At 42.9% G+C, this 115,943-nt stretch overlaps 1 protein-coding gene across 3 annotated transcripts; it reads right to left on the reverse strand.

The window, feature by feature from the left end:
* Positions 1 to 5,322: 5,322 nt before the first annotated feature.
* On the reverse strand, positions 5,323 to 112,025 carry KIAA1549 (KIAA1549 ortholog). Of its 3 annotated transcripts, XM_033163120.1 has the most exons (21): positions 111,665 to 112,025; positions 57,265 to 60,003; positions 55,810 to 55,898; positions 53,619 to 53,796; positions 52,304 to 52,434; positions 51,697 to 51,880; positions 50,020 to 50,079; positions 48,974 to 49,119; positions 43,773 to 43,950; positions 35,707 to 35,888; positions 25,867 to 26,069; positions 24,597 to 24,721; positions 23,939 to 23,953; positions 22,182 to 22,387; positions 19,857 to 20,080; positions 18,030 to 18,174; positions 16,792 to 17,097; positions 15,554 to 15,606; positions 12,478 to 12,623; positions 10,881 to 11,035; positions 5,323 to 6,153 (listed from the first exon to the last, which is right to left on the reverse strand). In XM_033163120.1, exons 1-21 carry the CDS (start codon positions 111,918 to 111,920, stop codon positions 5,899 to 5,901), a joined length of 5,976 nt encoding a protein of 1,991 aa, XP_033019011.1. In that variant the 5' UTR covers positions 111,921 to 112,025; the 3' UTR covers positions 5,323 to 5,898. The 3 variants fall into 3 exon arrangements, with proteins under 3 accessions (XP_033019011.1, XP_033019012.1, XP_033019013.1); XM_033163121.1 differs by lacking the exon at positions 23,939 to 23,953; XM_033163122.1 differs by lacking the exon at positions 10,881 to 11,035 and having other exon boundaries at positions 5,875 to 6,153.
* Positions 112,026 to 115,943: the final 3,918 nt, after the last annotated feature.

Genomic DNA, 115,943 nt, shown 5'->3' on the forward strand with positions numbered 1-115,943 from the left:
GCCCAATCGCTTTCTAAATGCGGCCCGCAGACGGTTTGGGAATCAGCGTGTTTTTACATGGGTAGAATGTGTCCTTTTATTTAAAATACATTTCTGGGTTATTTGTGGGGCATAGGAATTTGCTCATTATTTTTTTCAAAATATAGTCTGGCCCCCCACAAGGTCTGATGGACAGTGGACAGGCCCCCTGCGGAAAAAGTTTGCTGACCCCTGGCTGAGAGCCTGGAAAAAAGAAAGGCCACGGAAACATTGCAATTCCATTGAAATACTGTGAATAGCTAGAGCCAGTCTTGATGTTACAGAGATGCTGGCAAGTATTCCAATGCTTCACAAATTCAGTGAAGAAATGGCAATGGGAGTTTGGCATGAGTGAAAAGGGGCTACTTAACTCTTCCCACCCCCTGGACTATTTGCCCACTCAATCCCATGCCTAAACTGCTTTCCCACTCCCTAAGAAATGGGGGGGATTTTATGTGGGAAATAGGCAGGAGTTAAGTAGCCCCCTCTCATTGCTCCTTAGCTGAGACCTGTGGCCTAGAAGATTTCAATTTTAAAAATGTAGATACGTTACACCAACCTCCTGAGTGATGCCTCACTTGGCCCTTACTCTCAGTGTAACAAATGAGTTGGTAACAAAGGGAGTTAAACTTGGAGAGATATGTCGAGGAAAGTTCTTCAATGATTTTGGTGTGCACGAAACATTATGAGAGTAGGGGCTATTTCAACCTTGGGGTATACTCTTTATTTTTTCCCCTGGACCAATCCTTGATGTTGAAGTCACTGGTGTGAAACCCACCCACCCACTCCGTGTCCGAAGTATATCACTTTGTTGTGGCAAAGAACTATGGACTTCAAGATGAAACCCAACTAGCTGTTTGGATCCCCATTCTACTGCTATATATGACTTCAAAATATTATTTCGATCCCAGAGTTTTTTGTGCACAGAGCTCACTCACTCACACACACACACGTGAACAGCATCATGGGCAGCTCTGCCTACACAGGTAGGTAGCCGTGTTGGTCTGCCATAGTCGAAAAAAAAAAAAATTCCTTCCATTAGCACCTTAGAGACCAACTAAGTTTGTTATTGGTGTAAGCTTCCGTTTGGTATGTGAAGAAGTGTGCATGCACACGAAAGCTCATACCAATAACAAACTTAGTTGATCTCTAAGGTGCTACTGGAAGGAATTTTTTTTATTTTGTTCTGCCTACACAGTCAGCAAAGTTCTAGCACATGCACAATGCTCTGCTTATTAATAGAAGTGAGAACAAGTGCTCTTTCTGGATAAATACTATAAATGTTGCATTCAGATAGTATACACACCACTAAACCAAATGGCCTGATTAAAAAAAAAACCCAATTCAAATGCTTCTATTAAGGAACACTGGTGAAATTTGATAGCTCAAGAAATATATAACATTTCCCACACCTTTTTCCTTTTCTCCCCCCACAAATATCAGGAATAGATATGTTGAATAATTTAAAACTCCTCTACTGAGGATTCTATACTCATTTTAATTTCTTTCAGAGAAGCAAAACTTATATATTTTATTTATACCATAGTCTTGTGTGTGCATAAAAAGTCACATAGGCAGGATTTCGACGTTACCATCTTGAACAACAATTAAGTGTGTCACGCAAGGTATTTTATCAAACACACAACAGGAAGAAAGAACCCGTAATTAAAGTAAATGAACATTAAGAGTGCTATATACCATCCAACTGGAATGTATGGTGAAATGTTTATTAACTCTACTCCAGACAGCTAAACCAACTTAGAACCAACTGATCACCCACTTTGTGGATTTCAAAGCCAAGTCATTTCATCCTTGTTATATACTTAGTGTGCATGAGTATCTAGCCTGAGCTGACTTTGTGATGTATATTAAAATACACTATAGGATAATGACATCTCTTTGCTAGCCACTTCCATGCTAACGGATGGGATTCACCTTAGTATATCATCACAAACTGACTTTGGCCACAACTGTATATTCGTCTGTGGCTGTGCCTATGGCTCTCCCCTCCATCCACTGCACACCAGCTTCAGCAAAGAGATCCTGGTTTGCATTATCAGCATACCCCTTTACATAGGAACCATGGAACTTCAGACTAGGATTAGTTAACAAACCAAGATAATAAGCCAGGAACTCTGGCTTAATACCAGCAAGGATCTTTGTGCCAAAACTGGAACACGACTAGAAGAGAGGACAGTCAAGGAAGGAGAGATGGCTACATCATTCACCCATGCTCTCATTACAATGGGTTATGAAGTTGCACCTGAGTGTTGCCATTGACTTAAAATTGACTTACTTTTTGCATGCTTTTGATAATATTGGATATTAATATGATTACAGCATTGGCTTCTTGTGCCCGTTCTTCATTCTACACATCTATTTTCAACCTATGATGAATCAGCCCCTCTTAGGCAATAGGATCAGGGCTAGGGGTGTGGGGCACCCGGGTGCTGGGCTCTCAGGGGCGCCAGGCCAAGAGTTGAGTCTGGGGAAGAGCCTGCCCGTCTGAGAGCGCCGTGACGGGCTCTTCTGCTGCGGGTGGCTCTGTGCTGCAAGTTCGGGGGCGACCGAGCCAGCGAGATGCTGAGGTGGCCGGCTGGCTCCGCCTTCCTGCGTGCCTGGGACTGGGCAACCTGGGGGCGCTGGGCGGATCTTTGCACCCCAGCGCCGCATATGCTTAAGACAGCCCTGAATAGGATTTTCATCAAAGAGCTCAGCAATCTCAATTTCCAGTGTCTACAGATTGGTATTTGTCACATGGATCTCATAGCCTGTGTAGAGGGCCCCAATGGTATCCATGGGAAAGGAACCAAATCTACCTGCAAAAGATAAGTGAATCAGCTCCTTCTGTTCGATTGAACCAAGATGCACTGGCACTCTTGCTCAAAACACATTAATGGAGGGGTGTGTGTCAAGGTATACAATGTGGAGTGCGTTTTCAAAGATCAACAAAGCAAGGTTAAACACACTGGTGAATCAAGCAAGGGGGTAGACCATCAGTTCATTCGTCAATACCTTAAGACAGTAAATGCATTGATGCCACACCTCCACACAAATAACTGCTTTCGACTGTCTTTGTGCCACTGCTTTAGCTTTAATTTAGTCTAAGTTAAAAAAACAAAAACGGGAAAAAATACACTCCAACAAATAAAATAATTTAGTTAGAATCTCCACTCGTTATTATTACGCAGGTTACAATTAAGCAATGGCTGTAGGACAGTAAATTACACCTCACAACTAGCAATAAAATTAAAATTCTGTAAAAACTAGTGCCTGGATGGCATGTACCGTCGTTATCAGTAGGAACACGTACAAATGCAGAGGTTGCATCTAATGGTGAAATCTAAGCTTTCGTTATTCTAAAATGGTCCTTTTTTTTCATCACAAGGTCAACACTTTATTTGTAGGCTTTATCAAGAACCCAGATGCAGAGGGTGGTTTATGATAAACTAGTGCTGGTGTTGTGATATCATCCTGGTTGTCTCATTTCAAACTACAGACTTGCCACTTTTAGTCTCATAAGAAACGTAGCACTTCTCTACATTCGTGACCTTTTGGCATATTAACACAAAAGCTTAATCTACCACCCCTCCTCCCAAGCTTAAACACAAAGGGAGTTTTCACAAGTGATGTTGAGACTGCCTTTCAAGGCCAATTTGCATGTTACCGTCAGTGGGGGCTGGTGACCATTCTGGTGGGTAGGGTGGAAGGCTGGGAGGCCACCAGTAGGTGGAGCCAGAGCCAATGGCAGGCGGAGCAAAACTAATTCCAGTTTTGTCCCCATCCTCCTCCCTGCTGAGTTCCGCAGGAGCAACACTGACACTATAGAGGAGGAAGATAACAGGCAGTGCCACCCTCTGGGCTGGTTGCAAGTAAGAAGGCAAGCAGGGGCTGGCTGAGAGCAAACTGAGGTTGGCGGGGCAGTGCCCCATTTGCCCTAACAGATCAGCCTCCACTAACATTGCATTTCAAGTGAATACCTAACATGTCTAAAGAATACACTTAGAAATATAGTGTGTGGGAAATGACTTTTTAATGGGAAGAAATGAATGAAATGAAAGAAGCACGTTTGGTACCATGGATACCTTACATTTCACTAACCTGAGAACCAAGATCAGCTTTAGCTCCCCATCAAGTGTATACCTGGTTGCACACTTGGGCTGGCTCTCGTGTAAACTGTGGAAAGGCCTCCTGCCTCTTTCCTGCCGCGTGAATGCTGTCCACTGGCTTACCATGTCCTAGAAGATGCTCATTTTAAAATTGAGGCACCAATGAGAAAGTGAGTTGACATCCACGTTCAGTGTTTCATAGCTATTTGGGTCAGCCGTGGCAAATATCATCTTCAACAGACATGTCTCCACCCTTTCTGAAGATGAAGCAATTAACCAGGCTCACCCCTGGGGAGTATGCGCAGCATCTGAAAGATGGTGCATTTGCTTCTCCTTTTTTAACGGTAATGATCAGTACTATTTTTTTTCTAGAAAAAGAGGTGCTGGAATTCACTATGAACACCTCCCTCGTCCTCTTAGAATGGCAATGGTGCCCACCTGAGAGGTGCCGGAACTGAGCTCCAATGAGTTCTGGCTGCAAGTAAGCCCTGGTAATAATGATGAGAATTAGAAGTGGAGAAATGCTTCAATATGAAAGGATCTTGGTTTTCTGCAGCAGAGGATGGGGCCAAAGGGAAGGTGACCAACCTGAAATAGCGAGGAGCCACATTAAATGTAGGCATTAAATGTTCTCCCCTCGTTGGCATACACCTTTCAGGTTAGAAGCATCCACTGTAAGGTGGGGAGGAGGCAGAAAAATGGAAGGGCAATGGGCTAGCTAGGGGCTCTCTGGTGCTCTCTTTATCACAAAACTGGAGCCAGTTGTGTTTATTTAAAGCATTTGTACATCCCCACTGCCTGGGATGTAAGTACAGTGTCATTAATGCAGGTGTTGAGATGTCCTCACCATGTAGAATAGTGTCTTTGTGTCACTTGTAAAACTGCCTTAAACATTTCCATCCCCTCCTATCCCCACCTATGCTTGCTTGCTTTTTTTTAAAAAAAAGAGAATTGTGTTTTTTTTCCCTCAGCCTGAACGAATGCAAATGATTATATCCTTGGTTTTTTGTTAGTTTTAGTTAGTTAGTTAGTTAGGGTTTTTTTGTTTTGTTAAAAAGGCCATCATTTCAACTTTGCAAACATCAGGATGAAGGGACACTTTGAAGCTTCAGCACCAGAAGAACAACAAGGGAGAGTGCAGAGAACGGCTCCATTTGGAAGCACAGAGCAATATTTAACAACAACTATTATTGTCCCGGTTTGTTAACAGGTGGCTCCAAGTCTTTTATTTGTGGAGTCTTAACAATGGTTTCTTTAAAGTAATTGCTTGCACAGGATCAACACGGCTTCTTGTGTATTCGGAGTGACACTTATCAGCAGCGCACACGGCCCAGCTTCTTGGGGGTGTTTGAAACCATTGGACTCTTGCAGCCTCTCACGAGAAAACAGCTAACTCCATCTTGCGAACTTCACTTCCTCAAACAAGGAGTCTCGTGCAAAGCTCTGTTAGGGGATGGGCTTTGCCATCTCTAGCAGCGCTTGGCTTCTGGACCAGAACTGTCACCGAAACGAACAGTCCCAACCAAAGATGTTTCAAAGACACACAGGCCCAATGCTTGTTACATCTTCCCAGGTTTCCCTCACCCTCAAGAACAAAATTCTCTCTTGCGCTGCTGCCAATTCTGCAGAGTTCTTTCTCACCGTGCCCCATTTCTCTTGTATTGTACATGCTCATTCCTCTGACAGAAGAACAGGGCTCCTGCTGATTTCCTGTGAGTCTAGCTTCCACGGGAAGCAGATACACTTGGCAGATTTGCAACGACGTGGCAAATCAGCTGTGGAAGTTCTGCACAACGGTCTGTTTCTGAGAGAGGCGGAGGAGCTCCTCTCGGATTGCTTTGATGAGAGAGGCCGACGAGTGACCCGGCTGCAGGTCCTCAGTGGAGCTGGTGTTGTAGCAGAGCCCCGGGCCCTGGTGGTTGCTGTGTGGAAGCTGCACAGGAGGAGCTGAGGGCTGTCGGGCCGAAGTCCTCTGCATCTGGAATACTGGTGAGGAGGAATATTCTTGATGTCCAGGCGTATGTGTCTGGGGAAAGGCACAAAGCATTACTGCGTTTTCTGTTTGGGAGGTGAAGGTGAAAAGAGGAGGCAGAAGACCAAACAAACAAAAACCAAGGCAGAGAAGAAAGCAAGTGAGTTTCTCTTGGATCTGAAACGCAAAACTGGAAAAGTTTGAACGCATGCAATTATTTGGGAGAAATGTTGGCGCTCCTGGAGTCTCAGGGATACGCTACAAGCAACTGTTAAAACACAGCTTCCAGAGAGGAGCCATAACAGCCTGTCGCAGTAAAAAGCAACAGAGTCTTGTGGCACTTTTAAGACTAAAACATGTTAGAAAGGATGGTGTAAGTTTTCATGGACTAGAGTCTGCTTCATCAGATGCATATACAAAGTCAGCAGGTATGTATAATGATAGCAAGCAAATTGAGAGCAGAAGAAAATACAGTGGTGCCCCGCTGGACGAAAATAATTCGTTCTGCGAAAATTTTCGTCTAGCGGGTTTTTCGTCTTGCGGAGCGGCAATGACAGCCGCGCTCCGCAAAATGGAAAAAAAAGACGAATTTTTCGTCTTGTGAGGCAGCCCCATAGACTTTTTCGTCTAGCGGGGCACCCTTCCGCTAGACGAATGCCTTCGTCTAGCGAGTTTTTCGTCTAGCGAGGCATTCGTCTAGCGGGGCACCACTGTAAAATGAACAGTTGTAGCTCTATGATAAACACCATTATTATTATTATTATTATTATTATTATTATTATTACCTGCTTTTTAAAAGGAGGTCCTGATGTCAAAGCCCAGGGTGTGTGTGTATGTGTATAGATAGTTAGATAGATACCAAACCAAACACTTTTTGGGGAAAAAGGCCTTCTTCAGTGGTCACTTATGTCTGGATGTGTGCATAAGTGTGCCAGCCTGGCACATGCACAAATAAGGAACGCAAAAATATTTCCAACAACCGATCTAAATTATTTAAAATAAATCAGATGTAACAACACCCAGCTGGACTGACTATAATAATATATTTAAGGCCAACTACTTGCCTCGTAGATATCAAGACTGACTCTGAAGCAAAGCTCAGTCAGTACAGCATGAGACTCTTAATCTCAAGGTCGTGGGTTCAAGCCCCACTGGGATGGGCAAAAGATCCAGGCAATGCTGGGGTCTGTACTAATGACCCTCATGGTCCTTTCCAATTCTACAATTCTATACCCTCCAGGATGAAACGTGTATCTGCTGTGGTCTGACTGATGAGACAGAAAGGAGCGTTGTGTTCATGATGCACAGGCATGGGTGCAGAGGGGAGGCATTAAGAAGTGATCGTTGTATTTACGTTACATGTATGTAGGCTTATTTTACATACTTTCTACATTTTTTGAGCTTTGCTTCTCTCTGACCTCTGACCTCATTGCTCACTCCCTCCCCACACACAACTGTGCGTTTGTGTGATTTTATACACACACCCCAAATTAGGATTAAAAAAAATCATAAATCTGATGAAGTGGATTCTAGTCCACAATTGCTTATCCCATAATAACACTAACCTCCAAGGTGTGCCAAAAGGCACTGGGGTTTGGTGCGGGGCTTGTTTTCAGTGACCTGGAGATTAATGGCCGTGCAGTGGGGCAGAAAGCACCATCTATTTGTATCAGGAATTTAATACCTAGACTGCTTTCACATCTGCTTTGAGGCCACAAAAAGGCGACTACGTCAAGGTGCATGCCTGTTATGTATTTCTGCAACAGGGCTGACAGCATCAATTTATAACACGCCATCTGGCTTGTCTAAAAAGAGCCACAGACTCGAACTGGGGAAGAGGGGAATTAATTTGCTCTGAAAAGCATGAAGGTGAGTAAGATGAAGGGACGGTGAGTAACAAAAGGACGATTGTTGGGTTGTAATAAATAGCCTTACTGGAGTACATTTGAATGGGCGATGCATGCACTGATCATCAAAATTAACAATGTTTGCACACCAACCGCATCCGCTTCAGAATACTCCCCTGTGGTCTTGAAAGGTGAGCACACACAAACCCAAACTGTAAGAAGTTGCAAAAACATGGGCAGTTACAGGTAAAATAGGCCGAAGGAAGAAAGAACCAACAAAGGGCTGCAAAGCAACACTGAGCCAACAATATTAGCAATGGCAGGGCATGCAAAAGCAGCAGAAATTCAGCTAATTGCCATGGCAAACAAGTACAGAGGAGTTTAATCCAGTTAGAACCAGCAGGTGGTAGAGAAAGAGAGAGAGAGATACTCAATTATGTGTTTCTGAGGACGGTACAAATATATGGATGATATATGGACCTTGGTATCAGAAGCTGTGGGGCTCAAACCAGGCTGCCTATAGCGTTGCCCTGCGAAGGTACACAGATGTCACATAGGAAACCAGAATCCTCTTGGGCCACAAAGTCAGGTGATGTCACAAGGCCAATCCAGTGCCGCCACCTGGTCTAAAGCTTTCAGATAAATTGACTTCCCTGAACTGGAGCAATGCCGCTGCAGAGGGAAGCCACCAGGTTATCTTCTTGCACTGCACCATTCTTGGGCCTGCCCATCGCCTGCCTCCTGCCCTCATCCGCCCAGAGCACTTGCCCACCTTTCGGCACCAGCTGGGCAGCTATGGTTTTACATGGTGATAAGGAAACTATATAGGGCACAGGAGAATGCGTGTTCCCCAAGGCGTGCTGCACGTTTCCTTGTAGAATGGTCCCAGTGCACCTAAAGCCACCATCATGTTTGCTGAAATAATAGGTCTCTCACAAATGTCTTGGCAGCAGTCTTCTCCCAAAATAGGAGTCATGTCACCTGCACGGTTAATACAAAACATACCAGTACTAAAGGAAGAGACAGTGGGACAGATGGCCAAATTTGTATGGGGTGTTCCAAATCTCTTCCCTTCCCCCTTCCTTGCATGAAGGCAACCATATAATGTTGCACAAAATGGCAAGATCATAGAGCAGAGGAACCTGTCTTATACCGAGTCTGATCATCTGGTCTATCTAGCTCAGTATTGCCTACACCAGTGTTTTTCAACCTTTTTTGGGCAAAGGCACACTTGTTTCATGAAAAAAATCACGAGGCACACCACCATTAGAAAATGTTAAAAAATTTAACTCTGTGCCTATATTGACTATATATAAAGTAATTTCCCACGGCACACCAGGCAACATCTCGCGGCACACTGGTTGAAAAACACTGGCCTACACTGACTGACAGCAGTTGCCCTGGGTTTCAGACGGAAGCTTCTCCCAGCCCTACCTGGCGATGCCGGGGATTGAACCTAGGACCTTCTACATGCAAAGCATTGAAGGAAGGTGCAGTGGTGCTCTGCCACTGAGCTATGGCCCTTCCACAAAGACCCCAGTTTCACTATGGTTATTGTGGTACACCACTTACTAGACGTTTGCCTCCATGAGCCAATAATAGGGACCAATTGCCCATCCCTAGCTTACGTCATGTCTGATCAGCAGCAGTGTTGAGAGTTCCAACTTTTCCTTTGGGAAGCCAGGAATGCATTGTGATTTATTCTTTTTCTGAGTCTATTTAAAAGTTATTTCTCCATTTTGGGGCTCAGATAGGGTGGGTGGAATGGGGACACCATTATTGCTTGCAATAATGCACTTCAGGAGGTACTGCATCTTCCTTCAATGAAGGAAGGAGCTGAAGAGACAAGACAACAGAGAGTTGGGAGAACCCACTAGTGAGCTACGACTAATTACAAAAAGGAACAAACAATGTTTTGGGGTCTTCTCCAAAAGGTGAAGGTAGCATGACAAAGACAGCATTGATTGTGTTGTGCAGATTAATCCCACTATTACTCAAGTAGGTTCAAGTGGGCTTTGATAATACTTCAAACCTTTTTTAAAAAAACAAAACAAAACAAACCATCCCATGTGATGCACTTTTTAATGGTTTGTTAATTTCAATGGGTCTGCTCTTGACAAAAATTTAAGGCCACCCCATGTTCTAGAAGTAGTGTCTTGCCCAACCGGTTTCTAAAACTAAAACATCCCTGTGCAAAAACATGGCATTTTGTTTTGCTGTGCTCAGGGCAACTTCAACTCCGTACTCCGTAGCCAATGATAGGAACTGAGAAGGCTCCACTAACATCAGTGAGACGATCCGTGTCTTTGTTGCCGTTGTTGTCATGGTCAGTGCTCTCTACCTACAGTGGTGTCACGAGACGATTTCAGGGGAGCAGAGCCCACTGAGAGCATGGATCAGGGGTGGGGGACCTGCGGCCATCCAGATGGTACGTAAGAAGAGCCTGCTGGATCAGACCTTTCTAGTCCAGCATCCTGTTCTCACAGTGGCCAAGCCTGCAAGCTGGACATGGGCTCCACAGCGCTCTCTCCCCACCTGCGATTCCCAGCATTCAAATCTTGCTCGAACGCAACTGCTTTGTAAAAAACTGAAAACATCCCTGGTGTTGGACTGCAACTCCCATCATCCCTCACCAATGGCCATGCTGACTAGGGCTGATGGGAGCTGGAGTCCGGGCAACATCTGGAGGGCCACAGGCTCTCCACCCTCTGGGCACAGAGGAGAGAAGCCAAGGGTGATAATGAAGAAGACAGAGAAGCAGAGTTTGGGGGTTGGAATGCGAAAATGACAAAAGCAGCGGGCTGAGGTCAGAGGAGCAGGTAGAGATGTCTTGAGAGGAAGCTCCCCAAGCAGCACAGGATGAAAAAAAGGGGGGAGAACAGCTGAACAGAACACTGCTTCAGAAACTATTCAAACATGAAGCACAGTACTCACTGCATCTCTCCTAGCATATTCATCCTCTCCACGATACGGGGGCCACCCGGGTTCCCCCAGCTGGCCATGCCCTGCTCTGCCTGAGGGGATCTCCACTTGTTGACCTCCGATCCTGCTAGCAATTCCCACCTGAGTGAGGTGCTGTATCTGAGAACCTTAAAAGCAAATATTTGTTTGTTTTCTGTTTTGTCTTTCCATGCAGCAACAGAAGGGTGAAGGGCAAATGAAAACTGGCAGCAGCAGGGGATCAAAACAAGTATATGGGGTGGGGTGGGGTGGGGAGTGGCGTGTGAGGAAAAAGGAAGTCTGACTTCGTCTAATCAAACTAAAGCTTTTTTTGTTAAAAAAAAAAGCTCCTGAAGAACGGGCAACAAAAGGACTCATTTGCATGCACGTTCCTTTTTTTTTTGCAAATGGGAAGGTGTTTCTGTGTGGTATAATATTAGGGTTCTATTAGGCATGGTGGAGGTAGACAGGTAAGGAACAGACCAGGTAATACTTTTGGCCCACTGACCCTATAAATATTGCAAGTATTATTAATGTGTAATTGAAAAGAATGTGTGTGTGTGTGTGTGTGTGTGTGTGTGTGTGTTAAGGTTTGCATGCTAGTGATTTGCCCTTAGTGCAAGAGCAGAAATATTTGCTTACTGCAAGACACTCAGCTCTACAGACGTCACACCGGTTTCTTACAGGTGTGTAGCAGTTGCCTATAACTCCTGACTAGTTGTGAAGTTGAGACCAGTATCCTGGAGATGTCCTCAGGCCTGCTTCAAATACTGGAATCAGTTATGAAATGTGTACATTTCCTCTTTAAACGAAACAACCTCCCTTTAGAACACATAGAAACTGTTGTGTTTACAAGTTCCACATAACGTTCGTTGCACCATTTGCAAGGAGCCGGTCTTTGAGTGTGGCAGCAATGGTGCTTTGGAAGTCCCTGCCTATTGAATTTAGGCAGGTGCCCTCACTATATCATTTTAGATGCCCACTGAAAGCTACCCAGATGTATAACTTAGTATTTAGAACACAAGATAAGCCTGTTGGATCAGGACAGTAGCCCATCTCACTGAGCATCCTGTTCTCACAGTGGCCAACCAGACACCTGTGGGAAGCCTGCAAGATGGACATGAGCCCAGGAGCACTCTGCCCATCTGTGATTCCCAGCAACTAGTATTCAGAGGCATAATGTCTCTGGCAGTGGAAGTAGAACACACATGTGCACTGTAATTGTGCTCAGCTAAGAATGCATTATGTTAGGTATGTTAGGTACCCTGCCATTCATTTTATTAGGAGACCAATGCGCACCTCCTATAAGTAGCTTCAGCCATCCTGTTCCTCCCCAGGTCCATGCATGCAGGATACACATGCTCAGAGTTGAAGGGGACTTCATTCTGCATTGCAGGGGGTTGGACTAGATGACTCTTGGGTCACTTCCAACTCTACAGTTCTCTTGATTCTATTATTCTAGCAGGCACCTTGTTTGCATTCTAGATGCAGCCATATCCGCTCACAATAAATGCTTGACTTGTGGAATGGGGCTAGCTGGTTATGAGAGAGTCACTGCAAGTACGCAATAGCTTAAGGAACCCTCAAGTACCTGCGGTGCTTCCAACTGGTCGCGGGTGGGCCACGGATGGCATTTCCTCCTGGTAGATCCCCCTTGTGGAATACTGAACATCAGAAGGTTGCTGGTCTGGGTGCATTAATTCGACAGGGGGAAGGAAACCGGGGCCCAGGTTTTGCCTGTTGGTAGATCAAGAACAAAAGAACAATGCCACAATGACTGACCCCCCAGAGACAGCAGCATCCTATATTCCAACCATGCAATGCTCCACTTGTTTGCTTTACTTTGTACAGCTCTCTCTCCACCAAGTACCCTGTGAAACAGTGTGTGTGAAGCTTCCATAGCTCTGCCCCATGTAAACACAGCACTATGGCTGCTTCACATGCATTACATCTTCTGCCTTAGCCTGAAAGATCTAGCCAGAAGTCCTTTATGCTTAGAAAAGAATAAAAACACCGCATGAAGCTGACAGATACTGTTCCTGGCAACCATGAGACCACTGTTTTTAAATAATTATTAAATAAAAAATATAGAACTGCTTTTAGCTGTTGGTTTTTAAATGTTTTATGATTGCTGTGTCTAAGCTCCTTCGGGGGGAAGGGTGGGATATAAAATTCAAAAAATAAAACAATGTTATATAGAGCAAGCCTCCATTGTAGTGCCTCTTCTCGACTGAAAACATCCTGTAGCCTTTTAAGGACAGAGGAAAGGGAAGAAGTGTGCTGTAGAGCTGCCACAGTTGTGGCCAAAGCCTGCATAGGCTGGGAGTGGTCCCTAATAATTATCCGCAAACTTTAAATACAGGTGAAACTCGAAAAATTAGAATATCGTGGAAAAGCAATTGTTATATAAGCAATTGTTTTCATTAGCTACTGGAGTTTAATATATGAGATAGACTCATGAAATGCAAAGCGAGATATGTCAAGCCTTTGTTTGTTATAATTGTGATTATTATGGCGCACAGCTGACGAAAAACCCAAAGTTGAAATTGTTAATTTGGGGTTCTCATCAGCTGTACGCCATAATCATCACAATTATAACAAATAAAGGCTTGACATATCTCGCTTTGCATGTCATGAGTCTATCTCATATATTAGTTTCACCTTTTAAGTTGAATTACTGAAAGAAATGAATCTTTCCACCATATTCTAATTTTTCGAGTTTCACCTGTATATTCTATGGTACGTATTTGGACATTTTGCCTAGCTGCTGATGAAACCTGCAACTCCATATGTTATTGAATAAAACAATGGAGATTATGTGGCAGGCAGGGCTTTCCGTTCACTGCTAGATCGAGTAGGTTCTCAATTTTCAAATCAAACTCCAGATTCAAACATGCTTGCAAAACACGGTCCCTAATTCAAGTGTTTTTAACATTCCCAGCTATGGACACTGCTGCTGTACTAAATGTGTAAACTATTAAATAAGATTTACAGCTATTGCCTGACAACTGGCTAACTCAACTTTTTATAGTCCCTCAAAATCAAATTTTCAGATCAGTATCTGAAAATGACAGCATTTGGTATTTGGACAAATGTGATCAATTTATTTTTTTAAAAAATTGCAAGGTAGGTATTTTAGCTCTTATTTGTCTGTTGTGCTCCTGACAAAGCAAAATTCCATTCATCCATTCCACTGATTTTTCTATTCCATTTTTCGTTAATAGTAATGGCGATTCCTTCCCTGACATAAATTGCTTGTTTCGAATTTGCCTCTTTGAAATTTGACTGTGCCAAGTTCCGGGAGAAACACAACAAGTAAGAGCTATGCAATAAGCATGTATTTACCATTTTTCATATTTCAGAACTTTGATTTCTGCTTGCACAGAAAGTTTAAATGCAGAATATCCAAGTAACCCGCTCCCAATTTTGTCTTGCATTTCAGTTAAGTGCTGTCTAGGTGTTGGAGCTTCTCTGTCTTACCGTACTGGAAAAGGAGTTACATGAGCAATACATGCAGCACCCAGCCTGGTTCCAGCCCACTGATAATCTTAATTACATTACTGCAGAGAAAAGGACCGATTTGTTTTTCCAGTCACTGTTCCGAGAACTGGTTATTTGAACCACTTGACTGTGACGTTGATTAACAGTTTGGTATCACAGCAACTTTTCTTCCTCCACCCCTTAAAGTTCACCAACTCCATTAAATTCAATGGGGCTTCCACAAATGGCTCACAAAAAAAAGAATGGGGTTCAGATAACCAGACAGCATTCATTAGATAAATGACTGAAAGGGCTTGCTCACTTTCTCTTTTCAGTAATGAAGAATAAATCACCACCCAAATTGCCAAATCCAGAAATAGCTGCCTACTCTGAAAGAAGAAAATCTGAGGGCAGTTAAGTGTTTTATTGCAATTGCGGCTAGTGCAGTTTAGGACAAAAATATGCTACTTTGCCTTGTTATGAGCACAGCAGAAAATTTGATTTTAGTCCTGCATGCTGTCTCAAGTGTCATGTGTGAAAAAGAAAGCAGCTTGTGGACGTTTGACACAAACACAAAAGCAAACAACGCAGAATCTCACACAATGGTCAGGATGCAATTAGTCATTACACAATGCACAAACTTAAGCTGGCTCACAGGGCGCTCCCTAATTTCTGCCACAGATCACTGGCCACCATTGGGAACGACAGCCCGACTTCAGCAGGAAAAGGGACTGAACCATGCCAGCACCTGTGTCCCCTATCATAATGTCTAGTTAGTACCTCAATATCTGGCACAAGATCAGGAAGAAAGAAGCATTTATAGTAACCATCTCCCACAGTTGCTGACGATTTTTGAAGTGAAGAAGAAGAGAAGAAGAGTTTGGATTTGATATCCCGCTTTTCACTACCCAAAGGAGTCTCAAAGCAGCTAACATTCTCCTTTCCCTTCCTCCCCCACAACAAACACTCTGTGAGGTGAGTGGGGCTGAGAGACTTCAAAGAAATGTGACTAGCCCAAGGTCACCCAGCAGCTGCATGTGGAGGAGCGGAGACACGAACCCGGTTCCCCAGATTACGAGTCTACCACTCTTAACCACTACACCATACTGGCTCTCGGTCTACAGTACTTGGAATAAAAACATCAACTAGCAGAAACGCACAAATCAAACAAACTGTCAGGGAACTACCTCTGTAGCAGGCCTGGAGCTGTTGGAGGAGTCATCCCAAATTCCATGTATCTCTGGAAAAAGACCATGCATCAGAAAGAAAACATTTTAAAGAGGAATTTAAAATTAAAACGATCTATGGCTCTAGTTTCTGAACATTTCTGAACCAAAGGAGATTAAAAACCATTTATTTATACATCACAATGGCTGCATTCAGACATAAGACTAAAACATGGCTTAGTGATATGTCAGTGTGCCTAACCCCCTCCCTGGATCTGCCAAGAGAGTGGTCAGAAGTGGTCAAGGCAACTTCAAACCTTGGGTAATGAAGCTGGCTTGTTGAAACCAACCAGTTACTGTTCGCTAAAACCCCTGTTTCAATGGCATGGGAACACACAGTTAAGTAAAACGGACAGGGAGAATTTCTAGACACCCTCTCTCAGCAGTACTGGAGGGGATTAATTAGCTCATAGACAAGTAATCTTGTTTTCAGAAATGCATTCTGAATTCTATTTGCACAACATTCACTCATAGTAATATATCTGAATTTTCTGGATTTATAAGCCGTTAAATTATTTACAGGGCTGTAGGTCTTCTTCACCCATACAGCAAATCAGCAGCATTCAGCAAAGCAGGGCACGGTGGGGGTGTGTGTGTGCTGTTTACATGGCTTCCCAATGCTGGGATCACTGCTGCTCACTGAGTCAGAGGTGGGTGAGGCAGCAAGGAAGTCAGCGTGGTGCAGGCCAATCTGACTCTCCCACGGCTGTGCCTGCACTGCACCTCACCGCATCAGCCCTGCTTCCAAATTTTCTGCTAACGGAGTGTGGCTACACTTGCTTGCCCACCTCACTTTTGTCACCACTAACAGCAGAATTAGTTTTATTTCATAAAAATTTATATGCCACTTGTGAAAAAGCTCAAAGTTAGCAGTGGTAATCAATCAATCAATCAATCAATCACTTTATATCAGCTTTAAGCTCATATTCCCCCTGGTTTCCCAGGATTCCCCCTGGTTGTAGCACCCTTATACAGAATGCATGCCAGGAGCAAATAAAAAAGATACCAAGATTCAAGAGTGCTGGGAATCCATTACTGCATACACAGTAGAGTTATACCTAAACCACCCCGAATCTTGGGGAGGGAATGGGCTAGATATCTGAAGAGATAAAAACCATGAAAGCACAATGGCAAAAGGAAGGACAGGCTCCAAAACTGCACAGTGGAGTCTTGAAATGGCCACCAACTGGGCTGCTTACTGTGTGTGTTGGACCGTACGGTGACCCCCACTGGCTGCTCGGAGTGTCCCTCGCTGCTCGAACAGGAGTGTTTGTTGGCTGCCCCGCCGACCCTCCGGAGTGTGTGATGGCAGCAGAATTGGATGCTTGGCTACTGGGGGCCACCAGGGCGAAGGCATCATCCAGGAGAGAATGCATTGTCTGCCGGGCCTCTTCAATGGATGGCTGAGGAGGGATATATTGAGCAGGGTGCGGGGGAAGGCCTGAGTACTTCCCCAAATCAGTTGAAGAAGGCGTCTGGGGTTCGGCAGGAAGGTCAGGATCAGACTGCAAAGGTTAACAGGAAGATGGCAGCATAAGGAGGAAACCCCGGCCTTAGCAGCTGTTATAATGTCCAAGTTCCCACTGTTTCAAGAACCATTTTACGTGTTGCAATGATGCCATTGCATTTTGCACATCTACCTGCAGACATTACAAGATATGCATGCGAATCATTAACAGCGCATCCCTTTGGTGGCGAGTTGTGCATAATCCAGGAAGCACTGATGCCAACAAGAAACTGACAAACCTCTCGCTCAACTTCTTCCCCATCAACCTATTTACATTGTGCACATTCTGCTGAAATTCAGAAGCCACGTGATTCATTACCCCGAACTTTCACCATTTCAGGACAGAAGATGAGGCTAATGATTAGAACATGGACTTTTCTGGATAGGCAGGGAACTGAGTGAAATCCATTGAAACGAATGAAGTCACACTAAGGGCACTTGCTTTTATAACCAAGTTTATAACAGTGAGCAGTTGCCCAGCTGTTCTCCCCAACTTTCACCTGTGCATGAGTGGGAACACATGCTGGCTTTGCCTTGGCCCCAAATGGCATTGCAGAGTGAATTGGTCCACAATGAATGAAGACTTCTTGAGTAGCCGGTTACACCTGCCCTACTACTACAACAACTACTACTACTACTACTACTACTGCTACTAATTTTATTATTATTATTATTTATACCCCGCCCATCTGGCTGGGTTGCCCCGGCCACTCTGGGCAGGTACTAGATAATGGATTTGAGAAAGGATTTATGCACAAGACGTTTGTTGTGAAAGCTCATGGTTTCACAAGGCCGTAATTCACAGTGGGCTCTTCCATTATTCAGACTCAAGCCAGCAAGACTAGCGCTTCCTGAAAGCCTTTCCCACAACCAGCGGCTTATCATACAAGTAGAAAGAAAATGCTGCCTCCCAAAAGGTTTTAAACATACAATATATGCAGAGTTGTTGACTCCTGGGGGTCTCTTGTAAGTCCCATCGCTGTCAGTTGTAATTAGCCGGTCCTTGTCAGCATCCATAGGACTTCCATTAATCTGATGCCTCCGACGCTGCTTCGGAGAACGTTTGGCTCGAGAACTAGGTAAAAATGAAAAGAAGGGAAAAGCAAAACATCTTAGGGCTTCCTAGGAGCATCCCAGTTGGGGGGCGGGGCAGTTCTGAGCCTTTTTTTCCAAGATAGCATATTTCATAAATTTAAGAGTCTTTGTAGAATCTGAGCCAAATAAAAACTTTTTGATTTGCTGAGTCTTTATAGCCTTTTCAGTTTCCATCTGTCTCTGGAAGCTCTATGCGGGGACTTTATAATCCATTTTTGCTGTTTATTGCTTTTATTTGGTCTGTTGTATTGCTTTTATTGGTGCAATAGGCTCTGAGAGTTTTGGCCAAATCTAAATAAATAGATAAATATCACAGGCAAATAGCAAGTAAACAGATAAAAGAGACGCATCACACCGTGCTGTCACCGGTCAAGCTATAAAGCTGAATTAATGGTATAAGTTTATCTTAGTGAGTTAATCAGTAATCTGGACACAAAGGCATCATTCGCACATAATAGAAAAACATGACTTAGTACTACATGGACCAAAACTTGGGCTTGTGTCCCCCCCACCAGGGATCCTGCTTTAAACCAAACTGGTCAGTTTAATGTTAAGTCAACTTAAAACAATGGCTTTTGAAGTTGGGATATTACGTTAACTGGTACGTTTTCTTTTTAATAAATATTTTTTATTAAATGTTTCTTAGTTTACAAAAATACACGCATTGTTTCTTTTTTCAAGTAGTGTTTTCTACAGATCAGTTTCATTTGTTGTGAGACATTAGTGTTGCATGCAGTAATAAGTTGGGAAGAAAAGAGGGGGAGGGAGGTGGTGAGTGGGGTGGGGGGGGCAATGCTTCAATTCTCCTAATTAGTCTTTAAGCTCCTGTTTGTTTGTAGCATGCTGAGAGGGCGTTAACCAGTATGTTTATAAACAGAATTCCTAAGTTGTACATAACGTCATGCTGAAATTCTGAAACTAAACTCAGATGTCCTCCTGCTGCTGATTCAGGAAGAGAGGGGAACGTGGAGTGTGCAAACCTTACGTTTTGCTCATGTTGTACATTGGTGGGGAACTACCAGCCCACAGGTCATTTTCAGCCAGCCACACCTGCCTGTCACTTACCTGCCACTTATATGACATTAGGTGTGGGACAGGTAAGGCCACAGTTGCAAAGGAACATTCAGGAGCTTAGAGGTTGCTTCCTATTGTTCCTTTGTAATCACGTCTTGCTGTGAGACCATCCTGGCTATGAGTCCTGGAAGACCCGCTCCCGGCCTTGTAGGTCATTCCCCACTTGGCCTTGGGAGAGCAGGGCCCTGACTGACTCCAGCTACAAAAATCTGAGGCAGCTGAAGAGGCCAGAGACCACCCTGGCTGTCTCTTAGTGCAGACCCAGGTCATCGAGCCTGAGCTTCCACAGCAGCAGGGCTGGAAGCAACAGTAGCAGCTATGTTCTACGCTTATGATAATACTTTATCCTCTTGCTAATTATGTTGTTTTAAATGAGCATTTTATATTTGACTTCCTTTAAACATTTACGATAAAAAAGTATTTTTTGTTGAATGAGCATTCTGTAGTTGACTTCCTGCTCTGTCCAATTTCCACATCCTTTTGTAAGGGAGCATGCCTACCTTGTTATCTTTTATGACAAGCATTTGCACACTTCCACATTTAACAGAGAAAGAATTCCATCCCTGGCTGTCTCTGTGTTACTGTTACCTCTTCCTGTGTTCTATGAAGACAGTAGGCATATTGCCTCCAGGGTCCAAGATCTTGTCTATCTGCATCTGTGCCTTGCGGTACATTCTCTGCTGCTCTTTGGTGTCGATGATAACCATATCATCCACAATCGGAAACTCATAGTGTCCTTTGCGCTTGGCTCGAAGCCTGATCTTGTTGCGATGATGCTCAATTTCAGATTTATGCCTCAGAGCTGTTTGTATCTTTAAAAAAAGAAAAAAGAGAGAAGCATAAACGTTTTGGAACGCACAACTTCTGTCTGCTTTGACGGAAAGTGATTATGTAGAGTTTGGAAGCAAAATGCTGAATGAACCTCCAGCTTACACCTCAATATATCATTCTCCAGCTTGCAATTCATTCACACTCATTCCAGGTAGAAGAATTTTTACATACAGCATAATGATTAACACAGCATGGGTAATTAAGAGACAGAGAGAAGGAACATACAATGCTAATAAAAATGTTTGACAAGCTGCAAATTATACTTCCTGTGGGTTGCCATAAAAGCCCAGCAGCAAGGAAATTAGAAGAGATCTAGACTACAGTTATCTGAAGCTTACACAGTGAAAAATGTGTGGGTGTGCACGCATGCATGTGTGAATGCATGCTTATGGATTAAAATCAGAGACTTTGCTTCTGCTTAGGGGCTGTTTGTGATTTATAAGACCAAACAATCTCATGGTTGGCACATTCCCACTAAATAGGAGTTTATTTGGCAACATTCATGAATATTTGGTATGTTTGGTAGAAATATGAACCTTGTGTTCTACTATATTTAAAGCCCTCCATTTTTAAAAAAAGATTTCTATTATTATTTTATTATCTTGTAATCTTATTATCCTGTTTTTAAATATAGATGGGGTGAACCTATAGAATCAGTAGCTTACTGCAATCAGCCCTTTGGAACTTTTTTCTCTGTTAGGGTGGTTTTACTTTTAAGGAAAGGGCTGGTGTTGTGATTTTTTTAATGTAGCAATGTGTATGTGATTTTTTAATATGTATATATTTTAATTGTACTAAAGCCTTATTGTTTAAATAAAGCATACTGTCTCTGACAGCAGAAATAGGGGGGCGGGACGGGGGGAATAAGAGACACGACTCAAAACACTTCCTTTCTTAGTGTGAACAGTAAGAACTATCCAACTTAGAGGAAAACACCTCTACTCTGCACTAGACCTGACTTCTCAGGGTGCAATTAATTATCCTGTGTCTGTTTTGGGACTGACCGACTTGTCACATGATCTTTACTGCAGAGATTCAGAATTATCTGCCCCAGTGGAAGCTGAATGGAAGGAGGCAAAATCAAAGCACTGGGTCATACAGAGAGGCCACGGTCATCCATTTCCCCTCTCCCCCCCATTTTTAATCTCCTCCTTTCATCAGTGTCTGGACAAAGGCTTGCTGAGGGTTTACTGCGCTTCACATTTCTCTCTGTCTGCTGTTAGTAGGGACTGGCAAACGTTCCCTCTTTCTCCTGACTGAACATGGGCACACACAATTATAAATATCTCCTTTCCTTGCCCTTCCCTTTCAACCATCACCTGCAGAACTGGGATTTACACTAAGGAATCATTGCATGGAAGAAACTGTTCTTAGAATGGAAGAAGCTAACTTCCCTCTGCTGTTCATACTCCTGTTTCCCTAAGAACCCACACACCTGCATGGCTTAGCTCAGCAAGGTAAGGCTGTGGTCACATTCAAGAGTAGGATTACTAAAACGCAGGTGCCCAGGTTTGAAAGAGGAGGGCCTGTGAGCCCTGAGATTCCCCTGCTGTGCTCTAGAGACTCTCCGAGTGACACTCAAGAGGTATATCATGGCTTGCACCAAATAATTCTGGGAACTGTGGTTCAGTGAACCTATTCAGTCATTCCTTTTCCTCAGGGAAATCTTGGGAACTGTAGATCTAAGTGGGTTGGGGAGGGGAACTGGGGATCTTTATTAAATGACTTTTCTTGTGTCACACCCACACCATACATTTTAAATGCTCTTGTTCCGCTTTAACAGTCATGACTTCCTCAAAAAAAAAAAAAAAAAGCCCTGGGGCTGTAATACGTTAAGGCTGCTAGGAACTGTAGCTCTGTGGGAGGTCTCACTATCCTTAAGAAACTACTGCTCCCTGGTTCTTTGGGGGAAGCCATGACTGTTAGAAGAGGCATAAGAGTGCTTTACCTGTACGGTGTAAAAACAGTATTTTCTATATGTCCATAGTGTACCTATGCTCTTAGTGCAAGGCGTTTTCACAGACACGACTGAACGACTGAACAACAACAACAACAAAGCAGTTTACCGAACGGATTGATTACCTCCTTGTTAATCTTGTTGGTCTCTGCTACTCGGTCAGCGAGTGGCTGGTTCTGAATTGGAGGTGCTGCAATTGGCTGCATGGCAATCAACTGGATCTTGCTAGGAACCCTTCGGCTGACCTCCGAGGAACGTGACATTCTGTCCACATGCTCAAAGATGGAGGCTGAAGAGTGTTGCTCTGTTCCATTGCTGATCTGCGGAGGGGCTGAATTTTTAAAAGTACGAATGAAAGGCAGTAAATATACTGTTTCAAGCTCCAAAGAATGGAAGGTTTTGCAAAAAAAAAAAAAAAAAAAAATCGGCATCAAGAGATTGGCCCACCATCTGAATTACACCTTTTGAACAAAAACAAATTACCACAATACTAATAACATGAGTGTATGGGATTGTGACACACACACACACAAAGAGAGAGAGAGAGAGATTGTAAGAAGACAGGCAAGGCCTTTAGATAATTTTTCTGTTCTCTGTGCTTGTAATGTTTTGAATTGTTCAATTATTCTCTTGTTTTCCTGTACTGTATACCAATTTAGGGGCCCTTGTTTAGGGCTGAACAGCAGTCTAGAAAGGCCCTTAAAAATAAAAATAAACGGCTTTGTTTTCCTCTGGGTGACTCACACTGTTACTTGAATATTTTGAAGCTAGTTCTGCAGTGCTTTCAACATCTCTCAGTCTCTCTATCTCAATCTGTCTGTCTCTCTGTGTTTGTATCACCCTTGCAGCTACAGGTTTAAGTGTGGTGTGGGGTACAGGAGAGCTGAGAGCAGGAAGCTCCTCTATTTTGTGGATGGAAAAGGGCCTACAATAAATACACAGAGAAAGACGAATAGAGGGCGGTTCAAATGCTGCACACAGTACAAGTTAATTAATTCCTAGAAGGTTTATCCACTACAGCCAGAATCGCTCCTTATGCCAAAAATAGTTTCATTGCACTTTCCAGGGCTTAAAAGGTTTTCCTTATAGAAGCCACATGATATTTCTCAATGAACAGCCCATTTAATCTTTGACAAATTGAGAAGATGATGAAATTCAAAAAGGCTGGAAAAGGCTAAACTGAGATGGGCAAGTTCCTAGCTCCAATATGGCCTCACTTCATACAATGCTAAACGTATTACATGAATGAGTCTTGTGTTCTTTCCTGCTTTGATGTGGCTTAAGGGCTAAATATGTGCACATAACATTGCCCCAGAGTTGTTGTTGTTGTCATTTTAAGGAGCACACCAAAGCCTTTTTTATAAATAGGTAACCACACACATGAAATTCTGTAGGGGGTGAAAGGAGCATTTGGAAATACAGTACCAGGTGGGAAAACAGTTAAATCACTTCTGGCTACCCCATTCTATTTTCCCCTTCTCAAATAGGACTTGTTTATGAACAGTGGGGCACTATTACACCCATTAACATGTATCATATAGAAGGGAGAGGAACAGTTCAGCAACGGAGCCCATGTTTTGCATGCAGAAGGCCGAGATTCAGCTCCTGTCATCTCCAGCTGAATAGCCAGGTAGCAAGTGATGTGACAGACGTCAACAAGAGAGAATAGGTAAAATGGAAGCAACTTCCTATGTGCATATAATTATCCTTTATTGGCAGATGGGATGCCTTTAATGGTTCCCATTGGCTATAACACGAGGAAACATCCAAAAGCCAGCCCTAGCTATTAGGTACTGAAAGCCAAGCCCTTTCCACACACATTTGCAATTGAGATGACTCTCTCATCTTAGGCTTATTGCACATTTTTTGGGGGGAAACTTACCCACTCGGTTTACTCCTGGAGCATCAAGAGAAAGATAAAAACAGTGTTGTTATAATTCAGCAAGTAGTGACAGAAGGAGAGTCAGATGCTCCCGAAAAGAACGCAGGTATATCTATTTCCAAATTTCAACAAAAGGGAGTTGATTCAAATGTTTAAAAAAGCAAATGGCACAGGTTTTTTGTGAGTGTGCACTAGCAATGCAGAATGAATGAATGCTTCCATGGTGCTTCACCGTGAGATACACAGGTTTTGTTTTGTTTTTTGAGGCGGGACTGCTTTAAACCACCTATCACCACCCCCACCCCACCCCCTGCATTCTGGAGAAATGCACTGCATGATCAAAACAAAATAAAAATAAAAAATAAAAAAAATCCTTCCAGTAGCACCTTGGAGACCAACTACCTATCTGTAACTGGCACTGCATGATGTTTTTTTTTTTTTTTTTTTTAAGGACTGAATCAGATCTGAATGACTACAACAATTTGCCTTCTAGCCATGTGGTATATAACAACAACAACAACAACAACAACAACAACAATAGATGCGTTTCAAGCTGTGCCCAGACAAATGACTCAGCAGATTCCCTATTCCTGGCACACCTGTGTGATTTGTGAATGAATACAAGAAGAAGAGTGCAGTGCATGAGAAGGCAACATACCAGACTTGTTGACTCTGTGTGGCTTGACTTCATTTGCAGCTATCTGTGGTCTTGCAGGCCCTTCTCCTGTTTCTCGGCCACTGGACTGCTCACTTGCTGTGGAGTCTGCATCTGACGGGGAAACTCTGCAGGCATCAGGTCCCAAACAAACAAACAAACAACAATTAAAATGGCTGCATATTATTTTGAATGTTTAGATTTTACCTTTCTTCCATGACAGAACACAAGGCGGTACACAAAGTGTTCTCAGGTAGCTTCTCATTCAGACACAAGACCAGACACAAGACTTGTTTAGCTTCTGTAAGCTTTTTATTCCTCTGCATTGTGTTTTTAACTGATTTAATGCTATGCAGCCTGCTTTCAAAGTGCTTTCTGTTTTCTGACTCTGTAGTTATGTTTTATTAATTTATGTTGCATTTTTACTGTGGTTGTGAGTTTTTATTTTTTATTTTATTTTTTTTAAACTTGTTCTTGTTTATAATATAAGCCACTGCTATACTTTGGTTGTATGCAAGCCTATAAATATTATCAATCCATCAACAATCTAAAATAGAACCTCCATATACAGCGGCTGCCAACCTCTAGGAACTGGGCTCACTGTAGCCCCCTCCCACATGCTAAACATGCACTGGCTAGTGCTGTTCTCAAGACTTCCATGTGCTGAGCGCATGTGACCCTTTGCAGATACCCACCCTGAGAGCACAGCCATTGGCGGGGGGGGGGGGGGAGCTGAGCCAGCACACAGGGATGGCGTCACAGGGGTGGGGGCCAGGAAGCACTTTCTCTTAACGGCACAAAGGGGTCTTTTGTGGCTTGCTAGTCTTATGGTCTCCATGACCAATCCAAATTGGGATTGAAATGAGCATTTTAGAGGCGAACAAGGCAGGGAATGAAAGAATCACCTTGGGACTTTAGCTATGAATTGACTTCTGTCAGTTTACCCACCAGGTTGTAAAGGCTAGAAAGATCAGAAAGTTTAGCTGTGCAATCACGTTTAGTGCCCACATGCCCACTGCCTATCCTGGCTCATCTCATACTTCTAAGTGAAAAATCACTACAATTAAGAAGCACAGCAGAAGAACCTAAAAAAAAAGAAAAGAAAAGAAAAGAAAAGAACGAGACACAAATCCTGGTGGATTAATGTAAAAGGCAACTTCCTGAGCAAAGGCTATTCAAACTGAGAAATAAAAGCCCTTATGAAGCAAAAATAATCCCCCACAACTAATTAACTTTAATCTGTGCCAAGCAGTTTCTCATCAACTGAACTGACCTCCCTCTGTGTCGGACATTCTTGGATGGCTTTGAAGAGATCTTTGCTTTAGGGCTCGGCAGGTCACCGTTTTCGGAGGGTGTGGTGTCCTTAATTGGTCCCGGTAGAGGAGTTGGCTCATGTATGATCAGGATGTCATCTTTGTTGTGCTGCCCTAAATGCTGCTTTGCAAAATCAAACCCCTTCACACTGGGGGCTTGCAGCTAGAGGGTTAAAAAAATAAATTGAAAAGGGAAGACAAAAAATAATAATAATGAGCCAATATGGTAAAACACGCAAACCAAAATCTGGCTGGTAAGTCCTGCAGGATGACATATTACCACGAAAATACAACAGAAATACATGAACTACCAAGGGTGGAGGGAGGGGAGAGACACCCTGAAAGTATGGGTGTGATCTGGATTTTTGTTACACAAAGTTAACCCGCTTCTGCTGTCCAAAATCAGTATCTTGTGAAAGAGGCCCTGAACTGCCTCTTTGAACAATGTCCAGAAGCAAAGCCTTTAAAAAGGGAACACAACCCACAACGCAATACGAAGTGTGTGTCTACAATGTCCAGAGACACCTCTCACACACAAAAAAACAGCTGGAGAAGATATGAGTAGGTGCTACAGAGATGCCCAGAGGCTTGAGAGGCCATTGGGCACCATTACCTCCTTCCCTAATTTGGCATTTCTGCTTTGGACACACCTTCCATTTGCTCATAATGAACTAGTTTGCATATCACACTAAGTTACACTTTCTTCTGAACCACAGCTTAATCACAAACAAGCCCCGCAGCCTCCACGGATGCTGTTCATGGTACAAGCGACATTACAGCACGGCATGCTGCGTTGTATGAAGTTGGGTTGTGGTTTGTTTGAAACACGAGTGGTAAATCCGAAATAAGCCACGGTTTATTATTGGCTTATTTCTGGCTTGCCACTCATGGCTTGTTTGGAACAAACTGTGACACAAGTGCTAGTGCAAGAATGGTTGACCACAGGGGAGAAGAATGGAAAGAAACTCTGCAACTATGGGGTGCGGCGCTCATCTTGCTTTCAGGCCGAGGGAGCCGGCGTTTGTCTGCAGGCAGCTTTCCGGGTCATGTGGCCAGCATGACTAAACTGCTTCTGGTGCAATGGAACACTGTGACGGAAACCAGAGCACACAGAAACGTCGTTTATCTTCCTGCCGCAGCGATACCTACTTATCTACTTGCACTGGTGTGCTTTCGAACTGCTAGGTTGGCAGGAGCTGAGACAGAGCAACGGGAGCTCACCCTGTCATACGAATTCAAACTGCCGACCTTCCGATCGGCAAGCCCAAAAGGCTCCGTGATTTAGACCACAGCGCCACCCGCATCCTACAGACTGGAAAGAAGGGCAGAGTTAAAGTGAGTGGCAGGTAGAAACTACCAGTTTTTTTAAAAAAAATGGCTGTTGGGGTGAGGAGTGCTTGTGAGAGACAAAGTGAGAGGCAATGAAAATCTATGCAGAAAGCTTTAAACTCTGTATATACTATGTTCCTTAGTAAGATATATATTTATATTATAACATTGCGTTCTGGTCAAGGTAGATGTTAAGGTAAGCCTATTTCGCCACAATGTCTTGTGTAGATGTATTTGAGTAAGAATATAAAGAAGGACAGATTCACTAGAAGGACAGATCCTGAAGTTGAGGCTCCAGTACTTTGGCCACCTCATGAGAAGAGAAGACTCTCTAGAAAAGACCCTGATGCTGGGAAAGATGGAGGGCACAAGGAGAAGGAGACGACAGAGGATGAGATGGTTGGACAGTGTTCTCGAAGCTACTAACATGAGTTTGGCCAAAGTGCGAGAGGCAGTGAAAGATAGGCGTGCCTGGCGTGCTCTGGTCCATGGGGTCACGAAGAGTCGGACACGACTGAACGACTGAACAACAACAACAAAGAATATAAAGAGAGAGCCCTACAGCTCTCTATTATAAAGTCACTTACGTGGTGGTATCAGGTATTTTAAGAGAAGTCTGGGCACAGCAGAGTAGCTGCGGGACCGACCTTTGTGACCACATGAGGACAGGACATTGCAAGGGACCCCAGGAACATCACATAAACAAACCACGATCCAGGCTGACCCATCACAGCAAACCAGACTATGATGTTGCTGTGCCACATGCAGCAAGCACCCAGACGGGTGAGGGAAGCCGCACACAATGTGGGAAGCATGTTCATGATTAACGAACTGTGCCTTATAGAGTGCAAGTGCAAAAACAGTTCATTCTCATTTATTTAATTAAAGGGGAGGGGGTCGTTCTTAATGCAAACCTGAGATTTCCAGAAATGCAAACGTGTACACATAAATCAAATACACAGAAATGTCATTCACATGTTCTATTAGTTACGTTTGCGAAAAATGGCATGGAATCTTTTATTTTTTCAGCCACACAACATTAAACAAAATGAGTTGCTTACTACTGAACGATATGGTGTTCCCCCTACCTTGTCTGTATTGCATAACAGGCTGGAGAAAGCTGCACTCTCAGTCTGAACCAGCAGATGGGGATAATAAGCATTAAAGGCAAATATGCTTTCTGTCTACTTCCTTGCATATTATGCAGACAGCTAATGCAATCAGGCTTTCAGGTCAATAGTACAGACACAAGTGGGACCCTGCAACAAAATGTTGCAGGAGTGCTCCTCTTCAGGATCCCAGTGAGCCAGGCAAAATTTCCTGTGGGATATTACAAGCTCTTAGGGAAACAGTGGAGAACCTGTGGTCTGCAAGATGCTGTTGGATTTCTAACTCCCATCAGCCCCAGCCAGTATAGCCAGTGACCAGGAATGATGGGAGCTATATGGGAGCTGCATCTTGAGAGTCAATATCACTCTTCCCCATCCCAATTTCCCATTCTTCTTTTTCAGCCGACACAGTGAGAGCACTAAGCATGCTCAGTCCTTATTGACATATTGACATATTAACATATTGACATATTAACATATTGAGGTTGAATCCTGACAAGACAGAAGTACTATTCTGGGGGGACAGGAGGCAGGCAGGTGTGGAGGACTCCCTGGTCCTGAATGGGGTAACTGTGCCCCTGAAGGACCAGGTGCGCAGCCTGGGAGTCATTTTGGACTCACAGCTGTCCATGGAGGCGCAGGTCAATTCTGTGTCTAAGGGAGTTCTTTACCAGCTCCATCTGGTACGCAGGTTGACGCGGACTGTCTCGCCAGAGTGGTGCACGCTCTGGTTATCTCTCGCTTGGACTACTGCAATGCACTCTATGTGGGGCTACCTTTGAAGGTGACCCGGAAACTACAACTAATCCAGAATGTGGCAGCTTCAGTTTGTGAAGTACTTCAGTTTGGAACCCACAGATTCCAATCTGTTTCTTCCTCCCATAAGAACGGCCTGCAGGGTCAGTGGCTATGGGAAGCGAACAAGCAGGGAACAAGCTCAGTTGGTAGCGCATGAGACTCTTAATCTAAGGATCGTGGGTTCAAGTCCCACGTTGGGCAAGAGGTTCCTGCATTGCAGGGGATTTTATTACATGACCCTTGTGGTCCCTTCCAACTCTTGTCATTCTGTGAGCCTGTGTGCAAACAGCATTCTACCTAGTTATGATTCCCAGCTATTGGGATTCAGAGGTATACTGCCTCCAATTGTGGAGGAAGAATACAGCCATCATGGCTACTAGCACCCACTGAGAGCCTTTTCCTATGAAAGGATCAGCAGTTGGAGAACTGGGGGTGCTATTGGTGCATATGGTTTCTGACCACAGCACCCTGGGAACTTCTGAATGCCATCACTGTTTTCAAACACATCTGCTGCTTTGAAAGCTGCTTACAGCCTAGTTCTGGTTTTCCTTCAGACTGGATCAGTCTACTGAGCTTCATCTTCTCTTCCCTATCAACTGGTTTCGCTTCTCGCAGGAGCGGCTGTGCAAACACTGGACTGGTGCCTGGGTGCCGTGGTGGGCTGGAAGAGGGGAGAGGGAAAATAAACGGAGCTTGAATTCTGGCAAGGCAAGAGGCTCTGTGGGTTTGTGGTTCTTGTATCCGGTAAGTTGGGTCAATTGCCTACCCTGGAGCAGGTACATAGTCTGGAGGTTCTCCTGCATTCAAGTTTGCCATTGGACTTCCAGGTGGCCTCATGGACTGGGAGCATCTTTAACCAGCTTTGGCTGATAAAACAGCTGTGACCATTCCTGGAACAGCTTGACCAGTGTAGCCTAGGCAATAACCTCTGTTTTAGCAGTTAGGATTACTGCCGTTCTTTTCGTTCCTTCAACCAGGCCTTTTGCTAATTAATATTCTACAGCCTTTTAAATGTGTTTGTGCTACTGTTTTGTTCTTTTTGTTTTAACTATTTATTTGTGTTTTTATCTTGCGAGACGCCCCGAGACCTTTTGATGAAGGGTGGTTTATAAATCTAATAAATAATAATAGTAATAAATAAATAAATTCTTATTTTTGTTCGCTGCTTGGAGTGGAAGGGAAAAGCAGGAGATACACACACACACACACACACACACACACACGAAACTCGAAAAATTAGAATATTGTGGAAAGGTTCGTTTCTTTCGTAATTCAACTTAAAAGTTGAAACTAATATATGAGATAGATTCATGACATGCAAAGCGAGATATGTCACGCCTTTATTTGTTATAATTGTAATGATTATGGTGTACAGCTGATGAGAACCCCAAATTAACAATCTCAACTTTGGGGTTTTCATCAGCTGTACACCATAATCATCAAAATTATAACAAACAAAGGATTGACATATCTCGCTTCGCATGTCATGAGTCTATCTCATATATTAAACTCCAGTAGCTAATGAAAACAATTGCTTACATAAATGGACTTTCCCACGATATTCAAATCTCACCTGTGTATGTGTGTGTGTGTGTGTGTGTGCACGTGTGTGTGTGTGTGTGTATATATATATATATATATATATATCAGAGTGGTACTCAAGAAGTGATACAATACGTAGGCAATAACTGTGTAAGATAATTCACTTATTTTCCTGTAGATATAGGTAAATGAACATGTGCTATCTACGCAAGTATTATTTATATATGCGTTCCCATGTGCAAAATGCCCTTTTGTTCTGCTGAGGATATGTACAAACTGATATGGAAGCTGCCAAAGCACACTGCTTAATGAGTAAGGACCCATATCTGACCCCAGGAATAATAATATTTCAGCTTTGGCAGCTAATCTGTGAGCAGCTCTGGAGACCCTGTAAAAACGTCTTGGTGAATTATGACCTGGCAAAAATGCTAGTGTATACAGTTCTGGAAAACTGGTGGTGGTGGGAAATAGGAAACACACCCACCCACAAAACGGAGCTTTAAGAAATGCTTTGAATCCAGTTGTCTTTTAAAAAATCTGTAGGAAATTAAAAGCCAATAAGCAAAGCACTTGTGCGGAAATGACTTCAGTTTAGGGTCAGCAGAAACTCAGCCGCAGACTTTATATCCCAGCCTGATGTTCAAAGTGTGATAATAGATGCATGCTGCTATTCGTCAAGGCAACAGAGAGAATGATAAAGGACAAATAAATAACAAAATATCTACGTCCTTGCATTCCTAGCTGCATCCGCAAAGGAATATATTTTACCACAAAGTACAATGTGAGTCTTTGGTCAAGATACAAAAATCTCACTTGTGCCACAATCCTATGCATTTTCGCTTGCAAGTAAACCCTACAGTTCAAATGCATTCATTCAATCATGAGAGCTGGAAAATGGCTTAGGAAGGAAAGGAAGGATTCCAACAAGTACCCTGAAGGACAGGCCTGGAGCTGTGGGTGCCGTGAGGGCTGTAGAACCACCAGCATGACCTCTGTTGAGGAGGAAGAAACAGAGGGGGAAGGACTGATTGAATTGTGAGAACCTGTGTTGGAAGGAGGGGATCTCCACTCTCCACCCCAACTTCAACCACTTTGGAAGTGGGAGCAGGGATGCCAACCTTCTTCCAGAGCATAGAGCCTCAGTGGAGGCTGGGGAGGGTCTGATCAGCCGTGAGGGGTGAGTGAACAGCAACTGAACTAGAGCCAGAACAACAGGGTGCAATCTTGTTGCCTAGAACCAGATGCCGCCTTCACAGATGGGAGCAGACCCACCTGCCCCAATGGATCACACCCTTGCAATCTCATTTTTCCTGCAAGGCAAGTATTGTGAGTGACCACACTACACCTAATCTTTAAAAGCTTGGTAGGAGAGACAGGAAACTTGTTGAGACATATTCGTTGCTTATGTCCATTTCTGAACTTCTTGCCTTGCACTTGGACTCCTAAATCATCACTCCTGAACACCGCGCCTCCTGCCAAGCCTGGGCCGTTGCTTGTCGGACTAAAGATCTCCTTCTTAATTAAAAGTAAGAGACTTTGTCTCTCTGTGTTGGATGGGAGCCAGGGGGTAGGTTGCTCAGCCCTGATACAGAGTCATATCTGCATATCAGCAGAACATATTTGGCAATTCTCATATGTGACTGATTTGGAATGAAGCTTCATCAACTAAGAAAAAACGCACCGTTGCCATTTAAGAATATTCATCTAGTTAAGAAAATGACATATTTCCAGGCTGAAAATACAAGAGGCAAAAACTGAAGTGATTTATAAATGTCACCACTGATTTAATTTTATTTCTCAAGGAAATGAAATCCTTATCCAACGTGACAAAACAGATCGCATCAAGGTGAAGTTCTTAAAATGCATGGTAACTTATAGAGTGGATCTTTAATATTTTACAAAGCTCCTTGGGCTAAAAAGGCTGCTCTGTCTCAGAATCTACTGGAGCAGTAAGGGCTGAGTTTTACCCGCCTTTTAAAGCACCCATGTCAGAAACTCACAGCTAGTTTTAGTATACTGTTCCACCTACCTACAAATAGATTCTTTATAGGCTACATGAAGGTAGCTGTTGAAGACATTGGCTCCTTTTGCACTATGCAAGAGAAAGGCTATGACATGAATTATCGTATTTTGCTCAATATGAATGTTAAGGGATAGTTGGACAATAGTTAGACCTTTATGGTCCTTTTTTAATTTATGAGAGAATATTGTGGTTCTTCAAGGCACTTCATGTTTAATACTCATGTTCTACAGATCACAGAGTCTACACTTACAGAAAAAGCCACAAGTTTATGCTAATATCCAAATGAAGAATTTTACAGATGCACTGAAGGAAAGGAGAAAAAAGTATATAGCATTCCACAGCAAGAAAGAATAAAAGAGTGAAAAATGAACAAAACTGATTCAACTGTTTCTGGTCCATTTGTAAATGCGGAAGATCTCTGAAGCATGAAAAGCCGTGAGCAGTTAGTGAACCTAAGCCTAAAATAGTATATTGTTCCAGGAGGAACCAATTTTCTTGAAGCCCAAGTTGACAGAGTACTTTGGAGAAGTGGCTTTGGACACTGATGATAATACAGGAAGAGTGGGCTCTCCTTCCTAAATCTAAGCCTTATGAGGAATGGTTGAAGCAGCTGGGCATGTTTAGCCTGGAAAAGAGGAGTCTGAGAGGCGATATGATAGCCATCTTCAAATATTTCACAAGGAAGATGGAGCCAGCTTGTTTTCTCCTGCTTAGGAGGGTAGGACTCAAACCAATGGCTTCAAGTTACAAGAAAGGAGATTCTGACTAAAATCAGGAAGAACTTTCTGACAGTAAGAGCTGTTCAACAGTGGAATGATCTTCCTCGGGAGATTGGGGATTCCCTCCCTTGAAGATTTTAAAGCAGAAATTGGATGGCTATCTGTCATGGATGCTTCAGCTGAGGTTCCTTCATTGCAATTCTATGATTCTAACACACACCTCTTCTCCTGGAAAAGACGGTCTTAATGCAGGTAGCACATGCATTCAACTTAAAGATTCCTAGGTGAATTCTATAGTTTGCATTTAAAGGAGCTACTTCTTTTTATTTATTTTTTAAAGCCCTTATCCAAAGCACTGCAAGTGGTTTCAATACATGATGGCATTTAGAACTCAAAACCGTACACCTGCCTCTCCTAGGCAGAATTCTGCCTTGAATTATCAACACAGACAAAGGAAAGCAGAGAACACAGAAGTCACTGGTTCAGAAGTTCGTCTAAGGTTGTAACTGTGACTGACCTCAATTCCACCATTCAGACTCAACAACGAAGAGAGAAGTGCAGGCTGTCGTTCATTTGTTCTGGTGACTTCACAACATTAAACACTTTCTACCTCTCTCATCTTTCACATGATTAATTAAGGCCAGCAGAGAGTACGGCACATAGCGCAGGACTCCTGCAGCCTACCAGTCTCTGGGCACAAGAAGACCGTGCTGTTATGACTGCAACACTCACACAAAGACCAGACAATCATGAATACTGTGGTCAGTGCTTGGATCTATTCTCCGCAACCAGGGTGGGGAACTGCCCAGAACGTTTGCCTAACACAGCTGCAGCTTCTGCTGCACTGCTGTATGTTGCGATCACATCCACGTAATTGTGGCCCGAAGCTCGTGTGGTAGGTATGGGACTGTGCCGTTATACCATGCAGTCCTGTCACTACTGTGTGCAGTTAATGTCTCCAACCACAGTGTTGCAAATTGTGGTGTGGTGGTTAAAGAGTGTTAGACTAGGACCTGGGTGGCCATGGTTCAAATCCGCACTTGGCCATGAAGCTCACTGGGTGATCTTGGGCCACTCACTGGCTCTGAGCCTAACCTACCTCACACGGTTGTTATAGGGATTAAATAAGGAGGGGGAGAACCACGTATGCCATCTTGAGCGCCTTGGTGAGAAAGGCGGGTTATAAATGCAATCAATCAATCAATCAATCAATATAAACCGAGGAGAAAAACTAGGAGCAGAAACTCACAACCCTACTCTGGCAACAGTTTAAAACCTCCTTAATACACATTATTAGTACTGAGTTTGTGTATGTGTCAGTTTTCTTTTTCTTTCTTTTAAGCTTTCTATCAGCCATGACAAAAGAAACAATAATTTTGCTAATAGGCTGTTGGGTGAGACTTTTTAGTTTCATTCCTGTCTGGGACCTTAATTGTTGTTGTGTTTTTTGCTGGAGGAGGTGTAGCTCACCGTCTCACCGACCTTCGGATAAAACATCTGTGCAACAAAATACCCTGCAGTTCTTATCTGCTAGTCAGAATGCATTTAAGGGTGTGAAGCCAAAACCCATTTTTAGCTACTTTTGGAGACCAAGAGAGTTCTATCACAATGGATGGAAATAATTTGAAAAAGTGGGGGACATGAACACATGCAGTATGGATGGTGTAAAATGCCTGGATCCACCCCCTGCCACGTATACACCATGCTGACCACCTTGTTGATATTTCCGCCTGTCCTTAAATTGTTGGGAAATAATGGAGACATTAAAACATAAACTGTAAGCCAGGTGTATATCTGTTTTGTACACATATTTTTCCCAACTCGCCCAACAGTCTAAACAGCTGTGTCAGAAATATTTCCTCAGAAGTGACTTCTGGTCTCAGTAACTCACACACTGACAAACACATGCTCAATAAAAAGGTATCTCCCTAATCCAGTTTTCCCTCTCAGACATGGAGGCCGACAAGAGATATATTGTCTATAAAGCCGCTACTTATCTTATTTATTAACCATGACAACCAAGTCGAACAACAGTTGTTCTCTCGCTCTCCCTTTCTCAAAAGTATCATATGGGAAAATATGGTCCAATATTTTATTGACATACATTTTCAAAATGACATTGGCGGTGTTTCCTGGTCATGAGGAGCATCCTTCAATTACCCAAAGACAGTTTGTCCTGAGGTAAATACATGAGAGGCGTTTCCCCTCCAATCTGTTGCCCAACAGCCTTGATAACTCTAGTTTCCCCAGGACGTTCTCACCCATGTCTGGCGACATTACCTTCTGTCTTTGCTGAATGTTGCTCATGGTGTCCGGCTGAAATTCCAGCTTGTCAGAGCGGCAGAGCTTCCAGTATAAAATGATGATGATCAGCAGCACCACAGCTACCGGGACTGCAACGCCAACAATAATCCAGAGGTTGTTCTGCGACTCTGGAGGTGACTCTTTGACTCTGTCCACAGCTGCAAAAGAAAAGGGGGGGGGAGCGTTAGAATATCCTAGTGGTGTGTGATCATGAGATCTCATAACTTCTAATGTATGTTAATTTCTTTAAAAAAGTAATGGAGACTTGGATGTTCTTCTCACATAATCTCCATGTGGTCACTAAATATTTGGCAGGGAGAGAAAAGACCCAGAAAAAGGACACTTTTTTTGCATGCAATTATACTTGAGTGAGACAGAGCATGTCTTTGCTGCTGTGTTTTGCTTTTGGGTGGGCATGCTATTGCCATGTGACAGCTACGTTAAAATACTGGATTCCTCACTTATTTTATCTGGGAAACAAATCACATTTCTGCCATGTAAAATGAAAAAGAAAAAAGCTTCAGAATGAACCAAGCAGACCTCTTCCATTGTCTTGAATCAAGAGATAGAAACACATGCACCAAGACTAACCCCTACACAGCTTCAAAATGACCCAGGAAGTTCCTTCTCTTGATAATGCAGAGGGGGCTTCCTAGCTTATTTTGAACCTATTTTTCTGCCTTCCCTTACATGTCTAAATTTCTCTCTAGCAGTCATCAACCACAGCGCTCACTTTACTTATTGGCTAAAAACCACTGAAAGGCAAGCTCATATCTCACAAATGTGTGCTTGCACATTTTGCTTCGTAACTTTCATTTTAAAAAAGCTAGACATTTTAAAAAATGAAAGAAAACTTAGAGTCTGCTCCCCACCTACTGGCTCTGGGTCTGGGACAGATGTACACTCTGTATCACTCACTCAGGAGTCCTAGAAGCAACTGAATTGAAAATCGGGTATGATCTTGATTACAGATCTTATGCATTTACATGCATAGAGCTCACATTCACCTTGAGCAAATCACATGGAGATCAACAGGGAGGGCTGCTGCACAGAGATTGAAGCTATCCAGTGTGACACCAGCCAATGTGTGCAGATTACTTGAGAAAAGGCTACAGTGATAGGTTTCTAGGACCTCCATTCCTAGCCTTGAATCCTGAATCTCTGAACTGTTGCAAGGCATCTGACCAATGTCACTTCTCTTCTCACAGTAATGTGGAAAGACAAAACACCCGGCACACAGCTATTAATGGGACAGGGACGCCTATAGAGATGGCTGAGTGCTACATTGAGAAAGACAAGGAGGGAAGGGAAACACCAGCAGCAGAGGAGAGAGAAGAGTTTTGGCAAAGTGATTGGATGGTCCAATGGACAGATGTTGTTCAATGTGGTATGTGTATATGACTGGAGAGGTCCACGCCTTAGAGCGTTGAGAATTTTCACACACGTCAATGGCTGCTGCTGGAGGATTTCAATGCAGCTAGTCTAGAGAAACTGTCTTCTGGACTGCATGTTGACAGGCATTCTTGATTATTTAAGCTCTTATCATCTTTAAGAATTTACTGAAAGGGGTATTTATTTGAATAGCAGATGATATGATTACAAGAATACAATAAAATTAAATTAAGCTCCTTTTGTAAGTCAATGCAACCGCTACCTCTTCTGGAACTCTGATTAAGGTATCAAAATATATTAATAAACAGCTTAATAACGAGCTTAAAGGCTTAGTTGTCTTCCCTATAGCTACTCTTACAAATGTAGGATGTGGAGCAAGACAAATCCTTCACAGTTTTACATAATAAAATTATTGTATTTATACATATTTAAACTATAATCTATTTCCATTAAAACAAAAAAATATTCTACTGCCTGTAAAGGCAAATAAAGCCACTTGTAAATACCCCCAAATCCTTATAATTTGTGCAGGCATTACTTGTCAAAGATAGAAATATAATAGTGTCTCTCTAATATCCCAACTGGGATGCGGGTGGTGCTGTGGGTTAAACCACAGAGCCTAGGACTTGCCGATCAGAAGGTTGGCGGTTCGAATCCCCGCGACGGGGTGAGCTCCTGTTGCTCAGTCCCTGCTCCTGCCAACCTAGCAGTTCGAAAGCACGTCAAAGTGCAAGTAGATAAATAGGTACCACTCTGGCGGGAAGGTAAATGGTGTGTTCCGTGCGCTGCTCTGGTTCGCCAGAAGCAGTTTAGTCATGCTGGCCATATGACCCGGAAGCTGTACGCTGGCTCCCTCGGCCAGTAAAACAAGATGAGCGAGTGCCGCAATCCCAGAGTCATCCGCGACTGGACCTAATGGTCAGGGGTCCCTTTACCGTTTAATATCCCAACTGCTCTGGAAGGAGTGATGGGGGCCAATAATCTGAGGCTGAATTCTGAAGCTGTGGGTAAGTGGTTCCTATATCTGGGAATAAGGCCTACAACATAATGGCTAGAAGTGCTTTTTACCAACTGTGGCTGCTTTGAAAGATATGACCATTCTTGGGCCGGGAAAGCCTTGCCACAGTAGTTTGCGCGTTGGGTTACTTGAAGAATGGATTGCTGCAATGTGCTCTTATGTGGGGCTTCCCTCGCAGGGCTTCAACTTCAGCTATGAAGCTCACTAATGATAACGGGCCACTCACTATTTCTTAGCTTAATCTACAGGGTTGCTGTGATGATAAGATGAGAGAGGGAAAGCCACGTATCCCACCATGGAGGTCCCTGGAGGAAGGACAGAATACAACTGCAATCAGTAAATAAAATAAAAAATAAACCTTCTCCCAATGCTGCTTGCCCTGCAGGAAAAAGCACAGTTACCAAAAGAAGTTTCTTGAAAGAAAAAGCAGGACACATAAGGAAAAAAGTAAGCAAACCAAAAAAGGGAAATTAGACATCACATGTCTGCAAGAAACGCATGTAAAAAAAGACCATAGGAGAATTCTGATAAATCCAAAACTGGGATCAACTTTCGTGGCATCGGACAATGTCAAAAAGAGGGGGGTGGTAATGTATATTAAGCCAAATTTGGAACCGGAGCTACTATACAAAGATGAGATTGGCAGGATACTAATAATCAAAATCAAAAGTCAGGGAGAGGAAATAATTGTAATTGGAATATATGCTCCTAATGAAGGAAAGGCAGAATTCTTTAGAGAACTGGAGGGGGAAATGTTGGAGTACGTTGGAAAGAGAATGATACTCATGGGTGACTTTAATGGAGTAATCGATCCAGAGATAGACAGATCATCAAGTAAAAAAGGGAAAAAAGAGGGGAAACTACCACGGAGCTTTTTTGAATTGGTTAAAACTATGGATTTGGTGGATGTATGGAGATTCAAGCATAGGTCTGAAAAGGACTTTACATTCTTCTCAGAACCAAACAATTCGGCTGGTAGGATTGATGCTATTTGGACGACAAAAGAATTAACTGCAAGGATAGGAAAAACAGAGATCCTAACTAGAACTATATCAGACCACAACCCAGTTTTGTTGATATTAAAGGGAAGAATCCAGCAAGAAAGAAGAAGGTGGAGATTAAATACCACCTTACTGAACGATGAGAACGTTGTAATCGGGGCCAAAAAAGTAATGGTGGAATATTTTGAACATAATTGGAACAAAGAGGTTAATAGACAGACAACCTGGGATGCAGGAAAATCAGTCATGAGAGGCTATTTCATTCAACAAAATATTATAAATAGGAAAAAGAAAGAGGAGAAAAAGAATAAAATAACAGAGGAATTAAAAAAGAAGGAGAAAGAATTGAATAAGGATCAGAGGAATGAGAAATTGAAACAAGAAATTAGATTATTAAAAATTGAATATTCCAACATAATAGATCAAGAACTAGAATGGAATTTAAAAGCAATGAAACAACGCTGCTTTGAATTTGCTAATAAACCAAGCAAATTCTTAGCGTGGCAGTTGAAGAGAAAACAAAATGAGAGGTTAATTACAAGATTAAAAACGGAAGGAAATTATATTGATGATCCTAATTTAATAATCCAAAGTTTTGTAAAGTATTATGGAAACCTGTATAAAAAAGGAGAACAAAATATAGAAGATATGGAACAATTTCTAGCCACTCACCAATTACCAACTATTACAGAAGATAAAATAAAAACACTGAACGCCCTGATAACAATAATGGATATTAAATATGCAATAAAGAAATCCAAAACAGGGAAAACACCAGGCCCTGACGGACTACCAGCTGAATTCTATAAAAAGATAGAAGATACAATATGCAAACAATTAAAAGAACTATTTAATGAGGTTATAGAAAAAGGGGATGTACCGAATTCGTGGACAGAAGGATTCATAACATTAATTCCAAAACAAGGTGGAGACCCAGAACAGATGACAAACTATAGGCCAATATCGCTGTTGAATAGTGATTATAAACTTTTTACAATAATATTGGCAAATAGATTAAAAGAGGTTTTGAAAGATACAATACATTATAATCAAGCGGGTTTTCTGCCGGGAAGATACATCCAAAATAATACCAGAAACATCATTAATATCCTAGAATACCTGGAGTTTAATCACAATAAACCAGCAGCCCTAATGTTGATCGACGCGGAAAAAGCGTTCGACAACATCTCATGGGAATTCATGAAGAAACAAATAAAATTAATGAAATTAGGAGAAGAGTTTGAGAGAGGGATTGGAGCAATTTATAGCAAACAAAGTGCAAGCCTAATAGTCAATGGAAACATCACAGAAAAAATTGTAATTGAGAAAGGCACGAGACAGGGATGTCCCCTCTCCCCATTATTATTTATATTGGTGCTGGAAACTCTTCTAAATTTAATCAGAAATAATGAAAAAATTAGAGGAATTAAAATAGGTGCAACGTCTCATAAAATCCGGGCATTCGCGGATGATATAATAATTTCTACAGAAGAACCTCAAGAGAGTATTCCAGCAGCATTGGAAACGATTAATATCTTTGGGAAGCTAGCTGGATTTAAGTTGAATGAGAAAAAAACAAACCTTTTAATTAAAAATATGGGAATAGAAGAAGCCAAAAAATTACAATCACTAACTGGTCTGGAAATTAAAAATAAGGTTAAATATCTGGGCGTGTGGATCACACCAAAATGCATCAATCTATATCAGGATAATTACATCAAGGCATGGAATGAAATAAAAACCAATATGGAAATATGGAATAAGCTGTACCTCTCGTTAACAGGGAGGATAGCTGTGGTAAAAATGAACATTCTACCTAAGATGTGTTACTTATTTCAAACCATCCCTATATTAGGAGGAATGGATTGTTTTAAATTATGGAGGAGAGATATATCCAAATTCATCTGGAGTGGAAGAAAACCAAGAATAAAACACCAGATCCTTATAGATAAAAAAGAGAGAGGTGGTTTTGCTCTCCCAGAATTAGAGATATACCATGCAGCTGCCGCCTTAACATGGCTAAAGGAATGGATAAATCTGGAGAACTCTGAAATACTAGAATTGGAGGGGTTTGATAACCGCTTCGGGTGGCACTCCTACCTGTTGTATGGGAAGGTAAATGCCCATAAAGGATTTTTAAATCACATCATAAGAAAGTCTTTGTTTAAAACCTGGACAAAATACAGATGGATGTTGGAACCCAAAATCCCACTATGGACATCGCCAATTGAAATAATCACGGCCAAGAGAAAGAATATGCAGGGCAAATGGGCAAGATACAGGACACTAATAAAAGAGGAAAATGGAAATATTGTATTAAGGGAATACAAAGAGATAAGCAACCAGCTGACAGGATGGTTACAATACTTCCAGTTGAATGAAAGGTTTAAGATAGATAGAAAGGAGGGGATAGCCAACGAAACATCCAAATTCGAGACGCAGCTAATTCAATCCAAAGGGAAATATATCTCCAAAATGTATGATCTGATACTAGAGTGGGAGACCAAAGAAGAACTGGTAAAAAGTGCCATGATAAAGTGGGCCCAAGATATTGGGCACAATATTTTCATGACACAATGGGAGAGGCTGTGGAAGGAAGACATGAGATTCACAGCTTGTATCAACTTAAGGGAAAATGTCATGAAAATGATATATAGGTGGCACTATAGCCCAATTAAACTATCTAAAATGTTTAAAAACCAGTCACCCTTGTGTTGGAAATGCAAAAGTGGCATGGGAACGTACTTCCACATGTGGTGGGAATGTGATATAATTAAGGAATATTGGGGAAAGGTTCATAATGAATTAAAAAAACTTTTGAAAATCTCTATTAAGAAGAAACCAGAAACCTTCCTCTTGGGAATACTACCTCCAGAAATTAAATCAGAGAAAAGAACGTTAACAATGTATGCCCTTACAGCGGCCAGAATTCTCTTAGCAAGAAATTGGAAGAACGAAAATAATCCCACAATATATGATTGGCAAGCTTTAATGATAGAATATATGCAGTTAGCGGTAATGACGGGAAGAATGAGAGGTCAATTCAATCAAAAGACACAAAAGGAATGGGAAGGCTTTATTGACTATTTAAACCAGTACAACAACATCAAAATTTTCTGGCAATAGAAAGGTGAAATCTATATATACGTATTGAATATCAATATATTATTAGAAAGTAATAGAAGATCAAGTTGGATGTAACAAGACCTGTGTGAGAAAAAGGGTTAAGATAAAGAAACAAAGAGTGCAAACGGAAGTCAAGTGTATGTAATTGTATTGTAACAATGTTGTAAATAGTAATCTCAATCTAGACTTTCTACTTTTCTTCTCTCTTTTCTCTTTTTCTTCCTTTTGTTCTTTTCCCAATTTCTCTTTCCTCCTTCCCCTCTCTCTACTTTCTTTATAACCTTTTTCCGTTTGTCTTCTGAACCCCCTTTTAAGATTAGTTTTTCTTTTTAAATACCATCAAATTATGTGTGGGCTGTATCTTTTTCTTTATGTGTGCTTTGAAACTATTGTATATTTTGTCCTTTGTTGTTTAATAAAAATATTAAAAAAAAAAAAAAAGGGAAATGCATTTTCTGTGAAGATGTTACATAACCAAACCCACACGTAATTAAGCCTTGCAAGCCTTAGGGGTACTGAATCCTCCAATGTAGTTTACATATCCCTGCTGTTTAAAGCTATTTTTAATTTGAGGACAGCTCAGCTTCACACTGTTGTACATGCTCTCCTCTCCTCTTTCTGATATTAACTGGAGTCACTAATTAATTATGACGCATAGCTGATACGCAAGATAGATTGACTGATATGTAGAAAAGCTTCAACCCTATGAATAACGTTTGAAAATCAAGGGAAATAATTTGTAATATATGTTTCCCCAACTAATTTTGCCTGAAGTCACGTCTGTTATAATTTCTTCAAGGGGCATTCACATCTTATTCCTAAAGCAGTTCTCTCTTTTTTGTTGTGATAGCAGATTTTACATACAACCAATGGGATACTCTACTTTATGTTACCTTAATTCCAGTCTCCATAAAAAGTAAAGGTAAAGGACCCCTGACAGTTAAGTGTAGTCACAGACGACTCGGCAACTGCGGCACTCATCTCGTTTTACAAGCCGAGGGAGCTGGTGTTTGTCTGCAGACAGTTTTTCCAGGTCATGTCGCTTCTGGCGCAGCAGAACACTGAAACCAGAGCCGCGCACAGAAACGCCATTTACGTTCCTGCCGGAGTGGTACCTATTTATCTACTTTTTGGTGTGCTTTCAAACTGCTAGGTTGGCAGGAGCTTGTACTGAGCAACTGCAGCTCACCCCATCTGGGGATTTGAACTGCCAACCTTCTGATTGGCAAGCCCAAGAGGCTCAGTGGTTTAGACCACAGCGCCACCAGCGTCCTTTCCAGTCTCCTTAAGCAAACCCAAATTAAGTAGCATAACAGGGGAATGAAGACAAACGTTCAGATATCGCACTTAGTTTAGTGGGGCAAGAACGGACCACGGAGAGTCTCAGGCTCCCCGCACCCCTGGCATGGGGACAAGGGGTGACAAATGGTTGTGTGTGTCGACCCCAGCTTCTTTGAAAAATGCTGAATGCATCATTTATCATTGTGTTTCTTAGGAAGACTCACGCTGGGCCACTGGGCCTTGAATGCGGTATCCTAGAATAATGGCAGCCCTCTGAATATCGACTCTGTTAATCAGGTCAGATGTCTTCACAGCGCCGAGCCTTTCTCCATCTTGGTCCTCCACAAAATACACCAGCATAACTGGGCTGTCGGCTTCCTCTATGCGTGACACGTTCACGATCTGAAATGGCACATCAACACACACATCACATGACTGACATTACTACATAGAGCACTGGTACAAGAGTAAGAAAGTGTCGGTACCTGATCTGCTTATTTTCCCCAACTCATTGCTTTTGTATTTTGGTGCAGTCATACCTTGTGATGCATTAGGTTCATCTTGCATCTTTTCGGCTTGCGAATGCATCAAACCCGGAAGTGTATACTTCCAGGTTTCACCGCGCATGCGTGTACAGAAGCTTCGCGCATGTTCAGAAGCACTCTATTGCGCTCTGCACTTGCACAGAAGCGCTGCTCTAGTTGCGGACTATTCAGGGTGCGAACGGCACCCCGGAACGTATCGTGTCTGCAACTACAGGTACCACTGTATTTCCAATTGCAAAGCCTCGTTCTAAATTGTGAATTGCCTTGAATGTTATAGTTCCTCTTTCCAGCCAGACCATATTGTCTGCCCCTGGCCATTTCAATCTTTAGTCTGCCTTTTCTGGAATCTGCCTACCAGCTTCTTTGGATCACAATGTTCGCCTCTGATGCCAACGGGCCCTGAAAATGCCCTGTATTTATCATAAAATGGCATATATAGCTCAAATTATATATCAAGATTTACTCATTTTAAAGCTCTCTACCTGGCTGCATTATAAGACACAACTTTGATGCAGTTTTACTGTCATGATTAATACACAGCCTGTGTGTGCAACGACATCAACTTTCGATATATTTCTTAAGAGACGCCCATATAAAATTGCAGATGAGACTTTCCATTCCTTCTGGCTTTTGTAAAATTAAATCTAAAAAAAGACATTAAGATACTGGGCATTTATATGGGTGCGTTTTGTTCAGAAGCAGACAAGCCAAGAGGAAAATTCTGTATCAAAAACCTGACAAAAGATGTGGTTGTATGGGGAAAACAACGAAGTCTAGGGGCTGTATCCAACGGTGCCTTTGTGGTATGTGTTTCCACTTGCACAAGTTGGGACACAGCTTCTCTGTGATTCCCCCCCTTATTTAATGCCCCCCAAACCCTGTTTCTGAGTAGGAGTGACCCTCTAAAACAAAATGAAATATAGCACAGGGTTGCAATGGGGGTCAGGGGGTAAGCAGCAAAAATTGGGTCCCACTATTTGTACTTTTGTGCTGGGAAAACCCTTCCCACTAAGGCAAAATCACAACTGGATGCAATATTAACAAATGCATTATGGTATAAGCTTTTGTGGACTGATTATGAATGAGATATTAACAATTACTGCAAAAGCACTGAAGATTCCAAAGGCACCTTATAGAATGACAAATTTATTGTGCCATAAACTTGCGTGGGCCAGAGACCATTTCATTGGACATATGACGTAATCTCATAAATTAGAGGGGGGGCGGGAGGGAGGGAGGGAACTGAGCAAAGAGTTATCAATGGTTCAAAGCTGTATGAACCTGTGTGGTATTACATAGCACAAGGTCAGTTCTATGTTAATTTCAGTAGAAAATTATTTTTGATGTGCCTTTTCAATAAAGCTAGCTATTCTGCTATCAAGATCTAAACACAAGAAGAATGCATGTTGTCTATGAATTTATTTTCAGTTAGCAATGTTATTTACGGCACTGGTAACATTTCTCGAAATGTCAAATTTACAATGGGATCACTGACAAACCTTTAGTAATAGCAGTGCTTCTGGGCTTTGCTGTAAATATCAGCTCCACAAACTTTGTGTAGCAGGCTCTAACAATAAAAAGCAATAGGATTCTAAATTCTAGAAATTATGCTTCTTCGGAAATGAATTTGGGGTAGCTATTTATTATCTGATTTCCTCTCCACCGTGCCAAACTCTCTTCCCCATACCAACTGAAGCTCAAACCCTAAAATGTAATTGAGGATGAAGGGAAGTGCATTTGTACATTTAAGTGAAGATAGCTAGGGTACTATTATATATAGTTTGTGACAGCTCTGTCGTTTCTGGTTATCATCACTGCACATTTAGGTCTATGAATATTGCCATGAAAAATATATTTGAGTGCTTCAGACAGGTATATAGATATAAAAGATTCTCTTGTCATTTTACTACTAGTAGTACATTCCCTCCAGGTTGCTAGCATAGGGTATAGCACAGATTCACCCTCCAATTTATTAAATTTCATATCTATACCCTACTACATGACCAAAACAGGCTAAACTAATTGTTGTTATATCTTAACAGAGCCAAACTGTTAAGTTTAAACTATGTTTTACTGAAACAAGCCAAGATAAAATTGTGTTTTCTGACCCTGGTTTCAGTAAACTATAATCTAAAGTACAAGCAGTCCCTGGTTTAGGTGCAATGACAAACTGTGGTTTGTTTCAACCTAGAAACAGATGCTTCCAGTTTCTTCCTCACAATTGTTCTGGAGGCAGTGTGGGTGAGCACACAAGCACAAGGCATGAACAGGCTTAGAATCACAGAATTGTAGTGTTGGAAGGGACTCTGAGAGTCATCTAGTCCAAACCCCTGAAATGCAGGAATCTCAACATACAGTCTCCCCTCCAATTCAAAACCATACCAGATCCTGCTTAGCTTTGCAAATGAGCTAGCAGTTTTATGGTCCGCTTACATCGTGTTCTGTAACACTAAACTATGGTTTAGCATCACATCCAAACCAGAACACATTACTCAATTAATATATAGCACATAACACAGCAGCAGAATGATAAATCTCAAAACTGGGATTAGAACAGCAGCCATTTATTTATTGCCACCTTTCCATAAAATGCTCAGGGTGACTCACACAATATTCTAATATAACTTCAGCACTTGAGGGAACATATCACCAATTCTCAAAACACAACTGTGAACAGCAAGCCAATAAAAACAACAAGAAATTAATAATGGTTAAAAGTCAGAATAGATTTAAAACTCAACAGTTTCGTCAGCGTGGAAACACCTTTCAAAAGCAATAATTTAAGAATTCCAGCCTCTTAAAAAAATGGGATAGGCATATGAAGAATGATTTGGGGCCCTAAGATGCAGTCTAAAGAGTCCACTACTAGTCACCCTAATGGACATGCATTCACAGATAGGAATTTTAATTGCCTATCTCTGCTGCTCTTCCTCCAAACAAAAACTTTCCCATGTTTGAAATGTGGTTTGTATTCAGATATTGTCCCTGTGTAGAGAAGCATGTGACAAAAGCTTTAAGAGCGTTAACTGCACCTGTGCACAAACTTATCCCTACCTCTCCCATCTCTCTCCCTCCACTACCCATTATCTGTTTTAGATTATAAATTCCTTAGGAAAATATCTATTGATGTTGATTTAACACTGTAAGGCACTGTGCACACTGATGCCACTGCTGTGTAAGGGGAACTGTGTGTGTGTGTGTGTGTGTGTGTGTGTGTGTATCTATCTATCTATCTATCTATCTATCTATTTATATATATATATATCCTGGAGCAAAAAAATTAAAATACAGACAGCGACCATTTTGCACACGTCCTATTGATGTATGGCCTCTCCCACACGTGTGCCACTTTCAACCCCAGAAGGGGTTGGAGGAGGAACAGGGAGCGGAACGGGATTATGTGCAACCGCTGACACACGCATGAACTGGAATGTAACCCCCGTGCAAACGGGGAGTTGCCCGTACCAGCCAGAAAATGTGGCTGAAGTTAACAGGGCCAGAGTGTAGGCAGCACGCCTAGCAAGTTAGTGGAGGTTGGGTGGGAAATCTTATTTATTTGACTTTAACAGAGGTCCTAATAACCTGAAGCTGAGACCTAGGAACTTTTTCCAGCCCTGAGTGGAACAACTCTGTGCCTCTGTTTCATCATCCATTGAAAAAAAGGTCACCAATTTGATAGTCCTACTTATATCAAAGGATGCTGGAGAATGTCAACCAAAATGGAAAGGGGAGCAGAAACTGCCAATGTTTGCTTATCTGCCCAATGCCAGGAATGGAAATCAATCTAATGAATATAAGCAGCATTTGCTGTTATTGCAGCTTTCCATCCGCAAACAATATGAAATTGATTACCGGTAGGTCTCCCCTGGCCCACTATCTGCATAGTGTTTCCTTTGAAATGACTGGAGGGGAGTAACACAATGACAACATCATTCACAACAACAACAATAATAATAATAAATCCTTCCAGTAGCACCTTAGAGGTATCTGAAATATCTGAAGTATCTGAAGAAGTGTGCATGCACACAAAAGCTCATACCAAGAACAAACTTAGTTGGTCTCTAAGGTGCTACTGGAAGGATTTTTTTTTTTTACTATGGCAAACCAACACAGCTACTTACCTGTGACTGGAACATCATTCACACAATTTATGTAACTAGCTATGCAGGTTGCTTAATTTCACCGCAGCAGGCAACTGAGATAAATAATGTAGCTGTTGGCAGAAGATGAAATGCAGCAGAACAGAAACAGGGCTCCATGTGACAAACAGAGGGCAGAACAGAAACCGATGCCTTCTTACACCCCCCACTAATATATGAGGTGAAATAACTTGCAGTCAAATTACACAGAATATCGCAAAAGGGGGGGGGAGGGGGAAGCAGTTTAAACTTCTGAAGAATCTGGCATCTCTCTGAAGTATTCTGTTAAGTTACATACCAATTTGTGACCATCTGTTTCACCATTCATGGAAACGTTAACAGGGCAATGTTTTCTGGCTTCAGCTTGCCATGTGTTAAGAAGAAAACAACCCCTGATATTTTCTATGTTTGGAGAGTGAGGAGGAGTTGGAGATTGATGGGGCACAGGAGAGGAAGGAGAAGAAAAGAGGCAAAAATGTCATCTATTTTGAAGCAACAGTGAAAGAAAGGGAGTAAGCAAAACCCCCACTCAGTCCAATTAATTAAAATTCTGCTTATGCAAGCCAAAGTGAGGAACAAAACTCCGCTTTAAGCCTCAATGAATTAAAAGATAGAAGTGCCAATAAAATGTCATTCCAAGGGCTGTTTGTGGTGGTGGTGGGCTGATCACAGATCCACAACTCCTGTATGATTTATGCTTTCTCCCCCATGTTAGGTTTCCATTTAAATTAACTTTAATACCTGCACAACGTTGTTTCCAGCAAAAGTCGCCCTTTTCCATATCCGCCCTCTGCCCAAGGCCTCACTTAACAACTGGGCTAACTTCCGCTCCATCTCAGCCTGGAAAACTTCCTCTTGAATTTTTTGGTTGACGACACCAAGGACAACTACATTGAAATGAACATTCAGAGAGAAAATAAATATACAGGAATAATGGCAGTGAACATCAAGCTTCACATCATAGGCAATTTCTAGTTAAAGGAACACCATGGTGAAGCAAGGATCTGATATCCTTGGGGTGTTGGGAAGGCCTTAGAGGCTGTATCATTGCTAACTGATGTTCTGTGATGTGTATCATTTACATATAAGTCTGGAATCTGGTTATCAAAAGTTCTTCTTCTTCAGTCACACTTGATCTTTTTTCCCCTCACTCCAAAAGAATAACCTAGGCCTTGGCATGTACCCTCTGACTTCGTGTTCCTTTGAAAATAACCTGGCCTCTGACACAGCAATCAAAGAAACAGTTACAGGCAAACTAAATATACAAAGAGAAGAATGGCAATTCAGATTCTTGTATCTTGGAAACTAGGGTCTCCTCAGAGGACTGGTAGAGGGAGAAGACCCCACCCCCACCCCCCAGCAGATCTCTGCGCTGTTAGTGTCTCTAAGCAGCCCAAACCTTTCTGCCTTAGACTGGAGTTCTCAACATCAATGGCTTCAGTTCTTCGCTGTTTCTCAGATGCCCTTCCTGGTCACCCCCAAAGCCACAGGAACCACCTGCGCTGACTCTGCTCATTCTGGTTCCGTTCCCCATGGGGCTGGGCCTTTGGGGGGGCCCTTTTGAGGGCACTTTGTGAGGATGAGGGTTAATCTGCTCCTTACCATGCAAAACTGCAGCCACCATTTTTAAAATTTAAAGGAACTTTAACGATGGGTTCTTTATCTTATCTGGCTAAGTCCTTCCAACAGTTTGACTTCACCCCCAGATGGCATGTTGCCTCCTGAGACAGATGGATGCCAAATAGAGGTTATCAGTTGAAGCTATTTAATCTTACAGTTGTACTTACCTGTTCTTACCCAGGAAGATTTCATCAAGTGAGTTGTATTCAACTGAGGGTAATAAACAGCTGGAGGGGAAGGGGGGGGGGGAAACAAGGGGAATGGGTGAGGAAACAAGTATTAAAAAGACCCAGAAATCTAACAGACTGGAATCAAGGGGCTATTTTATAATTCATACTGAGACAGTCAAATAAATTGGCCAAGGTCCTGGGGAAAGTCAATTGGCCAAGATAATAATCACTGCCAGCTCTACATTCTGACCATTAAACTAAATTAATTAAATTCCCACAGAGCTATTATATGCTTGCATAATGGGAGGAGGGGAAGGAAGCTAAAGCGCAAAATTAGAAAGCTTGTTATTTTATGTGCAAAGTGGTGAAGCCTCCTGCTTGGATATACACAGTGGCAACCCTAAAGCACCACCTTCGGGAATAAGGTATCTCAAGGCAATAGAAAAGCAACAACAACAACAAATCTTATGTTTTTCTTTGCATAAAACGAGAACAGCTTCTGCTTCTAACCATAAATTTCTACAGCGGAATAATTTACTCTTTATTCCTTTCCTTCCAAAATGAAACCTCACTGTTCTATTCCCCAGAGCAGGGCCCCAGCACACTTGAAGATTGTGGAGTCTTGGTGAATTTACAGGCAAACTAGATCCGGTTGTGGGAGCCCCACGGCTGCTTCTACTCATGCTGTTTTTTTTTAAAAAATGAGTTTAATAGCACCCAGAAGGCTGAATCCCCGAGCACTTCCAAGCAGCAGTTTACTGTGGGGCTCAGGGCTACTCGTTTTCATACTTGTTTGCCTAACATCCACACAAAGTTTGAAGTCAAACCAGCTCACACTTTTAATTAGTTCAACCCTGGTTTCCTCTTACTGAGAGAAAATCCAGTAAGGAAAAAAAAACTTTTATGCATCTGCAGTCACAACTGGCATTGGAAGCTCCTTAGTGCGTTTTGTTTTTTTTAGTTGATGTGACATGTGTGGTGACTTTTCAAGGAGTGGCCTTCCTACTTCCGTTTACTTCTCACATGAGCAGATTTACACAAGTCGTGTGCATTGCTTAGTGCACTGAGTGGAGGTCGGAGTGGGGGTGTACGTGTGTGACAGGCTCTCCAAGCCTCCTTCAAGTGACCTTCAGCTTCAGCTTAAAACATCTCAAAATCCTGTTGGTAATGGAGGAAAGGAGCCTCTTATTGCTGTTTTTTTTCCAATCTCCTCAAGAGTCTCCTCCAGCAGGAAGCCCCTTGCCACCTCTTTTCTCCCACAATATTTCTGATGCTTAATTTACTAGAAAGATCAGCACCTGCGCGCGCGCACATGCGCACGCACGCACACACACAGAGCACTAAGCAGCCCCAGTTTGTTTTAATGATTAAAGATCTTGTGCAATTCTGCCATATCAGAATTTTCATCAGTTTAATCCTGTAAGCTAAGGGGGAGGGACTGATTGGAAGATAATACCTCCTTATTGGACATGGTCCTTATAGGAACCATGATGCTGGAGAGGAAGGGACTGTTTTAATGTTGAAGACTTTTTAGCAAAAATATGGGATAGTAGTAGTAGTAATAATAATAATAATAATAATAATAATAATAATAATAATAATAAACATGTTAAAGAAATAAGCAATAAGGGTCAACAGGAAAACAAGATTTTGCTGTTTTACGGGGATACTCACGTTCTGCAATCTGTTGCACAGGGAAGCCCATGTAGAAACTGAACTCCACCACAGAGAGGTTCCTTAGCAGCTCACTCACTTCAGACCCGTTCAAGAATCTGTGTTTCTCTTGGATGGCAAAAACAATTTGCACAGGGCCCTGCCGAAACACTGCTCTAGATTTACCCAGGGTTATATTCAGTATCTGAAAAGACCGGGTAAGAGCAAAGCAAAAAACATTAGCCCTGCTCCTCTTTCTCTGATCCACCATTCTAAAAATACAATAGTCACAAAGGACGTAAGTTAAACAAAAGTTAATGGAATATTCTGTCTGGCTGAGACAGGGTTACTCTGTCACAACATACCTATAGCTGCTTGATATACTTCTGGATTCTAGCATAGTGGTTTTTCCAAAAGCAGTATTCAGCATTTTCTTTTCTTACTGTCTAGGCAGCTTTATAAAGTATCTACTTTGTCTAAATATTCTGTATGCTAGTTTAGTGCAATGGCTAAAAACCTGATGGCACCAGCGCAAGTCTTGGTTCTGCCACGAATGGCCTTAGAACAGCCATTCATCTGCTGGGAATAACTGCAATAATAACAACCAACATCACTGTCGTCATCTTACCTGAACACTGAAGTTGGAAATACCCTGGTGATGTTTCCTCACCTCCCCAAATGCAATGGTCAGCCCTTTTTCAATGTGCTGGCTGAAGTTACAGAACCTAACGTCAACACTTTGAGGCACAAACTGAAGCACTAGGAGTAGAAAACAAATATTGGTGTTACTAGATTTAAGGTAAGCTCGAGAATTACAGGATACTCCAATGCCACCACCCCCCCAATCCCAAACAGTCACAGACACAAATCCTGTTCATACCCACACAAAAAAACTCATGCCAAGTTCAATGAACCTGCCTGATTCCCATCACTACCATATATGTTCTTGATAATTTATTATGCTATACAGTACCTGAATGATGGATGTTTGTACACTTTGCTTTGCTTTTGGCCATTGTTTATCCTTCTGCTCTTATTTATCAACACCAAACCCTGTCTTTACACCACCAAGTGCTCAAAGTACTTCTCCACACAGTGCATATTTAAAATTATAGAATTTGCTACCACAAGAGGAATGGGTGGCCACCAACTTGGATGGCTTCAAAAGAGATTTAGACAAATTCATTCATGGAGGATAAGGCGATCAGTGGCTACAAGCCACAATGACAATGCACTGTGTTCAGTGCTGGAGGCAGAATGCTGCCTGGGAATCACAAGCAGGGAGAGCGCTGCTCACAGATCAGGTCCTGCTTTCAGGTTTCCCATCTGGTTCACCGCTCTCAGAACACTGTGAAAAGCCAAAGGCAGGCGGGCTGGTGGAACTTGATGAGGAGAATGGGATATTTGCTGTGCTGGGAGGGGCAAGAGGAGGCATTTGGAGAAATGAGTGAGGATTATGGGATGGAAGGAGGGAGGAGAGGAGTGGGCATGGAAATGGGGGGTGAGGATGCAAAGGGGGACTGAAAAATAGAAGCTTCAGAAATGCGCTGTGAAGGCGAAAAGGAGAATTTCTAAGGCAGGCTTCCTCAACCCATGATCCCTAGCTAGCAGGACCATTGGTCAGGGGTGATGGGAATTGTAGTCTCAAAACATCTGGAGGGCTGAGGTTGAGGAAGCCTGCTCTAAGGGGTGGGGCTGGCCAGATATCAAGGGAGGGGATTGGCTAAGGGATGGAGCTGATGGGTAGGCGGGATTGGTGAGTGAAGTGAGCAGGAACACTGGCCCCTAGTAGCGTGAGAGAGATATAACACACACACACCAAACCATATAACTCGGGGAAAGAGCCCATGTTTGTCCCACAACAAATCTCGGATCAATAATCCCAAGTGATTCTTTTCTTGTGTGCAGTGCAAAAACACAAGGGGTGATACAGCTCAGCTTACCAGTCTGCACCTGGAACTTGCGGTCTGGAACAGGGAAAGAAGGTTGTAGCGATGAGATGAGAGGTACCTGCCCGCGTAGAAGGCTGCTGTCCACAAGAGCATTGATGACAGCAATTGCCGTGTAAACAAAAGGACCCGAGGTCACCAGAAACGAGAATTTGGGAGAAAACCTATAAACCTATTAAAAAGAAAGAGGGGGAAATGAGAATTCCAAAAACTCCCAGAAGGAGCATTGTTTATTGCACTACAAAACAGAAAGACTGTATATGGGTGGGTGTGCTGTTCAGCACCGAGGAGGTTACACAGGAGGGGTCATGTCTTCTGTCCTGCGCACCTAAACGTACAGGGCTGGATGAAAACCAAGTCAGTTGCACTTAAATCCTGCTCCAATAAATGGGACTGAAGTCAGAACTAATTTTCATATTGATTTCAACAGAACCTGAGTGCAATGGGACCACAGTATTTTGGCACTGTGATAAAGGAATGGAATCAACTGCAGATTCAAGGGCTGAAACCTCCTTGTAATTGCCTTTCTTTAATTTCTACCCACTCCTTGGCAGCATCTAACCCAGTCCCCACAGTTCTATCACAATCTACCCCCCTACCCCCCAAAAAGTTCAGTGATAGAGCACATGCTTTACATGCAAAAGGTCCCAGGTTCAATTTCGGGTACAGTGCTACCTCTGGTTACGTACTTAATTTGTCCCAGAGGTCCGTTCTTAACCTGAAACTGTTCTTAACCTGAAGCACCACTTTAGCTAATGGGGCCTCCCGCTGCCACTGCACCGCCAGAGCACAATTTTTGTTCTTATCCTGAAGCAAAGTTCTTAACCTGAAGCGTTATTTCTGGGTTAGCGGAGTCTGTAACCTGAAGCGTATGTAACCTGAGGTACCACTGAATATCCATATGGGGTTGGGAAAGACTCTGATCGAAAAACCTGGAAAGAGGGACTGCCCATCAGTAGAGACCAATGGTCTGATTCAGTATAAGGCAGCCCGTTACGTTCCTAAACACACAACCACATGAAATTCACCCAACCAACATGACTACAGCATTTCCTGCGGTGGTGCTATGGCAAAGCATGTCTAAGAATAGGTGACAACCGACAACTTACAAAGGAATAATCTCTTCATGCTGACATGTCTCTTTGTGCAAACTCAATCCAAGCTTGGTCATAGTCATAATCAAGACCTTTGTAGGGAAAAAAGGTGTGAATCCCCTTTCGCTGCCAGTAGATGTTGCAATGAAAGCGTTATCACTTTACATTATCATCACCATCACAACCATCATCATTATCATCATCTCTCGTATTGGTGTCGAGCCATGAATGTTACCTAAATTACAACCACACACCTCAGTTCTCTGAAGTGTACTTTGCCACGGTGTTGCATTTAAGAGAACTAGCCCCTGCACAACACATCATAAAAAATGAAACATCTGTGAGCAGTAAATGCAAGATGTAAGGAAAGCAAACCCTGGAATGCACATTATTTACCTGTGGTTTCCCTGTTCATAAACCTGTTTATGTGCAGAGCCTTACAGTAAAGTCAAATCTGTTAGCAGGGAACAAGTTTCACACTAGGGAATGCATTTCCAAGATCTCCGACAACAATTCGTTAGTGTAGGTTATTAAGCTGCACAGCAGTCAATTTCAAGATAGCAACCTTGGCAGTATTCCATCACAACAAGCATGGCGTCGTCCAGTCGCAACAGAAACAGGACTAAGTGCACAGAAATAGGCCCTCTCTTTTTTAGCATTATAAGGGATTGCCAGGAGATGAACCCAAGTTTGGAAGGTTCTGTGGATTATTCTCAAAAGAAGCAGGCCTATCATGGCCCAAAGATCAATTTTTAATCACAGTCTGCAATGTAAATGAATGGGAAATTGCTCATACTTAAAAAGCACCATATTAATAATATTGCGACCCAGTGAGACAAATGGATTGAAGGCCTTGTCCTGGGAATTACTATATCAATGTATCACAACCACAGCATGACACTGGCACCGCAGAAAAATGCAACAGCACTAATGCTGTGGAACAAGATACCAGTTAAGTGGACGCTATATCCATTTACACCCGTATCTCTCAAGTATTCCTGTGATGCTGTATAATGAAACAAATTACCTGAATAATTAAACAAATTATTAATAGCAGCCACGCAGCACACTGTGGGTTTGATATTGCTTACCTCCAATTCAACAAGCCTCCTAAATTCAGCTCTCAGGATCTCTTTGATGGATTCGCTGATGTTCTCTACTATAGGTTTCCGAGCTAGAACTAGAAATTTGAATCAATGAATATATATATATATTATTTGTTTAAACCGTGCGCATACAGATCTTTAAAAAGTGATTGCAGAGAACTACAGGGAGCTGGAGTTTCCACCCATATCCACATTTCATTTTCAGTCAGAAACGCTAATAGGTATTTTTGAAACATAGCAGTCCATCAATCCTGCATAAATAAGATGCATAAATAAGCATAAATAAGACCTGTTTAAAAAAAAAAAGTTCAAAAATTGTGGTTTTCACGCATCCCTAGGCACAAGATAAGGATGCAGTTTCGATAATTATGCAGCACTGTTAGGCAAAAACATTGCACTGTCTTCAGCCATCTACCTGACGTGCTCACATAACATGCTTCTGGCTTTCCCAGGAAGCAGACACCAGCTGCAGCCTCTAAGCAGGCTTTTAAGGAAATCCCTCACTATTTGGCTTTCCAGGCGGGTAGCCTTGCGATTATCAAGTGGGACTGCAACAAAATGTCCACTTAGCATGCCCATTTTTGTTGTTCTGCCCACCCACCCTCAAGATTTTTTCCCTTGAATGAATTTTTTTTAAAAAAAATCTGCCAACCTGGTGATTCTCCCAAGCTTGCCAGTAGCTCTCTGCTGTGTTCAGGTGGTGCCATTTTGGCTATATAAACAAAGCTCCTCAATGCCTGAGCATCAGAAATACAGGACAACCACCCAATCACAGGCTCCGTCTGCACTATACATTTGAAGCAGTATTGTACCACTTCAAACAATCATGGATTCCCACCAAGAATCCTGGGGACTGTAGTTTGTTCAGGGTGCTGAGCGTTGTTAGGAGACTCCTTTCGCTTCATAGAGCTTCAGTTCCCATTGTTCCCTGGGAAAGAGGAATTGGTTTTTTAAACCACTCTGGGAATTGTAGCTCTGTGAGGGGATTAGGCGTGCTCTGGTCCATGGGGTCACAAAGAGTCGGACACGACTAAATGACTCAACAACAACAACAGAGGGGATTAGGCAGTCTCCTAACAACTCTCAGCACCCTGAACAAAGTTCCCAAGATTCTTGGAGGCAGAGGTTAAGGATGATGGGAGTTGTAGTCCAGTAACATCTGGAAGGCCACTACAATCTACCTATTTGCACCACTCCTGGCCTGAGACAGAAAACATTAGTATTCAGTAAAAAATTAAACTGAAAGGCAGCGTATGAAATATTTTAAATGAATAATATTAATACTGCTGTGCAAAATAAACAGTATATGACATTTGCAACCTGGTAGGACACCAGTAGTTCACTTTCCTTGAGCAAAATGGCATGAATTTGTGGATTTCAAGGAACAACTTTTACTAACACAAGAACAACAACAGATCTGGGTGGGGTGGGAAGTCTTACCGGCTTTCACTATATATTTATCAGGGACTGTGATGTCACAAACATAGGGCTGTCTGGTTGCTGGAATGGTAGCTGGAATGGTTGCCACTGTAACTTCTGGAGTCGTGACCAGAGCGGAAGTGGTAGGTGCTGCAGAAGAGCTTGGTGTACTGCTGGTAGTTGTCAAAAGGCCTATTGTGCTGCTAGAGGTGGTGGCAGTAGAGATTGTCATGCTGGTAAACTCAGTTACACTAGTAGTTCTTGTTAGAGCTCCAGATTCAACAGAGGTCATCACAGATGGAGGCATCACTGCAGGTGCAGATGAAGACACCATGGCCACTGATTCAGTAGCGGAAGCGGTAACACTGCTCACATCCTTAGCCAACGGTGGCATATAAGGGGTAGTTCTAAAAAACATTGTGGTCTCAGTTGCCTCAGTAAATGAAGAAACTGAGGCGAGGTTAACAGTAGCACCAGCATCCTCAACAGTAGTTGTGGTAATAGTAGATAAAAGGGATGAGGATGTCAAGATGGGGGTTGTCTGCAACGAGGTGAACCACGAGGTCGCATGTGTTTCATCCTCCAATATATTGCTGGTGAAAACAGGCTCTGGGACAGAGGTGGGAAGCACCAGTGTAGGGACGGTTGCATCAATAGCTATGGGTGATGACTCAAACTGAGAGGTAGCTTGTGTGGAAGGTGAGGTAAAATAAAATTCAGTTTCCATCACTAAGATTGATGTTGGTTCCAGTAGCATAGAGCTAGTATAGAGACTTGATGATGGCACAGTTGTAGAACTATGTGTGACTGAAACGGAAGATGAGTTCAAATTAAAAAATGAAGTTTGCCATGAAGAAGTCTGGGATGCCACTACGCTTGTGATGTCAACAGCTGGGAGCTCAGCTGAACCCCAGCTAGACGAACTGTCGAGAAACACAGATGACGGAAGGAATGTCGGCGAAACACGAGGTAAAGATGTTGTCAAATCACTTGGCATTATCAAGAAAGATGTGGCTCTAGTAGATGACAAATGTGAGAAGCCATTTGGCTCAGAGGGAAAAGGTGTTAATGGAAGGCTGGATGGAATGTCTGATCTATTTACAACGGGCTCTTCTGTGGGAAAACCCACAAGTGTTTTGCTAAGGAAAACGGTAGATTCTGATGGCATTAATCCATATATTTCCAGACTTGAGTTCCTGATTGTCATGGATGGTGTGTTCACATTTTCGGTGAAGGCAGATTCAGGGAGAACCGTGGCAAGGAGAGAGGATAGTTCTACAGCACTAGACATAACCATTTCAGTTACAGAGTAGGGAAAGCTGACAGGAACACTCTCCAATGATGTTATTTCAGAAGACCGGCCATAGGAAGGGAAAACTGATGTAAATATTATGTTTTTAAGGCTAATGTCCACAGCATTTGACATGGAGATTTCTGTAAACCTTGAAGAGAATGAAACAACAGGTCTTGAGGGGAAAGTAGTATCGAAGACTTCAGGAGGAGGCTCTTGCAGGTCATAAAAGTCACTAACTATGGATGTAAGTGGAGCAACACCTTTTACCTCAGAGGCCGTGAATGATGGTGTCTCAACATAATCACCTGAGCCCACATCATTTTCTGAAGGTGCCACTGAAAAGACTGGCTCTGAGAGAACTGAGGTGAAGTCACAGTAAGAACATGAAGCATATGGTCTAGTGGAAGGCACTGGGCTTGAGACGTCACTGAAGAACTCAACTTGAGTTTGTTTCTCTGAACCGTCAGGCAAAACTGATGCTGTACTTCTGGATAATTGAAAGGAAAGCTCGTGTGCAAACAATTCCTCATTAAAAGAACTACTGGAGACAGTCAAAAGTGTAGCTGGGGCAGCAGGGGGAGAAACAAAAGGAAGCAGAGCTGAAAGCATATCAGTCCCTGTGTTAGTTAACAAAACAGGAAATTCGTTCAAAATGTTCAGGACAGACGAGCTTCTTAGAGTTCCTGTAACACTACTGCTATTAATACTATAGTGAGCTTCCATGTGTGTGTCAGTACTTGTCAAAATGTCTGGCATAATTTGGGCAACCTCACCGAGCTGCCTCAGGAATAAGGATGACCCCTTCGCAGTAGTATCTGAAAGCAAAGATGCTGAGGATTGCGCAGAAAACAGCAAACTCTCTCTTCCTTTTCCAACCATTGCATCCACTGCCTCAGATGCAACAGAACTTAAGTACGTAGAGGACATCAGCAACTCTCTGCTTGGAGTCAGAGTTACATCTGCCATGTCAAAAGGCTTTGAAGAGGGCAGAGGAACGTGAGGGACAGAGGCAGCCCTTTGCAATGTTGTTTGCAATGTTTCCAGGTAGTCCAGCGAGGAGATGGCAGGTAATGAAGGTGCTAACAGCAAAGTTTGCAAGGATTCTTTTGTTGCTTTCACTGGGAAGGAACCTGAATGATAGTCCTCTGTAAAAGATTTCAATGAAGGGGTTTGTTGTGCATTTGGAAAGGAGCTGATCAATCTATCATTACTTAAGACTGCTTCGTTGTTTGTTACCGAAGTATCCAACAGTGGTACATTTTGTCCAGCTGAGACTATGCTTGTTCCTTCTTGGTCCGATGAGGTCACCTCAGGGGAGGTAACAGGTGACGACAACCCCTCAGGAAACACACTATTTGCCTTGGGATCCATTGTGCTTTTTGTTAAGGCTTCGGGGGTCATGCTGCCCATGGTGCTTTGACTCGGCAAAAGAGAAGAAATATTCTGCTGTTCCAAATATATGTCATCTATTAAAAAAAAAATTGAAAGGCAAAGGTAAGTTATTCATGTTAAGCAAAATTACTATTAATACACTGAGATGTCAAAATGCAAAAATCAGTGCAGAGGACATTCCCAGGCTTGCTTTGTGAAACAGCCGGGAGATATAACAAAAAATTTTTTTTTTATTAAGAATGGGTGGAGTGTTTGACCGTAATACGCTTGTCCGTGGGTTGTGTTTTAAAGTGCTTTGAAACTTTTTATTTCTGTAAACTGTATTGTGAATGCTTTCCCTTTTTAGCCTTTCCCATATATTTTACTGAAGACTCAGCCTAACAGCAAGTAGATCAGATTGCCATAAGATTTTATATCTCCTTAGTAGACTTTGCCACAGTCCAGATGTGAACACTAGTCAACAATCATTTATTCAAAAGCCAAAGTATTCCAAGTGCTGGAGGACACGAATGCAAGAACACTTCACATTTATGAAAAGGCAACTCATAAAGCTAGGAAAACAGAAAGCAACCATGTAGTACATACTCAACTGTTGTAAAGAACTGCACTTCATACTTCAAAATTGTAGCTTTTACTTGGGGCATTTTTGCTTTTTGGCATTTAGCGGTATACGGTAATGCAGGAGCCTTGTGTGGCAGCAGGAATAAGCCGATAGCACTCACAAACATTCATTTCAAAAACACTATTGATTTGATTACCTTGCTAATTATTTAAAACAACGTAGGTCCTTATATATCAAGGACGGGGAACTTGTAGCTCTCAAGTTGTTGTCAGATTCCATCTCCCATCATTCCTGAGCAGTGGCCATGATGTGGCTAAAGAGCCACAGGTTCCACACCCCTGGACTCACCCCAAGCAAGAATGCCTTCAGGCAATTCTCTGGGATAAAGCTAGTCTTTCCGTTTGGACTAAACTTTCAAGATACACATTCTTTTTTTGGTTAGGTATTCTGACTATAAATGAAGTTGATGCATGCCCATTTTAGGTTCATGGTCTGACTGTATCCTGGGTTCCCTAGAACAAAACACTGAATTGGTGAGCCACTGAACTGCAAGTTGCAGCATCTACATAGGCCAGAGGTAGGGAACCTGTGGCCCTTCAGATGTTGTTTGACTACAACTCCCATTATCCCTGACCAAAGGCCATGCTGGCTGGGGATGGTAAAGGTAAAGGTAAAGGTACCCCTGACCGTTAGGTCCAGTCGTGGAAGACTCTGGGGTTGTGCACTCATCTCGCTCTATAGGCCGAGGGAGCAGGCGTTTGTCCGCAGACAGCTTCCAGGTCATGTGGCCAGCATGACTAAGCCGCTTCTGGCCAACCAGAGCAGCGCACAGAAACGCCCTTTACCTTCCCGCCGGAGCGGTCCCTATTTATCTACTTGCACTTTGACGTGCTTTCGAACTGCTAGGTGGGCAGGAGCTGGGACCGAACAAGGGGAGCTCACCCTGTCACGGGGATTTGAACCGCTGACCTTCCGATCGGCAACCTAGGCTCTGTGGTTTAGATGGTAGTTGGAGCCAAATAGCTTCAAAAGGGCCACAGATCCCCTAGCCCCTGGCCTACACAGAGCACAAGACCCCATTTGTGCTGATCACTGGACTCTCCTGGACAGGAAGGAGCACGTGGGCTTCCTTTTTAAGGCTTACCCAAGCAACAAGACTTTCCCAAGCTGTATGTTATTCTGGTGTATTTTGGTTGTCCTTTGGTCCTGAGTCGGCTTGCTCTGTGTCCTGGTTTGTCCTTTAGCCCTGACTTGCTCTCCTGACTTGGAGCTTTAACCCCCTGATTCCGATCTCTTGGAACAACTCCTGTCTCCTGGTCATTTCAAACTGCTGACCATCGCCCAGCCCTGATAAGACTTGAGTAGAGAATGGATGCAGCTGACTGAACTACAATATACGAATGCAAGAGAGTAGCAAAACTCTCTTCTGAACAACCTACTTGTCTAATTAAAATAGAATTTCCCCTTATATCCTAGTAACCTAGTTATCCACAGGGAAGCTTTTCACTGACATAAAGCCTTAACTATTGTGACACAGGCAAAAGAAACAACCACCGTCGTCACCTTTCACTGCTCTTCAAATTGTTCATGTCAATACAATTTTTGGTACCAATTATTCAGTCTCCCTAGACATTAAATGTCAGGATCTTGTAAAATAAAAATAAAATCAGCATCCTAGAGCTTGTTCAGGCTGAAATCCTATATGCACTTGTTTGAAAATAAGCAGTGGGGCCTACTTCTAGGTGAATTGTTTGTTTGTTTGTTTGTTTGTTTTTCCATTTATACCCCAACATGCACAGCACTGCATGTGAATATAAACAAATTTAATTCAGATATTAGTGAGGGTTTAAAGGAAGTCCACTTCAAAGGAAATGCCTGCCTGCTTCACAACGTAAAAGCATGCACACAACCAATGTACGGATTTTTTTAAAAAAAAATCTGGTCTAAATTTGACTCTTAGTATCCTCAATCCTGACTATTTGTTTTTACAAAATCATATGCACCAGGGCAAGGGCATGATTAATATAACATCTAGTTTGGTCCTTAAATGCTATTTGGGAGGCTGCTGGAATGAGGAAGCAACCGATGAGAATGAGATGCTGAAGTTAAGTGTGCACTTTTAGGTCACAAACAGCTTCATAAGGAATGAAACAGGTTTTAATGTTAAAAAGTGCACAGAGTTTGTTCAAAAAGGTCATGGCGTCTAATTTTAATCAGCCTGCCAGTTTCCCTTGTTCCCTTTATGCTAAAAGTGACATGCAAAAGGAAAATGATGTTTTTCTCTTCTTATCATTTTCCAGGAAAAGACATTTGCCTGGAGCAGAAGCTCCTTATTTGGCCTGAATTTGGCCTAATGCATTAAAAAGCAGGCTTGATCACTGCTGTCAGAGTGTTCTACTTGCAAACAACCCATCCACATTGATCCCTCATATGATGCTTCGACACACTAGGGCTAGTTGCATCACTTGCATAAGAAGGCTGAACTCCTGGCTGTTCAACAGAGTTTGCATCCTGTACTTGGGTAATGAAATCGGTCCCCATAATTCCATATTCCCCTTTCTTTCATACAGTAGCTGCCAAAGAAAACACTGCTTTCCCTTTTATGTAAACGAAAAAGAAAGAAAGATTATATTTTGAGAAGCTAGCTTTTCCGAATAACTTTTCAATAGGTGTGGGTTGAAATTTTATAATGGACAAAAACTGTAAAATGGGTGCTTGCCAGTGCTGAAGAGTTTAACAAGCATAGAAAGTGAAGCATTCTGCCCCACCTGAACCTGGCTTTGCATGAAAAGAAGAGTGACAAGAGAAAATTGCTGGGAATAGATCAGGCAACCTCATTTTTTGTGTGTGGAGAAGAATGCTAATGAGGCCTCGGCAGAGAGATGCTTTAGAGCCAGGAGCAGTGAAGAGGTTGCACTCTTCTCCTTGTTAGCCTTGGGGAACATGTTCTTGTTATGACAGATGGCTATTAGGCATGTGAAATATAATAGCCTCTTATTCATCCCAGTGATGAGAAAGGGGATGGGCAGGGTATCATGTGAATGCTTTCAACTATATGCACTCTTTGATGCTTTCAGAAATGCTCCCTTTTACTGGTTGCAGCCTATCCTTTACACTGCATTGCTTCTACCATCTCCAATATGACCTTGGGGTTTAGGGTTTCCTGCAGCAACATTTCAATTATTTACCTGGTATGTAATAGAACTCTGCTATATTGGAAAATTATTCTCCTTTGACAAATGCAAAGCAGTGACCCTTCCTCCTTCCCAAGCCTTTTCCAGATTAGAGTAAAATACATGGCTGGGAGAGTTGTGGAAGCAATGAAATGCATCCATTTCCCATTCCCATACACCGATTTGCTAAAGGACTAAAACAATGCCGAATCTGAAGATATGGGGCATTCTTCAAGGGGAAAGCTTGATTACACAGTTATAAAATAATCTGAAGAGGCACTGTGGTACTTCAGATGATTTTTACACCTAGGCTTGAATTATCTGATAGGCAGCTGCTCTCTCAGGTCTTAGGCAGAGGTCTTTGACATAACCAGATGTTAGATCCTTCTAACTGGAGTTGCCAAGGATTGAATCTAAATCCTTCTACCTGGACCCTCTCCTGTTCTATTTCCTACCAGAATTAAAAAGTGCTGATACTGCCTTAGAACTTGATTACCGGTACTTAAGGGACCACCTCCTTTCACACGAACCTGTCATATATTAACATATCCCTCACAGGTTCTTCATCAGGTGCATCTGCCATCAGAAGGGAGGTGAGTGGAAACAGGGCCTTTTCTGAGGTGGTAACCTGGCTTTCAAACTCTCTCCATAGAAAATGTAATAGTTTTGTTTTTAACTCTTGTTGTCACCAAGTTTTTTCCCCCAAAAGTGGCTTCCAGGGCCAGTAGGGGGGGAACCCAGAACAAATTCTGGAGTGGTATAGGGGAAGGGGAGGAGGAAAACATTCAGCCACACAAAGAAAAGCCCTTGCACTGATAGAACTTTCTCTCTAGAGCAGGCATGCCCAACCTGCGGCCCTCCAGATGTTTTGGCCTACAACTCCCATGATCCCTAGCTAACAGCACCAGTGGTCAGGGATGATGGGAATTGTAGTCCAAAACATCTGGAGGGCCGAAGGTTGGGCATGCCTGCTCTAGAGCTACATTGTGTACAACCTGATGTGATTAGTTCAATCACACATTATTTGGCTAACTTACAATAAGCTTTGCAGACTGGGGGGAAGATCCAAATGCTTCCCAGGAAAATAACAGATACCTCATATATCTCCCCACCTCGCCCCACCCCATACTAGTTTTCCTAAGGCAGGTTACTTTCAAGGTATTAAAGGGGCTGGAGCCTCACATCCATTTAGCAGTAATGCTTCAGCTCTGCAGAGGCTGAATCTCCCATAGTGCCCTGATAAACACATCCATTAAAAAAAGATGATGAATGGTGGAAGAGTGGGTAATTTGGCACTCCTGCCATAATGTGTCCCAGACTATTAATTTTTTGAGTTTTTACACATTCAAGTTCTGCGGTTACCCTTAATGGACATTCTGCGCTAAAAGGTTTCCATCAGCATGGAGAGAAAATTCTTAGAAACTCTGTCCATCCATTGATTGCTAAACACAAAAAAAACAAAACTCAGGATCCAGTAGTTAAGTTCCCGACAGGGCTATTTATTCCATTTCTGTTGCAAGCTTGACTGTGAAAAAAGGAGAAAGGCATGCACAAATCACCACCCCATCAACTCTTTTTTAAATAAAACAAAACCCTCATTGTAGAGACAATTATACTGCATCTCCCACAGTACCATATTTTTTCTCAATTTCTGATAAATCTGTTCGAATTTTGAACCCAGGACTAGGTATTCATTACATTAGACTGACTTGCATGCTGCTAGGGCTTGAGTTCAAAAAATGCTGCACATCCATACAGCTCACTGGGTGACCCTACAACCAATGAGCTATCATGGGCGGGCCCTGGGCTGGTAATCTGAGGTGAGCAAGCAAGCCGTGGGACCAGTCTGTTGTCAGGACCAAAGAGCAAGTCAGAACCCAGGAGGCAAGACCAAGCTGCAAGCCAGAAGTCAGTGTCAAAGACACAGGAATATGCCAGAGCTCAAGAAGACACTATGCCTACACAGTGATTCTTAACTAGGACTGGAAGGCCTCAAACATTCCTTCTTGTTCAAGAGGATCCAATAGCCAACCAAGATATGAGGTCAGTTGAGGGCCAAAGGACAGAGGTTCCTCGGAAGATAATTCATTGTAGAAACCATTGCCTCATGGTAGGAATTTTGAGAAGAACTGGGTGGGTAAAAGAGGATCAATTCTAAGTGATCAATAGACTACAAAGGCACAGACAATAACATCAACATTAAACCCAGCTAGCCTGAGGAGGTGTGGTTTTCCATTCCTTGCGTCTTAATTTTATTCTCTGCTATGTCCCTGATCATTTGAAGAGGACTTCTTAATAATCTAAAGACTATTCAGATGTTGCAACACTTCATCAAAAGTCAGATTCCCCTTCCCCGTGTTTTATCTGTTTCACTATTAACAGGCACCAAATTGCTCCAAGTTGCCAGAGGAAAACAAATCCAATTTTTTAACTCAATGAATGGCACTGTCTGTGGTTATTATAAGCATGCTTAACAAGAGCGAAGACAGAAGAACATTGAATTTAAAATGTCAGTATTATAACAAGAGAATATTTCATTTATCAATCTAAGAATTTTCATATTGGTTAAGGAAGATCCATGTAATTGTCACTTAGCTGAAAAAGCTACAACAAATCCATGGCACTTGAAAACGTTTCAATTTAGGCAAGTTATTAAAAAGTTGTCATATGAAAAGCAAGTATTTTGCAAGCTAATTCTCATTGTTAGTAGCACTGAGAGCTATCATAGGAGAAGGTAACCGCCCGCCCCTTAAAATAAGTAATAAATGCTCTACTTAACACACACACACACACACACACTGAATTGGGAGTCTGGTTCAGAAAAGTTTATGCCATAATTAGGAACAGAAATATCTGTTAATTTCAGTTCCCTTAGCTCTCCACATTTTTGCAATTCACAATCAATTCCCTTAGAACTGGGCTGTCTGTACTGTTCAATTTATTTAAAAAGTGGGTGGGAAGAACAATAGGATACAGTATCACATCATCCCTCCTTTTGTGACTGTGATTGTACTGTATTTAGATAAAGCTATTATTTATACAGCACCCTCAGTGCACATGCCACTTTAAAGAAACAAAAATGAAAAAACAGTCCCTGCCTCCAAAAATTCACAATCTAAACTTATGAAAGGTGATGGTGGTTGTGGCAAGAACAACAATACTGTAAAAGTGAGGGAACGTAACGGAATGGCAACAAGGGTATAACAAAAATAATATGATTTTCCTTGTGCACACATACATTTAATTACCAAAGGGTTGTATCCAATATTTGTCCTACTTAGAGTAGATTCATTAAAATTAATGGCTATGACTCATTCAATCAATTAATTTCAATGGTACTACTCTAAGAAGGACTAACAACCCAAATACTTAACTTTAGAAAATGTTTCCAGATCACAGCATTCTTTTGTCACTACAAATTTTATCGTAATTAAAATTTCTGGCCATACATTCACAAAGGCAACCTGATGCTGTCTGCATGGATGGTTACCTGAACATCTATCAATATACGGTTGAGCATTATAATGTACACTTAGACATAATCTTGAGACAATACTGATTCAATGGGTAGTTCAATTAAGCAGTCATTGTGATTGATTGCAACATTGCCCCAGAGCAGCCAAGTTCTTCCTTTTTGCCAAAGTCCTTTGAAAACTCATTCATAAAAATGTCTATCTATTCATCCAGTTCTGCAGTATGCTTTTAAGTCATTCATAATTTACTTACAGGGCATAACATTGATTGGTCATTAATATTTAGCTGCACAAAGATCTGTCAGGTGAAGTTTTTATAACCCAAATAGTTCTGACATTAAATCACAGAGCTCTAAGTAGGCTCATAACACACAGTTTCCCTTTAGCCATACCTTGTGATCCACCATCCCTCATGTAACTCAGTAGGAATTTATTTAGCTCCTTGTAAATGGTATTTCTAATTAATTATGCACTTTCCCAAAAATTATTGGGTATTTATTAACACGGACCAACATTTAACATGCAAATGAAGTGACCAGAGAGATACAACAGGCAACAATTTCTGTAATCATGTTATCACAATGTATGCTTCTTCCAGACACTACATTCCTAGATAGAACTGGGAGCTGTTTGTGTATGTGTGAACTGGCCCCTAAGCAGGGCTCTGGTTTTTGTGGGCTCTCTGCAGAGGATACTCATAGACTGTCACCACCACCCAACTGCAGGTCCCTTTCTCAATCCACCCTCCCAAATTGCTTGTCTTCCTACCAACCAAACTGAGGCTCCAAAAGAGAGATTAGAGCATAAGTAAATTTTTCCTTCCATCTCACCCTCGCCACGGGAGATTGGAATTTCTCCATAAAACCCAGAGGCAAGTTCCCATTTCCCACTGGGAAAGGTCCCTGAAAGGAGGACAGGAGCAGGAAATCTCACTAGCTTCTTTCTCAAACTACCAGAATGGATGATCACCTCAGGTCTGTGTAATGTTGAGGGGAGTCCAACAGCGGTGGACTCAACTGTCCTGAAGTCCAAGAAAGGAAATTTTACCAGCATATGGGTCCTCTGCTGGGTTGATAGTCTCAAATGGTTTTTAAACATGTCTTTTCTTGATACTGGTCCAACCACTAGGATATTTAGATCAACAAGTTTCTGCTCTATATCCTGTACATTAAACAAACACCCATGTTTCAGAATAGGTTACAAGCTGTTTGCCATATTTTGGCAACAGGTACAGCTTAGTGTTCATTTTCTACCCCAGAAAGAAGAAACAGCATCCATAACAGCTGAAGAGAAAGTGGCCTGTATGCGTTTCTGAGGAGAGACTTCAGAAAATGCAAAACTGCTACCGGGGTACAAAGGATATTCCCCTCCACAGCTGCAGGTCAGCCTTAAAATATTGCCACCAGGGGCCTGTCATTACAAAACCAGGATTGAATTATACATTAAAATTCTCTCTCTTTTGGAAAGCATAAACAATACAGTGGGGGTGGAGGGGAAAATCCCACCCACTCACCCACAGCAGGCGGTATGAATTTTACATTCTTTGACTGAAGACTGTGGCAGGCCTTTATTTACTAGTATCCAATTTCTAATAAATAGAGCAAGTACTGTTTGTGGCTTTGACTCCTGGGAGACCCTTCACAGTATTTGCTCAGAGCATCACATCATTTCCTGGCAACCGAAAACCAAGAGGAAAGAGAGGCCTGCCTTCTTCTTTCTACCCACACAACTAGTTTTATGATTTCACAATAATGCTTCGGTATTAGTAAAGACTGTGGAGCTTTCACTTCACAGATGGTTCAATTTATGGCTTTGTTCACCGTTGAGGACACAGCCTCAGCCGCCTGGCATATTGTGTGCTCTGATACACGTAGAAATGCAGATTTCAACTTCCAGGGAGTGGGTAGGAAAAGTAAAGTTGAAGGAGAACAGTTATTATTCGGCAGCAGAAATCCCCCCCCCTTAAAAAAAAATACTTGGGAGTTATTCTACAACTAAATAGGTTGTGTACTAACTAGACTACATTAAAAGAGTCTGGAAACGTTAAAGCAATTCAACCAAACCAAGCCACACTACATTGGGGGAGAAAGGTGCAGGCAGAATTTTAAAAAAGAAGCTTTTAAACTGCCCTAATGTTCTTTTCTAATCCGTTTGGCTTTCTCTTGCCATGGCCTGAAGCAACTGGTGTTTCGTGTGAATGTGCTGTAGATACAGACTGATTATGACAGATATTCCTAACCAAGGAGGCCTGTGTAGAGAAGAAGTCTCAGTCGCAGTGTTTCACATCTGTAAAATGAATGTGTGGGGTTGTTTTTAAAGAATGCTTTATAAAAGGCTTAATTATTCAATATACAGTCGTACCTTGGATCTCAAATGCCTTTGCTCCCAAACAAATCGGTTCCTGGTTGATCAAAACCCAGGAGTGAGTGTTACGGTTTTCGAACGGTTTTCGGAAGCCGAACGTCCGACGTGGCTTCCGCAGCTTCCGATTGGCTGCAGGAGCTCCTGCAGCCAAATGGAAGCCACGCCTTGGTTTTTGAACAGAACACATTCTGTTCAAGAACCAAGGTACGACTGTATCCTGATCAAGGGAAGTAATAGTCCCACTCTATTCTGTCTTGGTCACCTGCAGTACTGTGTCACAGCTGTATTAAGGCAGCTCCGGGTGTTGAAATTTTGCACCCCTAACAATTTTGCACCCTGGGCAACCACCCCTGTGACCCTCCCCATGCTACACCACTGCACCCTACCATAGGTAATCATAGCTAAAGCACCTCTGGAATAAAACGTTACGTAGTTGTTCAGTGCTGCAGCCTTTTTACTCTGTCTTTGAAGCAATCACGCATTGGCTCTGTAAAGGGAAGCACCCTGTCACAACAATATTCTTGTTAAAAACTAGACGGCTTGCGTTCTGGTAGTAAGTGCATTGTGTTGCACTGCATTGACCCAGTGATATGCAATTGGAGCTTTCCCCAAAGCCGTCTATGTGCTGGGAAATGGATAGGCCTACTTGGTTTGAATCAAATGAGTGGGGGCAGGGGGAGAATATTGTTTGTTTGTGTGTATGAGAGAGAAAGACAGACAGACAGACAAGACACAGGCTGAGGAAGCAGTGCTAAGCATTTATTTCCTCCAGAATTAATCTGGGGAAGCCCTAATTATTCCTTCATCTTGCTGCCTGCATTCTGAGCAATGGTGTGCAAGGTTAAAAGCGTTGAGCGGCCACAGCATAAGATATTATGCATGAAAACCATGATTACTTTCAGACATCTGTGTCATAACGAATGCCAGTAACTGAAGTCTGTTGTCTGGATAAAGGCAGCTGAATCAGGACTTGAAACAAACTTCAAGCACTGGGGATTTATAGGGCAGTGGGGAGGGGAAGGGAGGCTTAAGGCAGAAAATGCATTGTAAGTCATGAACCATTCTGAAAAACAGGGATTTGCCAGCACTGTGATGTCAGCACTTGGCTTCAAACTCAACTGAGCATGCTCAAATGTTGTGAACCCTGTTAGAGTGTGGCACTGTTGATTAGCCCTTGATGCCGTGGGTACAAATGAAGAGACCAATTAAGGCTGAAGGCAGGCAATTGTTTTTTTTAAAGAGTTTAAAGAGAGGCGTCTTTTCCCATGGTGCATGCAGACATTCCCGTTGACCCGCTGTCACCTCTGTCAAATTTGAAGGCTTTTGAGATGGCACAAAAACTCTTTGAAACTTGCTTTACCAGAGTACAACTGTAGCATCTATGTACACATTGTGCTCTTGGTGAAAACCAGACCCGTCTTACCCATAGAGGCTAGTGGCGTGGGGCGCCAGGGCGTCAAGTTCTGGAGGGCGCAAGGCGAGAGTCCGGGGAACACTGAACAAGCGTGCTGAGTGAGCGAGGGCAGGGGCGTACCCAGGATCAAGCCATGGTCGTTCAGGTTGTGACATTTCAGCACGGAAAGGCGAATGAAACCAAAATTTTAGGAAAATTATATATAATTATAGCAGTGCTTTATTATAGTAGTTATTACAATTATTTGCTTGAATTTTTTTTTTTTTCTAGTTACATGTCTTATACCAGGGGTGGCCAACTCCCAAGAGACTGTGATCTACTTTCAGCAGTGATCTACCCCCATTTTTTGGGGTTCAGCTCAAAGTTGTTGACCTCCCCCCAAACAAAAAGCCCCCAAATGGCTGAAAAACTCAGTTTCCTAGGATCCTCAGCCATCGCAACTCACCATGCAAGGGAACTGTTTCCAAAGCTCCTTTGCAACGTTCAGCCGGCGCAACACACACACACACACACACACACACACACGCAGTGGCCGGCTGCCGGTCGGCAGAGCTCAATTGGTATTTAGATTTTGGGAGGGGGAGAAAGTTGAGCTTTTTAAGAGAGCTTTTTTTTCCTTTTATGCTGCCGATAACCATTTAATTATTATTATTATTTGCTTCTAGGGGGGCAGGTGCCCCCTCCTGCCCCCCCTTGGGTACGCCCATGAGCGAGGGTGTGTGCGCCGCTCCCACTGAGCGTCAGCTTGGTTTTTTCCCTTTTAGTCTGCAGGTGTGGCCAAATGTGTAAGGAACCCTTGGGGAAATGCAACACACCTGATTCTTAAACCAGCAGTATGCGCTATGACTAGGAAAAACAGCCGTCAGTCTCCAAACATGTGAAACAATAAGTTGATCCCAGCAAAACAGTACAAAAAGGGTGACCTCTGACCAACGGATTATTTGGCAAAGTTATTTTACTTCCAACTTAAAAGCTATGACTAAGCTGCTTAGTCATAAGCAACACACAGGCAAGTCTTGTGCTTTGAGCACTTTCCATTTCCCTCCCCATCTGTAAAATCAGTTCATCTCATTAAAGAATTACACATGAGCAAAAAGAAAGGAAAAGGCTTTGTCAAGCTAGGCAGTAAAATAATATTAACATGCTCTTGACCCATATAAATAATAGGGAACACCCTCCAACAGCAGCTGAGAGAGGTTTGCTTTTAAATATCTCACGTGAAGATGGTTGTTAAGTCATTATTATTTAACACCTGAAGTCAGTGCAAGCCTAGCCTAAGCTACTTGCTTTGGCTGGAATTATACAATTGGGAAAGACTGTCTTTGGCTGTCCATTCAGCTCATCAAACGTGTAACAGAATGAACCACTATAAACCTTAGAATATTGAGGGCAGGCAAACTCAAAGGGAACATACCATGGAAACCTCTTAATATTTCTGTGTGGATAAAACTGAAATCTGCAAGCAGCAGGCACACCATGTAATAGCCTACTTGTGCATATAAGGCCACGATCAGTCTTCAATCTTGGTGTCAAATAGTGATGCCAAAAAAAGCAGAAAGATTTAAAATATTTTAAAGCTAAACATGTTAAACCTAAAGTCCTCTCCTCTTTTGAAGCTGCACTTGCTTTCTCACCAGTGGTGGTTATGGCTGATAGAGACAAGAGAAAGGTCATTTTCCATAATGGCATCCAGGATGTGGAACGATGGGAATGAGCTCCCTGGGCCAGCGCCTCTGATCCCTTCATTGTTAGCTTTTAAGAGGGCATTAAAAGCTGTTTTGTTCCAGCAGACATTCTTTAGTTAAGTGGTGGGGGGCACTGTAGTGTTTAAAGACCCTGGAACCTGCACTTGTCTCCTCTTTTTATTGTATTATGCTGGTACTGCTTTGGATTTTGAATAGTTCTACCATTGTGTTGTAGAACCGTTGTGTTTTGTTTTTTTTAGCAACTCAAACAAACCACATCCCAGTTAGAAACAGAAACAGTGAAGACGAAAACAACAACCCACACATCTAAGATATATGTGTGTCTTTGCATTCACGTGAATTCATTAGCGAGGAATGGTGTTATATTAAATTGTCAAATATATTTTGAATTTTACTTATAAGTTGTCTTAAGTCACCTTGAGCCTGCTTTGCAGGGAAAGGTGGGGTATAACTTTATATTAATAGTAAATAAATAAAAGCCACGTAAGAGAGAGCCAAATAACTCCGTTATCTCTCATTTTGACTTCTGTGTTGTAAGTCAGTCACCACCAAGCCGGGAGAATACTGATTAAATTCCTCAGCCTTTGGGTCACCTTTTAAAAAGAACTACCATTGTAACTTGTTTGATTAACATAACTGCTATCTAGTGCAGCCCAGGAACATTTTCAAAATATTTGCTCAGAGCTAGCTCAGTTTCTAAAAACCAGTGAGATAACAAAAACAAAAAAGTGACAGTTTCTAAGCAGTTGTGCTGATCACTAAGAAGAAACACAGCATAAGTAAGACAGCTACTTTAACTGGGCCAATGAATAATCAAAAATGCTGAAAGTGCGAACTTTGAAATTATATAACGCTTCTCAATACATATGCGTTGAATACTAACTACTTCTAAAATAATGATGGGATGTGAATATAGATGCAGTCCAGGGCAGATATTTGTTTTAGATACACAGTTAAGCATTCTTTTAAAGCAAAGGAATTAAACAGGTTTGAACAGAAAATATATTAATGATTACAAACCCACCAGTCCTTCACTAATTATTTTGTTTTCTTACTGTGCATGTCTTTGTGCAAACCAAGAACTATCAAGGGAAGGGGAAGAGAGATTTAAAGCTTAGAAGAAGAAAAAGTTGCGGCGTAAAAACAAATAAATCACCAGTTATCACCCAATTATCACCCAGCAACAGACAATTGTAAGGCTAAAAGCCTAAACTACAATTTCTTAGAAGTTCCACTTAAATCAAATGTGGTCTCCAGGTAAAAGGGGTAAATATGTTTTATCTTCCAGTTTCTGAAGATGGGCAATAAGAATACAGTATAAATCACAAGCAAAAAAAAAAATTGAAAGGTTCCTAGAAATTGCCAAATGTCACCCCTTCATACAGTAGATTTTGTTGCCCCTCTTTATTTACTCACAGTGCTGTCCTTCCAGTTACATGCTCTTCAAAAAACAAAACAGATTCAAAGAGTTAACAATGGTTTAGAGACTAAACTACAAGCTAGGAATTCCCTTCATCTTAATCTCTCCTGTGAGTTCTGTAGGTGGGTCCTAAAGCTGATTCTCTTTTCAGTCTCAGTACTATTTGCAATATGGGAATAATAAAACTGACCTGCCGATTCCGGGTGCTGACATTTAAATTTCCCACAATGCTCCCTGGCATAGCTTAAACCCTGGAAATTTTGCAGGGAATTTAAAAAGGGGCCTAGTGTTGCTGGCAGAAGTGCTTTGAGGGGCTTGGTGCTGCTATGTAAGTTTCCCACACAATGCCTCTGACATACCGGTAGCATCTCTCTGTGGAATTGTGGGGAAATTAAGTAGCACCCCCCCAGACACACAGTGTTGATTTAAATCACTGCTTTTAACCACAGAATGTCCTGGAGAGACATTATACTGGGGGTGCGGCCAACGAGACCACAATCTGCTTAAACAGGAATGCGAGATGGGGATTAAGAAATCCAGACAAAACACAAGAATAAATTAATAAGGTTTTGTCTTATGGGATGAGACAACCAACAATGACGGCTATTTGCTTCAGCACAATTCATAATACAAAGTAAAGTGAGGGACACATGCCAAGAGCCCCTCCCCCCAAATGTGAAGACAGCTTTGCAGGGTTGTTGCAAGGATTAGAGAGATAATGTACTTGAAAGCACTCAAGGCGCATGAGGTAATTTCATTTGCAGGAGAAAACTGTCTTACTCAAATTTTATTGGACATTCGATATATCAATATCATCTATACATATGGAATGGTTGTATCCATTTTTGAAAACTTACTGAGAATGTTACACATGGGTGGTTAAAAACTTCACCGGTTTGTTGTTGTTGTTTTTAGAAAGATTAACAGCTAAAAAAGCTTCCGTTTCCAATGCATCCTGCCAATTCAACCAGCTTAAGAAGAAGAAAAAAATTAAACAAGAGACTATTTAAAAAATAATAATGGAGCCCTCAAGTGCCAGGATTCAGGCCTTCTGCAGCATTCCCTAAAAGGCCAGTTACATAAATTGGAATCACTGATAATTGTTACTAGCAATCTCATTAATTATAATACAGCTACCTCATGAATTCTTCCAAGTAAATGAATCCAAACTATTGAATGTTGCATATCAACAAGGCTGATTCCCCTGGAGTTTCAGATTGTTTTTGTTTTGAGGGCATTTGTGCATTCAATGCAATGGTAGTTCTTTTCATTTGCCTTCTTTAATTATTGGGGAGGGGGTGAAACCCACCAACACTACAGAGTGCAAATTGTCTTTTCAACTTATAACTCCCCCTCCCCTCCAAAGCATATCCTGGTTCATTGGGTCAAATCCAGACCACGGTTGCAATTCTGTAACCAGTTACCTGAGGCAAAGAATTGACGTGCACCTCCATGGACAGCTGTGAGTCCAAAATGACTCCCAGGTTGCGCACCTTGTCCTTCAGGGGCACTGTTACCGCATTCAGGACCTGGGAGACCCCCAAAACCTGCCTGCTCCCTGTCACCTCAAAACAGTACTTCTGTTTTGTCATGATTCAACCTCAATCTGTTAGCCGCCTCCAGACACTCACGCAGGACCTTCACTGCCTTCACTGGTTCTGATTTGAAGGAGAGGTAGAGCTGAGTATCATCCACACACTGGTGAACACCCAGCCCAAACTCTCTGATTATCTCTCCCAATGGCTTCATATAGATGTCAGAAAGCATGGGGGAGGGGATGGAGCCTTGAGGCACCCCACAAGTGAGAGCCCGGGGGTCAGAACACTCATCCCCCAACACCACTTTCTGGACAAGGCCCAGGAGAAAGGAGCGGAACCACTGAGTAACAGTACCCCCAGCTCCCAACTCCTCTAGACGGTCCAGAAGGATTTCATGGTCAATGGTGTCAAAGGCCACTGAGAGCATTACACATGCGCAAGATAGACCCCTGGAACACTAGCAACCTAAATGGCCCACTCAGTTAATGTACCCACTTCAATGCTGGTGTAACATGCCTTCAAGTTTCAGGTGCCAAGCTCAGGGAATTATATTAGCACACAAAGTCCAAGGATTACACCAGGGGTATAAATGATAATGGCGCAGGTAATATGTTTGCCTATATGCCTCACAGCATCCCATTTCTGACAGTCTGAAATACAATATAACCAAAAAATTATTCAGAACAGGAGAGACTCAAATCAGAAAGAGTATTTTCTTGGCAGAAAACTTAGCATACTCTTCCATGAGGCATGAACAATATGCACATTCCTCTGAGAACAATATGCAAAATTGGTTTACTCTGACCAAATGAGTTTAGCATAACCCAGTTGTTGCCCCTTGCATTCAGGGGGAAAAAACAGGATTTCTTATCTACTCTTCTTTACCGTACCATGGAAAGCAATGCACCTGGGAGGACTGCAGGTAGGACTTATGAGACAGCTCCAGAATAACTGAGGCATTGTCCTCATCTAAGCACACACAGCTGTGTTCCTTACGTGGGGAGCCAAGACAGACCCGGTGCGTATTTGCTCAGTTCTAGCCAGTGACTGTCATAGAGAGCATGACCTAAATACCCTTAAAATTGCGGTCATGACTCTCTGGGGCGTCTCCTAATGAGGGAACAGCAGACAGGAGGGGGGGCTGCACAGAAGGCTCACTCAATGAGCAGAAGTTACTGGTGAGCTACTGTGTTTTCTTCTCTGTGGATTCTGTACAGTCCTCCACATGGGAGACGAGTGAGCTCAGTTACCCAAATGAGGAAACAGAGGACTATCAAATGAACAGATCGTGCAAGATAGCTCTTCCAAAGCTCATTTCACATCAGATCTTGGAAGCCACAGGCCATGTGGCAGATGCCAGTAACAGGAACATCTCTGGCAAAGGGAGCTGATGTAACCACAGACCTAGCGCAGTGCTTCGAGATAAGAGCATCGGTTTTAGGGCCAACGCAAGAATGAAAAGCAAAGCCCTTGGAGGTTTTGAGTGAAATCTACCTGCGTCTGTCCACCAGTGGGCACCATTGGCAGAAGAATGAATTCTCTCTCTGCAGCCCCCACATACTCTCCAAACCTGCTCCGGAGGGCTGGGAGACCCTCTAGACTAGAGCAAATTAGGAGCACCTAACAAGGCTACAGAAAGCTAGGTGTAAAAGAAGTGGATGTACACTCACACAACATTGGATGTTGCCCATGCTCCAGCCTATCCACATCAGTGACTAGAGAACAAGGAAAGTTCATTCCCATATGCAAGAGGTCACTGAACCCGTAAAGAAAATTACCATTCAGGAAATTAACTCTGCCTCTTACACATAGGGGAAATCCACCGATCAGAATTACTCATGGAAATGAACACACAGTATGATGTAATTCAAGGGAAAGAATGCACCATACTATCCACACAGTATCCCTTAAAATGGATTTGAGATGATGGTAGTAAGTGAATAGGCTAGAATATCAAATGAAAAAGGCCACTAAATGGTCTATATTATATGCAACCAAAATTGCTTCATTTTGTATCCTGAGCCACAAAGGCTCGCAGAGAAATGCCTTGTAAGACTTCAGACAAGAATCTTGTTTTAAATTTGCAATCTACAACTGCAAAAATGATAATTCCAATGAACCCTAAATTATGCCTCAAACTGCTATTTTCTCACAAAAATAATGTCCTTTTTTGGAAAGGCCTAAAACATAAAACCACCCTGTAATAAATTCAATGACATTTTTGGAATGCACACCCTGCCAAGCTACCAAATTCTCATAATTAAGAACAAAATGCTAGAATGGACTGTGTTTATTGGCAGCCAAAGTTACCTATAGGAAAACAAAAAGCCTCCTACCCTTTATTTAGTATCTTTTACTAAGCAATACTTAGTAGGAGACTCCAAAAAGGCAAATCTAGGTGTAAAAAATGTCAGGACTTATACTGTTTTGCACATGTGCCATTTTTGCATGGGAGGAGAGGAAAGGACACAGATAATGGTGGGGTTCTTGGCTTGTTGCTTAGGGCTTTCCGCCACCTCGGTGCTGGCCATGGTGCTGGGTCTCCTACCTCCCACTTGTCTCTACAATAGCAGTAGGTAGCTCTTAGTGTCTGCTGAGCCACTGCTAAGAGGGCCACACTGATTGCTAGGATCATGGGTTACTACCACTACAAATGCTGTTAGCTTGAGTTAAGGAGTAACAAAAAAACAAGTGTGCAAGGCCATATGGAAGCAGAGAGTAGGCATGTACACCCCGTTCATTTAGATTCTGTGTCCCACATATAGCAGAAGCATGATTTGTTGGGAGAAAGGAATCATTTCCATAGCTGAACCAGTGCTATGGAACACCTTGCCTCATACAGTTTAGATCGCTCCATCTTTAACTGCTAGTCACCAGTTTGTGTAAACTGGTTTGTTTGTTTTTAAAGTGCTACTAGCTTTTTTTTAAAAAAAATATATTTGTCTGGCTATGTTTAATTTACTCTTATTGAGAATATTTATAGATCACCCTTCCTCACAAAGACCTCCGGGCAATAAACATCAAAACAAATAAGCAAACCAGAACAAACCTAACTAAAAATATGTGCCAACTTTTTTTTACATAACAAGTCGTGAAAACACCAGTAGAAGTGGTTTATAACACTTTTAACCAGCCAGCTGTTAAGAAATCTTTAAAAGGGCAAGGAAGTGGGGGCTCAACTTTCTTTATATCACTTGACTGTGCAGGAGAAGCTTGGATAGCAGATTTTGGAATTCAAAATAATTCTATTCTGCTGGTACAAATCAGAACTGAATTAGGAACCTTGCTTTTCTGTATAAACCTTCCCCCTACTAATAGTCATTTCTAGACAAATAAATGAAATAACTATTTACAACCACTTTTAGATTCTAAGAGGACAACGAAATAAAAATACGAAAAGATGAAATATTTTCTTTTTCCAATGCCCCAAAGTCAGCTCCAGGTGGTCTTTGTTTAATCACTCATGAAAGGAGAGGATGAAGAACTGTGCAGAGCAGCCTTTGACAACCTGGTGCCCTCCAGATGTTTGAACTACAACTCCCAAGGGCCTCAGCCCTTGAGTTGTAGCTCAAAGTATCTGAAAGGAACCAGGTCGGTAAAGTTTTGTATAGGGTACAACAATTTCTCCTATAACCACAGAATGTGTTGTATAAGCACCAACAGTGTTTTGTCTCATTTATACGTGTTTGCTTCCCCACTTCCCCATTGGGTAACTGCCACGAAAATGGTTCTAGACACCACGGAATCGGGTAACTTGGTGATCTGCAAATCCCTGAGATCTGTTCTCCTTACCCAAATTGCACAAAAGGTTGAGGAAACAGATATACACAATTACTTAGCTTCTTTAATTTCCAGGAGACAGGAGCTTGGACAGACACATTGGATGCGTAGCAATGGGCTCAAGGATGAGCACAGGAAATACATATATACAGTAGCTCACATGTGGTGGCGAGGAACTCATGTGAGCAAAAACGCACAGCAGAATGAGCAGACACACCTGGCAGCATGGACAAACTTAAGCTGGGTTAAAGGAAAAGGCAAATTTAGACCACTACATAGAAAGCTGAAGCAGCCATGTCAAGAAGTCTCCTCTTTAAAAGGGCAGGGGTGTTTCAACAGTCAGGTGCACTTTTGCTAGCTTTCCTGGCATTTACAAGACCATGTTTACTTTTTTCATTAGCTTTCCTTTTCGGTCAACAGGTCTGTAGCTTTTTAATTTCCTAAAAATAAACTGCCTTCTCACAGCATGGAGAAAAAGAAAGACCGTATCTTAAACCAAGGGTGGGGAACCTGTGGTCCTTCAAAAGTTGCCGGAACTCCAAATCTCGTGAGCCAAAGCCAGCACAGCCAGTGGCCAAACTAAATCTGGAAGGCTACAGGTTCCCCATGCTTAACTCAAAGGTCAAAGATTTGTCTGCAGTACCTCTCAAAAACTCCTTCTTGGTGCTCAGAGCTGGATTAATTATAGATGTGTGGGTGTGGGTGGGTGTTTTCCAAGCTAGGGAATGGGCTGGTACCCACCTCTACAGCATCTTAAAGTGACTATATAACTGGGCTGGAGACTGATATATATCCTAAAGTTAAAGGTAAAGGGATCCCTGAGCGTTAGGTCCAGTTGCGGATGACTGGGGTTGCGACGCTCATCTCGCTTTACTGGCCAAGGGAGCCGGCATACAGCTTCCGAGTCATGTGGCCAGCAGGACTAAGCCGCTTCTGGCGAATCAGAGCAGCGCACGGAAACGGTGTTTACCTCCCCGCCGAAGTGGTACCTATTTATCTACTTGCACTTTGATGTGCTTTTGAACTGCTAGGTTGGCAGGAGCGGGGACCGAGCAACAGGTGCTCGCCCCGTTGTGGGGATTTGAACCACCGACCTTCTGATCAGCAAGCCCTAGGCTCTGTGGTTTAGACCACAGTACCACCCGCATCCCTACTTTACCCCAAGGGGTTTGAGGCGGCCTACATGGCTCTCCGCCCTGCAGCCTTTGATCCCACAAGCCTCTTTCCCCATTTTATCCTCACCACAAACACTGTGAGGTAGTTTTAATGCTTTATGCATTCAGATAATGGCACTCTTTGAAGAAATTTAAATACCGGTACTAGTTCCTAGGAATTCAATCTTCATGCCAAATTCTGGACAATCGATAAATCGCACCAGTAGCCACTGGGAAAAGAAAAAAGGGTGGTCTTTTAAGTGCAATGAGAGATGAACAGTGAGCACCAACCATTGCCCTAATCATGTTAACCTATCTCCCCTCAAACATCTTCACACAGCAGTAAAAAAACTACCTTGCATGGTTTCCAAAGAGAATTGTTGGTCTCTGCTGAATTCCTTCTGTTGTTGTGTTATCATTTAAACACAGGGGGATTTTCCTTGGTAAATTATTAACAGTGCATTGCTTACAACTGCCCCTAACTTGAAAACTGTGGGTGTCCTGGTTCTGCCAGAACAGATATAACGAACACCCTATGAAAAGCACCAAGAACAGGTGGCTGGAAAGCTCCAGAGGTTGCAACCCTGAGAAACAGAAGCATTTTAGAAGTGCACAGAAAAAGAGGGAGGTTAAGAATGTTAAGAGCAGTCCTGCTGGATCAGAACAAAGGCCCATCTAGTCTTGTCCCCAGAGTAGCCAACCAGGCAGGACGTGAGTGCAGCAACACTCTCCACTCTCATCTCCCCCAGAAACTGGTACCGTCCGGCAGCCTTAGACCCCTTACAAGCAATAAGCCCCTTTGAATACAGCAGGATTTGTTGCCAAGTACTGTACACACGCCCTACAATTACGGAAGGGAGAGCCAATGTTGTACCTTCAGACATTGTGGACTACAGCTTCCATTCACCCCAGCCAGCTTCACTAACTATAGGAGTTGTAATCCAGAACGTCTTAGAGAGCACCACACTGACTATCCCTGAATTAGGACTATAGGGTTTTTAACAGGTGTAATGCAGGAGATCTGTGAATGGCTCCCCCAACGTTTTTTGGGGGTGTTTTAAAGCTTGAAAGCAGCCACTAAGTCAGGGGTGTGTGCTTTTGATTGTAGTAGGGAGGGTTATTTGATTTCCTCCCGCAACATTTATTACAGTCAACCAGCTATTAGAGAAGTACAAAATGTGAAACCACAGTCTTGGAAGAACAAAGCTTAGGAACTAACCATCATAACAGGTCTAAGACATATTACCACATTCCAGTATTTTGCCTCTGATGAAATCATACACATGCAACCCATACAAACACCATGGCTGTTTTAAAGGTGTTTTTTTTTGGGGGGGGGTCTTTTAAAGGGTGGGAAGAGGCAGTCCCAGATTTTCCATGTCACTGATGTTTCAAATTTTCAATAGCTTTTATATTGCAGCCAGAGAAGGAGCAGCTGCAGGGAACTTGCTTCTCCTACACTGCCAGAAATTCACACACCCCAAACTATTCTTGGTCCTTTGGCTTACGGGTGGAGTCAGAACACCTTTTGTGGCAGACTGTTATTTCTGGCATGGAGGTGGAAGCACAGAATCAAGCTTCTTCTCTGGATAGCAGATGGAGCCAGGCTGGTTTTCTCTTGCCATGAGGTTCTTCCTGGGAGGAAGAGGATTCAGCTTCCCAGTGATCCTTAGTCTTTTGGCCAATAGATGAAGCCAGAGTGAGCTTCCCTTCTGAGGACAAAACCATGGATCAGAGTCCAAGTTTGAGAAAGGCAGATGTTAGTTTTGTGGTGTAGATGTTTGATGTTGTCTGCCAGGAAAGTTGCTGAAGTTATCAAAGTCACATAACTTAGAGGAATACAGTGTCTGGGAGTGATAGTAGCTCAGTAGAGCATGAGACACTTAATCTCAGGGTTGTGTGTTCAAGCCCCACATAGGGCAAAATATTCCTACATTTGCAAGGAGTTGGGACTAGATGGCCCTCGTTGTCCCTTCCAACTCTACAATTCTATGATTCTATGTCTTAAGGCACTGGAATATCTAAAAAAAAAAACCAACCCAATAATAAACAATAGAAAGTAACTTAAGTAAATTCATAACATCTTTTTATTTTTTTCTTTAGAACTACAAAGGAAGCTAATTTATACAACACTAATTCAAACCATATTATCATCTCAGCAAAGATTATGCAATCCTTTGTGGGTTTTACAAGCCAAACTGCAGCATCTTAAGCAGCATATAAACCTCACTGTTTCAAAAATAGTTTTAAATAACCGGAAATAAAAGAAAACAGCTAGGTTAAAATCATGCTAAATGCAGTGGCTTTGAAAGAAAAAGTGATGTATCACCTAAGGTTAAACTTCTAAAATCTAAAGAGTGTGTTACAAAATAATCAGACAACAGTTTTCTGTAGTTACAACTTTTATTTTATTTTAATGCAACTTGTGTGTTGATGGAATTTCTGGCAGGTTGAACTAAAAATAAACTAGAATGACCACAAAAATGCGAAGTGAAGTCATGGAATGATTTTACTGGTTATCCATGAGGCCAATAAAAATCTTCCCTTTTCTGTATTAAAGTGTCGCTAGCAACATGCGAGCAAGCAGTATTATGGTTCAGTTTTAATATGGTTCAGTTTTAAATTTTTAGCTTGCACTTCAGGTCACAGAGCAATTTGTAGGGCTGTTATGTATTACAAGAATAAGCAGACGCATGACCCTTCACAATGACCTGGACCTTTCTGAACCAACAAAGCGCTTTCCAGCTGAACCACTAGGTAAAAAAAAAGTCTTCACGCTTATACTGGAGAGGATGTTAAAACGTCTCAGCATGGAGCCAAAGCTTGCCCTACAGGGCAGCAACCAAATTTACAAGAAAACTGTTGTTAAACGAAAAAGCAGCCCTTTTTAAAAAAAAGAAAAGAAAAGAAATTATGGGTACTGCATTGTACATGTTCAGAGACTTCTGGGAAAAACCCCCACTTACAAGCAGTGTAATGCTTTGAGAACTCAAAACCAAAAAAGTGTTGATAATTTATCAGTTCAGGAAGGGCCATAAGCTCAGTGGTACAGCAGCTGCTTTGCATGGTAAATGGACCCAGATTTAATTCCCAGTAGCACCAATCAGAAAGCTGATGCTGGAAGGTGGGGGGGTGGGTTCTGTTTGAGATCCTGGAGAGCTGCTGCCTATCAAGTGTATGCCTGGTTGTGAGGAACCTCAGGACCATGCCTCTCTAACCACCCCCTCAGTACCCTACCTAGGCCACACCCCTCTCCGTAGGCCACGCCCCTCAATGAACCTGCTCTGTTCCTTCCTAGGCTCTTTCGCCCGACCGGGAAATGCACTTGAAGCAGCAGCGATAACGCCTGTTGCTTGCCTTCATAGACAGGATAGGTGAACCTCTAGCTTCTACGTGGCTGGAATGTAGCCTACTGTACCAAGGTAGGTGTTGCATCTTGCTCCGCCCACTTTGGCCTCCGCCCTCAACAACCTCTGGCAGGTGACCCTGGAAGGTGCCTTACAGGGAAACGCAGCTCACAGGGTGAAAAGGGTTCATTGCCCCTTGGTGCACACAGTACTAAGCAACATTAATTTGTGGTCTGGATCTACCATATATAAGGGTGCTTCCTCTGGTTTCACCCACCACAAGCCCAATTGTCTGACATTTTACAGCCATTAGCAGTGTTTCTTTACTGGGGGGTACGCATACCCCTAAACATTTTGTGAATCTAAGTTTGGGCTCATTGATGGGCAGTATTTCAATATGAATGGAAAATGGGAGTACCCCTAAACTTTTTTTTTTAGAAAAAAAGCACTGGCCATTAATACACATCATATGCGACCACAACAGAACAGCATGAAGTGTTGGTTTCTGTCAAAACTACAGTAAACCAGGTGTTGGGGGAAGGAATATTAGTTTTCCGCAGCCTGGGGCGCTCCAGAGACTTGGACTTCAGCTCCTATCAACCCCATGCTGGCTGGCGACGATATAAACCAGAGATTTCCAAGCTGTGTGTTGCGAAACATTGGTGTTGGCTACAGCGTGTAGGTGTGCCGTGCAAACGCTCCCCACACAGCTCCCGGGGCTGGAAAGGGATTAGCTCAACCTCTGGTTTGTTAGTAAAAGCAGGTTGGGAAAGCCTGAGGTAAATGGTAGCCAAAGTTACTTATTTCTGAATCCCACAGATTTCAAAGTTAGAGGCTTCAGCACAGAGTTTTAACACTTTTTACATTAATGGGGCTTAAAAAAATCTGCTTGATCATGGTTAACTCGTCCTGCGGTTTTGATTTGCTTCTTTTAAATAAACAAAAAATAATTCCAAGGCCCAAGACAAGAAACACGACATGGTTAAGACAGCCTTGGAAAAACAATGAGCATATTACTGAACTGACAGGTATACTTTACAGGTAAAGCAAGGTGGCAAAGTCCTCTGCAACAAAAGACTTGGGTAAAGTTCCCCAAACATATAATAGTATTTTTATTTTCATTTTTTGGTCAGACACAAGTTGTGGCAAGTGTTTCCCAACAGGGTCAACACAGAATCTCTCCAATGGAAATGAGGCAGGCATCATGAATATTCCAGATGGCACAAATGAGCAACGCAAGAGTTTTGTATTCCATTATTGCAGCCTGGCAGTCAGCCACATGTCTGGAGCAAACAACAATTACTTCTGGATAAGTAGCTGTCCAGTCCTGCTGCTGAAGTTGTCCTATAAACACATGAGTGGGCAGGCTGTGGGGGGGAGGGGAAGGAATGGTCTGCAAGCTGGCAAGTATAAACAAATTTATCTGTAAGACTTGAGTTATGGCATAAAGTTCTTCCCAGCCATGCTCTACGCAATCAAAACTGATCGCTAAAGCTGTCCTATTCAGGAGCCAGTAAAAAAGCACATAAGGTGATACTGGGTGCAAAAAAGTTTTAGCTAGCAAGTTCAGCTTTTGCTTTAATGGGTAGGGAGGATTTAGCCCTTTCAATTTTGAAGTTATGTTTGGCAGTGTGTGGGCAATGCCTGCTGACATCTCAGAAGACAGAGTATGTGCTAGCAAATTTCTCTTTTCTTAGCACAGAATCTGAACTGCCTGGGTGCAGATTTTAATCTTATTCACGGCATAGCACACCATCCTGCAAAGATTAACTTTCCTCACATAAATTAAAAACCAAAGGTATCTGAGGATCTATAAAGTCACACCTTTCTACAACAAACCTTTTACCGCCAGAAGTAACAAAAGCGAGTGGCTGCGACCATCTGCCACATCTTTGCATGTCTGCAAAGTTATGCACTAGAGCAGAGCTTTCCAAACGTGTGTTGTGTGACACGTTAGTGTGTTGGCTGCAGTGTGTAGGTGTGTCACCCGAACGCTCCCTTGCACTCCTTCAAGGGGGGGCTGGAAAGGGGTTAGTTTCACCTCCGGTTTTCTAGGAAAACTGAATTACTGCGTCGCGAAATGATGCAGTCTAAAAAGCGTGCCACCAACATGAAAAGTTGGGAAAGCTCTGCACTAAAGCAATGGGTGGGGAGCCTCGGGGTGGGTGCTGGGACAGACCAAATGCAGCCCCCCACACACTCTCAATCTGGCCCTTGAATTTATCATTAGAAACACAATGCAGGGTCAATGGCTGAATCAGAAAAATTAACCAAGAGATTACATGCATTCAATAATACAAATGATGTAGATGATTTCGTTGAAATATGGCATCCTTTTATTAAAAAAAAGTATTTACTGATAACCCTGAAGAACAGCAACCACAGAAATCACAGATTGGACTTGGGCAAACTTAACTAGACTGATCTGACTTGGAGTGGGGAGGATATTTTGTTTTTGTATCTTTTCCCTTTGTTGCAATTGTTGCTATATATTGGAAATCAATAAAACTATATATTTTTTAAAAAATCTGGCCCTTATAAGTCTCCCTAGAGTACACATCCCTTACACACCCTGCTTTGATCCTAACTCAATTGCTTTTGTTTGGCTGGAATGTGTCCTTGGGCAGAAATGACTCATCTCACTTATCTGTATGGCGGATGGACTAATGTCTATGCATGCAGAAACCTCTGCGTGGAACCTGCATGGAGCCAGAGCCTTTGTCTTCTGGCCCCCAGATGTTTGGCCATGACAGAATGTGGCCCTTAGGCTGAAAAAAAGAGAAAGCAGAAATGTAGGTACCTTACCTTTCATTGTATTCCAGCCCTAAGAATATAAAGCCTTCCTGTTAAAAGAGATGTGCCTTCTATGAAATAAACTGCTAAATTTAAGAGGACAAAGCAAAACTCCTGGAGAAGGATAAGCCATGGCTGGTCAATGAGGTGCCTTCCAGATGTTGCCATACTCCCAACTCCCACCAGCCCCACCCAGCATGGTCAATGCTCAGGGATGATGGGAGCTGGAGTCTGACCACATCTGGAGGGCACTGCATGAGCTATCTATGGCTTAAGCCAGCGTGTTTTTTCTTTCTAAATTAATGTTTAGGGGTACTCTCATTTTCCTACTCATATTGAAATACTGCCCCTCAATGAGGCCAAATTTAGATCCACAAAATGTTTAGGGGTATGCGTACCGTACCCATGTCCCCCCAGAAAAAGCACTGGCTAGTTGAAACAAAACACCATAATATCGAAATATTAGCTTTCTATCTCTGCACCGAACTACTATGGAAATTGGGGGGGGGGGGACAAGTTGGGTAAAATGCAAGTGTGCCCTCTTTAAGTGGCTTGTGGACTGCAGCATACGGAGGGCAGATCAACGGATTCAGAGCTATTGTATCACTTCTTGCCTTCCTCCCCTTAAACAGATGAACTGGAAGGAAGCAGGAACAATGCAGTTTGGTGCCAGAGTGCAAAGCTTTGCTTTATATTAAAAGAGAACAAAACAGGAAGCTCTGGGTTTACGTAACCATGCAAGGCACCGCAGTGACTGGCACCGCCTAAAGACCTGGAAAATGGCAAAAGACAGGCAAAAATAGCATTGAAATGGACAGAAGATGCCAGCTGACCTTCTGTTGTTGACGTACCAAAATCAGGCCATGACTACTGGAAAAACAGCAGAACAGAACCACATATTACCAGAGGTCTTGAAAAAATGTTCTCCAAACACTTAAAGCCTTTATAGCACACTAACTCTGGAATATACCGGTACATATTTACACATAAAGCAAAACAGTCTAACCTTCATCACAGGGTTGTGATGAAAGAAAAACAAAATAATAACAAATCCGCTCAATTTTAAAACTAAAGAAGCATTACTGAGAAAGGTTCAACAAAAATCGATGTTCCAGGTGTAATGGACTCCACAGGGCCTTTAGGGGGGGGGGAACTGGCTAGTTCAAATAGATGCTGGTGATGTAAAAGGTAAAGATAAAGGACCCCTGAATGGTTAAGTCCAGTCAAAGGCGACTCTGGAGTGCTGCGCTCATCTCACTTTTTCAGGCCGAGGGAGCCACCATTTGTCCACAGACAGCTCTTTGAAGAATATAATGTGGAGATGTCGTACAGTGTCTTCTTTCTGGTCAGAAATTATTGTTCATGGTCCCCCATGCTGGTAAAATGTGGACTAGATGAGATAACTGTTAGCTGGTAGACTGACCAAGCTCAAAGAATGGTCACTAAAGGTTCTTTGTCACCCTGGGGAAAACTGGCAAGTGGGATTTCTGTCCTGGGCCCATTGTTTTGCAACATCTTTATAAACAACTTAAGATGAAGGTATTGAGGGGATGCTCATCAAATTTGAAGATGATACGCGGGTGGCGCTGTGGGTTAAACCACAGAGCCTAGGGCTTGCCAATCAGAAGGTTGGCGGTTTGAATCCCTGCGATGGGGTGAGCTCCTGTTGCTCAGTCCCTGCTCCTGGCAGCCTAGCAGTTCAAAAGCACGTCAAAGTGCAAGTAGATAAATAGGTACCGCTCCAGCGGGAAGGTAAACGGTGTTTCCGTGCACTGCTCTGGTTCGCCAGAAGTGGCTTAGTCATGCTGGCCACATGACCCGGAAGCTTCATAGATATATGTTCGTTTTTTTATCCATTGTTGTCTTTATTTGTATATTGCGTGTCCGTTGTTGCTATGGCTGTTGGCTATGCGGATAAAGCTTTTATCTAATTGGACCCGGAAACTGTACGCCAGCTCCCTTGGCCAGTAAAGCGAGATGAGTGCCGCAACCCCAGAGTCGTCTGCGGCTGGACCTAACGGTCAGGGGTCCCTTTACCTTTACCTTTTTACCAAACTGGGATGGGTAGCCAATGCAGCTGAAAACAGAATTGGGATTCATGATGACCGTAACAGATTGGAGAACTGGGCCCAAACTAAAAAAATGAATTTCAATAAGGACAAATGTAAGGTTCTACATTTAGGCAGGAAGAACCAGCTGCACAAATATAAGATGGGGGACAACTGTCTTGCCAGTAGTACATATGAAAAGGATCCAGGGGTCTTAGTAAACCACAAGCTTAACCCGAGTCAACAGTGTGTGAAAGAGATTGGGGGGTGGGAGAATTGATGCTTATCTTTATTGTTAATGTGAGCTGACAACCTTTCTTTTCCCCCATTTGTTTTGTAAGCAACTATATACAGAGAGAAAGATAGTTTTATTAGCATAAATTAGTGCAACTGCCTGAAGTATGTAAAAACTACAGCCAGGGTACTGAAATCTGAACTCTCCACATACAGACCTCCCAATAATTGATTGATAGATAGATGGATGGATATACAGATGTGAGAAAACTTTGTACTAGACCTCAAGAAAATCTTGTCAACCTAAACTGAGAAGCATCCTTAGGATAGCTCTCTCTAAATTAGCATATTATCCTAGCTATGCCTTTAAGACAGTGACACCCAGAAAATAGCTGGTGCCTATTTCATACCTTTACAGAGTTACTAGATTAAAAAAAACATGCTGGCTCAGTCAAATAATCAAGGGAAGCATAATGCTTCGTTCTAAATCACTCAGAGAAAATTCTGCCTTTCCTCATGAAACTTCCATAAAATCCAAGACCATCTGCTTGAGATTTTACTCCACACAAAAGGAAATTGGCTTAACGGACATCTTTTCTTAGAGGAGCCTCAAAAAGACCTGTTTCTGAATCACTTTGTAAAAGAAGAAGAAGAAGAAGAAGAAGAAGAGTCCATAAAATAAAAAGTATCAACACACAAGCTGTGGACTAAAAATAACAAAGTTAAATCTAGGCAGATGATTCAGTTATAAAGTGACATAACGTCAGGCCCAAGCTGCATTTTTACAATGCAAAATTAATTCCTGAAGGGACTCTTTTAAAGTTGACTGGAGGACACATTCAAAAAAAAACCCAAGAACCTTTTCCAGTTCCCATCACTGTTTCTGAACCAAAATCACAGCAAGACAGCTATTGTCCAACAATGGAAGGCACAGTCTTCGCCGTGCTTACATTAACACAGACATGCGCCATATTTATTTCATCTATATCCTGACTTTCCTTCACAACAGAACTCAAGCTGACATACACCAGATTCCCAGATGGTCTTTCTTCCACCCAGGCAGATCAATTGGAGGGTACCAGGTTGAGGAAGGGGGAGGCACAGCTTCCAAAAATTAATAATAATAATAATAGTGAGCCCATATAGAGTACATCACAGTAATTTTATAAGTTACTATTTAACTTGGGGTAGGGAACAGGATCCAGCCAGCAGGTCAAATCCTGACCTCCCCCACCCCTGCGAGCCACATTGACAAGTGGGGGGGTGTTATTCCCCTGTCAATCACCTGATATCACCATGGCATCAGGTGACCCAACTTCAAAGGAAATAATCAGGAGTGCTCTTGCACCAGGAGGCAAAGTAAGGTCCAGCTGCAAACCCCACGAGATTAACTTCACTCACGACGAGGCATCATGTATTGCTGAATTAACCTGGGGAATTAATTGCTCTGAGGCACCTTGGAAAGCACAGCAAAGATTATACAAATTCATGCTGCCTGTTTTAACAAATGGCAGTTAGCCAGCACCATGAAGTAATCCAGACTTATTCTTCAAGTATCTGGAAACCTTTAGCGCTGCTGAATCTGAAGACTAAATGACAGGACCAAGGTTGCCATTATGCTGGCTTTGTTGGCTTTTAGTTTACCCTTCTTGATCCAAGTGGGATGGGTTCATGTCAGCAACTGGACACTGTCTTAGGTGGTACATAAATGGAAGGCAAAGACATACTCAATGAATTCAATTACTTGACAACAGCCATCAAGTAAATTAAACAGAACAGAACAGAGGGAAACCACATTGTTTATAAACTCTCTTTCCCACCTCAGTGAGTCATCTGTGCTCTCCTCTCTCATCCCACTCTGGTCCTGCAATCTCTCATGCACCAGCTACAGTGCTTCATTCTCAGCTTGTATTAAGGCCAGGTTCCCTCTTATATCTAAATCAGTAAACTCTGGCTTAGTCAGTTAATAAATCAGGATGATAAGCCAGAATCAGAGGAATGTTTGGCCCCAGCATTCATTCCTGGCTTCATAAACCTTATAGTTTAAAAGCTGGGAATGATTGTGTGAACCACGCTTAATTCTGTTTTTAGTGACTGTCTTCAAGAAACGAAAATGATGCAACTGCAGGGGAAGAACCCAAGAATGTCTATGTTCCTCGGAGTCTTAACTTGTCATGGTGTACTTAAGGCCATTTTCTACGTCACTTTTAGATATAGCAATGGGACACATGGGATGGAGGCAATGGGTTAGTTCGGGTGCAATGCCAAGCTGTGGTTTGGGGCTGTGCATCCTCTTCTCCCTTCCTCTGACTGCCCCATCAGTTTCCATTTAGTGCCAACCCATAGTGTGCCCTCAGTAGGCAAGCTGTGGTTTACTTAGGGGAAACCACCGTGCAAGGGGGAAAGTGAATGGGAGACCAAGGCTCACTCGTACAGTACCAAATGATGGTTTGGCCAAATATTGGAACTAACCGAGGGTCATGGATATGCCAGAATCAAAGCCAGTTAATCCTTTGCAGGGGAATGCATAGTCCTTTGAACTGGGTCTAGACAGCAGCATCAGTGAACTGCAAACTTTGCAAGGAAATAAAAGCATTTCACATATTGCCAACGAGTTTGAATCCAAAAGAACTTGGCCGGCAACTAGTACCAACAGCTTTCTCGAGAAATTTAAATTAAGCAAAACAGCCATGCTTGATCTTTAAAGTGATTTACCACCCACAAAAGTATCCCATCTTAGTGCTGCAAGATCAAATGTATTTTATTCTGTTGAGGAATAGCAAAGAGATTACCTCAGGCAAAAACCAGAGCAAGAAAAAGAAATCTCCCTATATCCTTACATGCAGGAACCTATCTATGATCTCAAGCTTTTCACCAGCCTTAGAGGCTTGCGTTTTAAAATGTACCAGATTAATATGAAAAAGAGAAAAGCAAATCACACTGATCAATGTGATAGGCTGCTATCACAGGTGCCCCGAAGGGTTCATCATCTTTAGGTACAAAGGATCTCAGAGACTGGCTATGCTTGAATATTGAAATAAGGGCTCAAAGTCCCTGGGGAACTTCTAAAAAGACATGCAGAGATGCTGAAAGCCAGGTAAGTCCAGGAGCCAAAAGGCTGATGGCATATTTTTCAAAGATGTTAACATCAGCAAAAATGATTCTGCACTTCTGGAGAATAAAGGAGTGTGCGTGTTATGTGCTCTAGCTTTTTTAGGCCACCGCCCCCCCTCCAAAAAAACACCTTAGTGAAGATATCTATATTAGAATGGGTCCATGAAGCGGTTATTGCCTGTTACGGAAGAGGGAGGTGCTACCAGCCCTAAAGGAGGTGGTGGCATTTCCTTCCCTTCAGGGGAACTCCCTGGACCTGGAAGTGTTGAATAACTACCACCCAGTCACAAATATTCCCGTGAGGTAAAGGTGCTCAAGAAGATGTTCAACAGCAGGCATGCATGGAAGAAACAGATTATACATTCTAGCTTCATGCCAGGTTTGGAACTGAAACAGCCTTGGTCATCCTGGTTGATGCACTTTGTAAGAAGAGGGAGCAGTACGACTCTGCTGGTTCTCCTTTACCTTGCTGCTACTTTTTATCCTGTTGACCATCCGTCTGGACCAGCTCCAAAGGTTAGGTGTAGGGGGCACTGCATTGCACTACTCCTACCTATGGGGCCTTGTCCATTGTGGGGAATGGGGAGCCACTGTTCGGTGCAATGAGAACTGTGCTATGGTGTCCCACAGAGAACCACCTTACAAGGTCAAACCTAACTCTCCCTCCCTCTCTCCTTAATGTGTAACAGGAGAGGCAGCTGACCTGAACTGCTGTCTGGGGCAACAGACTGGCTAGAAACTGTGGATGCAGATGCAGTTTGAGGCACAAAGGTGAGAAGCACCGGATTGGTTTCCTGATTTTATGAGGAAATATTCAACCTGTGCACACACATGCAAATGGCGTTTGACATATTCCATCTTCATGCATATGTACAGGGATGCTGCATGTGTGGATGAGTGAGGAGGGGCTACATGTACTGGCGCTCCTCCAAACACTGGGCCAGATCTGGGGAATAGGACATGGAGCTTGGTTTCTCTACACACGTGCAGTCATCCAAAAAGATGTTGGCCACACCTAGCAGCCAGAGAGATTTACTATGCTCCACTTGGAAGGGAGGAGACATGGAGACCTGAGTCTGCCAGGGAGAGATCAGTTCCTGTTCTCTTCTCTCTCTCTCTCTCTCTCTCTCTCTCTCTCTCTCTCTCTCTCTCTATCACCTTCCAGGCAGTGCTCAAGTCTACATGGAGTCATCACCTTAAGAGTTCTGAGTAATGCCTCTTGCAAAAGACTATTGGGTACAATTTGGACTGAGGAAGTAGGAGTCAGAGGAGAAATAGCCAAGTCCGTAGCAGCCCATAAGTGAGGAAAGGAAAATAGCTCTTGCCCTGTGCATGAATCCAGGTGCCAGACACCCCATTTTTTAGGTGGCAGTGGCTACTGCGTGCAGTATTGTTTTTCACACTGTTGTTGTTGTTGTTCAGTCGTTCAGTCGTGTCCGACTCTTCGTGACCCCATGGACCAGAGCACGCCAGGCACGCCTATCCTTCACTGCCTCCCGCAGTTTGGCCAAACTCATTTCACACTGTAGGTGACAGAAAATGCTGCAGACCTAAATATCTTTCACCACCATATCTTTTCTGTGCTGTCCTGTTGATTTTATTCTGGGTGCATAAAAAAATTAACTTCCAGATGGGTAGCTGCGAGGGATAGTTCAAGACATTTGCTGCCCAACGGAAAGGACAAGATGATGCCTCTCATTCCACAAACAGAAGCTGATTAAACTGACAGTTTCTTCCAGCATTGGCAATGGAATAGCATCTTCCACAGCACCTAAGGGCAAGAAGCCAGTTCAGGGGAATGCTGGCCCTGCCAAAACTGCCACCTGAGGTGGTTGCCTCACTCTGCCTAACAGTAGAGCTAACCTTAGTCTGTTGCAGCAAAAAAACAACAAAGAGTTTTGCAACACCTTAACGTTTAAGAAATTTATTGTGGTCTGTAACTTTTGTGGACCGCAGACCACTTTATCTGACGCATGCATTAGTTGATATGGACTGCAGCCCCACAAAAGTTCATAGAATCATAGAATTGTAGAGTTGGAAGGGACTACGAGGGTTATCTAATCCAATCCCCTGCAATGCAGGAATCTTCCGAACCCATGACTCTGTCTAGGGCAGGCATGTTCAAAGTATGTTCTGGGGGCCTAATCCCCAGCCGGTTTTATCAAGCTCAACAAGTTCAATCCTACAAAAAGCTCAACAACTTTGGTCGGCCCTCATGCATGTTGTTCACTTCATCAAATCTGGCCCTCTTTGAAAAATGTTTGGGCACCCCTGGTCTAGGGCATAATAAATTTGTTAAGTCTTTTAAGATGCCACAGGACTCTTAGTTGTTATTAAAAAGGGGGAAGCTAATCCCATTGCTTTTCTTGTCAGCTGTGGCACAGATACTCACTTGCAATAGCAATACTTCCATCACAAAGCTTTTCACTTCAAGGCAGCAAAATGCACCATGATATGAGCAATTAATAAGTTCAGTTGGGGGTGTCAGGGTGCAGAAGTGCAGGACTTCAGAGTGCCCACAGCACAACACAATGGTGCCAAGAAAAATACTTCACAGGAAGTGCTGATACTTCTTAGTGCTGTCACTGCAACTCTGAAGACTTAATTTGACAGTAAAGAAAATATTATCCGGAATATGTCTAACTAATAAAAATTCCACTCTTTTGCCAAGTGGAAAAAGTGTCCCTCTCAGCAATAACAAACCTGCTTCATGTAGGGCTGCATAGCTAGACAACTCATTTAGTGTTAAGATCAACAAAAGCTTATGAATATCCATAGGGCCAGTTAACTTGGCTGGTTATTCCCAGGCAGCGGGGTGTCAAAATGATGAATGGGAACCTCCTTCAATAAGTTCCTTTTACTAGGTAATTTCCATGGAGGGTGTCGGGACATTTTCATCAGCCAAGGAAAAATGGGAGGCCAGTATGGTCCTATTTGAATTAATTTCACCTGAGCCAGGAGGGAATTTTCCTTGCTGCTCTGGCTACAAAGAGACCGGCAAGTAATTTTTATTAAAAGGTCCATGTCTGCCATCCAAAATTTCTGTAATCCAAAAACTTATTTAGCACACATTTCATATATATGAGAGATGGGAAATTGTTTTTGCAGTACTGAAAAGAAAACTATGAAATATTCCATAGGCATCTTAGTTCTAGATATGCACAGCATTAAATTGTTCCTATTTAACAGATACAATACCAGTTTCCTTACTTCACATACCAATAACTGGTGTATAATGAATGTGCACAAACACTAGGCACGAGTACAATAGGATGCAATCGGCTGAAAGTGCTGACAGCAAAACACAAAAGAAGGTATTCTAATAACTTTGTTAACACATACCAAGTTTTGAATCTCTGGAAAAAAATAATACCCAGAAGTTAAATTTTCAGTGAATACAAAGATGTGCCAAATGTTTATCGTTATCGGTGGGCAAATTTACAGTTAAAATTTGCATAATGTGAGTCACCAGGCACCACGGGAATGCAGATTTGCTCACACTGTGATCACTTCAATCAACGCCACATGTACCTCCTGCGTAATAAATGCTGGAGATCAAGCATATGACATTAAGGCAGGTTTTTGAAGGCTGCAGAGTATTCTGTGGCCTGCAATCTGTTCGGTCTTCTCAGCCTCTATCAATGGTGACATTAATTGCCCGGAAAGCAATTAACGCAATTTAAGGGCTGATCTCCAGCCACCACCAAAATCCAGATCAATTCAGTGGTTTTTATTTTTTATTTTAAGTATTTATCCTCTGAAAAGTACTGTACCCTATCACCAGATAGGAAAAAAATATATAGTTACCACGTCACCAGTAAGAACTATAGTTGGAAAATAGCCCAAGGCACCATGCCTTCACACGCCAACAGGATTTTCAGCACAGGAGAGTGTACTGCGAGGGTGCAGTGCAAGAGACAAACAAAAGGGATGACAAGCTGTAGAGACAAATTAACTATCCTCTGGTGGATGGCAACTTCTTTTGTCAGTCCTTGCTTTTTATGTATAAATACACAGTGGTTGTAGAGACAGGAGCAAGAGCACAGTTCTCTAAAAGTCAAGAGGACTGTGGGAGAAACTGCACTGATTTGAGTATCTTCCTAAGTTTATTTTATCTACCTACCTACCTACCTACCTACCTACCTATCTAAATAATTTACAGACCATGCTCTTCATAAGAAATACAGCAAGGTAGTATCCAACGTAAAAAATTAGACTAGCTTTGGCTACAGCCACACCATAGATTTAAAAGCACTGGGATGCCGCCGATAAACAGTCGTGGCTCCCCCAAAGGGATTCTGGGAACTGTGGTTTGTCAAGGGGTGTCAAGAGTTGTTAGGCAACCCCTACTTCTCCCTGCTCACCCCCAGCTACAAATCCCAAGAGTTCCCTGGGAAGAAGGATTGATTGTAAATCCGCTTGGACAACTGTAACTGTGAGAAAAACAGGGGTCTCCTAACAACTCTCAGCACCTCATTCATTCTCTGCATGAATGACCCTTTCTCTTTCTGGGAGGAAATAGCCACGGTGCAACATTATGCCTACCTCAATGCAAATCCTAACCACGGTTCATGTTAATTGGCTGCCAGTTTGTTTCTAGGCACAATTCAAGCCACTGGCATTGGTGTTTAAAGCCTTAAATGACTTAGGCCCCAAACATCTGAAAGACCATCTCAAGTTCCCCCTGGATGCTGAAAGCAGCAGGGGGGGGGTGCTTCTTGGTAGCTCCACCTCCCTCAGAAGTTTGGGGTGTGGCATGGCCCAAGAGAGGGCCTTATCTGTGGCAGCCCCTAAGTTGTGGAATTCCTTCCCCACAACTTCTTAACCCATAAAACTTTTGGCTGATGCTGAAGACACACCTCTTTACCCTGGCCTTTGGCCCTTGAGATGTGTGTTTTCAGGGCCAACCCTATTCCGGTGACTGTACTCTGGTTTTAACTGGTTTTAAATCTTAATTTTAAATTGTTGCAACCTGACTTAGGAACGGCTGGTGATGGGCAGCACAACAATAATTTGCAAACTTTTGGAGAAGTATGGCAAGCAATGAGGGGTCGAGTGATACTCTGCTAATCGGGAATAGGCTTCTGTGAGCATCCTGTTCACCAAAACTCCATGTTCCAAACCATGGATGTGCCACACCATGGAAATGAAGCCATGGGATAACTGGGCACACTCAATTCACTTCAACTGAGGGTGCAGCTGTGAACATGCATCTTTTTGCCCCCACCAGGCAAAGCTGTGGTTCTTGCTGCAGCACATTTAAGCAAGACTCTCTCTCTGTCTGAAATTTCTAAGATTTCCCCATGGCTGAAAACTTGGCAGCTGTTGCTTTGTTGCATAACTGGAAGGGGAGGGAGGAAAGAGGTGGTGTCCGTGCTCCAAAACATGCCAAAATTAAAATATTAATAACCTACCCAGCATGAAAGGCAGAATAATACAGTATTAACCCAGCACATTTCATGAGCTGGATTTTCTGGACAGGCAAAGGGTGCCTTCCACGATGAATCTGTACGAATGGAGTCTGGAATTTGTAAAGGTGCTAGATTCCAGAATATGGTATACATCTTGTGTCCTTTAATCCTTTTCCGTGGCTCACAGCAGCCACTAAATTAAGAAGCAATCTCACTCGAGGGATACACTATATACATAATGTAACAAATACAAACCGTCTTCTTGACAGCTGAGGGGCTCTGTGTGCATATGATACCCGAATCTTGTTGTATACAGTTTATTTTAGACACAGTCCGCTGCAACAGAAGACTTAAAGAAATCCTTGATGGATAGTTTGCTTTTACTCAGAAATATTTCACAGCTGGTCCCAAGTTGCAGCAGCATATATGCTATGAGGCAAAAAGCATTCCCAACATAGTCAGCTGTGTCTGTGAATGATGCCCTCTTGTTTAGAAAAGCCAAAACAGTGCTTTCCTGAAATCACATTCAAGAAAGAACAGTGTAATACACACACACACACACACACACACACACACAACTGAAATGATAAAACTCATGGCACCTGCATATGGATCCAAAATTTCTTCCGATACGTCTCTCTGGGTGTTAGTTATTTCAGCAGCCCAACATGAAGAAGAAGAAGAGGAGTTTGGATTTGATATCCCGCTTTATCACTACCCGAAGGAGTCTGAAAGCGGCTCACATTCTCCTTTCCCTTCCTCCCCCACAACAAACACTCTGTGAGGTGAGTGGGGCTGATAGACTTCAGAGAAGTGTGACTAGCCCAAGGTCACCCAGCAGCTGCATGTGGAGGAGACGTGAACGCGGTTCCCCAGATTACGAGTCTGCGGCTCTTAACCACTACACCACAATGGCTCATGGTTTTCAGGCCTTGAGAAATTGCATTCTTTTCCGCCCATAGGAATTTTGCATCTTTGACTGATCCTCTTAGAAGCAACTCAAATCGTCTAAGTGTGAAGGTGAGGAAGTCACCTTATATAGCCTCCTATGAAGGGGCAGGGAAATGTCATGTGGCATAGCAACGGCACACATTTTGCAGGCAGTCAAGCCAGTGTTTGAAATTAGCCAGGCACCAGGCGCATTTTGCACCTGCCTTTCGACCAGTGAAGATATCTGGGCACCAGAATGGTGCCTGACATCTCCACCATCTGGAGGCGCATGCCTGGGAATCATTGGTTTTGGAATAATATCCTTAAGATTTCTACCAGTTATGTTTTATCTGCACAATCAGAATGAATTTCTGGAACCAAAATGCTTTTACTGTGAAGCCTGAGCAGGAACAGTCAGTCACCATTAAGAAAAAGATGACGGAATAGGCCAATGTATATGTGTAATGTCCCTGGATCAAATGACTTTTCTTCTTAACCTAGGCTCAGGATTGTCATCTGAACTAGCCAGGTGTTTAACTAAGAATCAATCAGAGTCAGTCCATCATTTGAAAAACTTCAGAGCTGTATTGCCCCAAAATGGCAGCTAGACATTCCATTTTGGCGACGATAAGCTTAGTTTAAGGAGCCATTTGCCCCATAGCTTTTACACCTGAGTTTCTAACACTGAGTCAGACGTTCATGTACTAATGTCCTAAATTCTCAGGTGCATGGGTTACTGTTCCACAAGCTAGACTGCTTCGGCACATGTGCAAGTAAATCCCCACATCTGTATACCCCCAAAAAAGTGATGTGGGGATTGGGCTTTAGTCGCATGCTGGGGTCCCCTACCACCATTCCTACTGAACCCCACATAAAATGAAACATTATTACAGACTAGAATTTTCAACACGCAAGGTGCACTACAGTCCACCTGTAACTTCAGTGTAAGAAAAAGAGGTTCCAGGGACTTTTTTATTACTATTTAGCTTGCTCTGTGTTATCGACCAGCATGCAACATGAACCACCACAATTTGAAAACCCAGGCTAAAATATAAACCTCCCATGAGCCGCCTTATCAGCAAACAGCCAACTGTCACTTATAAATCTTGTTTTGTAGGCTGGGGCAGCGGTGCTTTTTGTGTCCATGTGCGTCAAGAGAAAAATTATGGATGTTCTGTTTTAGGCTCTGTGGAGAATGCAAGACAATGCCGGGGGTGATGGGGAAGGATTGCTGCTGTTGTTGATCAGCCCTCTATTTCTTTCCAATAATGAAAGTGGCCCATAAATATAATTACTTGTTGAGGTCAGCAACTCCAGACACTCTTGACAGCCAAGTAAAGCCTAGCAACAACCTAAAAGGAGCAGGTAGGATGAAACAAAATTAAGGTGACAAAATTCTGTAATTTTGCCCTGGCATCTTGTGTCGAACGGTCCTGTCTACTGCTCAGCCATACTATGGAGGTTTCCCCCCTTTCCTTGTTATTTATTAAATTTGCATACAACCCTTAATCCAAAGATCCCTGGGCGGTTCACAGAAGAAAACTACAAAATGAGAATATGAAATACATAATAAAACAAAAAACAAACCAATAGCCTCCTTCCCACAAACATTTAAAAAGCCATACAGGTGGCGACCATGTTAGGCATGTCCAATTGATGTGAAGGCTGATGTGAGGGTCCTTTTGGACCCAGAAGACGGCAGAACAGGGGTGGAATGGAAGGCAACAGGGGTGGGGAATAATGGGGGGTAGGATGCTTATACATGCTCCACCAGGAACTGGAACCCCTGTGCAAAATGGTCCCCACCTGTATTGCCTACCTTCCTCGCAGTGCAGGGCCCAAGATGACCCACTGTGTAAATAAAAACAAATGCAGCTTAAAAAAACACTGATTAAATAAGTAAGTAAAATTATTAAAAACAGCACTAAAAACTCTTAAAACCATTTTAAAGTACCAGGGGGACAGGAGACCAGAAGAAGAATGTCCACCATTAGAAGTCACTGCCACCATAGCCAATCAGTGGCCAAGGGCCTGTTGGAATTAAAAAAAAAAAAAAGTACCGGTATTTGCCTACCTGCAAAAGGAAAACAGAGAGGTAGCCAACCTAGCTTCCCATGGAAGAGAATTACACAATCTGGGAGCAGTCACTGGGAAAGCTACTATAAGAATTTGGTCTCTCTTCAGGCAAAAATTACAAATACTATACAATAGTTTGTAGAGAGCACTGCTACTTTTTACTTAGTACAGTATTTTCAAAGCACTGTTTGAAAGGAGCATTTCAGCCATTCAATGTTCAGCGAAGTTCTTAACTTGGGCAAAGGGTAAAGGAGAAAGGGAAATCCTCACTGTAGACTCATGTTGCAAAATCTGATTACTACCCAGCAGAAAAAGGGAGGTTTGCTTTAAAAAGCCCCTTCCGGCCCTTTAGGAAGGAGGGGGGGGGTTGCAGTGGACACGAGCCCCACACGTGCGCAGGGGATGATTGCATCCCCTGCCGCCACTGGCTGATCCCTGGGTGCGGTGCCCGGCTAGCTGACCAATTGGTACAGCGGTCGGGCGTGGCCGGCTGCATTTGAGCCAGCCCGCAACCTGGGCTCAGCCTCTTTCCATCGGATCCCAGCGGTTAGGCATTGGATTAGCTTAGGAAGGTTGAAGGTGGGGGGGGAGGTTCGGCCATCCCCTCCCCCCAAGGCTTTGAAGGGTACTTCAGCAAATGAGTCCGTGGGGCGTGTCCCTGTTCGAAGCCGTGGTTGGTGAGGGCTAAAGGCACGCCCCAGATCGGTAATCACAGGGTGAGTCCCTAGCTGATGTGCGGCAGCAGGGCTCTCACCCATCGGTGGTTAACCTTTCCCGGACTGCCAGCACAACGTGCTGGAGTCGGATATAGTCGGTAGTTCCAATGCCTAAGACAATACCGCTCAACATCCGTAACCAATAAAGTTGTGGCCTTTTCCATGCCCATTTAACCATGCCCATTTAACCTTATTTTGCTGTTAGCAAAATTAAGAGCTACACAGAGCTGCATATAGATGGGGTTGGTGGGCGTAAAGCAATAAAATAATCCATCTTTGAAGCAATAGAAAAGAGCAGTGATTACCCCACTTCTAAAAAATGATACATAAATTTACTCGTAACTAGAGATTAATGGGAAATTTAGCCCTGTAAAAAGGGGGGGGGGAACCACTCTTGGCATTCTGTTATTTCATTATTTGTCCCGTACGATTAATAACCTTCCTTTGGGTTAATTTTTATATTTAGTAGATCCCATGCTATTGTTGATCTTTTATATTGTGTTTTTAAGGTTGTTGGTTTTGGTTTTGGTTTTTAAAAGCGTTCCCCACTTTGAGAATTCTTGTGAATTGGGAGGGGAAAAAAGATTATAAATTTTCCAAGTAAATGCATACCACATGATCCTTGATTCAGGACCAGTGTGAATTTGTTATATGTTATAACTTGTAAACTGAAGGTATACAAAAATCACTGTGGGGTTTTGTTTGTTTTCCAAATATAAAAACTTGAACTAAATCAGTTTTAAAAAAATAAAAGATAGATAGATAGATCTTGGTTCTTTGAAGAATCCTTAAACATTATCTGGTTTAAAATGATATCTGAATGCAACAACTACCGGTAAATATCCAAGTCACTAAATATCGCAATCTATTTAAACTGAATCCAAGACTATCGCACACTGAGTGGTGTTCAACTAGATTTTACTCAGAGTAGACTCATTTGCATTAATATATGTGACTAAATTAGGTTCATTGAGTTCAATGGGTTTATTCTGAGTAAAGCATAATTGAACCATTGCCATTACACGTGAATCAAGCCAAACTATGGTTTTGCCATTCATGCCTGCCATTCAGGCTTGAGGGAAACACTAATTCCCTACCTAAAAACCCTCATTTGATCAAATCATTATTTGCTGTTACATCCAAATCCTGCAAACAATGGCTTGTTTGAAATGGAACTGGAACCTGTAGTTGAAATGGATTTCCATTTCCAGGATGAAGAGTAACTATTGGGACTATAGGAAAGAAGCACATGGGTGAATACTACGACTACGACTACGACTACTATTACTATTACTATTCATATTACTATCTTGGATGAGAGTCCTGGAAGAGCTGCTCCCTGCCTTGCAGGCCTTTTCCCCACCTAGCCTAGGAGAGTGGTGTCGTGACTGATTCCAGCTACAAGAGGTAGCCAGACTATTGCGCTGGGATATTGTTTGTGGAGGGGGGCATAGTTGGGAGTTGTTTTTGCTGTTATTGAATTTAGGTTTTTTGTATCTTTCTTTTAGATCTTATGATTTTTGTGGAAATTTGATTGTATATTTTTAATGTTTTATTTATTATGACTACTTTTGTTATGTTGGAACTGTGCATTTTTTTCATGTTGTAAGCCGCCATGAGCATGGTTTGAACTATGGAAAGGTGGCATACAAATAAAATTATACATTATTATGCATTATGTATTATTATTACACCATCAGCAGGTCTCAGGGTGTGTTACAAGCATTTCAGATTCAGTATTAAAAACAGTTAAAACAAATTTACAGTCATGGGAAAAGGCTGAATCCTGGAAACATAAATCTCAGGTGTAAAACACCAGGCTAAAGAGTTGCATCTTCAGCATCTGCTGAGAACTACATAGTGAGGGTATTGAATACACCTTTGTGGGAAAGGAATTCCACAACTTAGGGACTGACACAGAGAATATCATCTCCTGGGCTGCCACTCTTGATCACCTCTGAACTTCTGAGGGCAGCAGAACTACAAAGAAGGCCCATTCTGCTGATCCCAACACCAAAGATGGACTGTAGGGAAGAAGATATTTGGGGCCTAAGTCATTTAGGGCTTTAAAAACTAGCAAGAGCACCTTGTATTCAGCCCAGAAATGCAGCTGTTTTAGAACAGGGGTTATATGAATAAAAATCATGGTCTTATGCTAAAGGTCCCATGGTCAGTGAGTTAATGCTTGCTTTTACAGTCATACCTCGGGTTACGGCCGCTTCAGGTTGGCACCGCACCAAACCCGGAAGTACTGGAACGGGCTACTTCCAGGTTCAGCACGTTGCGCATGTGCAAAACCACTAAATCGAGCTTCAAGCATGCGCAGAAGTGCTGAATCGCAACCTGTGACTTGGCGCTATGGGTTACGGACGCTGCGGGTTGTGAACACGCCTCCCGCACAGATCGCGTTCCCAACCCGAGCGTCCACTGTATATGTAAAGTGAACAAACTAGAGGCAAAAAAACCCCTCAAATATTATTGGGATTATTATGGATGTAGAATGTCAACCCAACAGTACAGGTGTTTAATTTCTGTATCATGGAGTGACACTAAACCATAAATACAAGTAAAAGCCCCACTAGGTATACTTTCATTCTAGTGGCAATCAATTAGTTTACATGCCTATTCAGAAAAAAAAATGTTTTACAAATCTGGAAACTTTACCACTAACTGGTATAAGCTGACAATTTTATTCTACATAACACAATAATTATTCTAGGATTGGTAGATGTGAGGTAACTCTTGACATAGCTGAAAGGACGATTCAATCTAATATAAAAGCCTTCCATAGTTCCAGTTACAGGTGGGTAGCCGAGTTGGTCTGCCATAGTCAAAACAAAATCGAAAATTCTTTCTAGTAGCACCTTAGAGACCAACTGAGTTTGTTCCTGGTATGAGCTTTCGTGTGCATGCACACTTCTTCAGATATCTGAAGAAGTGTGCATCTCTAAGGTGCTACTAGAAAGAATTTTCGATTTTGTTTTAATATAAAAGCCGTTAGTTTTGCTAATCGTAACACAGTGCAGCATTTTAAAGTAGAATACGACTTTTGTTACTGGTTAAATGAGGCAATGAAATAAGCAAGTAGCTTATACAGAAATTGTGATATGCAATGAAGCAGCTCAGGCAAAATACCTTAAACATGTTTTGGAAACAAGGCATGAAATATAACAGTGTCATAACAGGAATGAATACAAGACAAGACAGCTCTTTAAATGGCATCATGCTGAACAGGAGAGTAGCACGATGAGCTTTTCCTCACTGCCAGGTTTATAATTACACAACAGAAGAAACAAATCTCACCAGCATGTTAAAATGAAATAAAAAAGACCCAGCAAAAACAGAAAATACATGAAAGTCAAGAATCGCCCTCAGCGGACAACAACAACAACAACACAGCCACTGCTAATGTACTAAAAAATACTTATTTCTGTGAACTGGTGTTTTTTCTCCTGAACAACCTTGCGAACACCCCAGATATACAGATAAATCACAAGTCTAGGTAAACAGGAATCCGTTTGCAATGTGGAAATAGTAGAGGACCACAAAGAAGACAGCATATCCTTGACTTCAAGATTTCAGTCTTAACTGGGAACAGCGAGCAAGCCAGAAAAAGTTACCAGAGTGGGATATAAGGAAGCAGGGCCTAGGGCTAGGCACAGATTACCTATCTAGTTATTTTTAATTGTGAAACCAACCTTGTTGTTGTTCAGTCGTTCAGTCGTGTCCGACTCTTTGTGACCCCATGGACCAGAGCAGCCAGGCACGCCTGTCTTTCACTGCCTCCCACAGTTTGGCCAAACTCATGCCAGTTGCTTCGAGAACACTGTCCAACCATCTCATCCTCTGTCGTCCCCTTCTCCTTGTGCCCTCCATCTTTCCCAACATCAGGGTCTTTTCTAGGGAGTCTTCTCTTCTCATGAGGTGGCCAAAGTACTGGAGCCTCAACTTCAAGATCTGCCCTTCCAGTGAGCACTCAGGGCTGATTTCTTTAAGGATGGATAAGTTTGATTTCTTGCAGTCCATGGGACTCTCAAGAGTCTCCTCCAGCACCATAATTCAAAAGCATCAATTCTTTGGCGATCAGTCTTCTTTATGGTCCAGCTCTCACTTCCGTACATTACTACTGGGAAAACCATAGCTTTAACCAACATAATGAGTAATTATTTGGGGTCCCAATATTTAATCTTTTCTTCGCTTTAGGTTAACAGAAAATAAAAATATTTGGAAAATTAGCATACACTCACGCACCCCATCAAAGAGACTACAGCAGGCTCCCAAGTATCTCAGATTTCTTGTTGCATGTTCATTTGGATTGCCTCTTGGCCTGGGTACTTAAAGATGAATGACTACCCAGAAGGAGTTGCAATTGTACGTAACGAATTGGGTGCCTCATATCTTCCTGCCTACTATCTTCTTGAGTTAGACTTCCATCCTTAAGTTACAGTATGACAACCTCTGCACACACTGGGCTGTATCCAACACTCCTGCTCAGTACAGACCCACTAAAATTAATACCTATGACAATCCTTTGTTCCTTACTCTCCTCCTCCTCCTTTTTTCTTTGTATTATTATCATTATCATCAACAACAACAAAAATATTCATCCAATACATCAAAGAAGTCTTAGAGAGCTTTTGGATAAAGGCTCTTACCATTATCTCTCATACAGCAATCAGTAACACCAGATCCAGTCTTGGCCTTGCTTTTGACAAAAAGCAATGCAGATCCAATTGTATCTCCGAAACCCTGTTCTTTCTATTACTACCTGGTAGTTGTGGCAAGAGAAATGGAGGCAGTGAGAGATTTTACTTTCTTGGGCTCCATGATCACTGTAGATGGTGACAGCAGTCACGAAATTAAAAGACGCCTGCTTCTTGGGAGGAAAGCAATGACAAACCTAGACAGCATCTTAAAAAGCAGAGACATCACCTTGCCGACAAAGGTCCGTATAGTTAAAGCTATGGTTCTCCCAGTAGTAATGTATGGAAGTGAGAGCTGGACCATAAAGAAGACTGATCGTCGAAGAATTGATGCTTTTGAATTATGGTGCTGGAGGAGACTCTTGAGAGTCCCATGGACTGCAAAAAGATCAAACTTATCCATCCTTAAAGAAATCAGCCCTGAGTCCTCACTGGAAGGACAGATCCTGAAGTTGAGGCTCCAGTAATTTGGCCACCTCATGAGAAGAGAAGACTCCCTAGAAAAGACCCTGATGTTGGGAAAGATGGAGGGCACAAGGAGAAGGGGACGACAGAGGATGAGATGGTTGGGCAGTGTTCTCGAAGCGACTGGCATGAGTTTGGCCAAACTGCGGGAGGCAGTGGAGGATAGGGGTTCCTGGCGTGCTCTGGTCCATGGGGTCACGAAGAGTCAGACACGACTGAATGACTGAACAACAACATTTCCCTCCAGACTTACAATTCCCAGAGTTCCCTGGCAAGAGGGGTCGAGTGTTAAACCACTCAGAATTGGAGCTCTCGGTGAGCCAGTGTGTTATTTTCCAATTTCACAGCAGAATCGCATTTTTTAAAAAAGATAATTGTCACGACTGAACGACTGAAGAACAACAAGTTGTGGCAAGAATATCAATAGCCAGTCAATGGAAATCTTGCTCACCTTCCTCAGTTGGTTATTGGTTTGGTAAGGTCTGGGATATAGCTGTCTCTGAGCATCCCACATATCAAAGGAAAGCAACTAGGGGAGAATCTAAATGAGATCATTTTTATGCCAATTGGTGTATGTATGCATGCATGTATGTATGCGTGTGTGTGTGTGTGTCATCTATATCTATCTATATCTATATCTATACACACACACACACACACACACACACAGTCATACCTTGGGTTGTGAAAGCTGTGGGTTGCGTTTTTTCACATTACGAACACGGCAACCCCGGAAGTGTTTACTTCCGGGTTTTGCTGTGCGCACACGCACAAAAGCACTCCTCGCAGTCTCCACATGTGCAGAAGCACGATATCGCCACTCGGGTTGCGGACTTTTCGGGGTGCAAACGGCACCCCAGAACGGATCGTGCCCGCAACCCGAGGTACCACACACACACACAGTGGGTGCTCGGGTTGCGAACACGATCCGTGCTGGAGACACGTTCACAACCTGCAGCGTTCGCAACCCATGCCGCTGCGCATGCGCGTGACACAATGCGCAAAGCACGGTTTAGTGTTTCTGCACATGTGCGAGCGCCGAAACCCGGAAGTAACCTGTTCCGTTACTTACGGGTTCGGCGCGGTGCGCAACCTGAAATCACGCAACCTGAAGCGGCCGTAACCCAAGGTATGACTGTATACACACACACATATCAAAACAACAGAGACAGACATAAACCCCCAATAGTCCAATTAAGTTTGTGGAGAGGGAGATTAGGATAGGGATTTCTCGAAGCCTTGGGTTGTGATGATAAAAGATGCATCGAATGAATTAATGTAGGGTATTTGTCTCCCTTTTCCTGCCCTTATCTACTCTAGCTTTCCTTTTTGCCCCTTTTGTATCAGTATTTTCAATGCTGTTTAAATTTTGTCTTTATTTTTAAAATTAATAGTTTCTTTTTTAAAAAAAACATTTTAACATAAAATAAACTTAACTGTTGCAACAATCCCAATTTACTTGTTACAACAACAAGGCATTTTCTTGAGCCCTGTTACTCCAGTACAGTATATAAAAAACATATTCCATTTCGCTATAAAAAGATTGTTCCATTACCTTCTCTCCCTAACCGTTAGTATATTAGTTGGTTTAACCATCTATACAATTCCCCTTTATTTCAGTCTTCAACAGTTGGGAGTTCTTGTTTTCTTCATATCAACGCTCAAGCAGCTACTAAGAGATGCACTACCAGTTCTTATGCTCCTTTAATTTTAATGGGTCTACTCAGAGGATAATTTAGAGGGATACAACCCACTGCTTTCGTGGCGGTAGGGGTAATCATATCAGCTGCCCATGTGCATCCAGCCTTGCTGCCCACAAATCACCAGCTCTCTGGCTCCACTATTCCCACACCTGTCTTCACTGCAGACAGGAGACAGCACAAGCACAGGGAACAGATTTTGCACAGCAGCAGGAACACTGTCTGTGGAGAAGTAAATTTTGATATATCAAGAAGAAAGGAGACAGGCGTTCTGGTAAAGGAGCCTAAAAGAGAACCAGGAAGAATAGACCGAGCTGACAAAGGAAGCTGGAACTTCTTGGATGCAAAAGAGAAGAGGGATGGCTTGCAAAAGCAATGCATGGCAAACTCTGAAAGACATAAATTACCTAGCAAACCTTAAAAAAGGAACACCACCCATCTTTTCTATGCAAGAAATAAGAACTGTTTCCACCTTATGCAACAGTAATATGTATGCAATGGTTAACACACATTAAAATTAAAAATATATTGCATTTGGCCTCGACACTGTCTTTCAAAAAGGTTTGGATACATTTCCATTCTCTCTAGAAATGGTACAGCCCAAATCCCTACAATCCTCAGAGCTAGAAGAGAAGCCCACGACCCATTATCTTTGCCAATCCTTCTCCCTCCCCAATAGCCCCAATCAGAGTCCTCACATTTGTCTCCAACCCACCCCAATTTCCCCCAGCCTAGTGCCTACAGCTACCACCCCCAACCTGGTGACCTCCAGATGCTTTGGACTACAACCTCCATCAAACGCAACCGGCATGGCAAACAGTCAGGGTGATGAGAGCTGGGGTCAAAGCACAGGATATCCCTGCATGTTCCCTCATCCCTGGCCTGGAAGAGCACTTGAGGAGGTCAATTGTCTTCAGCATACAAACTTCAGGAATTAATATCAGAAATCAACCTGCTGAAGAGGGGTGATCCTGAGAAGCTTTCCTCCTCCTTATACAAGGCATTCGACAGAATACATCCTTGTTCGCTCAAGCATTGGCAGGCTCTTGCATCACCAGCTCACTTGCTTTTGGTTATTTGCTCTTGGCCTGTATGATGTGTGTATTTCTAATATAGCTTTATGATGTTTCATTGTTTAAAATTATTGTTCACTGTGAAGAGGACAACTGCACCTCTTAGGGAAGAGCTGCAAAACCTAAAGCAAGGGGCCTATGCCCCTTCAGATGTTGTTGGACTGCAACCTCCATCATCGCTGACACAGGTTGTACTGGTCAAGGCAGACAGAAACCAACAAAATCTGGGAATGCCAATGGTTCCTCATCCCTGGCTTACGGTCAACCATTGAGAAGGCCTGATTCCATATACCTACCTAGTTCTATTAGTGGCAGCATACAGTGCACAGTTCCCTTTTAAAATATTAACTGGCAGAGTATACAATAAGTGGTCCTTCAGATACCCTGAGCCCGAGCTGCTTAGGTCAAACCCTAAGGGTTGGAAATTGCATTTTGAATTGTGCTCAGAGACAGCAAGCTGAAGGGACTCAACACTTTCCAAGAATAAGAATACAGCTAGATTATCTACAATTCAGAGGTCAGAGTTTCCTTTGCTGAGAAATTCTTGTGCTTTGCTTGTATCTGAGGGAAGTTTTTAACACAGACATTATGCTTTAAAGAACGAGAAACCAAAATTACGTTTTAAAAACCTCATTACGACTTTGGAGAGGCTACTTCATTTTTAAAAAAAATTCTCAGGGCTTTTCACTGTATCATCTGGCTGGACAATGTTAGCAACACGAGCCATGCCAGAATCATGAATATGCCCATTGTCATACTTTCCAGTTGATGTTAATGAAATAGGAAAAATCAGCTGTGTGAACAGTATATTTTCAATGACACCTTCAATGTTGAACATCTCACTTGTGTGCTTGAAAACCATTAACTGCAATATATCCATACACGGTTGTATCTTTAATTTAGTCCACATGCTAAATCTGTCAAAATTACCTCTGATTTTCACCTTGTGTTTGACCCAGTTCAATGGCCAGTAAGATTAATGGAATGGTCCCTTCCCTTACTGTCATTCTTTTTTGTTAGCTTCCATTGATAAAATGTGTTTACAAATGCTAAGGAAGTAACAGTGCATTTATTAACTACATCCATTCAGAAGTAAATCATATTCAATTGAGGCTTACTCTCCAGTAACTGAAGTTAGGGCTGCAGCCTAAGACATGAAAAGATGATCAAAATGAAAAATTTTTGAATACTGCTTGGCTGTAAATAAGAAATTAAGCTTTTGTCAATGGTAAAATTACTCTTTCCAGTTATTTCTCTGGATGGCTGCTGAAAAAAAGATTTATTTTATTAATATCTTTGATAAAAAGAGAAGGAGATAAACTTAATTTCAACAAAAGCATACACTAGCAGGTGGTGACTGCTCTCTCAATTATGTTTTGTGAACTTTAGGATAACATTTTCCTTTTCTTAGAAAGAGAGCAAATAGGAGAAAGGGGGGGAGGGTCTACAAGTGGATGTCTGCATACGGAAACCATTTGCTGCAATTTAGCAACTGCATTATAATTCTGTATATTTTTCTATTATCAGATGAAAATAGTCTCTGCAATTTTAAAGTACTGAAAAAATACTAGCAAAGCACAATAGTTATTGTTTCAATTGAAAAACCAGACCCATTACGTGGTGTTTATTTTTTCTGAAGTGAGCAGTGTTTAGTCTTACAAAGTTGTATACTGGATTCCCTTCCTCATTTCCAAACTCTGCGGTTCCACACTGAGCTCCCAGTGAATATAATCTGGAATCCTAGAAATGCTACTACAAGCTAATAATACTAAAACTTTCAAAAGTGCCAAAGCATTCATTAAAAAAATATATACTCCACCATTCCCCAGAAATAAGCAAATCTCAAATGGGCTTCAGCTGTACATCAGCTTTCAGATGACGTCATAGATGACTGGATACCCAATTTCCAAAGCCATTTCAAGTTACAGTGTAGGAGCACAATTCTTATATTTTAATTCAATTCCAATAGACCCATCTGATACCTTTTTCTTTTGCTGGGGGGGGGGTGTTCAGTTATGTAACCCTAAAAAAAATTGAGTTTCTTATTCGGAGTGTCTTTCATTAAATAAAAATAAAAGATTGCTCTGGCTTACTTGTATATGCTCAGTGATTTAAAAAAAACCATCCAGAAAAATATCTCTGTGCACAGAATGTGCCCAAAATGACACACTCCCTTTTTATGTGGTGCATAAAGCACACACACAGCACAAGAAAAGAAGCTGTTCAGGTTTCATTGTCTTCACATTTTTCTAACATTACACTGGCTATTCCCCAAAACACCGCTAAAGTAGGGGGGGGCACTTTTATTGAAGAAAAAAAAACACAATTACAATTATAGGAAGAGACAGGAGGGGTTGATGCTAAAAAAATAAAATAAAAGTGGTCAACTGCAACATATCCTGGCAACGCAAAAGAGGAGAATTTGCAAGAGGTTGCTTATCTTGGCCTCCAGTGTCCCAACAAAAGAAGCCTGAGTGTAGCACCTAGATGCTAGGTAGCATCCGCCCAGGATTGAAGCCAGCCTCCCCCACATCCCCTTACCTGCTACCGGGGAAGCCAGAGAGGCCGGCAGAGACAGCAGCAGAGGCAGCAGAACTGGTAGACCCGTCGAAAGCACCAGGCGGCGGGCAACGCACCAAGGTGGACCCGGGCAAGAGAGCAGCAGCGTGACCAAGGCAACCATGAAGCATGTCATCCCATCCATGGCAAAGCCAAGCATCAAGTCATCATCTCGGCCACCCCGCGCACCCCCCAGAAGAAAGAGCCGGGTGGCCTCCCCGCTTCCTCCTTGGAGCATCCAACACCGGCAGGCAGGCGGGCGGGCGTCAGAGGCATGGGGAGGGGGTTACAGCGAGGCGCCCCCCTCCCCGGCTCTCCAAGCCGAGGCAGAACCCCCCACCTCCCGAAAATTGTTGTGAAATAAGAGGGCTCGGAGCAGCGGGGAGAAGCAGGTGGAGGGGGGGAGGGGGAGAGATGGAGGGAGGCTCCGAAGAACAAGTGGGGGGAGGCAGGAGAGAGAATCAAAGTGAGAGCCTGAACTATGGAGCGAGAGGAGGAGGAGAAGAAAAGGGGAAAGAGAGCCGAAACGGAGGGGAAGGAGTGAAAGGAGAGGCGATCCTCTTAATGAGAGGGGAAAGTGGATCGGAGTATCCCGTTGCCGGGAGATGCGGGGGGGGGGAAGGGTGGAAGCGGGGAAGGCGTGGGAGGATGGAGCCGGAGCAATTGTAAGAGATGGAGAGGAGGGAGGGGGAATGCTGCGCTGAAACTGGTGGGGGGGGGGGTGCAAGGCTGGGGGAGAGGGAGGTCTTGCACTGGGGTAAGGAAGAAAGGGGGGTGCACACAATTGCAAAGTGGGGGGGAGGAATCTATTGAAAGGTCACACGAGGAGGGTGGGGAGCTGCGCGTAAAGGGAAAGCGAGACCAGGGCGCCGAAAAGGGTTGCCAAGGAAGAGCCTGTAATGCCAGGAGGGGAGCAGGCAGAGGAGCAGGAGGCGGCGGCGGCGGCGGCGAGTGGGTCTGCGGCGGCTGGGCCGCGGCTCTCGTCTTCTTCCACAAGCCGGAGGGAGCGGGAGCAGGCAGGCTGGCCGGCTGGCGGGGCGCTGCTGCTGCCGCTGCCGTTCGCTGCTTGGCCTTTCCCGGCTCTTCACGTGGGAAGGCGGCGCTGGCTGAACGGGGGTGGGGGGGGGGAGGCTTCGGCGGCGCTGTTGCTAACGGGGAACCTCCCTCCTCTTCTCCTCCTCCCCGGCCCCTCCTCCGAGAAGGAGCCCGTCCTCCGGCTTCCCGGCAGCGCTCTCCCGGGCGGGAGGGAAGAGAGGGGAGCGCGGCCGGCGAGTGAGGGGTGGGAAAGAGAGAGCAAAAGAGCTCGGAGACTGGAGAGGGCAACACCTGCGCGCGCGCGAGCGAGCGTGTTTGTATGTACGCGCGGGCGGAGAAGTGACGCCCAGCTTGGAAGGCGCGCGCGCGCGGCACAACCAACTCCTTCCTTGGTCGGCCAGTGCAGGCCGAGCGCGCGCCGGGAAGGAGGCGGAGTAGAGGAGACGTTTTCATTAGCAACCCCCCCCCCGCCCGCCTCACAACTTGGGAGGGGGTCGGGAAGGCGGGCTCCTAAAGGGGGGGCGTCGTGATGTCACCAGCTCCGGCTCCGCCTCTCCTTCCTTCCCTTCCCCGCTGCGGTTCCGTGCGCTGCGCCAAGCGGACGAGGGGCATGGGAAGGAGTCGGGAGCGCGCCGCGTGGGTAACGGGGGAGGGAGGGAGGGGGCGCCCTTCAGCTGCGCGCAAGGGAAAGCGGGAACCTCCTCTTTGCGCTGCGACGGTATTCTCCGATTTCCCCCGCGCGCCCCGGCGGCATCCCCGGCACCGTCCCCTTTCCCGCCCAGCGCGAGAACAAAAGGCCTCCGAGGTCCACCTAGGATGCCGGCAATGCTGGCGCGGTAACCGAGAGGCATCTTTGCAGCGTTAACTTGTTTCTCTGCTGGGCCAGCCTCCCCAACCGAAGTAGATTTCTCTTCCCCGTCTTCTGCCGCCGTGCCACACATACATCATAGCGAGGAGGAAACGAAGCATTGTGCCGGCATTCGTCCCTTGTGATCCATTCAGATACAAGTCGCCCTCGATTAAATAGAGGAAATTGTAAAGTGGCTATGTAAAAGATCACATTTCTAGCCTGCCTGGTAACAGGAGAAGCTGAACAGAGCATCAGAATTTGTAGGCTCCTTACCAGCCATGTTCTACATGAAGCTGTATGCTCTTCTCACTAAAGAAGTAGGCATGGTCCAATCCTGCTGCTGTCTGCAGAGAATTGCTGCAGTGGCACCTCTTTAACAAGTGGCATAGGCAGTGGAAGCTGGCACATTAGGGCAAATGGGGCACTGCCCCACTGACTCAGCCAGTCCCCATCTGCCTGTCTTCATATATACTACATGCCCAGGGGGTGTTCTAATCTTGGCCATTCACTTCCTTTCCCTTGGTCTCAGTTTTGCCCTCTTAGCAGGGAAAAGGATGGGGACAGAACTGTCTTTCATTGGCTTTGGCTCCCCCTACTGTTAGTCTCCCTTGCTTCTGCCCTACCAGCCTGTGGGTACCAGCCACCATTGCATAAAAAGCATCAAATTGCCAAGCAGCCTCCTCCATGAGAGGTCCGGAGGGTGGCAACAGGAGAATGGGCCTTTTCTGCAGTGGCTCCCCATTTGTGGAATGCTCTCCCCAGGGAGGTTCGGCTGACGCCTTCATTATAGACCTTTAGGCACCAGGTGTAAACGTTCCTCTACAACCCGGCCCCTAGATTATTGACATCCAATGCTCTTCTAAATGGGGGATTATTGGTTTGTTGTTGTTATTTTTACTAAGTATTTTGTGGTTTTTATACTGGAATTTTATGTTGTGAACTGCCCTGAGGGCTGTATACAAATACATCAAAAGAAATAATACAGTAATAATAATCCTGTGATCAGATTTTTCCTATCCCTCTCTCTTTCTCCTCTTGTCTTACGATTCAGCGGCAAATAGATATTTGTGAGAAAGAGGCACGACAAAGTTGTTTCAGTGTGTTGAGTTGCTGCTGAGTGACATTTGGTGTCCACACATTCTCCGACTGGACTTGGTGGTTTTCTTGCAGAGTTGCATCAGCAAAGGGAGGGCCCTGCCACCATGGATGCGATTGTACCTATTCTAAAAGGGTTATCAAATGTGATAATAGCCAAAAACAACAACTGCTGTCAGTCCCTGCTTTATGGAATGCCATGACATCAGAAACCTATAAGCCAATCCCCTCTGTCACCTCAAACCTATCAACATGCACAGCAATTGGTTCACTTCACATTATGGAAAAGGACAAAAAATTCTAGATTTAACTACCGGGGAGGGGGGAATGGTCAAGAATGAATGTGAATATGCAGAGGAGAGAACAAGAGATCCTCACCATTTAACCAGCATTTGAGCAAATAATTTCGTATGCTTTCCTAAACAGTGACAGACTTGACAGTATGTCAGCCGGTTCCGGATAGGTTGGAGGCCTGCCCTGGTTTGAAAACAAAACAGAAAGAATAAATAAATACATGACTGAATTTTTAAAAGGACAGGTACCCCTTATAAAATGCCTGTAGGATTGCAATTTAATGGGCTTGTGTATGGTGTGCTCTGTTAGAGCAAATGAGGATTAGATCATAAGAATACTTTGAAGGTGTGATGGCTCGCGATGAATAAGAACTTTGGAAGTCATTAAAACTCATGAGGATGCAGGGTCTCCTCCCCCCCCCCCTCCTTCCCTTCGCAAATTAGTTCTGGAGAATCACCAGAATCATTCCATGCACACTCTCCCATGCATTAATACTTAAGAAGGCACCAGGTGCAGTTTCTGCCACTTCCCCGCTCCCCAAGCCAGTGGAAGGACTGCTGAAAGGAGCAGCTGTAATCTCTGAACAAAACTACCCTTCTTTCCCAGTAGCACTTTATGCAACAAAAAATTAAGGTCACATAAAGGACAAGCACAGGAGTAGCCCTCCTTGGTGAACATTAGATTAAAATGAAAAGCAGCTCCCGCCCCGCTAAATAAATAAACAACCCCCTTTACTTTGAAATTCCAATTTATTTATTTTTTGGTGAGGTTTGCAAGTAAGAACCAGGGACAAGAGATTTCTTTTAAAGGCAACTCCATCCAAAAGATCACAAGTCTCAGCACACAGTTCGGATCTTCTTGATTTTCTTTTCCAAATGCATGACTGGAAAATCTAGATTTACCCACAGACCCAACCAGGCATGCATCTTGGACTTCAGATTCTTAGGGGGCTTTAAAATATCTGGAGGAAAAAGAAATAGATCCTGT

This window comes from Lacerta agilis, chromosome 10 (assembly GCF_009819535.1).
Source record: "Lacerta agilis isolate rLacAgi1 chromosome 10, rLacAgi1.pri, whole genome shotgun sequence".
In the NCBI taxonomy this organism is placed as follows: Eukaryota; Metazoa; Chordata; class Lepidosauria; order Squamata; family Lacertidae; genus Lacerta; species Lacerta agilis.

What these genes read in the sequence shown, in the direction of transcription:
- KIAA1549 (XM_033163120.1), bottom strand. Translation starts at nt 111,920, where the DNA reads ATGCTCCAAGGAGGAAGCGGGGAGGCCACCCGGCTCTTTCTTCTGGGG. An exon ending in CCAACAAGATTAACAAGGAG is followed by an intron (nt 20,081 to 22,181) that starts GTAATCAATCCG and finishes CTTTTTTTAAAG; the next exon opens with ATACAAACAGCTCTGAGGCA. An exon ending in ACCAGTTGGAAGCACCGCAG is followed by an intron (nt 11,036 to 12,477) that starts GTACTTGAGGGT and finishes TTTGCTTTTAAG; the next exon opens with GTTCTCAGATACAGCACCTC.